General features: G+C 38.5%; 6 protein-coding genes across 9 annotated transcripts; 2 read left to right on the forward strand and 4 right to left on the reverse strand.

The window, feature by feature from the left end:
* Positions 1–3,423: 3,423 nt before the first annotated feature.
* Positions 3,424–5,651, reverse strand: LOC102079963 (protein phosphatase 1 regulatory subunit 3E). Its single transcript, XM_013269760.3, has one exon. The coding sequence runs from the start codon at positions 5,228–5,230 to the stop codon at positions 4,307–4,309; it is 924 nt and encodes a 307-aa protein (XP_013125214.1). The 5' UTR covers positions 5,231–5,651; the 3' UTR covers positions 3,424–4,306.
* LOC106098010 (uncharacterized) lies at positions 5,632–8,935 on the forward strand. The gene is made up of 4 exons (XM_025906719.1): positions 5,632–5,764; positions 5,900–6,125; positions 6,311–6,537; positions 8,058–8,935. The coding sequence occupies exons 3-4, from the start codon at positions 6,319–6,321 to the stop codon at positions 8,802–8,804; spliced, it is 966 nt and encodes a 321-aa protein (XP_025762504.1). The 5' UTR covers positions 5,632–5,764; positions 5,900–6,125; positions 6,311–6,318; the 3' UTR covers positions 8,805–8,935.
* A 5,422-nt stretch (positions 8,936–14,357) lies between these two features.
* atmin (ATM interactor) lies at positions 14,358–21,441 on the reverse strand. Of its 2 annotated transcripts, none has more exons than XM_003442321.5 (4): positions 21,055–21,441; positions 18,924–19,049; positions 18,285–18,484; positions 14,358–18,178 (listed from the first exon to the last, which is right to left on the reverse strand). In XM_003442321.5, exons 1-4 carry the CDS (start codon positions 21,337–21,339, stop codon positions 16,414–16,416), a joined length of 2,376 nt encoding a protein of 791 aa, XP_003442369.2. In that variant the 5' UTR covers positions 21,340–21,441; the 3' UTR covers positions 14,358–16,413. The 2 variants fall into 2 exon arrangements, with proteins under 2 accessions (XP_003442369.2, XP_005467188.1); XM_005467131.4 differs by lacking the exon at positions 21,055–21,441 and adding an exon at positions 20,865–21,012.
* A 1,444-nt stretch (positions 21,442–22,885) lies between these two features.
* cenpn (centromere protein N) lies at positions 22,886–26,143 on the reverse strand. Of its 2 annotated transcripts, none has more exons than XM_013269776.3 (10): positions 25,836–26,143; positions 25,647–25,692; positions 25,461–25,520; positions 24,876–24,949; positions 24,575–24,748; positions 24,373–24,474; positions 24,135–24,189; positions 23,900–24,009; positions 23,658–23,832; positions 22,886–23,231 (listed from the first exon to the last, which is right to left on the reverse strand). In XM_013269776.3, the coding sequence occupies exons 1-10, from the start codon at positions 26,004–26,006 to the stop codon at positions 23,110–23,112; spliced, it is 1,089 nt and encodes a 362-aa protein (XP_013125230.1). In that variant the 5' UTR covers positions 26,007–26,143; the 3' UTR covers positions 22,886–23,109. The 2 variants fall into 2 exon arrangements, with proteins under 2 accessions (XP_013125230.1, XP_003442368.1); XM_003442320.5 differs by having other exon boundaries at positions 23,658–23,781; positions 25,836–26,142.
* Positions 26,144–27,526: 1,383 nt separating this feature from the next.
* On the forward strand, positions 27,527–29,694 carry cmc2 (C-x(9)-C motif containing 2). 2 transcript variants are annotated; one of them, XM_005467133.4, is made up of 5 exons: positions 27,527–27,939; positions 28,111–28,386; positions 28,654–28,770; positions 28,860–28,931; positions 29,043–29,694. In XM_005467133.4, the coding sequence occupies exons 3-5, from the start codon at positions 28,690–28,692 to the stop codon at positions 29,124–29,126; spliced, it is 237 nt and encodes a 78-aa protein (XP_005467190.1). In that variant the 5' UTR covers positions 27,527–27,939; positions 28,111–28,386; positions 28,654–28,689; the 3' UTR covers positions 29,127–29,694. The 2 variants fall into 2 exon arrangements, with proteins under 2 accessions (XP_005467190.1, XP_003442288.1); XM_003442240.5 differs by lacking the exon at positions 28,111–28,386 and having other exon boundaries at positions 27,551–27,939.
* Positions 29,695–29,944: 250 nt separating this feature from the next.
* On the reverse strand, positions 29,945–78,220 carry LOC100700991 (chromodomain Y like 2). Its single transcript, XM_005467135.4, has 7 exons — positions 77,826–78,220; positions 46,120–46,726; positions 39,386–39,603; positions 33,522–33,694; positions 33,216–33,426; positions 32,986–33,129; positions 29,945–32,889 (listed from the first exon to the last, which is right to left on the reverse strand). The coding sequence occupies exons 1-7, from the start codon at positions 77,847–77,849 to the stop codon at positions 32,731–32,733; spliced, it is 1,536 nt and encodes a 511-aa protein (XP_005467192.1). The 5' UTR covers positions 77,850–78,220; the 3' UTR covers positions 29,945–32,730.
* Between the last annotated feature and the right edge of the window lie 35,370 nt (positions 78,221–113,590).

The raw sequence follows: 113,590 nt of genomic DNA on the forward strand, positions 1-113,590 counted from the left end.
AACATTGGTGGAAGGCAGTGCATCTCACTAGTGCATGGTCTAAGAAACAGACTCTTGCAGAAAGCCATGCAGAACTGTAATTGTATGCTCACAGCATACAATTGCCTTGGTGTTAAGGACAGTTTTTATTTTACTGTTTGTTTTTTTTATTCTTGCAAGTTCTCATTCTCACTTTTGTATGTCACTAAATGACTACACTTTACATTCCAGATTAGACAATTACTCATTTGTTCATGGTTTAAGAAACTTATGTGAACAACAATATAATGGTGGACTCTGCAGATGCTTATCTCATGCAAGTCAGTAGTTTTTCCTTTGTTTTGCAATTGAGCAAACTCAAACTAATGTTTCTGAAATATCCATCTTATCAAATGTTTCAGAAGCATGTACTCATTTTCAGAGATATTGGTTCTGTGGAATTTGTTGCAATTGTAAACGAAGACAAATACAAGAGTTTGATTTCTTAGTTGTTATAAACTGATCTTTACTGTCACTTATCAAAGGTTTTGTACTATTTTAATATTTCACGTTTTATGCTAACAGGTGTGACTGAGCACAATGAAGTTTAAAAATTTTCCAAATGTAAAGAATAACTTTTCTAAAATAGCAAGTGTCCCGTTGATACATTACATTAATGCAGACTTTATGTTGTTACTTCACAAGAATCACTACTGCTCCTAGAGTATTGGTCAGAATTTAATCTTCACCCAAACTGGGCTCAAGACCAAGTTCAAATTTATTGTTTCACAGGGAGCAGCCTTTGAGTTTTGATGGATTGTGAGCCTGATGAGCTACGTCACTGATTTTTCTGTTTCTCAGATGACTAAGATGGCACAATAAATGGTGAATGTTGGGTGCTCATTAGTAATTGTCTTGTCATGTTCTTAAAACAAACATTCTGCCTGAAATGATCAGATACACTTTAATGGAATCTGTGGGGAAAATTAATTTAAAGGAATGTAGATATTTAAACCTGAGATCTAAGATAAACCTAACAGGTAGTTTTGCTGAAATGGATGTTAGAAAGCTAAAAAAAACAAAACAAAACTTATGTTTAATATACATTTTTCTTTACATCCAGTCAATCAACTCTGATAATTAAAATGAAACTGATTTACAAGTTCACTCAGCTACCTTAAGGAGCTAAACTTAATCAACTTAGCTAACAGATTATGTTAGTTAAGCTAAAATAGATTCCTAAGTTAAAAGGACTACTAAAGTATTTGAATTAACTAAAAAACCCAAGTCAACTGAACTAGGACAAGAGTTTAAACAGATTATTTTAATTTAGCTGAAAGGGTTTTCCCAAGTAAAGATGACAATTAAAGGAGTTGAACTGACTAACAAATCTCAGCCAACTAAACTAAGACGAAAGTTTAGACAACATGTGATTTTTCATTAAGATAACAATTGGTTGTGTTATAAGAACAAACTCTATTTCTTGACTTAACTTAAAATTTTAAGGCAGCCCTGTACCTGATATTTTTAAGTTGAAACAACAAGTTATATTTTACAGTGTGGAGACAAATTTGTTTGCTTTAACGAGTTTTTTTTTTAAACACAGTACTTTGATAACACTTTACAGCACCAAAGGATAACAAGCTTGTACCATTCTAATTTCTCAATTCTGCCTTTAAAATGATTCAAAGTACACACAACATAGAACAGCAGGAAGACATTCAGTATGAAACATTAACACATTTACATACATACTTATATATCAGTGAGTTATGAATTGATTATGGTGAAAATCTAAGACCACAGACCCATCTTCTTTGTAGTAGAGATGCACCAATAGCAACAGCAGTGTTGGAGATGCCAGAATAAAAATAGCATCCAGATTTGTCATCTACAAATGACATATTTATATTGCAAAACTAGTTCGACAGTTGCATTAACGGGGCTGTGGGATCGCCACAGTTTTCACAGTTTTTGCGATGCTAAACCAACAGGTTCAAATGTAACAGATAACAGACAACACAATTATATTCACACAGTCTCTTGTGTCAAGCAACCCCAACACTCTATTGTTATCTAGTAAGTAAATACGACCACATATGAGCCAAACATTAAATTCAAAAATCACAGTTTGTGTTGGCAGTGATCAGCTGGCTATTGATGCATCTCTCTAAGCCCACATCAGTCACCTCAGCCTGGATAATTAATGCTTTCTGGTATTGCATTGCATGGATGCTTGAACAAAGTTTACACAGACCAAAGCAGACAATATGCAAATACCCACTGGTGTAACAGCATAATACACTAAATTCTGCTATGACAGGACATTAGATATTCACAATGTATTTAAATAAACCAATGAGAGAAATTCAGCTCTGTACGTTCTAAAGCTAAGTTGCATGATAGGAACTATGATCGCTCATCTCATCAAAACTGATCTAATATGATCAGGTAGAGCACTGTAGCCCTGACATAAATTATGTCATCTTTGGAGACAACCGATACTGATGGATTCACAGTGGAAGTGCTCCAAAAACTAAGTGGTTACAGGAATAGTCTCTGTCAACATCCTGGCACGATGGCCTCATTAAATGGAGAGCTTCCCTGTGAGGCCATGATGATGTAAACAAAGGCCAAAGTGATGTTCAGATTACAGTCTGAGCACTGGAATTAAAAGCAACATGTCTGCTGTTCCTCTAGCAGCTAAAGGCTAAACTTTGCACATGCTCGCTTTGATATTATTGTACAGATTTTTAAAAGCGCGGTGGATATTGGCATTTAACTGAAATGATTTGAACAACAGACAAGCTTCGTCAGCCACAGTGAAGGCGAGAGGCTTTGGAAGGCAGCTCGCCTCTGATCTAAGTAAAAACACCTTAGACGTGAGACACGCTTTTGTCCAGAAATGACAATAACATTTATAAAGGTGTACTGTGTGATGAAAGCGAGCAGACAGTTTGCAATTTGAGAATGAAAGACAGTGAATCAGTTCACATAATTTTGGTAAAGTGTAAGAAGTGTGAGGAGCAGCACTATTCTTGCACCAATGACTATTGTGTACATTTAAAGCAGCTAAAGCTAGTTAAACACAGCCACCTGTGTGATAGCTACTTGGACTATAGACAGACCTGCTCTGTGAAAAATATAGTTAAGCAGTGTTGTCAAGAATCTTAGATATTTTTGTTTCGAGGCTGTACATGTACAATAAGACGGTTTTCTTTAAATATATTAGTTAAAAAATAATTGTTGTGAAAATAAGATCTGTTCTTTAGCAGTCAACCTGAAGAAGAGAAGAAACAAAAAAGGTCCACAGGTAATCAGAGGTAAACTTAACCTTTCAAACAGCCACTTCAGACATTTTCCTTGTGATAAAAGCTATGCTAGAGGATTTCATTCAGATAAAACAAGAAATTACTGTAAAGAATAAGAGTCCTGAAAAACCTGTTCTTTATCTTTATCGTTATATTCATATATATTATTTAGTTTAATATTACTTCATTGTCTTTGAACTTTGTCAAACCACCTTGTTCTTCATACTTTAAATATGCAAAACGTAAAATAATTTATGTTGAATAGGCTACAAATGTATTGCTAAGAGGCAGATTTTTGTATGGTTAAGTATGATGTCCCTGGATTGTTTTACATTGTAAATTTAATGACGATAATCATCTAATGCATTTAACTCCATTCAAGCCCAACGAAGAAAATACTGTACAACACAAATCAACAACTCCCTACATCATGGCTTAGAATAAGGCATTTAAATGGCGTGATAGTAGGAAATAATAAGTTGAATATCTAAATTAAATAATCACCTTATATCTCCATCTTTTATCGGGGGGGATAAGACATGTTTACCCCTGTCTGCAGGTGACCACCAGGGGCGTATGCTACCATCAGCTAAAATGCTTTCTTTTTGCTTTTGAGTCGATGTTTGCACACATGCAAACTGACAGTTACAGCATCTTGAAATGAGTGTGATGCCTGAAGTTGGCATTACCCGGCACGTTCTCCGTGGCGCGTGTTTTTATATTACATAACGAGAACATGCCCTCCCAAAGGGCACCAAGCTGTACAGAGCCCTGACATCAAGGCAACATATCGAACAGCATCCCACACCGGGAAGCCTATCAGGCTTAAACAGCAGGCCATTTCAACCCTCGGTGCGTCGCCACCACAGGGTCACTGTTTGAAATATTGTGGTAAAATATTTTCTCTGTCACGGAATGTATACAGCTGACAATGACGGAATAGTAATAATACGAATCTTTTGTTTTACAGGCTAATAAGGTACCCGGGGATCAATTGCGCTCAAATGGCGCAAGTGTGTCACTGCATACGCCAAAGCTCAGATAAAATGAATCCATCCGTTTTCCCATTCCCGAGGTGGAGACATCTTGAACCGGTGACGACGGACTTTGTAGTTGTTGCCGTTATTATTGTCCCAAAACTCTTGCCCGCCGACACAGTATTTAATTGCAAATTGCAATGTTCCTCCGTTGTCTAGGTAGGTGGGCATAACTATCTTGAAACAGAACTTGTCAGTGACACCGTCGCTCGAGTTAGGAACATAGGACGCCAAACTGTCCATAAAGGTTATCCAGTTGTTTAGGGAATACCGCAAAGAGACGCTCTTTTCGAAAGCCAGATTTAACACGCGCACGAAGCCGCAGAGGCTGAATTCGTCTGCCTCCACGGTCTCCAACAGGACTTTTACCTCCCTCACTTTCTGCTCGAAGCCGGGTAATGTGCCTGGGTTGGTGAACTGCAATTCCATGAACACAGACTGCGCAGGAGCCCGGGGGAATTTTGTGTCCAAGTGATGAAGGTGAAGGGGTCCCTTGGGTAATTTTGCCATTATGCGCTCAGGCACCTCGGGAACATCTGTGTCGTCAAAGTGCTTCACTGAAATGAGCTCCAGGCCCAGGGAGTCCGCGAAACGGACTTTTTTCTTAATGGTTGGGCTTCTGCTGCGGGCGATCTCTAACTTTGCTCTCTCTGTAGGTGTAGGCAAAGACTTGCACCTCCGACGCAGATTAGGGCTCTGTGGAGGCTTCAGGGAAATCTCTCTGCCCCTTGGCCTCTCATCCACCACTGCGCTCTCGATAGGCTCACAAGTGGCGTTCACCATGTCAAAATCCTCCCCATCTTCAAGCCTCGGATTTGACGCTGCAAGACTCCCGAATAGTCCAGCTATGCAACTGTAGTTCCTCGGCAGGCAGTTCTTTGGGGGAAGCATGACCGCGACAGGGTGCGCAGACTCCGCTTCCATAAAACGCTGGAGTCCCTGAACTGCAGAGCCGGAGTAGTCGTGATGGAGAAAAACCGGCGATGCAAGAGATGAAGCCGTCAGGTGTTAGTGTGCAACTCCGGGATAGGTGCTCTGCCTGCGTCAGAAGCTGACACTCTGCAGCCTTGGACCAATAAACCAAAGTGTTGTTGCTTTCCGCAATTAGTGCGACTCTCCTCTTGCAGATGCTTCATTAAAAAACTAAAAAAACTAAAATCCACCATAAAATAAATATGAAGAATTGTTTGCTCAAAAAACAACAGCAACAAAAATTTCCAATTCCTTCCTCTTCACATCAAATATCTCCTCGTTTCCACTTAAACGTGGGAAAATTCATGCGTGTTCTCTCACAGTTGATCTCTTCCCGGGGCAGAGGTTGACGTCTCATCTACATGTACGTGCAGAGATGCGCGTTTAACTGACCAAAATGGTTTCCTTCTTCACAGGTTATCAGCTGGTTTACTTCCCTGTTTGAACGCTGCGACATTGAAAAAAACCCTGCATGAAATAAATAATGTAGGTGCATCAAAAACAGTTATGTGCTTTTGTCTTCAGTCTGGTACATCCAGATATTGTGTGCATAACTAGATTATCAAGCGGTCCCGTGTAAAAAATAAAGCTATTGTGTTGATTCTTTTATACTTAATACAGATATAGGACAGTGTAGGCAGTAGTCTGCAGCAGGAGCGCAGGAACCCCTCCCCCTTTCTCTGCGTCATGCCTTGACGGTACGGGCTTTTAAGTGTCACCATGACGACGGCGTTGGAGTTGGTCTCTAAAGGCATTCACCGCTTCTTCCGCTTTTGTCCTACAAAAGTCTCAACCGGGAAATAAAAAAGTCGCCACCACGAAAGATAGCACACAGCAGAAGTTGTTTGTGAGTAGCAACAAATATTATTCATGTATTTCTTTAATTTCCTTGTTTAATAATCCAGTTTGCTTTAATTTGCTAAGCAAAATCAGCGGTAGGTTTGTTAAGTTGATCATATTTACAGTAAAAGTGCTACTCAAGATGCATTTTTAAGTATTTAAGGTAATTCTGTTTTCTATGACCCTTTCGAGATCTCACCATGAGTCAAAGGACTAACTACATCATGACCTCGCAAGAAAGGGATCACACAGCTGTGGACGGAGCAGACGGGGAGCTGTCAGCACCGGAGAACCCAGCTGGCGAGCACAAAATAGCAGAAAGGAGACTTGTTGAAAGCCTTTTAGATACCAGCGAGGAGAACTTCTTGAATGAGAAGGAGCTAAATGAGTTCCATTGTTACTCTGGTTGGGAGGATGCTGTAAGTGATCCAATATCCTGTTACTGTACCTCTCTTAATTTGTTACCTATATGTAGTTGCAAATGTTGTTTTTAAGTAGCCTAAGTGTCTTCTATGTCACAGTTTGGACTCAGTGATAAATTGAACAAGTATTTACGCGCCTTCCCTAATTCTTATTTTTTTGTGGTTTTTTTACACTTATGTGTTTCAGATAATCAAATTTTAATATTAGTCAATGATAACCCTAGTAAATACAAAATGCAACTTTTAAACAATTATTAATTCATTAAGGGAAAAGGGCTATCCATATCTATCTGCTCCAATTGACATTTGCCAGTCTGGAAAGAGTTGCAAAATCATTTCTAAGGCTTTGGGAGTGCAGTGAAAGACAGTGAGAGCCAGTTTCCATAAATGGAGAAAACTTGGAATGGATGACTCATGTAGGAGGTCATAAAAGACCTCAGAACAACATCTAAAGAACTGCAGGCCTCATTTGCCAAGGTTAAGATCAGAGTTCATGATTCAACAACAAGAAAGACAGTGGGAAAAAAAGACATCCATGAGAGAGGTCCAAGGAGAAAATCATTCCTGAACAAAAAGAACACAAAGGCTCTCCTCAAATTTGCCAGAAAAACATCTCAATGATTCTCAGAAGTTTTGGGAAAATATTTTGTAGAGTGGAAGGTTTGCATTCCATTACATCTGATGTAAAGCGAACACAGAGTTTTATAAGAAGAACATCATATTAGCAGTCAAACATGGTGGTGGTAATGTGATGATCTGGGTACGATGAGCTGAAACACACCAGCAAGTCCCCCTCTGAATGGTTTAAAAAAACAAAAACAAAATGAAGGTTTCATAGTGGCCTAGTGAGTCTTAAATCAGATTGGGATATGTTGACATGACATGACCATTGATCCCTGAAAACGTTTCTGTGTGGCTGAATTAAAACAATTCTGTAAATAAGACTGGATCAAAATTCTACCACAGTGATGTGAAAGACTCATTCCCCGCTGCCAAGGGTGGCACAATCAGTTAATAGGTTTAGGGGGCAATTATTTTTTCACATAGAGTGAGAGCGATTTGGATAACTATTTTTCTTAAAAAATCATCACTTAACAACTAATGACCTTTGTCTGATATTAATATTGATTATCTGAAACATCTAAGTATGACAAATATGCAAAAGAAAACTTTTTTTGGTCACATTTTATAATGATGGACAGAATCTGACTTTTTTGCAGTAAAGTAAACTGTAGCTGCTGATGTCAGTGGCTCCAACTTTCGCCTTGCATTTTTGAAGTTGATTAGTCACTATCAGCATCATATTGATGGAAAAGACAGCAAAGCTATTTAGCCAGCATACACAGTGTCTAATCTAAATGGAATATCTTCATTCGCGTATTAGTAATCACATCTGTGCTTTTACTGCTTTCCTCCTATTTGCATGTTTCTTACTTGATTCAAGTAAGTATTTTTACTTTGTGATTTTCAGCTTTAAACATATCCAAACTTAACAAAAAAACTTGGTTTTGCAACAGGTTTATGGTTGGGCCAGAGTTGTTCCCCTGAGCTGCATACTTTTGACTTCAAACGCATACAAGAAACCAAAGCATAAGGAGGCTGACAATGGAACTCCTTCATCTGATGACCCAGTACCTTCTAATGGAGACAGCTCAGTCAGCATTACAGAGCAGCACTGTGAGTCTCATGCAGGCCTGGATAATTTTAAGAAGTTTGTGTCAGTAAATCAGCAGACAGGATCTTGGAGTCAAACTCCTATGGCAGCTCAACAGACAGATGCTGCAGAATGTCCTTTCCTTAAAGCCATGCAGAGAAATCAGACACATCTCTTACTGGAAGAAAAGATATATGAGAGGGGGATGGATAAAGACACACTTTCTCAGCATCACCATCTGTCTTCAAAATATTCTGTGCCAGAGAACAAGCCTGCTAAACCTCGGAAACATAGTCATCGTCCCAATAACAGAGTGGTTCCCATTAAAAACTTCACATTTCTACCACCTATTAAACCACCTCACCTGATTGCCAAGGCCAGTGATCATCTCTGTAGACACAAGAAGACTCCAGAGAAACAAACCTCAGAGAAAAACTGTTTCCTTTTAGACAAGCAGTGTGGAACAAGGGGAACTAGAGTGGACACTGCTACTAATTCAGATATTTCCACTTTCTCTGCAGCGCTGACCTCCAAGTACCAGACATTTTGGCAAAACCCTCACAATGTTTTGATACCAAGAGGTATTGAATACAATGTCTTCCAAACCTGACTCAATGCACGTCTCTCAAAAGGAATTTCACAAATCCAAATGCACCCTGTAGAGCTGCCTCTTCTCTGCCTCACTTCACTTTTAAGCTGAATGAGGCATGTGAAATAAAAATCTGTCATGTGAACATTTAACCCTTAGATGCACACGTGGGGTCAAAAATGACCCCATGGGTTGTTTTTCTTCAAAATCTTTAAAATGCAAAGTTGTAATATATTCATATTCCAGGTATTCCTCATAAAACATGTTTGTAACATGAGGCCATTTGCATTTTTATTTATTTTTTCATTAATTAAAAAAAAATGCAGATTTTGTATCACTATCCCACTCTTCCACAAGTGGGGTCGAAAATGACCCCAAGCAGTTACTATGGAATCTTCTATGAAACTTTCATTCTTAGCAACTCTGACTGACCCACTTACACTTCTGATGGATCAAGAATTAATTTTTACACAGTAACATACATGATTTATAGTCAGGGCTGCACATAAGTGGTCCGCAGGTGTGCATTCGCTGTCAAAATTAAAGTATTCTCGGAAATTCAGAGAATACGCGCTTCTTTTGTGGTGGAGGAACACCAAAGTAATTGCTTACAGAGGTTGCTTATTCGACATCTTTAAGAGTTCTGAACAAATGTCTGTCCTCCTCCAGAACATCTAATGTACGGAAACAAGCGTTCCAACTTCACTGTAAGAAATGTACATAAAAATTACAGTAAATAACTGCGAAATGGCAACGGTAAATGACCATTAAATCCAAAAAAGTAGATAATTGTAATATTTATGTTGAATCACTGTAAATTGAAAAATGGTAAATTGCTTTAATTTTTGCACTGCTAAAATGTTTAAAGTACATTAATGTACAGTAATATGGCCCATTGTCTTTGAAAACAACAAGAAAAATTTGTAACATTATTTACATTTAATCACCCTATAATTTACGTAATAATTCTGTATGAATATAACAGTCTTTTCTGTTATAATCATTTGACAACTGTATATTAATCACCAAAAACATACCGTACTTTTAACTGTACCAAAAAGTCAAAACATTGTTAGAATTATTGTGAAAACTACGGTAAAAAAAAATAAAAAAAAATTAAGAAGCTCAAGCTGCTTAATAAAACAGTATATCTTAGTAGTAAATATGGTCAGTTACTGCAATTAAAAAATGTCTATATACTTTTTAGTTCTACAGTCTCTCTTAGTATAAAACACAAGTATTCACAATGAAAATTAAAATTCTGGCATATTTAATGGCAAAAGGACATCTGCTACAGTGGCCCCTAGAGACAAAGCACATGCAAACTCCAAAACACGTACAAACTCCAAAGCACGTACAAATTCCTAAGCACGTATAAATCCCGAAGCACGTATAAATTCTGAAGCACATACAAACGGCAAAGCACGTACAAACTCCAAAACACGTACAAATTCCGAAGCATGTACAAATTCCGAAGCACGTACAAACTGCAAAGCACGTACAAATTCCAAAAACTCAAAAACACGTACAAACTCCGAAGAACGTACAAATTCTGAAGCACGTACAAATTGCAAAGCACGTACAAACTCAAAAACACGTACAAACTTCGAAGCACGTACAAACTCCAAAACACGTACAAACTCCAAAGCATGTACAAACTCCAAAACACGTACAAATTCCGAAGCACGTACAAATTCCGAAGCACGTACAAATTCCGAAGCACGTACAAACTCCAAAACATGTACAAACTCCGAAGCACGTACAAACTCCAAAACACGTACAAACTCCAAAACACGTACAAATTCTGAAGCACGTACAAACTGCAAAGCACGTACAAATTCTGAAGCACGTACAGACTCTAAAACACGTACAAATTCCAAAGCTCGTACTTTGCAGTTTGTACGTATTTTGGAGTTAGTACATGCTTTGGTGTTTGTAGATGTTTTGGAGTTTGTACGTGTTTTTGAGTTTGTACGTGCTTTACATAGGTCAATGTTTAATTTTGTTGAATGTATATTATTCACGGACAAGGTCAATTTTTTGTAATTTTTGTAATTATCATTTTTGTTTTTTGACACTGTTATGAACAAATTTATTAATCTGAGCAATAAATAAGAGGTTAAAAAAAAGAGTAGAAATTTATGTGCATTGTGGTACACATGAGTCCTAGCACTTTTTCTTCAGAAAACTGAGCAGGTCTGGTTTTTCTGACAGCAGACAGGCCCTTTCTTGGCATATGGTGTCCGCCAGCAGTTGAAAGGCAGAGTTGTGTGGGAAAGAGCAGCATAAATTAAGTGACTTAAGTGACAATAAATAAGTGACTTTGTCGCTACAATTAGTGACTTTTTCTGGTGTTATTGGAGACTTTTGGAGTGTCTGACATGAAGCATCTATCATTCTTGTACTTCTACTTCGTCTCTAATCTTCTCTCCAAGCAGTGGAGCTTCTGTGGGCTCCTCTCCCATCCCAGAGAGCTGACAGGCGGTCAGTACTCATGCTGTAGTTGGAGTGGATGTTTACCTCACTGCATCCAGTACCAACCTAATGAGGTATCTTTATGTTCACATTGCAATGCATCATAGTCATTGTATAATCACTATGCAATGAATAGTGTCAGCTGTATTAAATGTGAGACTGTAAATTTGCTTGATTGAATGTACACGTTTATTTTTTTTAAATGGCCAGTTTGCTTTATTGTGCTTTGTATTTGCTTTCAGGGTGCAAGGAAAGAACGCCAGAACATCAGAGACTGGTTTCCATGTTGAAAGCCCTCTACTATCAAGTCTGGATAAAAAGAAACATTGTCAGACACCACCGCAAGTATCAAGTGTTATGAATTTTATTTGACTGTTTATTAAGTACTTTTTTGTTTTTGGTGCTATTAAGTTTAATATTAGTTAGGTTAGGTTAGGTTAATGCATTTGTAGTCGTTGATTTTATTATTTAATATTAACAGTTTAATGTACTCATCATTTCTATTGGTCTTTATTAATGTTTCTATCAAAATATAACAAAAAGTGTAAGTACAGGTTATGCCAATCAGCAGTCTTATGTTTATTACCTCATTTGTTGGACCTTAATTTTTTAGGCAGTGTTCTGGCTGCAACAGCTGCACATAATTTAATGTAACTCTGAACTTTTGAATTAAAAAAAGGATTGTATTATACAGCTGTTCTGTGCTTTTTCAATAGATTTTAACATTTATTTCAATGGTAATTATTGTGAAAAAAGCAGCAGTTCATTGTGAATTTTACATTTGTCAACAAAGTATACCGTTATGTATTCTGCATTATTGCTATATTTTCCACGGTGAAATTCTGGCAACCACAGCTGCCAGTAATTTGCCGTAATATTGAACTTTTTTATAGTTATTTTATACAGTTTCACTGTATTTAACAATACAAATCTGTAATCAGGTTAACGGAATTTCTGCTGTTTTCACATGAATTACCATTAACAGGTTTATGGTTCTATATTGTGAATTTTACATTGATCAATGAAGTATACCGTTATGTATTCTGCATTATCACTATATTTTTCACGGTGAAATTCTGGCAACCACAGCTGCCAGTAACTTACCCTAATATTGAACTTTTTAATATTATACCGTATTATTTTATACAGTTCCACTGTATTTAACAATGCAAGACTGTAATCAGGTTAATAGAATTTCTGTTGTTTCCACTTGAATCAACCATGAACAATTTCACAATTAATTTTTTTAATTAATAGTTATTTACTGTGAATTTTATGGTTACAAGAATTGTATACCGTTTTGTGTTCTACATTTAAAATCTATTTTTTACGGTGAAATTCTGGCAACCACAGCTGCCAGTAATTTACCGTAATAATAACATTTTTAATATCATACCGTATTATTTTATACAGTTTCATTATATTTAATAAAGTAAGACTGTAATCAGGTTAACGGAATGTCTGTTGTTTTCACATGAATTACCCATAAACAATTTTACAATTTACAGTTATTTACTGTAAAAAAAATATTATTATTTACTGTGATATTTAAGGTTACCAAAATAGTATACCGTTTTGTGTTCTACATTTACAATTTATTTTTCACGGTGAATTACTGGCAACCACAGCTGCCAGTAATTCACCGTAAATTCTTCAATTTTTTTTTTACAGTGTTCTTATCTGGTACGCGTCTTTTATTTTGACATCGAATGTGCACCTGCGGACCATTTATGTGCAGCCCTGTTTATAGTTTCCTGTGCATTTCAAACATTGTCCTTTCTGATGTTTTTTTTAAATATTTAAAGTAACTCGCTGTTTCTTGCACTTTGATGACAAGAGGACCAGAGCCTACCGACTGAAAACAAACCACATGGCAGCCTTCTGCTACATATGGGGCCTGTTCCTGGTCAACAGCAGGCAGAAATTCATCCTCAGTGATTGTGTTACAGTGGATGAACAACTTGTGCCTTTCAGAGGGAAGACCCAGCTTCTGCAGTATATGCTGCGCAAGCATACAAAAGTGATACAAGTGATACAAAAAGTGCAATTTCTTAAAATTAATGAAAAAATAAATAAAAATGCAAAGAGCCTCATGTCACAAACATGTTTTATGAGGAATACCTCAAATATGAAAATATTACAACTCTTTGTTTTAAAGATTTTGAAGAATAACAACCAAGTTTATAGCAAAATGCATTGTTTCTATTTGGGGTCATTTTTGACCCCACTTGTGGAAGAGTGTAGGTATTGGTAGGTTGTGCATCCAAGGGTTAAGTATGCAGTAATTTTAGTTTCTCAGGTACAACTAAGCAAAGGCAACATCTTTTATTATAAAGGGCATCCTGTCTGTCACCCTCACTCAATCACATTTCCATTAAAATACACTTAGCTGGAAGAAGAAATTCAGCCTGGCATAATAGTAGCACTGGTGGTCGCTAATATTTTTAAATTTGAGCAGACTACAACTTGGCCAGAACTTTAACATCGCACTGCAGCTCGTTTCTCATAATATAAACTGTGGCCAAACTATTGCATCTGCTTAATACAGTTTAACTTTTATATTAGTAAACAAGGGATTGGTAATTGTTATGGATTATGGGTGGAGCCAGGGTTCTTTCTAAAAATGCCAAGGGTCATGTTGGTTTCCAAGGTCAACATGACTCATGGCCTGTTTTCAGTCAGTTGTTATAATACTGTTTAAGCTGTGGCAATTTTGTTACCTTATTACATTTATTTGTATTGCTCTAATTCTTTTCCCTACCTACATAGATGTAAAATAAATGCACAGGCCTGGATTTAGTAGGTTTATACAGGGCAGGTTGTAACTGCATCAAAAGAAGAAAAAAGGTACAATATTATAAAGGTTTTTTTGTGTTTTTTTAGAAAAAGCTAATAGTGCAAAATTTGTTTCGCACAACCAAATCTTAAGAGACGATGACATCATGTGTGCAATTGTAATACTGAACTCAAGATCACTTGAATAAAAGATGTATGACCGACTTATGACCTTTTTTAAAAAAAAAAACATTGATCATGTTTGTCCATCTTTCAGCAACTACTTTCCTATTTTTGTTTTGGGGAAAAAAAATGAGCACAGTCAACACTTGCCAGCAGTTTATTAACGACATCTACAATCTATCTTGAACAATAATTAAAGGCAGCCATTAAGTTGACACATGTAGGCAACAGAAAAATCAAATCAATTCTGCAAAAACAAATATTTTGTGCTGGAAAAATATCTGCATGCACTCCCTACAAGGAGAAAGTAAAGCACTGTAACGGACACCTGAAAGTGACATAGCTTTAACCCATTCAAATATAGGCATTTTTCCCCATTCCACTAAACCTGCAAGGAAACAGCTATATTGTATTAGAATTTAGGAATTACAAGTTGGAATTACTGCTTCAAAACAAAATGTGTTCAGACTTCATAGGCGTGAAACCTTACTAAAATAGCGAAATTATCCATAAACCAACTGGGAATAGTGACAGAAACAAAAAACAAAAAGAACCCAAAGCATAATATGTCTGGGCACAGTGTCATTATTGTGTACATTCTTCAGATTTAATAAACATCCATAAAGTGTAATGACATTAAACACTATTCATTTAAGATGTGATGGAATCAAAGTAATTCTTTTCAATCAAATGCTGCAAAGGAATATTTTCATGTGACAGCGTAAATCTTTCCATAAACATGAAGGAGATGCATTCTCACATTGCATGCAATCACGATAAAAACACCAATACTAAACAGATAAAACATGCAAAACAAAGACTGAAAGGATTCGGATATTTTTCATTGTTTATTCATCACGATATATTCTAGTATAAACATGACTTTAAAGCAGCAAATTATCTGTAACAGAACTCAAGTTAATACTTGGGTTAAGGCACCAACACAACAAAAATGGAAAATAAACAAGGCCTATAGCTCTATGTTCTCAGGTAGAACAGTCTCTATGTGGTGCCTATGAGGTAACTGAGGTCACAGTATAACAAAAAAGAAAAATGGGGGTGGAAAAAAAAGTTACATTTAGTGATTTGAAAAAATTAGTGTGGAAAATTGGGTCTAAAATGTAAGTCCTTTCCGTTAAAAGAACAAAACAAAACACTGTGCTAATCTGTGCTAATCCTAGCTCTAATCCACTGTTTTTGTGTACGGTAACATTACTGGATCACTTCAGCAGTGTACTGCTAATGTATACACTTACACCCAGCTAATGAATAAGTTAAAGACGATGACAGCCTAGCCTGCTTACTGACTTAAGTCGACCTCTTAACTAGAGGCCTTGACACAAAAAGTGTTTACACAACATTAGACTTCACAATCACATTTCAATGCAAGGTGCGCAACACGGGACAAACATTTTTTTTTACTTTGTGCCAGGTTATATTTCAACAACACATCTTTTGCTTTGAGCAATGCAAAGCCTTTATTTTGAAAAAAAAAATCTCACTTGTCATGTTTTCAACTGCCTGCAATGTCAGAGTTTATAGTCTTGTTGCCACTGACAAGGTAACATTGAAGATGCAGCATTCAGACGCACATGTGCAGAATCAATATTTTATGTTGTGCTGCTTAAAGGCTTCATGCGCATTGCATACGTATGTAAACTAAGCGTACAATATTGTATACTGTACAGCTGAGATGAGATTGTTTTACAGCAGTACATCTATATTTGAAAGCTGTCATACAAGGTAGCAATTTTACAAGCCTTTCATGACAGCCATATATAGGTATGGATGTCATCCCTTTTAAGTGCAGAGCTAAACTTTATGTAATGTTAAGTATTTTTACAACTTCTTAAGACCAAACAGTGACCAGTCACAGCGGCTACGCACTGAAATATACAAGTAAGCTTGCATTTTAGACAAGACACGTACAATGTTACCTTATGTGCAAATAAATATGTAAACTGTCACGGGAGCTCATGGGTCATGCCCACTGAGCTAATAAAGTGCAGCAATGCTGTCAGGATAGACACCAGGAAGGGCTCTGGACATTATGCCCCCAGTGGAATGGTTGAAAACATATCTGCAGACTTCTTGCTGCTAAGACTATGGTTTGATTTGCCAGAGGACAGCATAAACCATTTACTCTTAAAGGAAGAGGCAGATATCAGAAACCTTTATTGCAAAGCCATGGGAAGCTTCAGCTGTTGGGTTTCTCAGAATGCTGAAACAGAGCACAAAGTTCTTCACATGTCTGGGTTTCCACAGAGCTGAAATGGGACTCCATGTTCCACGCCAAGTCTGCTGACAGGAAGTCATCCATGACAGTTTGGGTTTCGTTGCTGGTCAGGAACAGGTTTCCTAGGCCTTCTGCTTGGCTAGTCACAGTCTGTGTCTCTGTGCTGTTCAGCAGTCTTGCATTCTCTCCTTGAGTGACAGGAGTCTGAGCAGAGAGACTCGTGGCAAATGAAGGGAGATCTGTTTGTGTTTCTGTGTCTGATGACTCTGTGCTCATAGAAAAGCTTGAATGTCGCAAGATGCTGCTCAGGGGCATGTGGCTTCCGGCATTCAGCAGAAAATTGAGGTCAGTCTGAGTTTGAGTATCAAATAGCTCCAAGTCGCTGGCTTGGGTTCGGCTTGGTCCCTCACTTTGGTCCAGATCATCCATCAGTAGGAAGTCTGTCTGTGTCTGAATGTCTAGAGACTCCATTGGCGTGTCACCACCCAGTCCTCCCAGCTCACTCTCCTCGGTCTGTGTCTGGATGTGCACAGCATTGAGGAATTCTTCAAAATCAAAGTCGATGCCGTTATGTTGCTCTTGAACAGAGTTGAGACTTGACCCACAGCCTGCAGAAGCCTCTGTGAGCACCTGATGGCCTGACATACTGTCAGACAGGATGTTTTCCAGGTCATTTAACAAGGTCATTGTTTGGGTCTGGTTGTCTGCCATGTTGTTTGCACTCAGCTCATGCGTCTGCACCCCAAAACACATACCACCCTCTGATTTTGAGTCCTCATATATAGTGCTTCCTGCAGCACAAAGGGTGTCATCAATGTCCAAAGCTGTTTGGGTTGACACACTGAGGGAGTCATTGCCAAATAGGTCTGAGCACATGACAGCCTGGTTCTGAGCCTTCTCCTCTGATTGTGGCATGGCAAAGTATGTCTGTGTCTGCCTGGTTTTGTACGGAGCAACAGAAGAGGATGAGCAGGGAATTTGGCTCAGGCACTGGCTGTCTGTTTGAGCTCCAATAGATGATGTGGATTTGGCTCGGGAGAAGAAAGTTTGGGTTTCAACACTGACTGGCAAAAGGACTTGGGCACTGACACTGATGTCTGTTTGGGAGCAAGAAGACACCGAGGACTCACCCGCAGAGCACAAGCCTAGTCCCTCCCCAACCCCTACTCCTGTGGGCATTTTTGACAAGTACGATTTGTCTGTCTGAATGTTGGTGGAAGTGCTCCTTCCTCGCTGTGCTGCCATGCTGATAGTTGAATCCTCTGGACCTACTGGATCCAGATTAACTTGCACTCCTGTGCTAATAGGCCCCTGGCTAGAGCGGGAAGTAGGCATGCTATCCTTGAAACCCAAACTTTTAGCATCAAGTTGGGGTACCACTGCTCCTGTGGCTTGTGGAAGGAGCTGAAGGGCACTAACAGAACCTTGGCTATCTACAGCAAGCACTACAGACCTCAGAGCCCCACTTTCTGTAGATGGAAGGAGTACAGGCAAATGAGCCACCTGCATCACAGGAACACTAACCAAAGCCATCTTGGGTTTTGGTAAAAGCAACTTCTGCAGGCTCCTCCGGGAGTCTGGGATAGTAACGGTTGTATCAGAAGGGAGAGAAGTGTCGGTCTGCTCTGTGGCAGCAGAGATGATCTGGAAGGTTGAATCATTGATCTTAACCTTTTCAGAACCACTTAACAGTTTTTCCATCTTTCTCTTTTTTACTGGAGGAATTCTGCAAAATAATAAATAAATGAGATAAAATGATAACAATAATAAATACATAGAGAGAACAAAATACAGTATATCAATGAAAGTGTTAGGGTTATCCCTGTACATGCCTGTGCTCTGTTGGAATTTCATGACCCGTCCTGTAGATATGTGAGAGTAAAGCAGCCCTGCTAGCATAGGGGCAGCCACATGTACAGTGGTAGGTCTTTCCACAGTCTTCTATGTGCCTCTTTAAGTCCCACTCTGTACTGTAGCCATTGTTGCACTTGGAGCACTTATGTTTCTTTTCTGCATGCATCTTCATGAAGTGCTGAAATGAAATGAATCAAAAGCAGAAAATAGATTTAAAATAAAAATGTCCAAACAGAATTTGGAAAGGATAGAACATGTCCATTTACTTCTTTCTAGTGATTCACCCAGTTAAAGGTCACAGTATAATTTAGGCAAAACTAGGAAAGAAACGCAGCTTTTCCCTGTGTTTTGCGGTGCTACAAGAATCAGAGTAGAAATGCTAAGATGGTATTTCATATTGATACATGTGTTTCACATTAGGCAGTTCTTTTTTCCTCAACCTATTGTATCAGAGGCTTTCAGTTATGCAGACTACAGGACACTGTATACAACTTAATCATGCAGGAAATTATTTAACACTGCTTACATTAAAAATGAAGGGTTATTTTTTTAAGTTGCACAAGTGGTTCTTAAAAATAGAACAATAACTGATTACATGTCACAGAGGAAATGCTTACTTGCTTAACCAGGGAGAACTGTGAGAAAGGTCTGTTAGGGCCTCTGGGACAACCCTCAATAGGACAGCAGTAAAGCTTCTGAGAGCCCTTCATGTCCTTTCTGACCGTGGGATTGACAATACCATCCTGAGGGTGATAATGACAACCAAGTATTAACAGAGGACAAAATACAGATATATCCATTCCAGATATTTAGATCAGACATGTGAACGTAAGACTTAAAAACACATTTCCATGCTGTGTTTATATTTAAGAAACTCAAATTACAATATAATTGCTAATGATATAAAGGTTGATTTCCCCCCAATATTGTCGGGTCTTTACCTTACTATAAGCACCATGGGATGACTGTTGTACATACAATTGTCTCTGATTTATAGTATTGAAGAGATTCATGTGCTTGTGCTGTGGAAAAGATAAAGCTAACAAACACTGTCTGCTTCGTGATAAGAATATAACTAAAAAGCCAAATTTTGGAGACAGCAAATCCAAATTTTGTGCTTTTCTCAACTGCATCATATGGTCGTAGGCTGAAGCCTGAGTCATGTCACGACTCTGTGATTGGCTGTAGCTCAGAAGAGAAACCAAGCAGATTTACTGTCTTTCCTATGGCATGGCTAGCCTATATCAATTATAAAGGTCAAATCTTCTCTCCAACAGACTGGCCAATACAGTGACAAATCAAAGTAATAGTCTCTAAACTTTTCTTTTCTGCTAAGGGAGGTGATATGGTTTGAAAGGGAAGCAAATTCTGGATTAGAATAGTCTCATTAGCTTTATGGACTGACCTGACTGCACACAGTCAAAAATAAAAAAATAATACATATATGAAATTTTTTTTATTTTTAAGTCTTCATATGGAAACAATAGTGATGAAGCAGCTGTGGAGCGCTGCATCGACGTTATGGTGCTGTTAAATATAAACAGATATAGCCCAACTCTAGCTCCATCAACTATGCAGAAGCACTGAGTGAGAAACTGTGGCATTTTATGCACTTTATCATTATGTCAACCATAATATCATTACGGCTGCTGACAGAAGTTTCACATAGCTGTGGATTAAAAGTAACACAGGCAAGCTGTGCTGCCTTCTTGTTGCTCGCTTTCTTTTCTTTCCTTTGTGCCTCTTACAGGCACAGTCTGAGGAAAGTGTGAATGCACCATGAAAACCCAACACAGTGACCAATATAACCCTTTATTCATGGACTGCAACGAACATGGACCAAACACAGTTCACCCAGCTTTACTGCAGCTTTTAAAGTTTTGGTGTAAAAACGGAATTGTATTTAGAAACTGATTGCTTAACTTTAAACTACACCTGCAACTCAGATTTAAATAGTAAAGCTTTTGGTTTCTTTAGGCCTTTAAACGCTCTCCTTGCTGGGACAGCATGGATTACTTCTAGGAGCTAATTCAAATTCTAACATTCACCTATTTTAAACAAAGAGCTTAGTCTATTGCAGGACAAAGGCAGTCTTTCCCAGCAAAGAACTTCATTCATTGGGAGACAGTGAATTATTGCGTCCCACGAAGTGCCCAGTCCAGTGAGGACAGAGGAACTAGGAGTTAGTACAGCTGAGGCGGTTTAAACATTTAGACCAAAGTCTAAGTATTGTGTTCGTGATAGACAGCACGCTGTTTGTGCGGCCGTATTCCTGAGAGACCGTAACCATACAACGACAAATAGATTTTTAGCTTTGCGCACACACAGCCCATTTAGATACTCCCAAATTCCCTGCCCTAGATTAACAACTCGCTAAAAACTAATATTTAATAATAAAGGGGGTATATCTGTATATTATGAATGCAATAAGCACCTAATTTCTCGTGACAAATGCAATAATTGATAACATAAGCGGCTAGGTGCAGTATAGCTAACTCGCTAATAGTAAACAGTCACCAATTAAATAACAGTCAAGAAGAAACTTAGTTAACTTTTACCAAAGCTCGACTATGTTGTCCCAGCGTTATTGGCAACACATTACTACGACCATACGTGCTAGCTAATTCGAAGTTATGGATGACTTGCGTTTTTTAAAAATGATAGTTTTCTCTTAACCGAATTAGCCAAGTTAGCATCGCAGTTGAGTTCACTTGTAAACCATCGGAATTAGATTTAGTAATTAGTTACCTTTATTCTGTGCGACTTAACCAGATGCATGTTCAACGCAGGTGTGTTGGGGAGAATCTTGCCACATCCTTCCACGGTGCATAGGATGTTCGTCCTCACTTCTTTGGTCAGCTCCACGATGGTGGGTTTTATCATTTCCCGAGACTGCGGCAGAGCTTCTTCGTTACAGTTTAGACTGCTGGCATTAGCGTTATCACTGTTACTCGCCTTGCCCGTTGAAGAGGCAGCCATGTTTCTGTGTTGACAGTGCATTCCGTGTTTGGCAGAGAGCCCCAGCAGCAGCATTGTATGAAAAGGATCATTCCGTCCCTCAGCGCTGCCTGTAAGGCTGTATTGCCACCTTTCCACTCTCCTGTTCGGGCTCAAAGGCAGCAGGGAATTTTTGGCTTACGTCACATCCTAAATAAAATTCGCACTTCCGTTTTGCAGAATAATGTGATTTTTAAATGGCCTGCATTTGTATAGCGCTTTACACAGTCCCTAAGGACCCCAAAGCGCTTTACACTACATTCAGTCATTCACCCATTCACACACACTGGCAAGCTACAATGTAGCCACAGCTGCCCTGGGGCGCACTGACAGACAGACAGGCTGCCGAACACTGGTGCCACCAGTAGGCAAACATGGGGTTAGTATCTTACCCAAGGATATTTGGCATGCAGCCAGGAGGCAGCCTGGGATCGAACCACCGACCTTCTGATTAGCGGCTGACCTGCTCTGCCACCTGAGCTACAGCCACCCATATAACACATACGGACGAATAATTATACTTCGAGTGCATATAGCGCGGACTCTAACCCGGTTCAGCATCACTAATGACAAGTTCTAGATTTTTTGTTTTGGAATTTTTTATTAATGAATGCGACCCAATTAATTAAAAACTGAATATTTCATTTTTTCTATATTTTATTCCTGCAGTTATTTTTGATGAATCATCCCATTTTATTCTCCCCCAAAAGGAGAAATTATGTAATTAATGTTGGTGAAAATCAGGTTAAGATTGCACTAAATGTGAAAATAAGTAAAAATAAATAAGTAAATAAATAAAAATTGTGCATCACAACAATGTAACAGATCTTTGGAGACATGAGCCAAAGATTTCAGCCAATTCTGCTCCACTCATGTTGATAAAAATAATAATATACACCATTTTTAGTATGTAATACTTCAATGTCATAGGTTAGGGCCACATGACTTCACAGTGACACAAAAAGATTAATATACTATACTATATATTTCCATATTAACAATGCTGACATCAGCATAATCCATAGAAACCACTGATGTCATCAGGATGATATAAACACACATAATCTGGGAAAACTGCACACATCATCATATTGTAATAAAAACAGACTAATGTCAGCATGTTGAAATAAAAAAAATCATAGAACAGCATGTCTTTTGGCGGGACTTGTGCTTTCTGTTTGTATGTCACTAATGTTTGGAGAGATGTTCTGCAAATCTTCAGACTCATTACTTGCCTTTTAATTCTACTGGCCTCCACTACAAAACACTCGAAAGAATACTGTTTATCAAATTAGAGCTTTCACTTTGTCCTCTCAAAACGTTTAGATTCAGTGTCTGGTTTTGTTATCGCAACAGACCCCATCTGATGTAAACCTTTGTTTACAATAAACTTGAGACTAAATCTTTTGTCTAAATGTTTTGTATACAGACACAAACAGAGTAAAAATGCACTTTGAAATAATGTGTATGTGACGTGTGAGGGGCTGGTTTCATCTGGTTGCTACACAGAAGAACACTTTATATTAATGTGTGGTAAAATTACACGTTTGTATCGATGCCAGAAAACAAATGACAAAACCTCAGCAATATTTAAAATTTTGCTTTTATATGCAATGCTGATAAACAATAGTGACAGAGTTGCCAACAACTAGTATACCTACAGCTGGAGATACATAAATACAGGAATAAAATTTCTTATTGAAACAGACTTGAGAGTTTTATTAACAATGACATCATTAAAGTATGAAGTAAAATGAATGGACTAATGGACTGAGCATGCTACAAGTTAAATCAAGTGTCTGATGGTCATTTCTGTGATGGCTTCATTTGTGATGAAGGTCCAGGGCCATTGTCTGTGATAACAAAATAATTTTTTCCCTTTAAGGGAACGGATGAGAGAAGGGGTGTCACAGGGGTGGAAGCAACTCCTGTAAAGTAGAAAAAAAAATGTTTAAATAACCATTAGAGAAACCAGAAAGACAACAATGAGGATCAGGTTTTAACCTCTGTCATAACTGAGAATTCGTCTATTACCTTGTTACTATCAGTATTTTGATTGTCTCCACCCACACCGGAAAATGTGGGAAATAACAGTTAAACATAAAAGCAAACTTCCTTAGAAAAGTTTCCTCTTCCCAAAGTATCATGAATATTGTCAAGTAGTTTATAGTGTAACAGCATTACTATATGGCTATTTCTTCCAGGACTTGGGTGCCCTCTTGTGGACACATGCAGAGATGCAGTTAGTATTCTGAATGACTTTGTGACGTACCAGGTTATAGTAACATAACTTACTTCCTTACAAAAGACGATGATAGTTACTCTTATGACTGTTTTTAACACTTTCTATGTACCTGAGGATGCAGAGTGTCTGAGTGACTCGAGGAGGTTGGTGCTTGCAAATTTAACAACACATTTGAATGGCTCGTCCCGCTCTGTCATGGTCTTATTGGTGTGATCTCTGAATTTTGTTTCCAGCTGATGAAACATTAACAAGGAACATGGCAGCATCTGGGTTAACATCTGTATCTGTGAAGCAGTGAAACAACAACTTAGATATTCAACTTCTTTTACTTAGTCGGTGTTGTCCGGCTACCTTGTAAACTGCAGACTGTAGTTGAGGTAATATCCCATCACCAAATGCCTCACAAGCCATTTGATGTCTGTTTGCTGCAGACCCAGCTTGCTCTTTTTCTATGTGAAGGTCTGTACAGATAAATAAAGACAAATACATAAAACCAGCGTTAAGAAATTTAAGTACATGTTTCACCATACAACAGAAATGCATAGAGAAAACAGCTTAAAAAAAATCAAAAAGTTATAAAACATACTTGAGACAACACAATTCCTTTCTGCCAGAGGGCTGGGAAACTTGGTGGGAAACACCTGGGTGGATTTAAAAGACAAAAAAAAAAAGGTCAGAGCAAAATTCCACTCATTTTACTCTCTAAAGCAGTAATTTAAAAAGGTGAAAACACTGCATGCAGCCCACAAAATCTAAGAAATGAAAAAAAAATAAAAAAAGTCAGTCTTAACTAGTAAATAATTCTGAAAAATAATCAGGCATACTTGCAGATACTGCTTCATAAGCAGATCTCTGATGGCAGTGAGCTTCCGTCCACTGAGGTTAGCATCCTTAATAGCTTGATATCGGGTGGACAGAACCAAAGCCTGCAAAGCAAACACGTCTCTTAAAGTAGGATGGAAACAAACAAGGAAACTGGAAACCTGATAAACAATGTGAAGGATTAACCACAGAAGTTATCCTTACCTGTGACAACAGAGGCTTTTGTTTTGAAGTTGGGCTGGTCAGAAAGACGTAAGGGGTTTGAAGATAGTGAACGACATATGTGGGTTTCAGGTGGTTGGGGCGAGAAAAGGTGTCTCCCCATGCAATTCGAATCCACACAGCTTCATCTGTGTGCTTCTTTATTTTGATAGAAACCTTCAAATATAAAGTGAAAACGGACTGATGATGCAGAAGGTTAACGGAGAAGCACGTGAAATGTAATTTGCTGATAAAACAATTTAAAAATAGGATTTTTTTGTGTAAATTAGATGGAACAGCTTACGTGTCTTATTAGCTCACTGAGGTGGGACTTAAATTGTTCCTTGAACTGTGTCAGCTCTACAGAGTGAGCATCATCTAGAAAACAGAAAAAAAAACGATTACGTATATTTATAAAGAAGATTAAGAAAAAAAGATTAAGATATTTATAAAGACAGCAAGAAATTAAAATATTATTTAGGCACTTAAAGCCATCGATATGGCCATCAATAATTTAATAAAGAAAACCTCCATTCAATTCCATTTTATTTATACAGCACCAAATCACAACAACAGTTGCCTAAAGGTGCTTTATATTGTAACGTAGACCCTACAATAATAAAACAGAGAAAACCCCAACAATCATATGACGCTCTATGACCAATCGCTTTGGTGACAGTGGGAAAGAAAAAACTCCCGTTTAACAGGAAGAAACCTCCGTCAGAACCAGACTCATGGAGGGGCAGCCATCTACCACGACCGGTTGGGGTGAGGGGAGGAAGACAGAACATTCCCTGAAAACCCCAAGAGCTTCGATATTCAACGAAGGTTCAAAACTTATAGGCTTTCAGCCCTTGACGACACAGAGCAGGTTACTGTTTCAACATACCTTGAGGGTCCATGAGCTGGAAGACATACCACATGCCCAGGTTGGGATTCTCGATGACATCTGTATGAAACCAGGGTGACATAAGCACTGTTAGTGAACTGTAAATCTGTCCTTACCACTGATATAGCAAAAAGCCAAAATGATAACATAATATATGATAGTAATAAGTAACTTCGCTCGACTTACGTATCATCTCGAGTTCAGCTATGTGTTTAACTGTCAATTCATTTTCCTGTGAAACACAACACTTATGTTAAACACTAATAGAGCAAACACCATAATATTTAATAGTAGTTTCAATGTGGGCATTTTTACAGTGTACAATGAACACATAGAAATAACAACAAACTATATTGCCTAAAACCAGCCAAATACCTCGCAAATGGCAAGTAGTTTTTCTGTTAACGCCCATTTTGATTCGGTATAATCCATGGACTGCCGCTGCGCCGCCGTCAAACGGCTCCACTTATCCAGCGTTGTCTTCAGCATCTGACTCGGAATCCGTCTTACGAGTCGCTGCAGTAAACGTTTAGCAGTGTTGTCCATGCTTCCTTTAAAAGTAACCGAAATAGACAGACAGCTTGAATTTGAGTAAAACAGTCGATCTGTTCAGCTTTCAGCTTTCACGACAACGCACACTACAGTCGATCGAGTCCAAACAAACCGCCCAGAATAAAAGCACACGAATCCACCAATCAGATATTGGCAAAACGGACTCACGTATTCCCTTTAGCGCCCTCTGCTGTCTTGGAGTTGCATATTAATTTTAAGTGCCGCCGCTGCTGACGCGACCAACAATGGTTATACGAATCTGTATATAATAATGACCTTAGGACTGTTTTCCGCTCTCTCAGATCTTCATCTGCCACTCATCTTGTTGTTCCTTCTGCTCGCCTTACCACTATGGGGCACAGAGCTTTCAGTCGCTCTGCTCTTCGGCTCTGGAACTCAGTTCCTTCAGCCTTAAGAAATATAGATTCTCTTCCCGTATTTAAGTCAAACTCAAAACCTGTTTAAACTGGCTTACTCGCTTTAATACAGATTTTACTTGCTGTCAAATCGTGTTTTTTTTTATTTGTTGTTTGCGGTTGTATTTCGCTGTTTTTTGTATTTTAATTTATTAGAATCTATTTTAATCTACTGTTTTATTGATGTCTTTTTCTCTTTGTAAGGTGACCTTGGGTTTTAGAAAGGCGCCCTCAAATAAAATGTATGATAATAATAATAATCATTATTATTATTATTAATATGACCCTTACGTAAAGAGTGAAATGTTGAGAGAAATTAGTGACTGTCATTGAGTGAAATTAATTATGACATACAAAAAGTTCATATAGTATGCACTGCTAGTAGAGAAACTGTTGGGGAAAAAAACAGAAGAAAATTTGTCAACTCTGAGTTGAAAGTTCAGGTCATGGTTTGGAAATTTTGACTTACTAACCCGAAATTAGGGTCAGGGGTTAGTTAGGTTTGACCAATGAGTAGTTTACTCAGAGCGTGGATACTATTTATTAATTTTTAGTTTAGTCCATTTAGTTATGAATTGTCCCCATTTATGCATACACCTTCTGAAATGAAAACGAGAAAATAACAACCAAAAATAAACAAATAAACAAATAAATAAATAAAAAGAGGAAATGGAATAGAAAATGGAATGAGTTGGATACTGTCAGAGGAAAAACGGTAAAAACCCATCACTCATATTGTTTAAATTATGTAAACACAAACAAAATACCCTCCCGCCCACCCACACACACCCACCCACCCACACCACACACACAAACAAGCAAAAAAACCAACAAAAGATCCGTAAGTAGGTAATTAAACAACGTTGAAATTTTCGAGTTATTAAGTTTAATAACATAATAACAAAATAAATAATAACATGAAAATTTGACTCAAGAAAAAAAAAAAAAACCCCTCAGTGACTGAAACAAGGTTCCATGCATTACAGTCATAGTAAGTAATGGCGGAAAAGAACATGTGTAGCACAGGTGACCAAATAGTACCGTACCCATTCACAAAAACGGAGGTGCTTGGAGAGGAGACTTCTTGTATTTCCTGCAAACTCCCGTCATCATTTGTCCCGCCTTTTGTGGAAAGTACGTACGCCATTGGTGAGGCCAAAGAAGAATATAGGCTACGATTCGCCCTCGACTCTTGTCACTCAAATCGTTGAGGCGAAACGGTTACGAAAGCTTCACGTCCTGTAACAGGCAGGCACGTCCTCTAGATTGTAATTTCTTGTAGGTTAAACCGGCGATAGTACTACTACAGCTCATTTAGTCCAGTTCATTAAGGCGTTAGTGACTTGCAGCATTGTTCTACCGTGGAAACGGACCATAAAGCTTCTGCAGCTGTTTAATGGTTGTATAGATTCATCTTCTGTTAAGTTAGCTTGGAGCTAGTAGTTAGCAAGCAGTGACTTTTTTACCCAGGTGTGCTTGGAAACTTCTCAGATGATAAAGCCTTTGCAGTGGTAAGTTTAATTCAGCTGATAGCCCAGTGTTGACATAAAGCTTATTATAAATTACTACATACGCAGTACAGACGCCCAGTTCAAAGTCTAGTCTGGCTAACATAATGCCAAAGTAAATGTAGATGGTGTAGATTTGACACAATGCTATTCTGTCTGCCTCTGTGTCTGCAGGTAAGTGTCCACTGGAAAAAACAATCTCGGTCATCCCTATGACACATCAGGATGGAGAGGGATGGGGAGGTGTTAGTATCCTTTAGAGGAAATGCTGCTGACGTACTACAGGGATGTCAAACTAATTTTACATCATGGGGCACATGCAACCCACTTTGATCTTGACCGGATGTTTATGCACTCCTTGTTTTCCATTGCCATCCAGTGGGGCAGATTGCAGTGTTTCCCAGAATGCTTCTGGCCCCCATGCCTTATGTTTGATACCCCTGATATACGGTATATAAAGTGCAGTTGAAGCAGTCCGTGGAATAATTCATTCAAACAGTTAAAACAATTCTTTCAATTATCTATTCATTATTTGTTATTGGTTGGGCAAAAGATCAATGGTTCCAGATGTGGCAGTATTTTGCTTTCTTGCTATATGTTATTGTATACTGGCCTTAAATCATATTACTTCTAAGGTGCCCCCCTTGGGCTGAGTATTTTATGTTGTTTATAGATGAGAGTTTATCCTCAGTTCATCTCGTGTTTGTTGCCTTTCAGTGTCTCTGCAGTTCATCAGTAAGCCCTTAACTCAAAATGCACCCTGACCTGTCACCTCACCTGCACACAGATGAGTGTAATGAACTAATAAATCAACTGAGACAGTGCCACAAAGAGGTAAGTCAATCTCCAAATGTGACTGTTTCTCTATGCTTCACATGCATAGATATAAAGTTGTCTTAAACCTTGTTTGCTTTTACGATCAGCACAATATCCTGAAGTTCTTTGGCACATGTAACGATGTGGACCGTGCCATGCGACAGTGTCTGAAGAAAGAGGTCAGCTTTTTATTTATTTTTTTTCACTTATGAATAGGACGCAACAATCAATCTTATTAAAAGATTTTTTCTCTCTCTTACATTCATTTCTGTCTCCTTACTATTCAACAGAGACTGGAAAAGCGGGAGCGCAGCAAGCAGCATGCGATAGAGATGAAGAAGAGGCTGAAAGAAGGACCTAAAGACCGTCTCTAAGGGACATTTTACTGCAACTGTGCCACTGGCACAGCAAGTTAAACCTACTGAGATTTTGGCACACTGAATTAAGCTTGACACTCTGTACCAGGCTTCCTCAGCTGACATTTTATGTCAGGACAGATGAAGAGATATTTCTTTATAAGCAGTGTGGGTGATTTCATTTAATGGTGTGCGTCTCCAAGAACAAAATGGTAATCTTGCCATATTGATGCTTATATTACTGGTATTTTTAAAGTTTTATTGAATGGCAAGTAAGCTCAATTAAGCTTACATGGGTACTTTTTATCAGCTACATAGACTAAAACTTGAAGTGTTGGCAACAATGTCGACAGGTCAACATAAAAACATCCATCTAGTACTTGAGATTGAAGACTGAGTTTGGGGATTATAAATCCCCCCCCCCCCATCTCTTGCAGCGGACTACTGCTCCATCACTGATGTGTCTGTTGGCACAAAACCACAGCAAGGATTACTCTGTTAACATATAACAGTATCTATTGTTGAAGATTTCTTTGAATTGGGAATCATATTGATTCTTTTTGAATAAAGTAAAATTCTGAATTAATGTAAGAATCTGTTCTTGCTTTAATATGGTGCCACAACAACGTGGGATGCAGTATCAGTTTTGCAGCATGTAACACATGTAGCATTTATATGCATTTTGCTAACAAAATGATAGACATGAGTCTTCTTTTTTTTGGTAATTAAAACCACATCAGAAGCATGAGGTTTTCTCTGAGTGTTAGGTAAGGTTAGGCTAGCTGTGCAAGCCATACGCAGAAGCCTTGTGTTTGCGCAAATGTAAAAACATGTTGTCAAAGTATTGTTTCTTTATTTGAAGCAGCTCATTCTACTCATCACAATGTATGAATAACTCCTTGACAAACATTTAAATTATAAGGCAACCCAAGGTGTGCTTTCAGACAGTGTAGGGAAAAAATACACATGTAGGTATGTGTATTTAAAAAATAAAATAAAATATAAACCTGCAATTTGTAATAAATAATGGAGCAAGTTATAACTGATCTACTTCAAATATTCTCATCAAGCACACTTCAAACACATGCTGAGCTGGCGATTTGGGGCTCAAATCTATTAGAAACTCCCATAGCGCTAAATAAAGTTTCAAATCAAAGAAATGCTTCTTCTGTCCAAGTTGACACTCAAATAAATTTGATATTTTACAAAATAAATAAATGAATTAAAGTCCATGAATCTTCTGCGTGAGTAACGCTCAGCAGACCTGAGTGATTTGTGTTCATTGATGCTGTACAGAAGCCATATTATACCTCTTCTTATGAAGCAAATGACACAATATAAATAATCTATTATCAGATTAATACAATAGAAGTAAAGACAGGGTCTCCTTTCATGGATCTAATGACCACAATGAATTTTTGTACAGAAACCTGAGTATACGGCAATTTAGATTTTGTTACATGAATCACTATTCCTGTAGACAGTAAGTGTAAAATCATTTGGTGTGACTGTAAAGGTTTTAGATTTAATGAGCTTAGGTGGAAGTCTGCCATTGTTTGTTTTTGTCAATTTTTGGTTGACAAAAACAAAACAGAACAAAACAAAAAGCTTCCAACCTTAGTATCCCAGCAATCAATGACCACAAAATCATTTAACAATCTCACATTGCATTAAATCTTATACAAATGTTAACAATCTGTTTACACCACAGACTTCAGCTCATACAAAGGTTTTAAAGCACAATGTAAAGTAAATTAAATGAGCCCATGTCTGTCACTGATCATGTACAACACTTCTATTTGTAAATCATATCTTCAAGTGACAACACTGTTAACATTTTGGTCATGAAGGACATATGTATTTATGTATACATTTTCTGTTTTCTGGGCCTATTTTGCTAATTCACTTTTCTGCAGGGTCACGAAAAAGAAGCCGGGGTGCCTCTGGAGCAAAGTAAACCACATGGCACGGCACAACAGTTATCTCAAATAAATACAAAAATAAAACGCAACATTTCTAACAGTACTTACAATGGTGGTACAAAACATACCCTGAAATACAAGGAATTCAGACAAGCAGCACATTTACAGTATATTACATGCAATTAATTACAGAAAACAGTCTACATTATATATATATATTATCATATTTAACTGCAAAATGGACACCTTTTAAAAAATGTACACAGAGCTAGACACATTTACATTTTGGTAAAACAAAATAGATCCCTAAATATACAGAATATAAAACTTCTTGAAACTTTGAATGATCACATGCAGGTTAGGACAGGAAGTGGATTTCAACAACAAAAATGTTCAATTCCTACATTATTGTTCAACGACAGTTGAAGATGCTTGAGAATCCAGATATTTTCATCTCGTCTGTGCTCTAAAAACACACAGCTAAGGAAAAAAAAAACCATCATCTGGGTTTTTTTAGTTGTTTTTTTTTAAAAAGAATATTCATACATTTTATGTAATGACAATCCGCATCAATTACTCAACAAAGGCTTCTATATGTAGCGCAAAGTTTGATCAGATTCATCACCAATTCTCCCCTGTGAGAATTGCAGTCAGTTACTTTTAGCATTTCTATTTAGTGCTAGCATTCACAGAAGACCTCTAGTGTTGCTTTTATTTTGTAAGTTTTTCCCTTTTTTTGGATTTGTAAAAATGATTGGTGCATTATTCCAGGAAGAAAAGAGAAATCCTGGCCTTTGTGTGATTATTTGTAAAAAATAAAAGGCAGTAGTCTTGCCTATATTGTTAAAGAGGTAAACGACTAAAGTTGGTTGGATAACAATAGTTTTATTATTAGAGAAAAAAAATCACCTGAAATACTTTTTATTTTATTTAAATGGAAGAATTTCATTTTATCTAGCAGGTTATTATAATAATGTAAGCAAACAGAAATGCTCTTTTTAATAAAGATGTTTATGTAAGAAAATATAATTATGAGAAAACAAATTCCACACTACTTCATGATTGTTTATGTTTTGAGCAGTCACTGAAACGCCCCCCCCCCCACATACAGTCAATACAAATAGGAGACAATGTGCATGATAAGGAGCAAGCAACTGTGTCCTCATGCAAACTTTGGTTTACACTTCAATTCAAAACAGTAAGAGACTAAAAGAAAAATCCTGGAAAAATGCATCCTATGTACACAAAGCAACTCTTTTACACGCTTGTAATAAATATATATTATTCTTCTATATATTATCATCACTTTGTCATGTGCAGTCAGAAATACATTTATTTTTTCATCCATCTTGTTGAATAAGTCTCACAAATGTACAGATGCACTCTGTACCTCCCTGCGCTTATGCAATGCATATTTGGCCTTTGCTCTTTGACTCCTTAACACAGAGTGTGGAAATCTGGAAAACTTGGGGTCAAAACAAAAACCTGTTTTAGAAAAGTGATCATGACTGAATTTTTAACAGATATACACAGAAAGAAATCAGAAAGAATTCTCCTGCTGATGGATGGAAATAAAGGCCCGTAATGAGTTTGACACCACAGCACTGCCAACCTGATCCCCCTTTTTTTTTTTTTTTTTTTTTTTATTTTAGGTAGCTTCATACCCACACTGATGATCTATAATTTCTGTGGTGGGATGGTTACTTTTCACTTGTCTTGTTCTGCAGGTAACTGAAGAGTGCCTCTAGTCCTTTAGTTGAGCACCATAGTTGCTTCAACATCTGACATTCCTTCTCATTCACTTCCTCCAGGACGGACATGAGGACACTCCTCACCAGGCATTTAGATTCTTCTAAGACCTTTAAAACACACAGACAAAAGGGGAAAGAGTTATTTCATTTCCATCCTTAAGAGACACCTTTGCCTTCTGCTTTGTGTAGATCAACAAGACTTACCACTGCGCTACAAGATGCCATTTCCTTCACACGCAGCATCACCTCTTGGTTGAATGTGGTTGGCCAGAAGACCTGCGACACGAGCCCTCGACTGCATGCTTCTTGTGCTGTGAGTTTTCTTCCACAGAAGAGCATCTCATTGGCCTGGAATGAAGGAGAAAAAATGCTATTGGTGGAACCACATAACATTATGTGGAATTTTGCTAAAAAATTGATTTCATGGGACCCACAAGAGCAACGCCCAGTATTTGAGGGAAGGTGTAAGAGGAGCATCCAGAAGGAGTGAGGTGCAGGGCTGCACATGGAGTTTGGAACCAGGCCCTTTCACTGGCCCACACCACATCGCACAGTGGCAGGATGGATGCTCCTAAGCCCAGAGCAGGGCCGTTTATTGCCACCACAATGGGTTTCTTGAAGTGGATGAATGCCAACACAAAGTCCCTACAGGGGTCACAGAATGATCAGCAGTGACTCTATCAAGACTAATGGTAACACACAAAAGAGCTGCTGCCTGTAGTGGAATGATTTCTTCTTACCGTACAGCATCTGCGATGCGGCTGCTCTCTTTTCTGCGGTCAGTGGACAGACGCCCTATCAGATACGATGGCTCCAGGCCACTGCAGAAAACAGTCCCCACTGAACTGAGCAGCAGTAATTTACTGTCATCGGCAGCGGCATTACCCAAAGCTCGACAAACTTCCTTCATGATCTGAAGAGAAAGAAGAACAAATGTGTATTACATTCTTAACCAACAAAAGAGGACTGGTTGGGAAGGAAAAAGCTTAAATATAGGTTCTGAATCCTCAGAGCAAAACTGGAGATCCACTAGGTACATCATTATTTTTTATTGCAATGCCCAGAGCAGAGAAAAAAAATGACCAGCACTGGGATTACAAGACTTCCTTCTGCATCCTTACAGTTAACAGAAACTGAAAACTGTGTAGCACATCACAGCATCTAACAAAATTTCACTTTGAGGAAACAAGCTTGAGATATTCAGTTTAAACATGCTAATGCTAAATATATATAACTGTATATATTGCATAAATGCTATACCATTTACATTCTCTATTTAAAATTAAAGTGCAAAAAAAAAAAAAAAAAATCAAAACACAAGCTTTTAGACTTTTGCTCCAATAGGCTTAGTTTCTGTGTAGAAGGTGAGCTTATGGCTGCATGCGTTACAAAGGAAGACAAGCTGTGTGTGTAAACTTCTAAATGTTATAATAAAAAATATTTTTTTAAAAAGGGCATATTAAGAAAATACTGGTCAGACTTTACTTGAATATAACCTCCTTGCAGTATGGTATGTCAACAACTGGGCCCAGTACATTTTAGTAGTCTGAAAAGAGACACGTTTCATGCTGCCAGTTAAAACAATACATGCAAAATTCAGTATTAAGAGTTTGGCCTTTGTCTCATCTGATAAACAAGAGAGTTTGCCAACACTGTCAGGCAGTCAACCTGACAAACCCCAGCCCCACACCCACACCACCACGTCACTGTCTGCAGTCAGTCTGCACACTGTGTTGTTGCATTTTAATCAGATTATCACTCCTGACCCATATTAACCATTCAACCTCAAAAGTGAACTTAATTCTCACCAAGCACATAATCTGACCCCAGTTTTAACTGTGTGTGCTGTGTTGTCTGCGTATTTGAATTACTTATGTTGTGGGGACACAAGTCCGTTTACACAGTGACGTGGTGGGGCACAAAAAGCACTTTCTCATAATGACATTTAGTAGTGAATGGAAGGGTTAGGCAAGCAGTGGTTATGATTAAAGTTAGGATAAGTCTCCAGGAAATTAATGCAAGTCAATGTAATATCCTCTACAATGATGGAAACAATTTGTGTGTGTGTGTGTGTGTGTGTGTGTGTGTGTGTGTGTGTGTGTGTGTGTGTGTGTAATCGAGCATGAGAGAAAGTGAGAAATTACAAATGTCATTATTTTAGGAGGTGAATGAAACACTTGCTCAGATACATGAAGGAGAAATGAACAGATGCTAGTTCCACTCGATCAAACAGAGAAAGAAGAGGGCGATCAAAGTGACATTCATGTGGAGTCGGAGAACTTGAAGACGTTAGTAGACAAATCTGCTGCATATGCATTTAGGGATATTTATCATTGAGACAATTAATGAGATGCTCTGTGCTTTAATCTTCAGGACATTTAGTTTAGAATAAAATGTTGGATATTGTGTTAAAGTGCTGAGTCTTGGCTTTAATTTGAGAAGGTGTACCTCAATATTTGAAGAACTGTTGAGGAGGTCCAAAAAAAGTTGTTCGGCTGCTACATGTTTCTTGAACAGCTTGTTATATGTTAATGTATAATAAAACTAGAAAAGGGCAAATAACATGGTAAACTGAATATTTTAAATTTATCAGAACAGAAATTTGCTTTTTTTGTGGATGCAAGAACTAACCTTTTTAAAGAAAATGCTAATGGGGGGGGGGAAACACAGTTGGTTTAAAAACAATGGGATTATAATAGAAAGCTACAGTACTTTAGGCCAGAAAGGTGATAGAAAGTGTACCAGTTAATAGATAGGGGGACTTTCTCACTTACAACCAGCACTGAGTGTTTAGAAGAAAAAGGAACTGGGATATTTTTCAAGATTTTCTCAGCCATCCAGTAAGCACATCCGTAGACCCTCTTGTTCCTGTGGCTTCAAAGACTGAGGGACATAGAAGGAGCTATCTGAGCTGTTTGATGAGCCCACAGCTTACGAGCTTAGTGTCACAGATGAAAGTACACACATGTGCACACATAGTTTAGGCCACTTCGGTGCTTGTGAAGTACAGACTGCCGTGCTTATGATGCTGTACCAAAGCCAGAACCACCCTCTGTGGAAGATGTGAGACACATCCTACAATCTGAGAAGAGGAAAATCCTGTTTGCTTAGAGTTATGAGCCAAAGGCAGATGATTTTGGGTTGCATGTAATTTGTGGTTAATGCCATAATATTTTAATAGACCTCTAAAAATAGACCTGTTAACATTGACAGATTGAACCTCATTCATTTATTAATGAGGTTCAATTTTACACAGATGAAATTTAAAATAAATACATGTTTTTCTGTATGGTTACAGACCAGAATGAATTACTCCCAAAATATAAATCACAGGAGGTGTAGAAACAGTGTGTATCCACAACTGTGCAAATGATGCACAAAAAAGAACTTAAATATTTTTAGCGTACTAACGTGTTATTAATACAAGATAGAGATTCAGATACAGATCAGTGTCAGGTATGGTAGGAGGAGCTGGAGGCCACTGCAGCTGTCATGGAGCAATAAACGGTCACAACCTGGACACTAGTCACTATTCTGTTCATTCATACTATGGCTAATTTAGAATGGCCAGTTAACCTAACCCACACACGTTTTTGGACACGCTAATACAAGACAGAAAGACTCCAATCTGGATTTGAACCCAGGACCTTCTTCCTGTGTGGAAACACTGCTAATTACTACACATCTGTGTTGCCCCTGTTATTAACCCTGATTTTTTTTTTTTTTTAAATGTCAGTGGGTATATTAGTACATATTGGGGCTTGCGTGCATGTGGATGTGTCCTGTTTCTCCCTGAACTCAGCTGTCATCCATTTCCCTTGGAGGAACTCAGCAATTAGCCACTCGACACTATAAACGCTGGTGTTAAGCGGTTTGGTCTCAGTGTGTGGGCCAGCTCTGAGAGTGGTGAGTTGTAGTAGTGTCTTTTACCGGAGTTTTGACTGTCAGATTAGTGGTTCTTTGGAGCTATTAGTGAGCTATTTGCTTTCAACAATGTCTGTTGCAAAGCAAAATTTTTCTCTATTAACTTGTTTGTTAATCTCTTTTCAGTGTATTTTAGTTTGTGGTTATCGTTTATTTGGTGGGTATAGCGGTGTAGTCATCTCTTTCAGCTCTATTCTTTTAAATGAAAACCCTATTTTCATGAACTACTCTTTTTCTTTTCCCAGTTTCTTTTCCCTGTTGTTACTCCCCTCATCCCCAAGGCTTTTCAGGAACTTAATTTGGGGGGTCATCCGGGATAATAATTGCCCTAAGGCTGAACTCTGTTGACCAGTTTACAAATACAGGCATACAAGCCTGTCTGTCTGCTTTCAAGGTGTGCTATGAATACAAAACAGCCTACGAGAATGAGGTAGTGAGGTAGAGATCTAAGTGATCTTAAACTTTAAATGCCTGTCTTTATATTTCAGCTTCAAGCAAAAGTATACACCTATTCTATAAACAGTAAAAATAGTACAGAAATTGCTTGAATTACTAAACAGTTTAAATAGTATCTCTATTAAATCCTTTAAATTAAAACTGAAACAGAAATCAAAATCCAACTGCTGGTATGCACCTGGGGAGAGCAAGTTACTGAAAACATTCATAGGAAATTTAAATAGACCAGCTTGTTGTTGATTGGAGTGTGGAAATGAGCAACCAATCACGGGCTGGAAGACTCCTGCAGGCAGCCAGATCAACGAGTGAATCATCACAGTTCACAAAGCTGCATAGAAGAGAGCCATTAAATGACATCAAGTACTGCAGATGCACACGCTCCAGCCTTTCTCAAGCTCTTCACCCAGTTTTATAAAGTCTGCTCAATGAAGGCATAAAACTCAAAGCCTGAGCAAAACGATAGTGATATATTTTAGACTAATGAGTCTATGTTGTATCTGCCTTGTGGATGCACACAAAGTCAGCTATGTTTGGACTAATACTGTCTTCCAGTCTATTTAGAGTCTACTTGGAGGGCAAACGCACAGTTGTTACCCTAGTAGTGTGGCGTGTGCTGACAAATCTGTGCTCTCTCAGTAAATTGGACGGCCTCGCATTTACCCTTAATCATCCTTTGATTCACCCTCAAGTCACTTCTACCACTCTTACATTCACATGGGCTGTGGAAAGTGTGCCACCAGGGTAACCCAACACTTTAATCCACTGAAGCATTACACCTGGATATACTGATAATAACCATGCCTGATTAAGCAAAAAGAATGACCGAAAATAGATGCAATTTGAAGCAAATTTCAATATATTAATAGTTCAAATATTTCTGTTCTCACTTTATAGTGTCATTAACATAAACAATATATAAAACCTTTATGTACAAAAACCTGAATATACAAAGATACAGGTTACAGGTTCTGATCAGTGATTTAAATTACAGATTTAGACACCGTCTGTTACTAAGTTCAACATCTACAGTTTGTTTCACTGCTAGATTATGATTTTTTTAAGGCAGTTTGACTGACATGGAGTTAGCAGGTGATCACCAAATTACTGACAAGAGCGTAAGAAAACTCATCAAAAAAGGGAGGACACAGCTTGGTACAGATTATGCCCCCTAAACGCCTGTAGAGAAGACTCAGCTGGTATATCATTAGACATAATCAGAAGTGTTTCTCAAAACAAAAGGCCCTGAATAATCTATTAATAAATCAACCAAAAACTTTTTGTCATTTTATACCTTAATCTTATCAAGTAATGGAGAGACTGAAAAGGCAGAATTCCTTTTAAAAGTTTCTTTTGTACTCACAAATTTGCATTTTAAATAATATATTTTTTGAGAATGCACTGCAAATATAAAAAGAACAAATACTGGTTTATATTTCTCATTAACTTTATTTGAGGGTACTCCTATTTTAGAAGTTGGGAAATTAATGACAGCCAAACAATATTCTCAAAATAATATTCCAGTTGTCCCATTTACATACTAGGTTTACATTTCTTTAAATGAATAATGTTTATGTTAATGATGCCCATGCCTCCTGGAGACCATAGCCTGTAGAAGCAATGGGAGTGATATTCCTAAATAGCAAACAGCTATGAAGAAATCATTGGCGAGTATCTCTAGGGTATCCAGTTCCCTCTCTAAGAATTATTACATAACAGCCTCCTCAATGATCTTGCAGCATAATTTCCTCACTAGTTCAACTGGCATTTTGCTGCAGTAACAACAGATGGCAAAACACTGGGTTATATGTACCACTAATTGCTAAACTTGTTGAAGCCTTGTTTGTTAGGAGGCAGCTTTGAGGAAACTGTGACCCTTTTTCAGCAGTGCCCTGTGTTAGATTTATGCAGCTAGCATTTTCACACCTGGCAGCTGTCAAATAAAACCACAGTTTTCTAAAGCAGTCTTCTGAAAAACTCCCCTTGAGCAGTTAGGGAACTACTGCATAGCTCCAGGGCATCTCTACAACAGTTACTGGGCAAACTTTCATAGTTTCTTTTTTTCCCCAGACAGAACTCCATGGCAACTAGGATACAATCAACACCAATTAATATGTGTCAGCGAAGCACAAAATATAAATTATGTAAATATAAATAAACCGACATGCACTAATCAAAATGAAAAATGTAACATATGCACAGCACTCATGTGTTTTTTTGTTCTCACCTCTGGCGTCAGACCATTGTTATCTGTTGTTTGGCTGGAGAGCAGGACATGCGTGAAGCCCTCTTCCTTCCTGACCACAATGTCTCGAAATCGACAATTGCTCTCGTTCTGTCGCACGTTGTACCTGAGCCGCTTGTCAAAAACGTAGCCTTTCTCCTCAGCCAGCTTCCGCTTCACTGAGCTGTGTAGGTGCATCTTCCCATTGGCTAAAGGTGAGCCTGATTCATACAAGAAGTGACAGAACAGGTCAATCTGTCTTCTAGAACATTTTAAAATAATTGACAGCAACTAAAAGAAAAAAAAATCTGTTACAGTTGGCTATTGCAATTATTGCTATTGCAATTACAAAGTGCTTCCAAATCCAAGTTTAAGCGTGAAATATATTCTTTTAGAAAGAGCATTTAAAAAAGGGGACTTTGATTTGCACAGTAAATATTAGTTTGGTTAGACTGCGGACCTTTTAAAAGCGTCAGCTGAGACTGAAGAAGTGACTTGGATGAGTGACGAAATGTTTCTTCCACTGAAAACATTACGTTCAGATGATCATATTCAACTTTTTGGGATTTCCTTATCTGGATGATTGAGCAAGCATCAAGATACAGTAGTTCATCTTTTGGATTGGATCACATGGGCCAGCCTTTGCTCCCCATGTGTGAGTGAGCCTTGGCCACCCATGACCCTATCATTGGTTCACCACAGTTTCGTTCTTGGATCGCTTTTCTTGCATTTTGACCACTGCAGACTGGGAAAACCCCATAAGAGCTGCAGTTTTAGAGAATCTCTGACCCAGTTAGTCTAACAATCACAATATGGCCTTTCTCAGCCTCGCTCAAATGCTTACACTTGCCCATTTTTCTTGTTTCTAACACATCAACTTTGAGGAGAAAATATTCACTTGCTCCCTAATATATCTCACCCACTAACAGCTACCATGATGAAGAGATAATGAGTGTTATTCACTTCACCTGTCAGCAGCCACAATATTCTGCCTGATCAGTGTATTTGAAATCTGGAGTACACCCAACCCTTCCTTACAGCAAATTATCTTTGCTGCCACAGTGTGGCCTGAGTCTTTTTCATGTCACAGTGTTGAACAAATCCAGCAAAGTTACTCCAACTTTGTGTTTAGCCTAGTTTTACTACATTTCTTTATACTATAATATTATTTCTTAATACTTAAAGCTGAAAGCCGAAGAAAAAAAAAAAAAAAAAACCTTCCATAGTCCATATACAGAAGTCTAGAAAATATTATATTGTCGGGACTCAAAAAAAAGAATTTTTTTCAGTAATGCGTTTTGTTTTGGTTTTTTTTAGCCTGAATAATTTTATACTAGCAATGATTTTAATTACTTTTGGATTTCTTAGTCATTCCAATGCTATTATGCTATGTGGACAATTACACCTACTTTTACATATACATGTGTCATCTAAGGGTATTCTCTCTGCACGATATCACAACTCTTGGTGTGATTCAATGAATTTCAACTTGATTGCATTAACATTTCAACCTTGAAAATTGGCCACAGTTATATTTACATGCAATCTCATGTTCACATTTGAAAAGCAATCAATGTAATTTTCAGGCCTTGTCACACAAAGGAGCATTAACGTACAGGAGCAGTGTAATATCTAATGCACAGAAATCACTGATACATCTGCACTGAGTAAGAAAAAATAATGTCCAAGAGGGTCGAGTACCACATTCTCAGCTGTAGACTTTTACGAGGTAAATGATTAAAGGCAGAAAGAAAAATGAGTCAGACAAAGCACATGTTCCTCATCTAAGAACATCTAGTGATGCTGTTGTAAACAATAACCAAAATAAATCAGAAATTACTCAGGCACACAGAGTCTTTTTACTAGAACAAATGGTGTGATGCTTTTCCAGCCAATTTTATGACTGATAAAAATATGGAGACAAAAGTCTGGTCCTTAAACAATAAAGTTCATGTTGACTGAAGAAAAAAGTAAAGTATATCTTGCCTGAAAATATAAGAATGCACTTTTAAATAATCATCATACATTGGGGATTTGTTTCTTTAATTAACACAATCTGAATAGTGACTTAATTTAAAGAGCTAATTTCATTTAATTTTTACAGCAAGCTTGAAAACAAGACTAACATGTAGGTACTGTGGGGGGTTTTTTGGGTGCCAGTTTTGAAATGGTGTCATCACCTTAATTGGGTCCATTATTGTTTGGACAATGACTTTTTTTGTAATTTTGACTCTGTGCACCACCACAGCAGATTTTAAATGAACAAAAAAGATGTGATTGAAGTGCAGGCTGTCATCTATTATTCAAAATGATTAACTAAATTATTACATACATTGTTTAGTGTCTTCATTTTCAGAGACTTGGAAGTAATTCAACAAGCTGACATCATTTTAAATATTATGATTTTTTTTAAATATTTTACTTATATTTTTACTTGTATGTAAAATCTTGCAGTCAATGACTACTGCAAGGCTAGAACTCCTGCAGTTCATGAAATGCTGTGTTTCCTCTCTTGAGATGCTCTTCCAGGCGACTGCAGCTGTCTTCAGTTTCTGCTTGTTTATTTGTCTTTCTGTATTCAATTTTGCCTTCAGTAACAGAAAGGCTGCTCTACTACATTGAGATCAGGTGACTAACTTGGCCACTGAAGACTATCCAATTTCTTTACCTTGAGAAACTCCTGGGTTGCTTTGCTAGTATGCTTTATTATCCATTTGCACTGTGAAGGGCCAAAGTGTTTTGCAGCACATGGCTGAATTCAAGCAGAGTAGAGCCCCATGCATGATGTGACTACTTCCATCAGAAGTAATATTATCAATAAACACTAGTGATCCGAGTGGTTTACAACACACTTACACAGCCAGGCTTTCTTTGCATTAGCTGGCCTGACTTAAAACCCCAGTTAGAAATAACAGCTATTATGATGGCGGTTGTCAGCTTTCTCCACTAAGGCCAGCTTCCTGCCTTATGCTTTATGCGTGTTCACTTTAAAGTTAAAAAAAGGGCATTTCACAGGTCATATGACTTCTTTCCCTCAAAAGTGATCCCTATGAGTGCCACCTACTCCAGTCACAGACAGATGATAAGGATGGTGATAAAACAGTAATTAAAACTCTATAAAGAACAGTGGCGGGCTCAGCTGCAGGGGAGGGGTGGAGCAGTGGGTACAGAGGGCAGTGCTAGGGGAGGCTGGATATCAGCTGGCATTCATTAATTCCATCATGTCTCCCCTATTTTATTTTACAGCACTATTCACCAAGTGACACGGTGTGACTCGGGTCATATCTTCACAAGAACATAAAAAGAAAAAAAAAAAAAAAAAAAACAGAACAGTGAAATGCAACACTTAAACAAATAAAGAGATTAACGCTACTGAAAATTGTTATTTTGGTGATCTAGCACAAAGAGCAATAAAATAAACATTTTAGTTCAAGTTAATTATTTTTATTGCTGAGTGCTGCTGTTCTAAGGTGACAGCTGCACATTAGGGCTCCGAAACTTTAAACCGAAACATTTAAACATTCACATCTCCTGTCTAATATCTAATAAAGGAAAATGGGAATCACTTTAATTTGTTGGCAGATAAAAAAGTGAAATTAATTTTACTGATTGAATAGGTATTCTTCGTGAGAGTTCTGTGTTCTAATAGCTGCAATTCCAGCAGAGCAAGCGATACTTTAATCTACCGGTAACATTTATATATTTTATGCATCAGCAAATCAATACACAGACATTCCTGTGACAATATGATGGACAGTTTGCGCTTCATTCAGTGGTTTTAGTAAGGTACAGCCTTACCACTTGCACATGCAAAAATTATATTTCCCTGGCAGAGAATCTGTAAGTTATTACAGTGATCTAGGCAGGTAAAAAGACACTTCAGAACACTCTGACTTTAACCTGAGCATAACTCTAACCTATTAATCTTGCATTATAGTACATTCCTCTGGTTCCAATTCCTCTGGTTCTCGAGCAGGTCTATGTACCTGCTCTTGACTTGGCTAGATACTGAAAAAGTTTTCTCCTAACCAATTCTGCAATCATCCACTAGTGTTGAGCACTTGAAAAGAAGGCAACTGGATTTCTTTTGGTAAAAAGAGGTCCAACACTCAAAGAAGTCCACCTGTCTTCTTTACAACGTCTCAAGACTACCATGACGTGGATGACTGAGAACCTAAACAGATATCATAAGACGTGAACAATGGATATAAAACAATACAGCTTGAGTGAAGCAACTGCAGGGACACCTGACTGTGATTAGTTGTTTGGATAGTTTGGATCCCACATAAGAACTGATCCAGTCTAGAACTAACAATTTCAGAAATGATCTGTGCAAAAAAGTGACATCTTTACAGGGACATGTTTGACTTCAACGGGTTAATGGGTGGAGCACAGGATTTTGGATGAGGTGAGCAGGGCAGTCTTTTGAGGCTTATGAGATTAGGATCTATAATAGCTCCCAGGGTGATGGCCATTAGGATGGGTTGGTGCTGCAGCCCTACCATCCTCATAAATAAATGACAGACTTTTATAAAGTATCACAATCACTTGTTAAATTAGGATGCTTTGAAATTAATGAGCAACTGAGAAATTGAATTGAATTGATATTTTGTGGATCATACCATGACAATGATGTCATCATATCCAAAAGCAATAGAAATTCAGTTTGCAACTGGATGCTAAACAAAATAAAATCACAGAAATTTAGGCTTATCAGAAAAATTGTATCCACAAAAAGCAAGAAGAGGGCTTAGTTTGACTTAAGCTGATTTAAAAGAAAATAGAAAATTGTTTACATTTTACCTCAGAATTGTGTTATTGTGTTTATTTATGAAGTAATTTAAACAAAATCAAACCAAATGATCTGTTTTATATGGGGTAAATATGGTTTACATGTTTTTGGCATATTTATTCTACAGTCATTTTGTTCAGGGCCACTGAATGAAAAGACAATATAAAGCCTTACATAGCATGTTTCATGACTGTAAAGCCAGTAGATACTCACAGTTAAGCAAGCACATGACGCAAGTGGCCATAAAGCTAGTATCTTTATATCAGAAAATTAAAAACATCCTCTGAACTAAAAGCAAAATGGAAACACTCAACCTACAACTATGTACTAGTATGCTTAGTTATTCAGCTCTTTTCTCTGATTTTCTGTTAAAACAGATCAAGATGACTTTTTAAAAACACAATTAATGATTAACTACAGTGGTTGAGGCACTGGACTGTGACCCAGGAGCGAAATTCAAAGGTGTTATCAGCCGCTCCAGCACGAAAGAACCACAGTAGGTATGTGAGACGACTGTGGTACTGTGGTAACATTAAAATATATGAATAAATAGCTTCTACTACTGCCACTATTACTTCTACTACAGGTTACTGGTTATTGTCACGGTGTAGTAAGTGTTATGGGTGAGGTGGAAAAATATAATAAATCATCCTTATCTATATACAAGCCACTACAGGACATGGTGTTGTGATAATACAAAAAAGCTATGCTCAAATCTGGATTAATTTTACATTTACAGTCGTTGTCAGAAATTTATGTACACTTATCATGGGTGTGATTATTGTGGTAATTCTGGGCTTTTAATTATTTGAACTTTATTTATTTTTGGTGGAATTATTGTACGCCACACTTCCTTAAAGAGGTAGTAAGTAAAATCCAGGTACAGTGGACACTGTAGGACAAATAACTATGGCAGAGATCTGTCAATGTCTCCACGTTTATTTAGTCTGGAGGAGGTTTTAAAACTTTGTGAACTGAGTCGACGAGTCAGTGACGCTCACTTCTATCCAATGACAGTGATACTGAGGTGAGGTGTTGAGGATATTCTGAACTTCTCTGTTGGTGAGGGCTGTTGTTTTTGCCAGGGAAACTAAGTGAATTAATGGTCATACGATGTGAGAATGTAATCAAACTGTTTATCAGAGGGAAAGTGTGATTTTTAGGACACTCAAGCCTCATATTATCTAGCATAAGGTTAACAAGCTGTTGCTGCTGTTTAGTCGGCTTGTTGTCAGCTGTGCACAGGACAGTAGCAAGTCTAATCTGCTGACAAAAATTAATGGCAACACTTTTGGGAATAAATAAACATGTTTATGCACATTTTTTGTGTTAAAACCCCGACTTCAGTTCAGGAGATGAGAGTTGATGTGAGGAGGAATAGGATGGGGTGGAAATGAGAGAAGCCAGTGGTTGAGGATACAGATGAAGAGGAGGAAAATTACATTATGAGAAAAATGCAAAAATGTTAAATACTCATAAATAGTTTGAAAGGGTTAATTATGATCTTTACATTAAATGTAACACTTAAGGCATGCAGCCAGTCTTTAGCCACACAAATAAAACGTGATTAGGCAGAACAGCAGTGTTCATCTTGGCCACTGTATTCCAGATGGCACGGCAATATGGTGGCTTACAGAAACCAGCACCCACTCCTACGCATCTTTAATAGATTAATTCTAAGTTCATGAGAATGCATTGCACAAGTTGTTGAAAGATGTAATTACACAGCAATAAATCTATATTTATGAGCAAAACCTTTTTCTATAAAAAAAATAAAAAATTCTTACTGTACCTTTAATAAATTTTAAAAACAAGAATTAGGAGCACAGGTTTGAATGGGCATGCATAAGGACAACAATCGCATTTCTATAACAATATATGCCTCAAAAATCCAGCATCACATCATCTTAGTTTACCATACTATCTGCTTTTCTTAATAACTTACCTAGTTCAGTAGTAAACTGCTGTCCGCTGGCTTCCATATGTCCTAGTTCTCCATCCACCCTGTCTGAGGGTGGTCGTTGTGACCTTGCTGCAGTCCTGTACATGAGAGAGTCCATCTCTCCATTCTGGAGTCCATTATGAGGAACCCTCAATGATGGGACAAAGGGAGGTCCGCCTGGTGGAGGAGCTTTAAATGTCATGGCTTTGCTCATTCTGTCCCCTAAAGCATGTTTTCCAGGTCCTACACCCACTTTCTTCTGCTTTTGAGTGGGTCCTGATCCTCCACTTCCAATCCCCGGAACAGTCCCTACTCTCACCCCCACAGTTGAGCCACTAGTCCTTTTCTTTTTTCGAACTTCAGATCTAGCTCTTGAGTCATCCGTTGCAGAAAGGTGGCTAGGGATGAAGGGCTCTCCACGGTTTTTGGGAACTTTAGGCCGTTTGTGTGAGTGCAGTCTTGAGCTATTGAACTGATCAATAAATTCTTCACAGTGTAGTAGATGGTGTTCTGGCTCCCAGGTGTCCTCTTTACTTCCATAGCCTTTCCACCTAATTAGATACTCCCACTTACCCTTCTTATTCCGCCTCTTATCCACGATCTGCTCCACCTTTAAAAAAAGTACAACATAGAAGAACAGATTATTAGACAATATTCTAATGACAAAAATTATCACAAAACACTTAATGCATTTGTGTTTGAGTCTTTAACCCCGCTTTTATTTCCACTATTTAGTCACAAGTATGACATAGGGGTGTTAAAGATTCTCTGAGTTCACAGTTCAGATAGTACCTCAGCACCACCTCCCAGTTTCTTCTGGGAACCCATTTGAGTTATGCAGCAGCCTAACTTAAAAGCAACGCACTCAGCTAAAGCTAGAGAGACAGATGATAGACAGTACATTAAAAAACTAAATAAAATAAAAATGGTTGTTGGCACCATCGTGTCACACATTCTGTTCTGAAGCCTAAACTTCAGCCATCATCACTTCATAGTCTTGAAACTGGATGTGACAAGTGGAGACTTGATCTGACTGAAGGAATGAAGGTTACTGCATGCTCACATGGTAGCAACTTGTCACTCTGGACTATCTTCTCCACAGACTTAGTATAGCAGCTTCTTTTTTGGCACCTAGATGAATATCCTTCTGCAGGACTACAACTTAAATGAATAACAAAGCAACATGTAGCATGCAGTGTCTGTGTCTTAGCAGATTCGACCGTAGTTATCATATTGAAAACTTTAGGTGACTCCTTTTTCAATTTATTATGATCACAACATTTTCAGAAAACTTGGCCTTTGACCTTGAGGTAACTGGGATTCAAACTTTTTAGACACATTGACACATATGATATTGATTTGAAAATCTGAAGTGACTTCTTAATTTATTGCATTCACAAGATTTTCAGAAAACTTGACCTCTAACCTTTAACCTTGAGGTTGAGATCACTGAGATCCAATTTTGTCTGAGGTTTTTAGCAATAAAAATCCTAAATCGCCTCATTCTTGCATTCACAAACGTAGGTGTCCACACCGCCTGAACACCCACCCACTGGTTGTGGTTACGACAATACCTAATCAGCTTTAAAGTTAAGTAAAAATTAAAAATTAAATATTGCTTGCAGCCAAAACTAAAAATAGCAGGAATAAAATTGATTCCAAAACCACCTTTTTTTCTTACTGATATTCATCAAGGAAACAAAGGATTCAGAAGGGATCTTCTAGGAATGTTGTGTTATTTTCAGAGAACTAATTGTTCAGCAGACTGATTTCATACCTGTTGATCACTTGAACATAACCTGCGCCATATATTAGGTTTGGTCTTCAGCATAATTTACCATGTACCCAAGCAAAAACCACCTATGTAGCACTGAAAACTTAGCGTTAACTCTGAAGTTACCGGCTAACTAATAAATCACAGTTCTTAAGAGGGTTCAAACCCATCTAAGACTAAAGTCAAGAGTTGACTTCCCGGTTAAATAAATTCCTATTTCACAGTACAGGCCTCTGGTAATGCTTGATATTGGGCTAAAACCTGGTTTATCATGAAAATAACAAACAGCAGAACTGTTTTACTTAAATTAAAAAATATATATATTTATTGTCTACATTCAAAACGCAATCTGTACCAGGTAAATTTGATTCATCTTTGTGGCTTACTTATTTTAATTTATCTTAAAGTGTCTGAGTTCCTTTATATGATTTTATGCTGATGGAAAGAGGGTTTTTGTGAAAGTGTGTGCCGCACTTTTGGATAAACTTGATGATGATGCACCTTCAGAGGTCTGATTCTGTGTCATTTACCAGATTTGCACATAACTAAAATCAAAAGCTAATGGGTACACTGAAGTGCCTGACCACATTTAGTATGTTTTCCAGAAGATGATCCCTTATAATCTGAAACATTGCCAAGGAGTGCCAGATCGTTTAAAAAAGAGAAACATTGTGTGACATGTGTCAAGTTCAAGATAAGAGCTAACTCCCTGTGGAAGAAAGATAAGAACCAGGGTGAAGCCAAGATGAGCTGCAGGCTGTTTTCATGATGAAACCTTAAAAATGGGCTTTTTGAAGCCAAACACCAGACGAGCCAGTGTATTTTATAATTCTATAGAGAACAGATGAGGACAGGTGGCACATGGGCAAAAGAAGAAACCTTTACATTTAATTGGAAATCAGTTATTTGAGAAAAATACCAAGGTGTGTATAATTGGTCTTGGCAGGAGTCTAAAATCGAAGTGCTTCTGAAGTCATTGTTACAAACTGAATAAATCAGGAGTAACAAAATAGAAATTCAACTGGTACAAAGCAAACACACACATCACATAATTTCTTTCTGACACTCAGACAAGCAAATATCTCAGATTTAATTAAAAAAACTGGCTATAGTGAATAGTTGTCATTCGTTTTTAATCAAAACCATGGATACAAGTAAGTTATTGTTGCATAAACAATACAAAGTCCATGGTATTCTTAGTGTGGAATCATGATTGTGGTATACACAATGTGTGACTAATCACTTCAATAATGAAACGACTCATTAATTTGCACTTCAATTTGACTGCATTCAACTTGATTCGCAAAGGTGTTGATTAGACTGAAGGTGAAATTACAAGTCAATAGAGACTTTCACATGAAAGAAAAAAAATAGAACATTTATTTAATTTATGCAACATGATATTTATATAAATTTATGTAAATAAATGCTATGTTAAATTACATTTATGTATTTTGTTACATTTATGTAACTTCTAATGGTTTTCACTTTGGAATTTTTCTAAAAGAAAACACACAATATCTAACAAAACTAAACCTAGAATGGCAACAAAATGTCACCGCCAGACAAAACTAAGGGCCTCACTCTCTGTCTGATCCATCGGTCCATCGCAAACAGCCACATGCACATTATCACATCACAGAGAATACAAAACACCCATAATAACCACATCACACCAAAACCAAGTCAAACATACACAACAAACTGAAACATCCCAGTAAAATCTGTCACTAATGGCATTTTTCAAAACATACAAATAAACACAGGCTCCACTGTTGATACACTGAAGGCTCAATTATGTGGAGCATCAAAAGGTTGATGAGATTTCATAATAATCACTGCCAGATGTGAGAGTACAGTCATGCTAAAAAGAAAAAAAAGTAGAAAAAAATAGTACATCCTCAGGTATCATGTGAGGATCTTGGAGTTTTACAGCAGTCGAGTTGCTCTTAAAACAAATGTTAAGTTTAGCTTTTGTGTCTTTTACTGCCAATGACAAGAAAAAACAAAAGACAAAAAGAATATATGAAATAAATATCCATATGACTTCTTCTGAAGAAACAGGTTTTGAGTCATGAGACCCGTGTTAATCGGCTGGGAGGTTTTATCAGAGGCTTCAGTATAGCTTTGGTAATAACTGCTCATCATGTTCTCAGATGTGCTGTGCACATTAACAGAAGTAAACAGCCTTTGATGGGTGAGCTGCAGGGGTGGCAGCGAAATGAACAGATGATTAGGTTGCTTACAGTCTAAGATAATGTCAGAGTTAGCAGCCAAGCAGAGAGATACATGCAGAGAGGAGAAAGAAGGATAAAACCTCAACATGGTGTGCACTTGCATACACAAAAGGAGAGGTTTAAAACTTGATGCTGAAGCATCTGCTACAGAGAATGACTTCATGTGTGGCATCAACGTGCAATGTTGAAACAATGTCCTTGCAAGAAAACTGGGTCTACATTAGGTTGTCAAATTTTTCTTGGGATGGCACCATTTTATTGTTAAACTTGTGCCAACACTATAATTTCCTGCTCATTTTTAAAGAGACTTGTGCCTACAGTAAAAAAAAAAAAAAAGTCTAAACAAACAAATGATGAATAAATCTCTACCTCATGCTCTTTTCAATTGGAAAAAAATAACAAAATGTGCACTGCTGCCACAATCTGGGAAGTGGGATAGACAAAAAAAGAAGAAGTCTAACAAGATAAAAACACAATTTCAGCTAAGATTTACTAAAAAAAAACTGGGACCATGATCAAAATGTCATTTGACACCATCAACATAAATTTAATTCATGACTAGTGTATATTATGTTCACCAATATCAGCATAAAATGAATGATTATTGAGAAATTTAAGGTACTCCAACCACCATTGGAGAATTGGAAATTTTTAGTTTTTTCATTTCAAATGAAATAATTGAGAGCAGTCCAGTAAACACATTTCACAAATCACTACAAAAATGCTTCAGAGTTAATCTAGATAAAGATTTTATTTTCAAATTTAATGGTTTTACCAAACACTGAACTCAACCTGCTAAGACAGGAAAGCTGAGCACATCCAAACAAATCATCCCACTGAAATGGACATCTAAGCTACACCAACAACCTACAGTGTAAACAACATCCCCTGAAGGCATCATTTCCACAGCAACTTCAGTTGAAACATATGACACTGATCTCATTTAGGAAAAGCAGAAATTGGGGCTGCCTCGGAGCAAAGCTTCTTAGCGGACAAGTAGTCCAAGCAGGAGTTTAAACAGTTTTTAACTGCATTATGTGTAATTAAATTTTAATTATAGGTTTGGGAGCTATCATAAAATTAATTGGAGTTCCATGGCTGCGAAAAAAATATTGTAAGTAGCAATGTTTACACTGTACTATATTAAAGAGACTTATAAAAGCATAATAATAAAACTCAAAGGAGGTGCTCAATCCAATTCTTTTGGTTAGTGCGATTGATGTCTGGGATTAAAAAAAAAAAAGATCGGTTCAGTTTGATTATTTATTAATTCAAGTAAATGACAAATATGTCCATGGACAGTGTGCTACCACTGTCCCAGAGAATGCCATAAAAAAGTCCTGCTTTTCCTCTACAGGAAGGCATGCACATGTGTGAAAGAGAAAGGGAATGAGAAGAGTTGAGATGCTGAGACAAACTGATGCGTACTCAGGCTCAGATTGTTAAGGGCAGTGTTAGCACGGCAGGCAGTGAGGAGGGACATTCATGCTCAAACTTGGAATGAAGCAACCGTGCCTAGTGTGAGCACACCCTAACATACATTTTCACAGGTGCACAGACAAAATAAGCTCACTGCCAACAGCAAAGGCAAAAGAAGTAAAGATCCTGAATGTTCTACAACAACCAGCAAGGAGGCTGACTATCCAACACAAGCGTTTGTGTCCAGAGGTGATGGTAACTGATGATTCACGGTATCATCTGATCAAAATAGACGTCAATCAAATTCCTGATAGCAGCATATTTTTTTCGCCATGAGCAAATGAATGTTTTCTTGCCTTGCCACCATCCACTTACCAAAGGATAATGGGGCTTTGTTCTAGTAGTTTATAGTTACAGCTATCCAATCACCATGCAAACCACGGACTGGTTTTAAAAGAATGAAAAAACAAAACGAAAAACTTATTTTTCCTTCTATTTCACCATGATCATAACCCCTTTTCTTGCTGACGCTTACCGAGTTTGTTTACAGGTCATTGTTGAATTTCAAACCAACACTTGAGATAGTTTTCTGTTCTCTCTCTCCATCTCTCTCTCACTCTTGTACATAGACTCACTTCTGAATTTCGACCCGTGTTAGAGGAAAACCCAGAGACTCAAGGAATTCAAACAACCCACTCAGCTTCAAAATCCTTTGTCTGCTATGCTTATAATGACCGCCCATCTCCAAAGGTCTGTGCACTACCGTTCTTCTCCCTTTTGTCTTGCATGCATAAACACACATCCATGCACACGTGCAGTCTTTTAGTAAGTGGTGCTAAAAGTCCTACAATGTCTTAACTTGACAGGGCCAAGGACTAGGAATGTCTGGTTAGTGATGAAGATTGACTAAACGATTGAACAGCTGAGATCCATGAGAGCCTGGATGAGGATCAATTTCCAAAGTCTTAAGGAAAGTTAGACACGCCCACCCAGCAGAGTGACAATACCTGATCAGCCTTTTATGGCCGTGGGGTAAAAATGAAATATTGCTTGGAACCAAAACAAAAAATAGCAGGAATAAAATTGATTCCAAAACTCAATTTTTCGTATTGATATTCATCACAGAAAGACAAAGGATTCAGAAGTAATATTCCAGGAATGGTGATGCTCCGGGGTTTTTAATAGATACTATAAGTGTATCATTTTCCTTGAGTTATCATGTTCACAAAGTTGGGTGGTCCACACTCCTGTCCGCCTGCCCTGCAGGGTGACAACAACACCCCATCAGCCTTTTACGGATGAGGGGTGAAAAGAATGAACATATTACCCAGTCCTTTCACGCTTCATTGCCTCCCTGTCTTTTTTAGAATTGAATTTAAGATTTTATTGCTTACTTTTAAAACTTTTAAATGGACTGGCCCCTTTGTATCTATCTGAGCTGCTTCACATTCATTCACCTGTAAGAGCTCTTTCAACTAACCAGTTGCTTTTATACACATGCTCTTAAAACTAGATTAAAAAACAGAGATGACTGTGCTTTTGCAGCAGCAGCAACAAACCTACAAATCTAACCTCTCATCAGCAGTGCTAGATGTTACAGGCAATTAAGCTTTATTAAAAAGCCAGTTATTCTCCTTGGCATTTGGCTGCAGTGTGACATAATTTTAGAAGATTGCATTGCATGGTTTGCTTTTATTTTATTTTAATGTTGTGTATTCTGCTCTGTTTTAATGGATACTTATATATTTTCAATGTAAAACAATTTAGTGAACTCTATTGTTTTAAGTCTACTATATAAATAAATATTACTTTAACATTAACTGCAACTGCTAGTTTCTCTTTATCAGCACAAACATTGTCTTATATGTTGTTTGACAGCGTTCTCCAGACTGACAAATAATCATTGGATCACTGATTTAAACAACTGAACTTAAGTAAAAGTTATTTGGATGTGTTACCACTTTGCCAAGGTCTGGAAAAAAAAAGGCCCAAACTCTCACCCTCAGATAAGATGAAATTGGTTATGATGTTCAGGAACAACCCAGGAACTACCAACTGTCAAGCCTGTCATAAACTGGAAACTGGAGGAACACCATCATCACTGTTCACAGTAAAGTGAGTTTGCCAACCAAGAAAGAATCACTGACTGTGATTTGCAGCTGCCCACATGAATATGACAAATGCATTCTGGGTGAAAATTTGATGGACAAAAAAGATAAAGATTGTCATTGTGGCCAAATGGCTCAAACGTTATTTTTGAACTGCTAAAGTTGACGCTTTTAGAGCTAAGAACACTGTAACAACTGTTAAGCACAGTAGTGGTAGCATCATGTTCAGGCTATGTTGGTGTCGGTGGTACTGATACATTGCCCAAGTGGATGGAATAATAAAGGAGGAAGAGTAGTTAGAAATTCTTCAACTTCATGTCAAAACGGGGGTTCAAACTTGGACACTGGGAGCTCCAACAGGACAATGTATCAAAATTATTAGTTGAGCTGTATATATACATTTGAGCCAATGTGTATCATTTAGACCCTGTGTGGAATAAAAATGAATTCCAACTTGTGTTCCAAGTTCTTGTTTTTTAAAGTAATTCAAGATGTATGTTGGACGCTGGAAAAACTGTTCAAAGGAATCATTAAAAGCCAATACCTCTGACCACTACAAATACACTGTATGTGCGTTTTTTCTCATCTTGCTAACCACCCACAGTGCTTAACCCGCAACCCCAATTTTAGGCTTTGGTATGTTGCCCAAGAACTTTTACACAAGCCGGAGATCAAAAGTCAATTCACTGTAGTTTCCTATTTAGCAGAAAACATTTAGCCTTCTAAAAGCTTTTCAATCCCATAAACCACTATTATGGCATTGAAAGTTTGATATGACCTGATTATGTACAATGCATATGCACATCTTGTGTTGCCATTGCACCATATGTTGTGAAATATATTCAAACCATAGCCACAAGCCCTAAACATAATCCAAAAATGAGGCACATTTGTCAAATTTTATATTTTTGTTGATTTCTAAAAAGGAAAGGAACAGATACACTCTCTACAGCTCAGATTCTGAAAATGGCTTTGAATGCATACAAGATAAATAGATGCACAACTATGGGGAATATTAGAACATTTTTGCATGCGGTCTGAAGTTCTGAAATAATGAGGCTGCCTTAGATGCAGAGCATGTTAAAAAATCTATCAACAAATTTTGAATAATGTTACAGTCAAGAGACAATAGGGGCCATTTTTATAGTGTTGGATCACTGTCATGAAAAGCCTCTTTTTAGTTTTCTTGTCTTGACTGACTATTTTATGGAACCCATTTTTCTCTGTAGGTTCAGTCTTTCTTTTCACACTAGCACTCACAGCACTAAAACAGAATTTCCAACCCCATGCTAACAGTTGGCAATGTGTTCTTTTTAACAAATACTGCTCCATTTTTCTCTAAACAAATGGCTAAAATTGAATGGTGGCTAGTCTTTTTAATCCATCTCTCCAGGGCACTTGATTACAAAATTATTTAGGCTTATCCAGCAGTTGCACTGAATATTGTAGTCAATCACTCTTTTGAAGAGGTCACAGATGACTTTCCCATGTAGACCCCGTCTATTCTTTAATACGACACAGTAACCAGTACATCGCCTAATGAAGCTATTTGTCTGCTTGGAGGGGGTTTCCTCCAAGCAGACATGAAGCTTTATCTGAACTGTCTTTGCGCTCCATATCTTCTTTTTATATCCACAGTTCTCCTTAGCTCCCCTTTCCAAATTACATGTCAGATAATAGAAACTGCAAGCTAGAGAAACATATTTTTACAGCCTTTGTCTGATTTTAAAGCATCATTTAGCTTTAATGTCAAATTCTCTCCTTTGCTTTGTGAACCCTGTGGTCACTGGATGTTACAAATTTGGAAGAATTAAAAGAAAGATCAAACTCTAGAAATGGCTTTAACTGAAAATTTCTAATGACAGTTTTTTAAACCTTAGGAGCAGTAACTGGTTAGGATTTGCTAAAGCTTCATCACAAGCTTTAGCAAAGTGATGAAGTTCTAAGCCCATAAAATCAAGGAGAAAAGGTGGCTGGTTTGCATTGCTTATTAATGTTCCCAGCTTTACAATACCGTCACTAGATTTAGTGACTTTTCATATTTCTTTGGTGAGACTGCCCTGAAAGTAGCACTTATCAAAAAAAAAAAAAAAAAAAAAAAAAAAGGAATTGTTTCCATTGCAATGTTTCCCCTCTACCATCTTCAAAAGGGATAGAAGGCTGCACCCAGATGGAGTCTGTACATGATGAGAGACCCCCCCCCCCCCAAAAAAAATAGACATTCAGTTGCCTCTAATTCTCCCTCTAAGTGATCATCTACCCATCCATTTTCTTGACTGGTTAACCAACCCAGCACTGCAACCCACAACCTCCTTGCAGTCACCGTCACCCTCTAAGTGATCACTTTACATATAATAGCCAAAATCAAAGTACATGCAATATCCTGTATGTGGTAATGTAAAAATGTAACAGTTATTGGCCAGCAGTGGGCAACTCCTCTGGCCGCAAAATGTGAGTCTAGTTGTATAGAGGTCGATATGAAAATGAACTTTGGCCTCAGTAAACACTTTCCTGATGAGTTTATGGTCTCAATCACTAGATCATGTTTTACTGAATACAACATTCGGTTCATTATGTAAATTATACTTACCAATCACTTTGTTAGCTGCACCTGTTTAAATGCTTGTTAATGGAAATATCTGCAATGGCAGCAATTCGATGCATTTAAGCATGTAGACTTGATCAAGAAGACCTGCTTAAGTTCAAACCCAGAATCAGAATGAGGATGAAAGGTGATTTAAGTGACTTGTTGCATTGGTTGTTGGGGCGATCATGGCTCAAGAGTTGGCAGTTTGTCTTGTAATCGGAAGGTTGACGGTTCAAACCCCGACTTGGACAGTCTCGGTCGTTGTGTCCTTGGGCAAGACACTTTACCCGTTGCCTACTGGTGAAGGTCGGAGGGCCCGGTGGCGCCAGTGTCCGGCAGCCTCGCCTCTGTCAGTGAGCCCTGGGCGGCTGTGGCTACAATGTAGCTTGCCATCACCAGTGTGTGAATGGGTGGATGACTGAACGTGTAAAGCACTTTGTAGTCCTTAGGGACTAAGTAAAGCGCTATACAAATACAGGCCATTTACTTAGACTTAGAGCTTTTTATTGTCATTGTGCAGTTTCTTGCACAGCGAAATTGGGTAGCTGGACCACAAAGGTGCTAAAGTAAGAAAAAGAGAAACCAATATACATCGAAGGTGGAAAATAAATAAATAAATAAATAGAATAAAATAAAATAAAAAGCAGTGTGTGTATATATATATATATATATATATATATATAGTGGATTGCAAAAGTATTCGGCCCCCTTGAACTTTTCCACATTTTGTCACATTACAGCCACAAACATGAATCAATTTTATTGGAATTCCACGTGAAAGACCAATACAAAGTGGTGTACACGTGAGAAGTGGAACGAAAATCATACATGATTCCAAACATTTTTTACAAATAAATAACTGAAAAGTGGGGTGTGCGTAATTATTCAGCCCCCTGAGTCAATACTTTGTAGAACCACCTTTTGCTGCAATTACAGCTGCCAGTCTTTTAGGGTATGTCTCTACCAGCTTTGCACATCTACAGACTGAAATTCTTGCCCATTCTTCTTTGCAAAACAGCTCCAGCTCAGTCAGATTAGATGGACAGCGTTTGTGAACAGCAGTTTTCAGATCTTGCCACAGATTCTCGATTGGATTTAGATCTGGACTTTGACTGGGCCATTCTAACACATGGATATGTTTTGTTTTAAACCATTCCATTGTTGCCCTGGCTTTATGTTCAGGGTCGTTGTCCTGCTGGGAGGTGAACCTCTGCCCCAGTCTCAAGTCTTTTGCAGACTCCAAGAGGTTTCTTCCAAGATTGCCCTGTATTTGGCTCCATCCATCTTCCCATCAACTCTGACCAGCTTCCCTGTCCCTGCTGAAGAGAAGCACCCCCAGAGCATGATGCTGCCACCACCATATTTGACAGTGGGGATGGTGTGTTCAGAGTGATGTGCAGTGTTAGTTTTCCGCCACACATAGCGTTTTGCATTTTGGCCAAAAAGTTCCATTTTGGTCTCATCTGACCAGAGCACCTTCTTCCACATGTTTGCTGTGTCCCCCACATGGCTTGTGGCAAACTGCAAACGGGACTTCTTATGGTTTTCTGTTAACAATGGCTTTCTTCTTGCCACTCTTCCATAAAGGCCAACTTTGTGCAGTGCACGACTAATAGTTGTCCTATGGACAGATTCCCCCACCTGAGCTGTAGATCTCTGCAGCTCATCCAGAGTCACCATGGGCCTCTTGGCTGCATTTCTGATCAGCGCTCTCCTTGTTCGGCCTGTGAGTTTAGGTGGACGGCCTTGTCTTGGTAGGTTTACAGTTGTGCAATACTCCTTCCATTTCTGAATGATCGCTTGAACAGTGCTCCGTGGGATGTTCAAGGCTTGGGGAATCTTTTTGTAGCCTAAGCCTGCTTTAAATTTCTCAATAACTTTATCCCTGACCTGTCTGGTGTCTAAATCCAATTGAGAATCTGCGGCAAGATCCGAAAACTGCTGTTCAAACGCTGTCCATCTAATCTGACTGAGCTGGAGACTTGAGACTGGGGCAGAGGTTCACCTTCCAGCAGGACAACGACCCTGAACATAAAGCCAGGGCAACAATGGAATGGTTTAAAACAAAACATATCCATGTGTTAGAATGGCCCAGTCAAAGTCCAGATCTAAATCCAATCGAGAATCTGTGGCAAGATCTGAAAACTGCTGTTCACAAACGCTGTCCATCTAATCTGACTGAGCTGGAGCTGTTTTGCAAAGAAGAATGGGCAAGAATTTCAGTCTGTAGATGTGTATTGTGGCGAATGCACTTAGCCAAAAAAATGGATCAGACATCAATTGTAGAAACGATAGCCTTTATATAGGGCTTCAAAAAGGGGTGTACAACAAATAAACTGCTCGACATCAGAGCAACATATAATGGCTTCCCGAAACTTTCTTTGCTAGCTAAAACCCAGAGTAACTTTCGTCTACCACAAAGGATTCTGGGAAACGCAGTTTTCTAATGAAAATACCTGTTAAATGCTCCCTTTAGCAAAAAATTAAATTTATAATTAACAGCTCTCACTAAACATATGACTAACACTTAAATCACTTACAAAATAACCAAAATGCTGTTATCAAACAATAGACTGCAATAAAGTTACAACATCCTCCCCCCCGATGAACAATCTGTTCATCTAAAGCTCTAGGTTATACAACAACTGAATCGGTCTTCTTAACAGAGTCCCCGTTGTCGTGCGAACTAGGCAAGATCTAACAAGACCGTCTCGACCAGGAAACATTTCTTCAATTCTTCCAAGTTTCCACACTTGTCTGGGGAGGTTGTCATGCCCAATGAGCACGACATCCCCTAGTTTTAGGGGTGTAGACTTTGAAGCGTCACAGCAATGAGCTGACTTCAGCTCCAACAGATAGTCCCTTCTCCAGGTGTTCCAGAAGTTGGTCATGAGTTTCTGCCGATATCTCCATCTCCGAGTAATGTCCTCTTTGTTAGGTGTTGGATGGTGTGTGTCCTTCGGGATTGACTTGGGTGGTAGAGATGTCAGTCGTTTGCCCACCAAAAAGTGGGCTGGAGTAAGTGGTTGCGGTTCATTTACCTCGTTATGCACAAAGGTGAGAGGCCTAGAGTTCAGAGTAGCTTCAACTTCCGCCAACACAGTACACATTTCTTCAAAGTGGAGTGAAGCTCTACCTAACACCTTCTTGAGGCAGATTTTCACTGATCTGACAAGACGTTCCCAGAATCCACCCCACCAGGCTGCTCTTTCTGCAATGAACTTCCAAGTAACTCCTCTTTCCGAGAAAAACTCCAGCAAATGTGGGTCTTTAATTGTCTTCCATAGCTCCTTCAAATCTTGGTCTGCTCTCTTAAATGTTCTGGCATTGTCAGAATAGATAACTCTGCATAGCCCTCTCCTGGCAATGAATCTCTTCAACGCTAACAAAAATGTCTCAGTTGACTGATCTGACACAAGCTCTAAATGAACCGCTCGTGTCACAGCACAGGTAAATAGGGCAATGTAGGATCTTTTCACAGAATCCTCTGTTTTCACATAGAGCGGCCCAGCAAAATCCACACCTGTAACTTCGAATGGTGGTGACTCGGATATTCGGTCCCTAGGCAAAGGTGCGGTTAGCTGATGCCCAGCCTTTGCCTTAAACCTCTTACACACAGTGCATCTGGTCACAATGCTCTTAACCAGCTGCCGAGCCCGGATGATCCAATATCTCTCTCTTATTTGTACAAGAGTGTCCCTCACTCCTGAATGCATCACCCTTTTGTGACAGTCCTGTATCAGCAGTTCTGAAAATCTGTGTTTGTTTGGCAGAATCCAAGGATGCCGCTCTCTGAATGTGAAGTCCGACTGCTGCAGCCTGCCTCCGACACTAAGCAGCTCATCTTCATCAAGGAATGGTTTCAGTTCCTGAATCTTACTGTCATTCATCACAGGTTTTCCTACCCTCAGTCTCTGGACCTCCTGGTGAAAACTGTGATGTTGTGCAACCTTAATCCAGTACTTCTCAGCATCAAGAAGCTCATTTGCTGTCAGCTCACCTTGCATCTTTGGTTGCATTGTTGTTTTTGTATTAGTTATGAATCTCCTAATCCATGCTGTCACTCTGAGCACTCTCTTCAGTTTGCTGTAACTCTCAAGCTTCAGTATTGGTTCACAGATGTCAGTGTCATTAGCAGCAAACTGAATGGCTATTTGATGACTGGATTTAAGTTCTACATTCATTTCGTCTGAAATGTTTTGATCTTCAGACTCATGTATCCGATCTTCTGATACAAGAAAACTGGGGCCATTCCACCATAGCTGGTTTTGTAGTAGGGCCTCCACTGATTGTCCTCTTGTGGGCAGGTCAGCGGGATTAGCCTTCCCTGGGATGTGTGACCATGAAGAAGGACTCGTAAGAGTCTGGATCTCAGTCACTCGGTTTGCAACAAACGGTTTCCACCTTTGTGCCGAACTGCAAATCCATTGCAAAGTGATCATGGAGTCAGTCCACATTTTTATTTGGGCTTGCTCCATCTTCAGCGAGATGATCAAGTTGTTCGCCAATCTGGCCCCAATCACGGCTCCCATGAGTTCCAGACGTGGCAACGTCATTTTCTTTAGGGGAGCCACCCTGGCTTTAGATGCGACCAAGCTCATTGTCGTTTCTCCTTCTCGTGTTTTGCCTTGCAGATAGGCCACAGCACTGTATGCCCTTTCACTGGCATCACAAAACACATGTAATTCCAAGCCATCTTTGCTTTCTTGTTGCATATTGATTTGGTACCACCTTGGTATGGCAAGCTGGTGTAACTGAGTAAGCTCTGAACACCACTGTTGCCATTCTTGTGCCAGATCTGGTGGCAATTCTTCATCCCAGGAGAGCCCCCTCTCCCACATTGCCTGGAACATACACTTGACCCTAATGGTGAAGGGGTTCAGAAAACCAAGCGGGTCATAAATTCGTGCTGAGGACTGTAGCACACTTCGTTTGGTTCCTTTCTTCTCTGTTAGAAGCCTCACTAGTGAACTAAGGTCAAAGGTGAAATCATCAGGCTCTGGCCTCCACACTAATCCAAGCACCTTTAATGCTACTCCATTCGTTTCAGGTGCCATCATGTAGTTTGTGGAGCTCTTCTCCCATTTCTGCCTCAGTTCAGCTGAGTTTGTCATCCATTTGCAAAGCTCCATACCAGCAGCCGCCAGTATTTCTTTGGCATTCGTCGTTATGTGATACGCCTCTTCCACTGAGTGTGTACTTGAAATGAAGTCATCTACGTAAAGTGACTTCCTTATTGTATTCACCACTTGTGGTTGGCTTGTTTCATATTGTTTTAGATGTCCTTGAATTGTCGCTGCAAGCAGAAACGGGCTTGGCGTAACTCCAAACACCACTCTCGTCATCCTCAGAATGCGCAGGTGATCATTCACTTCTCCTTTTGGTGCACCTGAGAACCACAGGAACCTGACTGCATCTCTGTCCCTTTCTGCAAGACGTATTTGCAGGAATGCTTGTTTTATGTCTGCCAGAAAGGCGATTTCATGTTCCCTAAATCTAAGGAGAACACTGAGCAGATCTGGATTCAAATTTGGCCCCGTAAATAAGCAGTCATTCAGCGACAGACAGCCTTCTTCATGGGACGATGCATCAAAGACCACTCGTAATTTTATGGTTGCTTTGTCCTCTCTCAGCACTGCATGGTGAGGCATATAATACATTACAGAGTCTGTGCCGCTGTTTGGTGTCACTTCCTCTGCGATCTTCTGGTCCAAGTAGTCCTCCACCACTTGATTATACCTGCTGAAGAGTGTGACATCCTTCTTAAATCTTTTACTCAGACCTTCCAGCCGTTTTTTGGCAACTCTGTAGTTGTCTGAGAGCTCTACCTTTTCTGGCTTCCATGGCAACTCCACCTGATATCGTCCATCTTTAAACATGGTCGTTCTCTCAAACATCTGCAGAGCCTCATCATCTTCTGGGTTCTTCGTTTTCTCGTTTGTAATACCCAGAGACTCTATTTCCCAGAATGCTTTCAGTTGCTTGGAGAGGAGTTGCTCTTCCTCACAGGGAATGAACATGCAGGTTGCCTCTGTAACAGTTGATGCAGAGACTGGCCCCTGAACAGACCATCCGAAGGTGCTCTCCAGTGCCACCAATGTTTCTGTAAGTCTCTCCACTCTTCCTGTCACGATCTGCCAATAGTAGTCAGCTCCTATGAGGACAGCAAGCTCTGGTTCCTCATTGGATCCTGGGAAGTCAGCCAGTTGTAGTCCTCTTTTCTTAAGCTCATGCTGGATCTGTTCACCAGGAACCTTCATTATTGCCGAGCACACTTGTGGGGTCTCCACAGCTTCTATTACAATACTCTGGCTAGGATCCCAGATATTTTGTAGCATGACCTTCACTATGCCGCGCTGTGATCTTGTGGGAAAAGAGGACCCAAATGTGTGTAGTGTCAATGTCTCTTGCCTTATTACTGGTAAATTTAGGCTCTTCACCAACGTTTCATGTATGAAGCTTCTTTGGCTGCCTCCATCTAATAAGCAACGAGCTACCCTTCTGCCTGATGGGCCTTCAATCCACACCTTTGCAGTCTGTAGCAACACAGTGTTCTGTTCACCTGGTTTCACTCTTACTGAATGAGGGAGCACGGAGGAGACCACTGCTTCTTCTGGTTGGGATGGGGCCTGTACATCCACCTTTTCACCACCGCACACAGCAACGTGATGTCTCCGTCCACATTTCTCACAGGACACATTCTTAATCTTACAGAATCTTGCAATGTGTTTCTGTCCCAAACACACAAAACATCTCCCCATTCTCTTTAACTTGTCCTTTCTTTGAAGCGTGTCATTATTTGGGCAGTTTTCCGATTTGTGATCCTCACACTCACAGAATATACAGGTGTTTTGTTTCTGGCTGGCTGTGTACAGGGCAGCAGTAGATTGTATGCTAGACCTTTTAAACCTCACATCACTGAACGGTGGCTTGTACAGTTTATTTTCAGTTTTCTGTGGGTTGTACGACTTTGTCATTTGCAGCGCTCTTTCCCTGCTCTGAACCTCCTTCTGTAGGAATGTGACCATTTCCGACACTTTCCACTCTTCATCTCCATTTCTCTGATGGCTGTATTCAAGAGCTATATCATCCGGAATCATCTTTAGCAATATTGGGCATAACAAGCTTCCGTAGCTTTCTGACACTACACCCAATGACTCTAAACTTCTGATCTGAATTTCACATTCATCATACAGCTGCCTCAAAGCATGCACATCAGAGGATTTTTTAACAGGAGTGAGGTTCAGCAGTTTTGACATGTGCGCACTAATTACTACATCCTTTCTTCCAAATCGGTTTTGCAGTAACTCAATTGCGTTGTCATAATTTTCATCTGTCAACATCAGTCCTGCAACTGCCTTTGCTGCTTGGCCAGTGAGATAGGTTTTCAAATATGTAAACTTCTCTCTTTTGCATAGTGCATCATTGTGGTGAATAACAGCTTCATATTGACTCCAAAACTCCTGCCACAAACTGGCATCTCCATCATATTTGTGAATGATCAGCTTAGGAAGTTTTACCGATGCTCTCTGTGCCAATGAATGAGCAGAGCTAGCGTCACTCACCCTTTGATGCGCGGCTCGTTCGCGGCAATCCTCATTTCTCTTAATTATGCGCCGTGCACGGCTCTTGGACAGGATGATGCGCTCCTTATATTCCTCTGCGCTTTCGATCTCCATTTCCAGGTCATCCAGAGCTGTTTTACGTTCTATTTCACTATCTAAGGCATACAAACTGAGCTCCTTTGCCGACAGCATTTCCAGTAATGTGCTCAGATGGTCAGTGTCCGGATCTGGTTTAGCCATTTCGGAGTCAATTTGATGTACAAGTCGTGTGGTAGCACCTCTTATCGTTCCACGTTTCCGTTTTGTTCTTTCCATTTCTCTCTGATGCTCGTCATCCGCCACTCCCGCAGCTTCGGCGGCGGCTCCGCATAAATCCTGTTCGGTCATTTCTCCCGGGTTTCGGCACCAAAAAATATTGTGGCGAATGCACTTAGCCAAAAAAATGGATCAGACATCAATTGTAGAAACGATAGCCTTTATATAGGGCTTCAAAAAGGGGTGTACAACAAATAAACTGCTCGACATCAGAGCAACATATAATGGCTTCCCGAAACTTTCTTTGCTAGCTAAAACCCAGAGTAACTTTCGTCTACCACAAAGGATTCTGGGAAACGCAGTTTTCTAATGAAAATACCTGTTAAATGCTCCCTTTAGCAAAAAATTAAATTTATAATTAACAGCTCTCACTAAACATATGACTAACACTTAAATCACTTACAAAATAACCAAAATGCTGTTATCAAACAATAGACTGCAATAAAGTTACAACAATGTGCAAAGCTGGTAGAGACATACCCTAAAAGACTGGCAGCTGTAATTGCAGCAAAAGGTGGTTCTACAAAGTATTGACTCAGGGGGCTGAATAATTACGCACACCCCACTTTTCAGTTATTTATTTGTAAAAAATGTTTGGAATCATGTATGATTTTCATTCCACTTCTCACGTGTACACCACTTTGTATTGGTCTTTCACCTGGAAGTCCAATAAAATTGATTCATGTTTGTGGCTGTAATGTGACAAAATGTGGAAAACTTCAAGGGGGCCGAATACTTTTGCAAGCCACTGTACATGTGTGAGTGGAACTATATACATGGTGTATGTGTAGGAAACATTGAACCAGACTGGGACCAAAATAACTGCACTTGAGCCAAAAATATTGCACAGAACATGGAAAGACTGAGATATTGCACATAGATGATCAACAGCAGTGTCAGGGTGGATGTGTTGGGGAAGTCTTTACACACTCTTAGTTTCCATTAATAGTTCTGACAGCCCACGGGAAGAAGCTGTTATTTAGTCTGTTGGTTTTGCACCTGATGGATCTGAACCTTTTTCCAGAGGGCAGGATGTTGAAGAGGTGGTGGTTAGGATGGAGGTGGTCCTTTGTAATTGCCCTGGCTCTGGAGAGACATCTTGAGCTGGCAATTAAGTCCAGGGAGGGGAGTGGACAGCCGATCACCTTCTCTGCAGTTCTGATGATCCTCTGTAGTCTCTTCTTGTCAGCTGTTGTGCAACCAGCGTACCACACAGGGATGGCGTGCACCAGCACACTCTCGATAGTGGCACGGTAGAAGGACACTAGGAGTTCAGTCTGCAGCCTGTTCCATCTCAGAGCCCTCAAGAAATGGAGGCGCTGCTGGGCTTTCTTTACTAGGGCTGATGTGTTTGTGGACCAGGATAGGTTTACTATTTATTTACCATCAGATAAGTGGTGTGAACATTTTAGAAACTGCTGAATTACTGGCATTTTCCCCTACACAAAAAAAGAGAAAATATCTAGTGATAGGCAGCTCACTGGGTGAAATACCTTGATGATGCCAGAAGTCAGAGGAGAATGGCCAGACTACTTTGAGCCAACAGAAGGGTAACCCAAAAACCTTCACAGACAACCCAAAAACCACTTGTTACAACCAAGGTATGCTGAAAACATCACACAACATCAAGCTTTATGATCATAGTGCATTTATCTTTGGATGACTGGTCCCAGCAGGATAATGTCCCATGTTACAAAGCTGAAATTATCTAAACTGGTTTCTTAAACATGACAATGAATTCACTAGACTGAAATGGCCTCCTCGGTCACCAGATCTCAATCCAGCAGAACACCTTTGGGATATGGTGAGAACAGGAGATGTGAGGTATTTTCAGCACCTTGTTGAATCTATGCCACACAGAAATAAGGTAGTCCTGAAGGCAAAAAGGCTCCATCCCAATACTATCACAGTTCACTCAAAACTCTTACATAAAACATGCCTCATTCACCCATTCACACAAGCATTTGTTTCTATACCTAAGTGATTTCTATCTTAAATTCACACACATTCATAATTTGATGAACACATCAGAGAACAACTCAGGGTTCAAGATCTGGCCCAAGAATTCTACGACATCCAGACTGGAAAGTGGAACAACCAGGGATCAAAAAAATCAACCTTCCGATTAGAAGATGACCTACTCTACCCCCTCTTGACTTACAGCCATCCCTAGTGGGTATAAAGTCTCCACTAGGGTGAGACCACCTTGTGACTGACATCCTTACTGTATGAACATGCAGTATTCCTTGCTTTCTCAATCAGATTCTCTTGCTGCTCATCACCAGCACACCGTTAAAAAATTAATTACACTGATTGGCTTTTATTGCCAATACTGACCAGCAAGTAATGTTAAGTCAACCATTTCAGATCATCTCTACATTTGCTTTTTAACCTAAAATAAATAAAATAATATGATTTGTCTCGGCTGCATTTGTAGAATTTTTTGTCCAACCTCTGGACTCTGTATTTAATTCAGCTTTAGGTGTAAAAATAGTTAATAAAAATATTTAAGCTACATCAAGGATTACATGGGTACTTTTGTAGATGTAGCATTTTCTATGCATTTTGCCCTTTCACCCACACATGGCTAGATATGGGCGATCGTGGCTCAAGAGTTGGGAGTTCGCCTTGAAATCGGGAAGGTTGCCGGTTCGAGCCCCGACTTGGACAGTCTCGGTCGTTATGTCCTTGGGCAAGACACTTCACCCGTTGCCTACTGGTGATGGTCAGAGGGGCCGGTGGCGCCAGTTTCCAGCAGCCTCGCCTCTGTCAGTGCTCCCCAGGGTGGCTGTGGCTACAATGTAGCTTGCCATCACCAGTGTGTGAATGGGTGGATGACTGGTTGTGTAAAGCGCTTTGGGGTCCTTAGGGACTAGAAAAGCGCTATACAAATACAGGCCATTTACCATTTACATAAAACCAGTGAAAACTAAGCCCTTTAAAAAAAAAGATTTTCAGATTTTCGTGCAGTGATATTTGTGAATATTCACTTAAACGGAAATTAGAGTGGACCTGAAATCTGTTATTGTATGTTTACCAAGAAACAGATGATTAGAAAGTCCAGCTGTGACCTTAACCACTCACCATACTCTGAAACTATCATTTAGAGGTGTAAACAGCTTTTTGACAGGTGAGCTTTAAGGTGGTTGCTAGAACATGCATGCGAGTTAAATGCTTACAGTCCAACATAATGGTGCACTTAGAAATGTAACTGAATCACATGCAGAGAAAAATATAAAAGTGGAGGAGGTAGACAGAAGGGCTAAGTAGCATACACCAGAGAGGTTTCGTAACAATTAGTATTTAAATATGAGCTGGGAGAGTGGAGGTGGGCACGTCCTCCCTCAACTGCCAATTTCATTTTCAGCATCATCTCAGACTTAACAAGTGGGAACAAGCACATACAAAGGTCTGTCAAGGATGTCAACACAGGTATACAATGTGAAAATTCTTTATGGTTACAGCTGTAACCATAAGGAGACGACAGATAGTGACAGTGGTTAGAGTGGATTTCTAACCACCGTCACACTCTGGCTCATGAGGTGTGACATAACACAACTTTAACCAATATTTAGAAAATGTATTAACTAAAAGACGCATAAAACATCATTAACTTTATGAGGTGTGTCAACAGCTGGAAGAATACTGAGTGTAAAACACATATGGTGTTGTGTAATGTAAAATCTAAGATTACCAGGCTTAACCCAAACAAATAGCATGATACTGGGTGGATGGGGAGAAAGAAAAGACTGAGGCAGGTCTTAATTGCTCCAGTAAGACTGGTCAGGTACTCCCAATTGAACTGATCAACTCCACCTAGGAGGAACCTGCAAGGAAATACTGAGGGACAAACACCAGGTTCCATACAGCAGGCCCAGCCAAGGCAGTAAGCCATCACACGCCCCTCCATAAGAATGGAGTCATAACAACAGACTGATCTCAAATGAAATACAATAGGAGATGGAATGTTTTCAATGCCAGTCTAACATTACTTCTGACTTTTCAACTGGTGTAACAAAACAAAAAACTAGCCGAATAATCAATGAACCATTTATAAAAACAAAAGTTGATGGTTGACACCCAGCATTGTTTCAACCCTGCCACCACATCCTCAGCAACCTGATACCACAAGGAAGCAAAATAAGTGGGAAGAGGACGCAAGGATAGAACCAAGTAGGTAACACACACATTTGCCCAAACCACCTGTAAGTAGTTGTAGATAATCCATCCACCACCACCTAGGGATGGCAATCAAAAATTGTTGCCACTTTGAAAACCAGTTCTAATATTTCCTATTATCAGAATCATATAAGTCTAAGCTTACCAATTACTTTATCAATGCCTGCAGGTACTGGCAATGCACAATGATAGATTTTAGCTAATAAAGCAGTTATACCACCACTGGCACACCAGAATTGACATAAACTTCAAAATATTTTACCATCCATGTCAATGCAAGTGCTTCTTCTTCTGAACTGACAAGAGTTACGTTTCTTTAAAAAGATGCATGGATTACCAAAGTTCATGTCATCAGCTTGCTGAAAGACAGTTCTCTCTCCAACATAGCAAAGGCCCACCTGAAATTGCATGTATGGCAATACTGAAGCCTCCTCCTCCAATGGTGCCTTAACAAAATACGCTATTTCCACTATATTCTCCAGTACACAAAGCAGATAATGTACTTTACTATTCTACATGTCACAAACCAAAACAACTGCAATGGGTTGCATCCAGGATTCGACACAACTCGTGAGCCACAACAAGTAACAGGAGAAATACAGCTTTAGCCAAAATTGACCAATGTATTCACTGAAAGAGAAACCATAATTAACTTTATGAGACCTGTGGTGTTGTTAGTGTATTTGCAGTTGGATGAATTTGACTATTAGGTATATGGTGTTGTGTAATGGAAAGCTTAAAATAATTAGGCTGAGGAGAACCAAACAAATGGCATGGCTGTATAGAGAGGCAGCAAGACTGAGACAGCTGGTTCTTCAGTGCTCCTGAGGAAATTAACTCCAGCTAGCAGGAACCTGCAACAGGGCAACACAGAGGAGCAAACAGCAGGAAACATGCAGCAGGCCTAGTTGAGGCAGAGGATCGTCACACCTCACATATCAGGCATGCTGGGTCTGCAACAGCATTTGTATCACAGAAACACCAAGCTGAAGTAGAGTTTCCACTGCTGAACATTTTCCTTCAGTTGCAGAGGCACGATCTCAGTCCAGCACTTGACTGCATAATAATCTGAGTTATTCAGACACTGAATGCAGACAGATTGCAGACACAAATGTAACAAAATCCTCAGTGCATATTAGCACAATGTCATTTTCTTGGGAAATCCAGCTCTAAAAGTCTACAATTTTTAGAATATATGCCTATATTCTACTGCACTGGTCTTTGGGGAGCATGCTAATCCTCTTGATACAGTGCGTATGTGGAGAGATTGACATCTTAAATTATTTATTCATCAAAATTATCAACAGATGTAATATTGACCTTATTGGCTAATACAACTTCTTATGAGTTTTTTAAATTGCCCATGACTCCTCTTATGTTAGCACTCCTCTGTGCTACTTACAAAAATCTAAGCACCTTCCTGTTGTTTCTGGCCATTGGATAAATTAATGCTAATGATAAAATATGCTTATGCTTTAATCCTGTGAATACATCCTTAATTTAAAAAAAACATTATTTCATACTATTAAAGATTTGTGAGCTATGGACATAAATGTCTTTTGGAAAGTCACACTGATCTTTGACTAGTACTGGGAATTGAAAACATTTGTAGGCGAGAGCAAGTTTCAAATTCTCCAGTCCATTGGAATCATAGGCTTATCTTTTAATCAATGGCATGGTTTTTCAGCATTGTGTATTGCATAACATTGATGTCAAACCCATGATAGTAAAAGCTTACACACACACATGCATAAGCTTGTGTCACATGCTTTCTTGACTTCTATTTCTATGCTGGGTTCCAATTCAGACATAAAAACTTCTGTTTTAATGGTGTAATGTAAAAAGCAAACCTGGATAAAACAAAAACACAATGGAACATTACCAGTCAGCGCCTGGAGCTCAACAACAAAATATTATGGGATCAGCTTGACAGAGAACAAAAGGGAGTAAACATCTGCTGAACGTCCCTCAAGAAGCCTGGAGAATTATTACCAAAGACTACAAATGAAATTACAAAAAAAGCTGTCTAAGAGAGTTCAGGCTATGTATAAAGCTTTTTGCTTTATATATTGTATATTCATGTATTTTTGCACCACTTTAAATAAATTGTGGCATCATTTCTCATCAAGCTATAAAGAAATGAAGCATGGCTCAAGACTTTTGCACAGTATTGTAGTCACTTAAGCCTGGATTATACTATGTTGCGGACATGGACACAGACAACTGAAGACCCAACAGCCGTGTAGGCATTCCTGTTCTAAATCTTCAAAATCCACAGCCTGGGCACATGTGTCATTAATGCATTTTCATGCAAAATCTCCACGGACGAATCTGCATGGTCACAAAAAAGGCAGGCACATGCTTATGTGGTCCTTCATGCTCACTATCTAATGACGAAGTTTGCATCACTGAGACCCACACGGACCCTAAAAGAATTGCAGATGTGGAAAGCATTAAAAAACGCTTTAATGTAATGGATGGTAGACCACAGTAACTTTGACCTTTAACCACCATTATCCATTCTTGTGAAAATGTGACAGACAGACTATCCAATAATCCAAAATTATGATGCTGCCAACCACACCCGTCATCAGCGTGCTGTTTAGTCAATCAAAAATAAGTTATCTGAGCTGAGCTGAGCCCCCCCCCCAATTCCTTCCCTCCTCATCCCCAACTGCCTCCCTCACACCCCCACACATGCAGGGCCTTGGTGTACAGGTGCATCACTGAGGTGCAGGGGAGACATTCCTCCTCTGTCCCCTTCTGGCCACCTGTGCCTCAATTTTATTTCACAACCTAGACATCCACATTACTCATATTCTCATAGCAGATACATATAGGGCCGTGGGGGTGGGCACACTATACGGCATCCAGGTTGAATACGGTCTGTGTATTCAACCTCACCTCTGGTGCCGGTGCCCACCTCTCAATTTTAAATACATGTAGACATTGAGGGTTCTCAGGAAGGGCCGGGCTGACACCTGCTGCTTTCTGGCAGGAAGCACCATACCCTTCCTGTGTTTTAAATGCACTTTAGAACAGCACGCAGCAACACCACATATGAGCGGGCGGAGAGAGGTATGCGATCTTCACACCCCCGTTCTCTGTTCGCCATCGGGGTCTGGGATGCTGGGCCTCCCTGCTGTAGCAGGACCGGGGCGGTCTGCTTGTCTCCACCCCAGGGGAAATGGTAAATGGTAAATGGCCTGTATTTATATAGCGCTTTCTAGTCCCTAAGGACCCCAAAGCGCTTTACATATCCAGTCATTCACCCATTCACACACACACACTGTGATGGCAAGCTACGTTGTAGCCACAGCCACCCTGGGGCGCACTGACAGAGGCGAGGCTGCCGGACACTGGCGCCACCGGGCCCTCTGACCACCACCAGTAGGCAACGGGTGAAGTGTCTTGCCCAAGGACACAACGACCGAGACTGTCCGAGCCGGGGCTCGAACCGGCAACCTTCCGATTACAAGGCGAACTCCCAACTCTTGAGCCACGATCGCCCATCTAAAGGGTTTGTTTTTTATTTTGTTTTTGTTTTGTTTGCAAAAGTCAGAAAACTTGGAGTGCAATGGTTAATATGTTGGAATATCCTTCGACGTGTTTTTGCTGTGTTTTATTTTTTTTAAATTTTTCTCCTGGGTCTGGGGGCAAATTGCCCCTCTGAGGGTGATAGGTACCTGGACCTGGGGTATAGAGTATGTTTGGGGAGAGTGAGTGTGCGTACAGTGTTCATTTCTGCTTGTCACCTCGTTGGACGAATGCTGAATATTCGTATATGTGTGCATGAGGGTGGAAATGCATGTTTGTGTCTGTGTGTGCCCGTTTCTCTATGTCTATGACTATGTGTCAGGACAGGTCTTAGACTTCACCTCTCTGGGAACATCTCAGGCACCCCCCAGGTGTGGAGGCAACCCCCCCCACTACACTCCCTGCCAGTGGCTGATGCCCTCAGCCGTCAGTTCACTGGTGGTTCTTAGTATCCGGGGTGGGGCGCTGAGGTATGTACTGGCTCACTCCCAGTGGCTGCTTGGCGGGGCCTGGCTCGGTCCGGGGGATGTGGGATCCTCGGACCTCAGGCCTCTGGGGCCAGGGCTCGTTCCGCTCTGGCACAGCTGTCTGATAGCAGAGGCTGCAGGCACGTTGCCGCAGCCCCTTGTAGCTTCTGCACCATGGCTGCTGGGTCACCATGCTCTTTCCAGGTTGGCTTGGTTGGCTGCTGCCTCTAAACATATCATGCGTTGTCGGTCTTGTGTGCTGCTCAGTAAGATTCAGTATTTATTATTTACAGATACCTATGCTTATGTTGGCTGTTGCTATAGTTTCCCTACTGTGCTGTTTTCCTTTTGTTTTTTGTTTTTTTCTCAGCAGGTAGTGAAGCAGATTTTTAGTGTCTTTTCTCTCTATCCCTCTTCACCTCCATTTTTCTTTCCCTCTCCTTCTGTTAAATCTCTCCCCAACTTCTCTGTTCTTTTTATTTCTCTTTCCCATCCCCAAGTCCTGTCCTTTCTGATTGTAATAACTTAAAATAAAAATAAATAATAAAGATCGAATAAACTATGAAAATCAAGTGGACCAGTTTGGCAAAAGGACGACTTGGGAAAGTAAATTGTTGGGCACTTTTCTTGGCCTTCAGACAATAATTCTGATTGCTACAGTGCCATACAGGACAGGTAAAAAAAATAAATAAAATAAATAAAGTTATCTGTGTATAGGTTATTGGTCATTTGCCATTCTCAGCTAATTCATATTTCTGTCTGGCTGACTGGACAACTTCAACAACTTTAAGTCTGTGATGATTTGACGGCTTTGTGTGTTCGAGGTTGTGTGTTGTACATTCCAAGACACTCTTCTGCATGCCTTGGGTTGTGTTACTTTGTAATTCCCCTCAACTCGAAGCAGACTGGCTACTCTCTTCTGACCTCCGACATCAACAAGGCATTTTCACCCAGAGAACTGCCACTCACTGGATGCTTTCTCTCTTTTGCACCATTCCCTGTAAACCCTGAAGATGCTTGTATGGAAAAATCCCAGCAGCTCAGCAGTTTTTGAAATACTCAGACAACCCATCTGGCACCAACAACCAAGCCACATTCAAAGACGCTTAAATGACCTTTCATCTTCATTTTGATGTTTGGTTTGAACCAGAGCAGACTTTATCATATCTACATTCCTGAATGCATGTTGCTGCCATGTTATTGGCAGACTAGGTATTTGCATTAACAAGCAGTTAAGCAAGTGTACCAGACAAAGTGGCGTGTGTGTGTGTGTGTGTGCGTGCGTGCGTTTGTTTTCAACAAAACTCACCAATAACCATTTTCAACTAAGAAGGAAAACGATGATCTGGTTTACTGAGAACTAAAGAAAGGATTCAATAGATAAGTGAAATTTAAGAAACACCCTCCAGAGAAAGCATTACAGACCAAATATTGAATCCAGCCACATAATTACAGGTCAAATATTTAATTTTTTCCCCAACGTCAAACGATACCACTGAAGTACTGAATTTGAATATACAGCACTGGTCTCAGCCTCTCTCACTTACTCTTGGAAATTACTACATATTTACTCCAATGCCTTTTGGCACAGATTCCATCTCCTTGACTCCTCAACATGTTTTTAAAATGTTCTTTTCTAGCTAGAGAACTTTGCACAGCAAAAGATGAAAACATGGGTTCCCAAACATTCCAACAGAAACCTATGAGACATGTCAAGATGTTCCTCTTCAATTAAAAGTATCAAGACTTGTAGCCTTTCTTTATAAATGTGAAAAACAATTCTGCCTGTGATCACCTTTCTTTTGTTTTCATCATGCAATTAAATACTAATGAGCATGCTAAATGCAATGCAGTGCGCAGCCCATAAGTTTTTGGACAATTACTCATTTTTGTATTTTTGCCCCTCTACACCCCCAGAGTAGATTTTAAATCAATGACTTGATTGAAGTACGCTTTGTTTAAAGGTTTTATTTAAAGCCTTTGAGAGAAATGTTGCATTAGGTGTTTAGGAAGTGCAGCCATTTTTATAAGTACTTTCCCATTTACAAAGGATCAAAATGACTTATAAAGTGACGTTTGAGTTGTTTTTAATACTTGTTTGAAGTTTCAGAACCCACGGCCATCGCCAAATGCTCCATTTCCTCCCTTGAGATGCTCTGTTAGGCCTTTACTGCAGCGACCTGCACCTGCTATTTGTTTGTGGGTTTCTGCCTTCAGTTATGCCATCAATAACTGAAAGGCATGCTCTAATGAGTTTAGATCAGGTTTCTGACTTTGTCATTGAATGATATCCTATTTCTTTGCCTTGAGAAATTCTTGAGTTGCTTTTCCATGTGTTTTGGGTCATTATCTGTTTGCACTGTGAAGTGCAGTTTGCACTAAACTCTTCCATAAGTGGGCCACTTTTGTCATTTCAGTTAATAATAATCATTTGTATTATATGGGTGGGGGGGTCCCCCTTTCTGTTTTTTTTTTTTTTTTTTTTTTTTTTTTCCATCCACCATTTCCACTGGCTTCCAGGCCATACTCTGCACAGATGTTTCTGTATACTATGCCCACCACTTCGTTATGGCGTTCCATGTATGCCCTGCCTGCTAGCATCTTGCATCCTGCTGTTATGTGCTGGATTACACAGCCTACACCTGGGGTCTTGCCTGGTGTGGTAGATCCCAGCCTCTATGGATCTTGTGCTCAGAGCTTGTTCCTGTGCTGCTATGATTAGTGCCTCTGTGCTGTCTTTCAGTCCAGCCTCATCCAGCCACAGGTAGGACTTCTGGATGTCAGCCACGTCCTCTATCTGCTGGTGGTACATACCGTGCAGGGGCTTTTCCTTCCATGATGGTTCCTCCTGCCTGAGGTATTCACTGAGCACGCGGTCGGTTGGGGCCATCTTCCTGATGTATTCATAGATGTTCGTGGTCTCATCCCAGACTGTGGTACTGACGCTCACCAGTCCCCGGCCTCCTTCCTTCCCCTTAGCATACAGCCTCAGGGTGCTGGACTTGGGGTGAAACCCTCGATGCATGGTCAGGAGCTTCCTGGTCTTGATGTCAGTGGCTTCCACCTCATCCTTTGGCCAGCTTATTATCCCAGCAGGGTACCTGACCACAGGCAGGGCGTAGGTGTTGATGGGCCAGATCTTGTTATTACCGTTTAGCAGCTGGATAGCGCAGTGGTAAGAATGGGAGTCGCAAGTTCGATTCCTGACTGGGGCATGTGTATCCAGTAAGGGTCCTAGGCTAGACCCACTATGCTAACCAAGCCTACCGCAGAATGAGCAAAACAGATAAATATGAAGCCATACCGGCTCGGACGATGCCCGCATTAACAAGGTCCGCGTCAGGTACTAAGGAACCAGGGCTCCCTGGTGAGAAGTGGGCTACTGGAACAAGAAGCCATCGGAGAACAAGAGACGAAAATAGGGCGCTGTTGAAATGCTACTACGCAAGTAACCCCAGCGGAAGGGGTTACATGAATAGGATGAGGGACCTATGGAATCTTTGATACCCACTACTGACGGTGAAACAACATTCGAAAGAAGGGATTGCTCTCATAGCTAGAGGTTGACGAAATACAACACACATGCTACGGCAAGGGGGAGCCAGGACGACAGGTCGGGGGGTAGAAATCATCAATCCCACCCAAGATTGGGTACCAAGCTCCAAGTACAATGGAAGAAGGAACTGAGTGGGAGAGGAACTGACATTCAATTTATCATGTTTAATTTATCATGGATCAGGTAACAGGCCGCAAAACCTATTACTGAATTAAATTTGCAAGAGTTAATTAACTCTTGCAGCAACGTCAAACAACCCTTTTCTATGGTCATTTTTTAACTAAAAGGTACGCAACACTCGTAAACACTGGTCAGCTTCTCCAGTTAAGTCACTCTAAATAGAACTGCGACCGATGCAGCTGTAGTCATTTTAGCAGAGAAATGACTTAAAGACTGATTATTGTTAACAAAACCTGCTCAGCAATGATCAATCATTTCAGCTCTACACAAAATTGATCAGTCTTGAGGTTTACAGTACAAGCTGCCACATGAGGCAGGTTTCACATAAAGGCAACAGCCCGCTTAGAACAAAAAGAGGTGTCAAGAGTCAAACTTCAAAACAAAAGTACAGAATTGCTCAGAATAACTTCACCTGTGTAAGGGTACACTCACACAGTTACAAGTGAACAGCATGCTGACGGATTTTCCCCACACATCAACAGTAATTACTGCACAATGTCTTGAAAGTAGCTTTCATAGCTCAGTGGTAGTTCATGAACGCATGACACCAATGTAGAGGAAGCCAAAATTTATGCTTAACAAAAAGGAGCAATTAAGTAAATAAAAGTTTTTTTTAAAAAAAGCACACTAAATAATAGTGGCAGTAGTGGGAGAGTGGAGGGGTGGTGGTGTAAAAATCAAGTGTGAAATGTAACCCAGTGTGTCCTCTTTTTGGTAACCTTGTGTTATACTTTAGTTTTAATGTGTTTCCAGGACAAAGAGCACTCATTTACTGAATATTAAAGTCAGTGGTTATAACTATTTGGGAAAAGGCAATTAATGCTACTCACTTATTCAGTCTATTGTACTTTAGCTGACATCCAGCTTCACTCATCATGCATTATTTGGCAGTGTTGTGAGCTGATAATGTTATCTACTTAAAAACACTCAGTGGATGCCCAAGCTTTTCCTCAGATGGACTTTGTGACATGTTTAAACTTTGTACATTACTTTAAAAAGTACACTTCTTTGTCCTTGGGAGACCCATCTGTGTCTCTACCATGAGCTCAAACATGAGACACCACACCAGAGTGACAAAAGCTAATGACAGCATGTGTCCGATTTGACAAAACTGATGAGGGAGCCAGCCTTCGTGTAATTTCTGAACGCCCCCCCCCCCTTTCCCAGGGCCCCCACACACTTCCAGAGTGATGTTGCGCACGAGGGCAGCGTGACCTTCCTGTCACCCATTCGGGCAACTTTTAAGCCCATAACTGTGAGAGTCACAATTTCACAAAAATCACGCATCAACCATGAAAGAAGCTCGCACCGAGTTGCGTACGCCGTTTGACAAAAATAAACCAATGTCTGATCCTGTCTGCCAAACAGCCTGTGACACTAACGCCGCTGTCAAGGCTGTGATGACAAAATATCTTTTGGCACGTATGTGCACCTTCAGAACCATCACTCCGTCTGTAGCTATTCACCATGCCCGTTCGCTCAGCGCTGCTGTCACTTTACCACGACTTTCAACTCGGCGACAGACTGAGGAGTTCAGCCCGTAAATTACATCTTATCCATTTACTACAGTCGTGAAGAATTATGACAAAGTATATCAGAAGCGACATAAAGTATAAGCTTAAATTAGGCAATCTTGTCTTTGCCAAGCTTGAAAACGGGTTAGTTTCGCCTGTTAAAGGGCTTAGGACACCGCTTTTTGCATACGCGACGCCCTTCCCTTTACTTCCTAATTCCATTATTCGTCAATACTACAGAGCATTTTCCTTAGACATGGTTTTATCCTACCTCGTAAAGGTCTCCTGAAGCCATTCTTGGGTGCAGACAGCGGCGGCGCGGCGTTCTTGCCTGCCTTGTTGGCTTTTTTTTGGACCCTACTCTCTCGGCGTTTCGGCGAAAGCCCCGATAGACGGGAATTAGCGAGCAGCCTTGTTATTCTGAGCAATCCGCAGCAGCAGATCAGACAGTGTCAATCGAGCCCGGCGGATCGTTCCACGCTTAAAACAAGCAACCATCGGGGCGGTGCTGTTTACATATACCGAAGTAGAGGACTAAAAATTAGTCCCGGACTAAGAATGTAGCCTGATGGTCTGCATGCGCCCAGCTCATCTGAGCTCTGTTGCAATCCACTCAGCGGGAGACGTTATACGCGTTGTGTTTACACACACCAGCTGGGTCAGATCCCTTTCTATGATCCCGTTTACCTGTCCACTGTGGCGTCATAGAAAGATCTGACCTACCTTATTTGTATTCACCGGGAAATATCTAGAACAAGTTAAGAGGAACTATTTGTAATGATTAATCGCTAGCAAAAGTACTGGTGTTGGTAGACCTTACTGAACTTTGCATCAGCATCAGATACCTTTAGAATATTTATTTATTAATAAATACAATTTAAAAATAAAGAGATTAAAAACAAAAAGTTTGTTTTGCCCTGTTTCCAAGGGTTCTGATGGGTTCTCTATGGGTCGCCCAGCTTCCTTCTGAGTCTGGTTAATTGGCACTTCTAAACTGGCCATAGAGCGTGAATGGCTGTTTGTCTCTCTGTGTTGGCCCTCCATAGACTAGCTACCTGTCCAGGTGGCCATCTTTTGTCCCATGACAACCGGGTAGGAACCCCTATCTAAAATCTGAAGAATAACTGGTTGTTTGGCACAGACCAGGTCTTGGTCACAACATCTTTCACAGAACCTTGGATGAATTACCTTAGAGTATGAAAAGCTTAGAGTATGAATGCTTTTGCAGCATTTTCATATCCGCTCTACCTTAGAGCAAATGTGAAAATGCTGCTGAAGCATTTATAAAGACCTGAAAAAAAGACACTGACTACAAACAGGAGAATTTCAGTATTTTTCCTTCTCTGAGACACCAAAACTACAACCTAAAATACTGAAAAAGTTTTCAGTCATTATATAAAAATTAATCCAGAGTTGTATCACTTGAAACTGTTTTCAACAATATTATATGTATTATATGTTTCTTTTAACTAATTTGTTTCTTAAATAAAAGAAAAACAAAAACAAATTAAAAAACAAATTGAAACAAATCTGAAAATAAGCTGAAAATAGAAAAGAGCAAATGAACAACAAATTGCTCCTGTCAACTGACAAATAGAAATCCACACTCTTCTAGTGAAATTCATGCAAGTACATGAAAATAAAGAAATGAAAATTAGCATAAAAATATTATTTGTATCAGTTCAAAAGAAAGAAAAATCCAAACACTGCATGGTTTAAACAGTTATTCTGTCTGACTTTGCGTCAGATCTTTGAAGTTGCGGCCCTCAGACCATTTCAGATGTTTTTGTTTGTCTTTAAATGTATTTCATTCTTTCTAGTAAAATGTTTGATATTGCATGTCTTATCTAGTGTGAAGCAGCTGATTTTTAAGTTTTCCTTCCAAATAATGCTGTTAGGTTTTTGGCAGTTACAAAACTGAGGTTTATAAACGTTTGTTCATTTCTGATATAACTTTAATCTTTAGGATACACACCGAATACAAATACTCGTAGGTATAGTGACAGTCCTTTTGCAGTCTTTGCACTTGTCGCTTCCCAATATATTTCAAAATATTTCAGTCTTTCTACACAGTCACTGCATCAAGTGATTTTACAGGACAATGACAGGCCAGACATTTTAAAACACTGATCACATACACGTTTGCACATGCTCATTACCTCTGTGTAAACGTTGAATAACACATAGTCTAAAAAGCTATAGGTCTCAGAAACCATATTAAAAGGCCACACAAGATCTGGATCATAACCCCTCCTATGTGTGCTACAAAGCAAAAATATCTGCGTATAAAAGCAATTACTAAAATTTTAACATATTTGGTCAAAACACTAAGAAGACCGTGTCTACAATGTAACAGAGATGCAATTTGCCCCCATATTTTGTCCTTAATTTCTTGTATAACATACATACACAAATACTGCACTAAACATCTTTATGATAATACCAGAATTTTACTTTGTTGCATTTACGCTTATAGGTCTTCATTAGCTAACAATATGATGTGAGATTATGAACAGCATTATTTGTTTTTGCCTTGCAACATATAACAGTTGTCCACTTGCACTAGAGAATACCAATAAGTTATAAAAGATTAGAATATAAAATGGACTTGAAGACATTTTTTAAAGAGGGAATGATCTTAAATTCATCCTGAGTACTGGATATACCAAAGGAGAATCAACAAGTTATTACATCTAAGAGTTTATTTCTCTGTCAGTCCTGGGGATGTATTTATTTAATGCGTATATTCAGTAAAAACAAATATCATCACTTTTTGTGTATTTAAAGTTTGATACCAAGTGGTATATGAGGATATCGTCACATTTTAAATTAAAATGAAACAGTAAAAACAAACAAACAATAAAACAAGATAGAAAAGAACTGTCTTCTTTACTAATACAAAAGCACCTTATTCTCTTCCTAGCGCCTTCCCAGCACGGAGTCCACTGCGTGGCTCAGTCTTCTCCATTTGGATCGGTCTTGGATGTCCTCTGGGGTGAGATCCACTGAGCGCATGTCTTCGATGATGGCGTCCATCCACTGCTTCTTCAGTCTTCCTCGAGGTGGGCGGCCTCCAGTGTCGAGTCGGAGGACTGTTCTTGACACCGTATTTTCTGCACATGTCCATACCACTGTAGGCGCGCTTCCCTCATCTTCTTTTCGATTGGGGTAACTCCGAGTCGTTTTCGAACACCTCCATTCGTCACATGATCCAGGCGGGTTAAGCCGACCATCCACCTGAGCATCTTCATCTCCGTAGCATTGAGGATCTGCTCATGTTTCTTGGTGGCTGGACAAAAAGAATCCCTTACAATAGTGAGAAATGACTAACAGCTGGGTTGTACTGGGATTTCAGAGTGTTAGCTTCAGATCATTTACACTACTGTGCAAAACGCTTAACCCACCCTCATTTCCAAATACTTTGCTAGGGAAATGAATGCAGTGACTTATGGAAAAACTTGTGCAAATACAGTATGTAAGGCATAAACAGAGTGTGTGCAATTCTAACAAGCTTAAAAGTCTGAGATTTCTTAGGCAAGCTTTCTAATAATTTATTTAAGTAATCTTCGGAAATAATTCTCCAGGCTTCTTGAAGGGCATTCAAAACTCTTCTATGGATGTTGGTTGCTTTTTGTTCTCTGTCATGATGATCCCACAGTGTTTTAATGTTGAGGTCCAGGCTCTGGGGAGGCCAATCCATGACTCATAGTGTTCCATTGTGTTTTTGTTCTATCCAGGTTTGCTTTTACTGCATTGGCACTGGCTTTGGGATCGCTGTAATGCTGAAAAATGAAGCCGCTGCCAATCAGACAGTGTCCAGATGGTACTGAAAAATAATGTTGAGGTCTGGGCTCATGACTGATAGTGTTCCACTCAGTGTGTGTTTTACTATTTAGGTTTACTTTTATTGCATTGGCAGTGTGTTTGGGATCACTGACATGCTAACAAATCAAGCCAATCAGACACATTTTAGACAGTATTGCGCAATGATTTAAACTGTGATGCTACTCCATTTTGATAAGATCTGCAACACTAACTGAAATGCAACCTCAAATCATAACAGAACCTCTACTATGTTTTACATATGGCTGTAGACACTCACTCTACTGAACTCCTCTAAAGATAATGACTTGAAATTAAAAAAATAAAATGTGGATTAATCAGTCCTTAAGATCCATTGTCACTAAATTTCAGTCCAGTTCTTGTGTTCTAATTTGGGATACCATAGCTTTTTCTCCTCATTTCCCATAGTTAAGAATGGCTTGCTGACAGCCACCCTTTCACTGAGGCCATTTCTGGTGAGGTTTCAGTAAACAGTAGCTGAATCAACGAAAGGCCAGCTGATTTCACATGTCCTGTATCAGGTCTTTGTAGGGTTTTTCCCAACTATTTCTTAAGGACATGATTCTTAGAAACTGTTCATCTGGAGCAGATACTTTTTAGACCTGCCTTTTTGTTTTTTTTACACATTTATTTATTGGTTTTAACAAGTTTTACAAAATGTACCATGAACATAAGATGAAATAATGACAAAAGACATAATAATAAAGGCAAGAATAAAGCAAACCATAACAGGAAGGGGGAGGGGTGGGGGTGGGGGGGAGCAGACAGACATAACAAGTTGTAGAATTTTGACCATTTGGCCCAAAACTTGTCCAGTTTGTTTCTTAATGTATTAGTTATTTTCTCCAGAGTTAGTATAGACGTCAGTCCATTGAGCAACTAAGATAGTCCACATATTTTTTGATCTTTCCAGCATTTAGCAATACATCGCTTGGCTTCCAAAGGTTTGATCGTTAACAGAGCTCTGATGTTTGAAGCAGGTACAGAATTGTTCGGGTATACATTTAAAATACATAGTTTGGGATCAAGTGGAATCACATCACCAATGATTTGGCTTAACAAATGTATTACCTTACTCCCATATGCAATGAAACAAAGAGCCCCTATCCAATCCACACTTAATACAGGAGTCTGGGATGTTTGGGGTAAATGATGCAATTTTGAGGGGGTAATATACTGTCTTGTTAACCATTTATATTGAGGTAGTTTAGATTGTACATTGATTGTCTGACTCTGGGCCAAGGAGCATGATTTATACCATTCATCATCAGATATATCCATTTGCAAATCATTCCTCCATGCCTCTAAAATAGACTGTGTTGATTCTTTGGAGTTTTCCATAAACATTTTGTACAATAAGACCTGACATTTCTTCTTCTGTTTTCCACTTGTTTTTTTGTTTTTTTTTGTTGACACACAGCACGCTGAGATATGCCAAGTTTTAAACCAATATCTCTTTGAGAATTGTCCTGCCAACTTTGAAAAACCGGACTGTGAGACTGATATAGCATATAGTTTTTAGCCATATGAAGGTGATTTGTCAAAAAACAAGGTGGTTTTTCTGTGCATATTGCCAGGGATGACCTTGTCATTTTTTGTCAGATTTTTTAAAGGAGATACAGCATAACATGCTGAGATATGCAGAGTTTTCAGCAGGGTTTTCAGCTGTTAGCTGGAAACTAGTTTGACACTTGTTTGTTGGTGCAAAAATAATATTTTATGCTAGCAAACTATGTTATCTTTGGCTTTTTTAAAAATAAATTCAGCTAAAGAAATAGGAATAAACTGCATGTTTCACAGACAGGTTGCTGCTAACGAAGTGCCTAAACATATGATTTAAAATTGGTTCTTCGCTTTGTGAAATTCTGGCTCATTGGAAGCAAAATATGAAGAAATGAGGGGTGGCTCAAAACAGTACAGGAGACAGAGAAATGCGATCATTGTTTTAACAATAAGGACAACAAAAAGAACCAAAAAGAATTGGTTATATGTAATGTAATACTCTTTTTATTCTTACTATAGAAAAAAAGGTCCATGGGCTTTAAGCCAACTTCCCTGGATGTGGCAAACTGACCCAGACATGACATCATAACAGTTCAAATGAAGGAAAATGTGCCAGTGAGAATGTTAAAACACCTAAAAGCTGACCTCCAATATAAAGCATACAACTGTGTGGTAGCACCACGTATTACTATCCAAATGATAGTGGATTCATTGGAGAAGATTTAGAAGCTGTACAAAATCACGACAAGTCACAGGCACTCTTGGAGAAAGCCCTTTGCACAAAAAAACAAACACCAACAAAAAATAAATACAAAATGACTTTTTGGGATAGTCACATCAGCTCTATGTTCACAGATGAAACAACTGAAAATTTCAAAGAAACAAATCGCATCTTCACATTCACTAAAGCCTAACTTTGTTATGTTGTGGTTCTGGTTTGGTTGTCTGGCTGTTGTACCTTTAATCTGTGCAGGCACAACAATAAAATCAGATTAGAGCTTTTTGAATTGAAGCGTTCAACCCTGTGTCATGCAGTTCTGAGCTCAGATAATAGCCCTCCCGAACAGCATGAGGACTCATAATATACATCGAAACAACATTTGTCACATTCAAGACTGGATGACAAGGAAACATACCACTGCTCTGTGTTCGCATGTCTTAAAACAGTGAAATATCTATAAAAGCAAATGGGCATGGAAACTGGAAGTAGGAATCCCTTAAGCCTAGGAGGACCGGAGGAATTTGCTCAAGCGTAAACCAGAAAAGCTACGATATCAAATATTGTCTTAAAGGTCCTAATACCAATTCAAGACTGGTGCCTGTGTTTGCCTTGTTTTGTGTGTTTGTGTGTATGTTTGCTTATCATCATGGCAAAATGTGGTCCCGGAGTCCCTTATTTTTTTCTTTTAAATATTGTATTAGTCTATAGCTATAACAGCAGCGGAGATCACAATACATTTTATAGAAAATTCTTAAGCATTTTTAAACTTTTTGTGACTCTTCAGTAGTTAGTGCTAAGAAGCACCATGTCACTTAGCCCCCTGCAAGTTCAATTCAATTCAATTTTATTTATACAGCACCAAATCACAATAACAGTCGCCTCAAGGCGCTTTATATTGCAAGGTAGACCCTACAATAATACATACAGAGAAAAAACCCAACAATCATATGACCCCCTATGAGCAAGCAATTTTGCAACAGCGGGAAGGAAAAACTCCCTTTTAACAGGAAGAAACTTCCATCTGAACTAGACTCAGGGAGGGGCAGGGCCATCTGCCGCAACCGGTTGGGGAGAGAGAAGGAAGACAGGATAAAAGACATGCTGTGGAAGAGAGCCAGAGATTAATAACAAGTATGATTCAATGCAAATCAGATTCAGTAATAGTTAGGCCCCCGCCAAGTAAGGTGGCATTACCATGTGGCTTTCCAGCTTTAGCAATTTTGGCTACCTTTGTTTGTTTATGTTGTTTTCAAATTATACATATACAGCATTTTTGAAACAGGAAAACTAGTGCCTTCTTTTATCATTAGAACTAAGTCTGTAACTGTATTCTTTGTACCATTTGTGAATGGTAAGCTGTGGAAAAAGCCATCACACATTTTACTATTGATCATCCTTTTGTTTTGTTAATTTAGCATTCACAAATATACACATGAAAAACAAAGAGTTTTTTCATCCAACGACAAGACATTAGGAGCACGGTGAATGACAAATGTAACATCATACATCTTAGATATAAATTTGAAAAATCAGCACTCTCCATATTACTAAATTATTATAATGTTCAATGTTCACATCACCAATAATTTATTTATTTATTTATTATAAAGAAATTGTGATTCTCAGAATTGTATTTGTTTTGAGTTTTGTATCCTTGATTACATATATCTCAGTTTTATATTTATAGTTATTTATATTTATTATTTACAGTTTAGATTTGTGTGTTGTTGTATTTTTTAATTATTTTTTTTAATTCCTGCTTTGTTTCATTAGTATTCCAGCCTCCCTCTGTTCCCGTGTTTAATGTTCAGTGTGAGTCATCTTGTTGTCCTGAATGGCTTGGGGTGTTTGTCTCTCTTTTTCTCTCTCTTCTCTATAGTCTGTTTCTCTCTAGATCTTTCATTCTCAGGTAGAGTTGTGTCCACTTACTTTTTCCAGTGAACTCAATGCAATAAAAGCTATTAAAATCTAATTAAAAGTCTCCTCAGTCTCCCGAGTCTGCTGCCTGAGTCCAACTTAGGCAGCAACAATATACTTGTCTCTGAATTTTCTTGGGTTCTACTGCTGTTTCCTGTGTTATTTTCAAAACTGCTGTCTCCTGTGTCTGGGCTTGAGTTTTACTTCTTCCCCTTATGATTGTCTTGATTTTCTGGGCCTGTGTCCCATTTTACCTTCTGTGTATAAATAGGCCCATTCTTCCTCTTAGTCTTTGTCAAAGTGTCTATGATATTTCTCTTTGATGTCTGGATCAAAGAGTCTGGATTTGGATTTCCTTTTAGTTTTAGACCTGGTTTTTGAATTTTGCATTCAACTAAATAAAGGCTTGTTAAAATTAAAAATGTTGCCCAAGGGCCCTTCAGTTTACAAACTCTGACACACAGTAAAGATTAAAGCATGGCTAAAAGCACATTAGCTGCTTTTTATATTGTCTATTTAAATGTCCAAGTATATGACAAAGGGTATAAATTAAAATCTTATGAGTTTATGGTTATTAAAAACCTTTATACAATCCAGCTATTACATGCTCTCTATTGTGACTTTGTTAAACTGCAGCACACCTATAAGAAAAGGTAAAAATAATAAATTAAAATTTTTGGCATGTCATTTCTTACTGTTTTTGTAACATTTACTAAGTTGTTGAAAGTTGACGTTTCTCCATACTAGCAATATTTTTATGAACAAGTCTGCATTTATATCATGCATCCAGATTGAACAGAGAAAGTATGCCAACTGTCCACACAGTCTGGGAGGCCTGAAGTCTTCCAAAACCTTGCTGTTATAAAGGTTTGCTTATATTTAGCTTATTTGGGGGAGTTTAGACAAAACCGTTCCATTGTGTTATGGTACATGTATTTAGTTACGGTCAGTTAGCCATGTGGTTTTGGTTTAAACTTTCATGGGAATGATGAAAAGAAGACAAAAATTGACTGTCAGGAATTGAACAGCTGCTTCCGGTGGCATCCATCCCATCCTACTCCCTCTGCCAACTTTGTGATTCTACAGTTCATCACCCAACTTCCTCCTTTACTTCCAATGAGCAATATTCAGAATTAATATTGCTGCTAAAGGGCTTTGCCTCTTGAACAGTTATCTCATGCTTACTCATCCAGCTTTGGACCAAATAGCCTTGTGGTTAAGCAGTTGTCAGCCAAAATGTAATGTGTTTGCTAAATTGCCAAAGGAGGGCACTTGCACCAAAAAGTAATTACTTGCTCTTTGGCCCACAGTCTGCTTCTCCCCCAAATTGGATTTGAATCTGCTGAGGAGAAACAAATAGAGCAATATGAAGATACTTACTGGATGTAATGAGAAAGGAAAATGATGGTTAAAGCATAAATAATTATTTAAAAATGGATTAATTTTAAAGAATCCACTGACAAGTTCAATCAAGTTGCCTAGAGAGAGAGCAAGAAGTCATGTTTTTACAAGGTTTAGGATTTGACCCTATTTATTACTAAATATCCCACTTTATGAAGATTTACAGCATATGAAACAAAGATCTTGCGTGCATGTAAATGTTTGAGGGACCAATCCACCCTCAAATGGTAGAGTCCACATTGTTGAACCCTAGCCCCCACCACAAGTGGTAAACTGTTCTCTCCAGGAAGTGCAAGAAATTGTTAATGCTTAATGCACCCATTTCCCAGCATTGAAGCCTTCCTTTGTTTACATCCATTATTGATTTCATAATTACCCAAAATCAATTAAGAACATAACAATAGAATCCTGCACACTTGCAGTCGCATGAACTGAATCAGTTTCTGACTAATTCAAATTGACTGACTGCGGCTTCAACACTGCATTGAAAATTTGCTCCTGGGTTTTCTCTGGCACCTTTAATTGTCCCCCCCGTGTATGTGATGATAGAGGCTTAAACATGCTTCAGTTCCAATAAACATGTATTTATACTAAGACTTTCTGTGTAGCATTCGTGAATGTGACTGAATTTGATTAGGTCAAGAACGTGCCTTATGCAGAAAAAAATATCCTGCACTGTTATACTATCTTTAAATTGCTGTCACTCATATCCTTGTTGCAAGTTCATTTTTTAAAAACAATCCTATCAAACTCCTTTAGCCAGTTTAGATGGTAAATGGACTGGTTCTTATATAGCGCTTTTCTACTCTATCTATACGTACAACTTGTACATTCACCCATTCACACCCAATCGCACAAGCACTTTTTTTCTACGCTGTTTCCAAGTGTTCCCTATCTAACATTCACATACATTCGTACTCTAAAGGATGCGTCTGATGGATGACCTGCTCTACCACCTGAGCTACAGCCACCCTGTATATAAACCAGCTTTTTTTAGTTGACAATAGCTGACTAATATCAAACTTACACAAAATCATGGGTCGACTGCCTGTAGTATTTTTTGTTTGTGTGTCAGTGTAATAATATTTCTGTCAAGTGACATTTGAATATTTCATGATATGTTAACTTTGATAGTCCTCTTTCCAATTTCACTCAGACAGTTTATACTACATGCAGGTAAAGTAGCTTCACACCAAAGGATTTCAAGGCTTTAAACATCATGCAATGTTTGTGGGTTATGGGACCCATTTTGATAAAGAGAATGCAATCAGTTACTACATCCACTGCTTTCACAGTCATGTTGAGAAGTGATTCTCTAGCCTTTTCATAATATGTTTTTGTTAGAGTTAGGCTGTCTACACTATTACTGTAGCTTCAAACACAAAACAAACTTTGTTAAGTTAACTTAGTTTAGTGGCTGTAGCCATTCCACTTTGATTCCCAGTTTCTACACTCCACATTTAGTATCCTTGGATATGATCCTAAACCCTAAATTGCCCCTGATACACTTTCAACTTTGAGCGTGTGCATAATAGATAAAAAGCACTTAATGTTATAGAATAAAGCACTTTATCAATGTGTGTCTGAGTTTTCATGTAGTAGAAAAGCACTAGATCAGTAAATCAATAAATTTATAATTTAAACCAACAGCTTGTAAAATACAGTTGCTAACCAGCTTTTGACACTTTATGCCATGACCTAACCCAGCTGCAGTGCCACAGTGCACAAGTAAATGCACTTGTGTACCTCCCCTAAAACCACCTTCTGAAAATAAATACCTACTGTTACAGATAACGGTTGAGTAAATCATTTTCATTGCAGAAATTCTGACTGGGCTTGGGAACACAGGTGTAAATCATGGATTGAATGATAGCTCTGTTCCATTCAAGTGTCTCCATAAGCCATTTTATACCTCTATTATTTCCTGCAGTGACATGTTAAAATTTCTTCTGTAAAATAAATCCTATTTGTCCAAGTTTAAAAGTGAGAGTTGCAGATAGGTCAAACACAGCCTGCATATGCCCACAGAAGAGGTTGGGTGAGTTACTTGAACTCAGCCTGTGTAAGTATTTGCAGGGTCTTTAAATATCAAGCAAATATCTAACTTAGAGTAGTTCAAGATAAGATAAGATAAGATAAGATAAGATAAGATAAGATAAGATAAGATAAGATAAGATAGGAATTATGATGTGATATATTTTTTTTTAAGTTGTGGTTTCTTTGTTATCGATTCTTATGGTAAACAGGTCTATCTGGGGACTAGTATATAATCTACTTTAACTTGTAACTGTATCCAATGTTTTAAAAGTACCTATCTCAGTGCAAGTGCTGTGATTTAAAATACTTCTATGAGATACAGTTAACACAGCACAAAGTAACTGCAATAACTTTATAATAATTATAAAGTTAATATGCTCTATTGGTTCTTTTTTTAATCTAGTCTATCACCTAATCCAAAGCTGCAGCAATAGTAACTTAAATAATGTTCATATCCATCTAACAATCTCAGAATATTTTGCTGAAAAAGGCAAAAAGGCATGCAAAATTTCCCCCAGTGAGCCAAACCTATGTTACCAAAATATAAATATATATATCATATCTATCTAATAGACACCAATTTGCTCATGTAAATGGGGATTCGTCTTCACAAGCTAACATTAATTATGAGTTCCAGGGTTATGTGCTTCCCTTAGGCAGTATTGACTGAAGGCATAGCATACATTTTCATTGCTATGCAGATGATACCCAGCTTTATCTATCCATGAAGCCAGATAACACACACCAATTAGTCAAAGTCTAGGAATGTCTTAAAGACTTAAAGACCTATGACCTCTAATTTCCTGCTTCTAAATTCAGATAAAACTATTGTTCTTGTACTCTGCCCTAAAACTATTAGAAACATGGTGTCTAGTCAGACGCTTACTATGGATGGCATTTCCTTGGCCTCCAGCCACATTCTGCGGAACCTTGGAATTATTTGTGACCAGAATATGCCATGATCTAGTCCTGTTTACAGCATTTTCCCCCCACACCTGCCTAAAACTTTTGCACAGTACTGTATATCTCTAAAATTAGAAACCTCCATTCTCAGAGTGATGCTGAAGAGGGCTATTGTTATTCATTATTATCAGGTTGTCCTAAAACCTATCTGAAAAGCCTTCAGTTTAGCCAAAATGCTGCAGCAAGAGTACCGACAGGTTCTAGGAAGAAAGACCATATTTGACCCATATTAGCTTGTCTTCACTGGCTCCCTGTTAAATCCAAAATCAGTCCTTCTCTTCACATACAAGGTCTTGAGTAATCAAGCTTAACTTAAATACCTAACACCATGTCACCCCAACAGAGCACTTAACTCTTAGACTATCGGTTTGCTTCTGGTTCCTAGGGTATTCAAAAATAATTAGAATGAGAGGCAAATCCTTCAGCTTTTAGGTCCCTCTTCGGTTTGGGAGACTTGGGAGACAGAGACCTTCTCTGTGTTTAAGATTAGGCTTAAAACTTTCCTTTTTGGTAAACCTTGTTGTTATATGTCTTAGTTTTACTTTACCCCTATTTGATTGTCTTCATTTTCTACATTTCTGTCTTACTAGCCCCACCTCTTCCCACTTAATCTGACGGACTTTCTGTGTGTTATTTTTGCTTTGTTTGGGAGGGCTTTAAGCCTAACAATGACCTCCTTGTCTGTTATCAGCATTTCTTTGCACCTCACATTGTGAGTTTCATTACCATCTACCATGTATATACCAAAGTTATATCCTTGGAACCAGATCCAGATCGTTTACCTAGTTAATTTGTCATGGAATAATGAAGGGATATGCCTCATCTACCCTCTGAGCTGGTTGCCAGCTGATTGTCCAGTTATATTTGAGCCTCTGAAAAATGAGAGACTATAAAAAATGACAATTTGTAAAGAGTTAATTCAGCTTTGTTCAGCCCCTTGAAATAATGTTAAAAGTCTGCACTTCAATCACACGTTGATTCAGGTCCGACAAAAACTTTGTCAACTTTATCCAAACATGTATGAAGCTAAACGAAAGTGCTAGACAGAGAAGCATGACTGTTGGAGGCAGAGTCAGTGTGGAGCTGTGGAAGGCTGCCTTGTTGCAGGTACATGAAACAATGCGTAGAAAGCACGAGGAAACAAGTAGCAGCTCAACAGGTTAAACAACACCTTAACTAGGTCAAAATTTCTTAAGCATTAGCACCACAGAGTTAAACTGAAAAACTTTGCAAAAAAAATAAGTAAACAGATGAGTCCACAGGGATATCGTTACAGCAGCGGTCATTAACTTTTTTCATCAGCTTTCTGCTTTCTGCTCTGTGTGCCTTCACATGAAAATGGGGATTCATGCACCATATGACTCTTCTGCAAAAAAATCAGATCAGTTTGTTGCCAGATCAAAGTGAAATCAATTTTACGGATTGATCAGTGATAAATACCCTAGTCTTTGTTCTAGTAGCTGCTTATAAACTTTCTGCATCACCAAATTGATTCTATGCAAATTCCAGTGGTAATGCAAAGCACAGTTTGCACTGCTGCAACTATGTATAAAACATAGTCCTAGCGCAGAAAATCTATAGTTTACTTAAAAGATCCTCTAAATATAAGAATCAGCAAAAATATGGCGCTTCCAATCAATTGCAAATCGAATCTTTGAACATTACCTGCCATGATTTGTGTGTAACATAAATTACCACAGTGATCCAGCAAAGTTAAAGCTGATCCACTTTCATGACACAGAAAGCTTAAAGCTCAACATAGCTCACTAAACTGTTAATCTCTTTTTATAGTACAGCCCTTGGATATATGGAGTGGGGGAAATAATTATTTGATCCCCTGCTGCATTTGCTCACACTACGTCTGAACATCTGCCATCATCCCAATGAAAGCAGTGTTCACCACTTAAGTTAGAAACTAGAAACACTGTGTGACTTCACATCTTTGCTTCTCTTTGCTCAGTGACATGGATGGAAAAGCAAATTTGTCACAGTGTGATCATTTTCTTGTGTAAACCCATTTTCTTGTGTTTTTTTAAAAATAAACATTTCATGCTAGCGATTTAAATAAATAAATGTTAAATAAAAACAATGTTGTTGTTGCTCTTATTTGTGTAGTTCTTATGGTGTTCTAAATATGACTCACTGCAGGCCACAACATGCCATCATTATGGGGTTCCATGTCTGTGCTCTTATTGTGGTCACTGTATTATGCTGAGCGCAGAGAGGAAACTGCATCTAACCAGGGAAACCCAGTTCATGTTATACACCCTGGCTACAAAGTGGCACTGAGCATTTATAAGGAAGTGGCTGGCACAGTGGTGCAGTGGAGACCATTGGCGGATATGGATATCAGCGTTAGTAGGAAAGAGATTCAGAGTAGAATATGGGACAAAATGAAAGAAAGGTGGCAAAAGCAATGAGAGGAAGAGAGGAAAGGCCGTTGGTTTTACAAAATCCAAAGGAAAATAGGAGAAATGAGAAGCACAAGAAGGAACAGGAGAGAGAGGACTTAGATTTGGACACACCGGTTTGAATAACATGTTGTTTTTAATAGGAAAACACTGTACAGGGGAGTGTGACTGCAATAGAAAGCAGTAAACAATAGAACATGTTTTATTGCAATTTCAAAAATATGACGCGGAAAGAAGAGAATTGATCAAAAACCTTGACGATATGAAAGTGAAACTGGACTTGGCTGATTTATTTTGTAAGAACTCGAGAAGTGAAAGTTATGAGGCCATATTTTGGTTTTTAAAACAGACTAATTTGTTTGGGAGGATTTGTAAGTTGTTTTTTTTTTTGACACTTCGGTCCACACTCCACACCAGTTGGTGGCGGTAATGCACCATTTTGTTGTTTGCCAACATAAAGAAGAAGAAGGGGCGCAATGGTTAACATGGCTGGGACCCATCCATGTTGCAAGTTCTTGTACCTGTGTGTCTCTCACGGTTCAATGACATGGTGATTCTGAATAACTGCCCACCTGCCCTGTGTCTACCACTTTTTGATGGAAAACAAAGGAATAATGAAATGACAAAAAACACCCAAACTGTCTAGATAAAAACATAAAGGCCTTGTGAAGTTAAACACAAAGTTATCTTACACAATAACTATATTTCTTGAGGTAAAGTTCGTGTAGCCTGCTAATAGGCCCCAAACCAACTAGCTTACAAACATTTGTACTCACGTGAGCGCCTTTTCTTTTCTTTCTTCAAGACTTGGTCAAAACATTTCCTGAAGCAGACTGATGTCATGATAATACCGTCTTTGAGGTAAGAAAAGCCACTCTGGTTGTGTTAATCACCAGTTTAATGACTATTGCGACATTTTTAAGGCTTTATGATAAATACTTTGATAAACGGAAAAAAGTTAGTGTGACGTTGATTATTTTCTGCACTTTGGCCTGCTGAGACTAACACCACTGATTTTTGCCCTAAACCAGGGGTCGGCAACCTGCGGCTCTTTTGTCCTTATACTGCGGCTCCGGGTGGTTTGGGAAAATAAATATGAAGAATTTAGCTGAAGTGCATTTTATTTGTGTTTAGTTCTTTTTTAACTTGTAGTTCTAAATTGGAAGATTATTGTGATATTGAAATATAAAAATAAAATTATATTTTATTATTTTTCGTTGTTCAAAATAAGCGTCACACTCGCGGAAGCCGGTGCATTTATTGAGACTTTCAACCCCAGGTAGGCCAATTATGGATCTTAGGATCCACATTATGTCAGCAGCTATTCTCCACCGTGAACTATGTTAAAAACAAACACCACTCACGCCTCACAGATGACAGCTTACAGTCCTGCGTAAAGATGAAAGTGACTTCGTACAGCCCCGATTTGCAGATGCTGTGCGCAGAGGTTCAGGAGCAGAAGTCCCATTGTAAACATATCACGGCAGACCCGACAATGTTTCCATGAACATGCTTTTCAGCATCTCTTTATTGACCACTTTTCACACACAGTTGCTGTACGCATACAGCCGGCTGTAGCTTTTCAGCTCACAGCCCGACAACACAACAGCAGAGAGAGCACAGACGTTAAGGCGGCGAGGCGTGATTGCGGGTGCTCAGGTGAGTCCGACTCCCATGCAGCGGCACTGCAGACCACCAGGTAAAATAAATATTTATGCAGAATTTTGCAAATATTTATTTTTCTTTTTTTTTGTAGCATAGTGCTTTTTTTCCAATTATTTTTTAAAATTCCGGTCAAGGCTCCGCTACCTTCCAAAAGCCCAAAGGCGATATAAGGGTGGCAGCTCACAACAGTTTTTCTTTGCTACATGGATCATTTAAGTTCAGCTTTTAAATTCCTTAAAGACCTTCAACTGAGTGTCTTTCCTTTTTGTTATATTTCTTTAAGAGTTCAAAATGTGTTAATTACATAAATAAAATGTAATTTTCTCTGTAGCACTTCATGGATTTCATAAGCAACACGCCTTAGTTGTTCACAGAAAGCATAAAGGTAAAAAAACAATATATACAGTGTTATCTTCATTTTAGATGTCAAAAAGTATTTGCGGCTCCCAGTGTTTTCTTTTGCGTGGAAACCGGGTCCAAGTGGCTCTTTGGATGGTAAAGGTTGCTGACCCCTGCCCTAAACTGTGACCCTGATTTTTTTCTTTTATGCCTCTGTGCAAACTGAGGAAGGCAAAGTACAACAAAGGCCTTTTTAATGTAAAGTGGGTTGCTATAGTAATATTTAATGCTAAATTAATGATTACTGCAGTGTTTTGGAGGCTAGATGATGAATGTTTTACCACCTGGTAAAACAATCCTGTGCATAGTCCGCTGTGAATTTGTAGTTTGCTTTTCTTTGACAAAGGCAGTGTGTGGTTCACTGGAGTGAAATTGTGTGGCATTGTTATTTTTATGGGCTAAATCCTTTATTGACATTCAATATTTACTTTGATTGGGCAAACAGAATTAAATGTTTTATTGATGTCGGTGCTAGAGGTTTTGTGGGTTTGTGCATTGGTAAACAGGTTTCTTACTTTGTTGTAGCACTAGGCATCAGAGAAACTGGTATTTCTGTGTTTCTTGTGTGTACATGATTTCCTGATCCTTACAGTTGCCTGTGTACTAAAAGAATGTTATTTTGTCACAGATTATCTTTCTCTCTTTTTAACAAAATGTATTTATTAATTTTCTAGATGATTTTTACTCCATTTTATAAAGCAATCCTAGGAGATTAAGAGGAACCTAAGCTTTGGGATGTACATGTGCATCTGTATAGATATACTACATTACAGTTACAGCTCTGGAGGGCTCATTTTTATTAGCCTGGCAATTAAAAGTGCTTTATATTCAGAGCTATTTGATCATCAGTGTATCGCTTTGTTATTTAAATTATCCTGATTAAATTAAGAATTTTCAAATTACTTTAGAGTAAAGAACAATTGAATTTGAATCACAAACTACACCAACCTTAATTTAACAGTAATTTAACGAATATGTTAAATTACTGTCAAAGCTGCATTCATTAAAACTTTAATCACCCCTTAAACCCGTATTTAGTTTATCCAAGTGCTTGTGGAAGTCTGGCAAAACTGCAGGCCGGCAAAAAAAATGTTTAATAAGCTAAAAGAAATACTGGTATTTATTAATAATATATATTTTGTAGCAAATATCCTTTCTTACAAGACCCAGTCTCTCTCATCTCTGTTGCCAATGCAAAAAAAGCCCTTTATCAACACATATACTGAAGATTACATAAGCACCCTCCCTAAAAAAAACAAACAAACAATTAAAAACAACAACAACAAAAAAAAAACAACCCACACTAAACTGAACTTGTAAAAATGTTTTTTTTTCAGCTGTCTGTCCATCCTGAAACTATAGTTTTCTTCATCAAAAACGCTTTCCTAAAACCGGCTCAGGAGTGTGTCTGAACAGACCGGCTTTGGATCTGTAGTTTGCATGTTCTCCCTCTTTTTGTGTGGATTCCCTCCAGGTACTGCAGCTTCCTCCAACAGTCCAGAGACATGCATCTAAGGGTGTTAGGTTAATAGGTGATTCTGATTGTTTGGTCATTTGCTGGAGGTCATTTTGTAGGGTTCTGGCAGCACTCATCCTGCTCCTCCTTCCACAAAGGAGCTGATACCAGTCCTGCTGATGGGTTAAGGATCTTCTAAGGCCCTGTCCAGCTCACCTAGAGTAACTGCCTGCCTCCTGGAATCGCATACTCTTGAGGCTGTGCTGGGAGACGAAGGAAACTGTTGGCACGTACTGATGTGCCATTCTGAAGGGATTGGACTACCTGTGCAATCTCTATAGGGTCCAGGCATCGCTTTATACTACCAGTAGTGGCACTGATCCGAGCCAATTGCAAAACTACGAAAAAACAGAAAATAGTGGAAAATTGTACTTGTGGACCTTATATTAAATTGATTAAAATATGTAGACTAAGCCTCCCTTTAAATCCTGTTTTTTTGTTGTTGTTTTTTAACAGTTATTTCTTAGTTTCATACCATTAAACACCACCAGGACTGCAGCTGAAAAGAAAGAAAGGAAATAGAACTGTCTTATGCACATCTAAATATTAATTTAATAGAATAACAGTTGTGATCCATCAGATTCTTCAGTTTCTTAATGACAGATCATTAACACTCTTAACTTACAAAGCCAGCATTTTTTGGCAACTTCCTTTTCTCACTTCAAATAGGGTAAATATTATTACTATATTAGGTCACTTTATTATATTAGGGCACAGTCAGTTCATTTCAATATACAATCTGCAACCACTGCAATTTAGAACTAGGTTAGCTGCAAGTAATTACTAACAGGACAAGTTCAGTTTATTAAATGTAATCAGAAAAACATACAAATATAGGTCAAACAGTAGCAGTCTGGAAGATAGTCGAAAAAGGCTTCAGTAATTGACAAACTCCAATGTAGGACTGTAAGCCATGCAAATATTTTGACATTGTGTTCTGTAGCATTCTTGCATTAAGAGAACTTGCACTACTTCCAGGGATAAAATGAATCAGAAATGCCTGATTGTCAAAAAATGTATGGGTGCTAGCATTGCTACATAAGTGAGGCTAGGTAATGGAAAGATACCCTGAGAATGTTTGTACTTGCTTCATGGAACAAAGCCCAGAAAGGAAAGAGAGAAGAATTTAAAGAAAGAAGAACCTAAGCAATTTCTCAGCTGGCCGATAGTTTTGGCTGATGTCTTGATGTTACATTTACAACAACTGATAAATAAAAGTTGAAAAATTAAAGAAGACATGGGCGAAACACTTTTCAACCATGTCGTGAATGTTGGCGATGCATAATTTGTCCACCAGAGGGCACTTTGCAAGTTCCCTGTGGGAAAGTGGGTTTGAAACGCCACGAAAAACAACCACTTGATATGAAAAGAGCTGGGGAAGAAAAAAACAAAAAACAAAAAAACTACATATAACACATTTAAGGGAAATGGGCCATATAAATGTAGTAGCCAAACAGCAGCATTATGGACCTGTTCTGATAGAAAATGCATGCCAATTGTTTCATGCTGGCTGCAGTTTAATGAGGGCTTCAGTAGTAATCAACAGCATGCTATTGAAACTTTGCCTTGCTTCCCGAACTAGAGTAATGGTTCAAGAGTGCTTTCATATCTGTGCCAATAATGTATAAAAACAAAATATATGCCAGAATAAAACAATGTACAAACAATAAGTTGTCAAGGAGCTGTCAAATGATAACCATGCCCTCGTGCAAACCATGTTTTATCATCTATTTTGCTCCAAAAGGGATTCGTAATTGTAGGTTGAATTTAATTCTGGTATTGCTCATACTTTAAACGATTTAGCAATTGATGTGGGAAATTCCCTCACACACTTACAATGATCTAATAATGTTCAGCCTAATGTGTGCACCGGTGTAGAATGACTGGGCTGAAGTGCTGCAGAGGTGGATGTATTTACTGATTTGCTTTTCACTGCGGTTTTGGTCGGAAAAAACTTGTCGCTTCTGTTAAACCTTTTGATTTTCTTCCCCTTGTTTTGCTCTCTTCTGACAGGCCGTGGCATACTGACTGACTTTTTCATTCAATGTGTGCTATGATCCTATGCATTTATTTGGTGGTACTGCATTGGCTAAGCCGTTTAACAACTAACAGTTATTATAAAATGCCTTCCAAAATTCAGTAGCAGAATAGCAAGTAGTAGTGGCACAATACAATTAGAGTGAAATGCATTGGGAAGCGCAGTGCAGTAAATGTCTTGTGTGGTTAAATGTTGTGAGAGTACAGAGTTGAGTTATCAGATCATTCCCTGCTAGGCACAAATGTGACATTGCAGGAAGTTACAAATAGAGAAATTAAAGTTTTTCTGAATCTGCTGTTTTGGTAATGGAGCTAAATCGGTCTTTAAGAGAAGGTGCTCAGCTGCCTGTCCAGTAAGTGGTCGTTTATATCTACATCTATAATCCATGTTATGACAGATAACATGCATTATAGATGCCTCCTCGCTGTAACAGTGTGTCATTTCGGCAGTAATTTTTGCATTGAGAAAGACTGGCCCATTTGCTAATTTAAGGGACTGATAAAATGACTTTTAACACTTGGAAACGTATTACGTGCTTTACAAAAAGTCTACAATTAAAAATGGGAGGAACCATGTTTATGCATTCAGTCGCATGACTTATTTTCACTATTCTCTCCTTGGTTTGACAAATAATGTTGATTAACACTTTCCTGTTGTAAATGTGAGCTGTGTGTTAGGGATGTCTGCAACATAGATCAACATGCAATTTTCAGTAGACTATCTGCTATCGCGATACTGGGATACAGGGAGCAGTCAAAATGACCTTTACATAAGGGATGGCTAATTTAAACTACACACTATACTGCATTACTGCACATTTTGGAGGTAATGGGGTAGTTTATTTTGGCCATTTCCCATTTACAGAGTGAATTGAGAATAATGTGTATATAAATACCAGTGGAAGAGCACTGAAGCATGTTTCTCATACAGCATGTTTAGCTCACCTTAGTTAGTGGACATAACATAATATCAGCTAAATAGTTAAAAAGGGCTTTTTTTGTTTTAATTTCAAATCTAGTTTGCTTTAGTGTCAGCTAGTTTTCAGAATGCGTTTGCTATTTCAGTCTTGTTTTTATTATTTTAAAAGGTTTTACTTTTGTTCCATCCATCCATTCGCTTCCGCTTATCCTTTCCAGGGTCGCGGGGGGCGCTGGAGCCTATCCCAGCTGTCATAGGGCGAGAGGCAGGGTACACCCTGGACAGGTCGCCAGTCTGTCGCAGGGCCAACACACAGGGACAGACAACCATTCACGCTCACATTCACACCTAGTGACAATTTGGATTATCCAATTAACCTATCCCCTCAAACTGCATGTCTTTGGACGGTGGGAGGAAGCCGGAGTACCCGGAGGGAACCCACACAAACACGGGGAGAACATGCAAACTCCACACAGAAAGACCCCGGCCTGATGGTGGAATTGAACTCAGGACCTTCTTGCTGTGCGGCAACAGTGCTAACCACTGTGCCACCGTGCTGCCGGCGTCCAACGGCCCGTCCTTCCTGTGCCACGACACCATGGGCTGAGGAACACCTGACAGACGGAGGAAGGAGCGTTAATAATTTTTGTTCCTGATGGTTAAAATCTTAGTTTCATTTTCTTATAGTAATGTGGAGGGTTTTTGCTAGGCACTATTCAGAAGCTCAGAATAGAAATGGCAAAATACAGTCACTTTCTGTAGGGATCCCAGGTCAGTGATCAAATGCACCACTCCTTATCAAAGAGGTTGACACAGTTAACTGTATATTTATTTATTTTTTTAAATTGTGGTTGGTTTTATGAGTGGACAGTATTATTCAGTCGGGTCTCTTTTTTCCCTAGTGTCTATTTTTTTTTTTTTTTTTTTTACATTTTTCAACGGAAATGTTTTTATGTCAGATTTTTTGTTGTGTTTGCTTAATTTTTATTTACTTGAGTGATGGCATCTTTAATAGATGTAACTGTAACAAAACTGTATTATGCCAGCCTCAGGTAACAAAACATAAATCACAATGAGGGGCAGTAAAAAATAAGAATAAGTATAAAAATCAAAGTAACAGAAACAGAACTGGATTAACAAGTAAATAAGTGATACATGTGTGTCCTTTTTTTAGTTTTTAACTAGCACACATTGTCTGCATTAATGATCTTATCATTTCCTTCTTTATTTATTCTTTAATATTCAGAAGACGTAGCCACTCCATCCGTGACATGAAAACAAAAAAGGAAATATTTTTCAAATGGACATGTTGTTTTTCTTTTTTTTAAATAAATTAAAGCTATGTCTACAAATTAGTAGCTTAGAGAGTAATTATCTTAAAGGAAATAGCCGTAACTGACATGGAGAGTAAAAAGCGTTTAAATAGAGAGTAAATGCTCAGTGCAGCATAGCATGAGCATAGCAGCATAACTAAGAGATAGGGTTGGCTCACCTCGGTCGTTGTGTCCTTGGGCAAGACACTTCACCCGTTGCCTACTGGTGGTGGTCAGAGGGCCCGGTGGCGCCAGTGTCCGGCAGCCTCGCCTCTGTCAGTGCGCCCCAGGGTGGCTGTGGCTACAATGTAGCTTGCCATCACCAGTGTGTGAATGGGTGGATGACTGGATATGTAAAGCGCTTTGGGGTCCTTAGGGACTATTAAAGCGCTATATAAATACAGACCATTTAAAGACACAGCTTTTGTAGTTTAGCATAAAAAATGTAATAAAATGATCAAATTCGAAAATTGAAATCCCAGGGAATGAATAGCTAAGTAGTCAAATATCTACTACAAATATGTAATACAGACAGACAAATATCTTATAATGCAGATGCATCACAGATAAGATTAATATATGGATCAGCTGTATTCTCCGTACTATCAACTTTATATAAAATACTCTATTTTTAAATTTGGGGCTTTTTAGTTTTCGAGATGATAAAATACAGTCTAGGGCAGTAACACATAAATAAGATGAGAAAGAAAAGCAACAAATATGGCTTTTCATTCACAGACAAACTGCTGTTCTTAATATAATGAAACTATTCTATAGCAGGAAAATAAGAAGTTTTGTTGTTGCTCACTAGATGGCACCATTGTCTTACTATAAATTGAATGCACTAGTCTATCAGTTGCATAACATTGGAAAAGTACTGCGCTAAGTGGGTCAACTAAAATTTTAAATCTTTGTTTCTAGAGAAGTTCTTTTAGTGCTGAAGAAAAAGGGGAGTTGTTCTTGTCACTTATGAACGAAGGCTATCTCTTATGTAAAATGGTGACTCATAAAGAAACATCACCCTGAGTCATAATGAATTCCTTTAGTAGGTTGCACCATCTGGGGTTAGTGTAAGATAAACCATTAACAACCAACAGAGATGTCAGAAGTTACAAACTACATTACACTTTTGGTCCTTACGTGGCCCTTGTCAGGTTTTTGAGAGTGGAAAAAGTCATCTAGAGAAAACGGGAGACCTAATTAGTCTTACAGGTCATATTTAACCTTTACAAAGGCTTGAGGCTGATATCCATATTTAATCTTAAAATGTGTCTATTTTTTCTCATTTATAAATGAGACAAGAATGCCTTTAGAGTAATCTTGAAAATACATTATTTTCAAACTGTATACATAAACTTGGTTCTGACACTTTTAAATTACTTTATGTTCAGTTTTGAGCTTTTCTGTAAACTAAATTTATTTGTTTGGAAAATTTGGAAATTTTGGTTCATTCTGGCCATCATGTGTAAAGTCATGGTAAAAGTAAGTACACATATCAAAATCATCTAGTCCTTACCAGGTCTTAAAATGTGGTAAATATAACCTCATATGTATAACAACAAATATTAAACCATGTCCTTATTTAACAAAAAAATAAGCTATAATGCTGAAGCAGTGTAAGAAAGACACTCCATGTGACCTGCAGGAACACCTTTAGCAGCAATAACTTCTGTCTGACTTTATTGGTGTCTTACATAGCAGTGGAAGAAATCTTGCCCACTCTTTTATACATTGCTCTCTTAAGGTCTTGCACACATTTCAGTCTGCTTGAACTTTGGAGTTTGAATGGGCCAGTGTAACACCTTGATTTGATAGATTTGCTGGTTTCCCTGTGCGTCATTGTCTTGTAGCATGAGTCAGTTTGGGCCACGCTTTCGCTGTCAGACAGATGACTGCACATTTGACTCTACAATACTTTGCTAAAAAGAGACTGGGCACAGACTGCAAGGTGCCCAGCTCCTGTGGCTGCAAAACAGCTCAAAATGTTCAGTCTTTTTTTAACTGAACTATTGAACATTTAACATGTTAACAAAGGCGTGTAGAGTGTGACATGTAGTTCTTGTGCTTTTTGCAGTTTCTCAGCATTGCGTAGTCTGACTCTGGAATGAATTTGCTGGAATATCCACTCCTGTGAAGCTTGGGTACTGTCTTAAAACATTTTCTGCTTGCAAATAATTTTTCTCACTATAAAATGATGCATTTTATATTGTTTGTAAATGGCAAAAAAAATGAACACCGTACATTGCCGATATCTTTCCTCGATGGCGTTGTGTTAATCCACACCTCAAAGCTCCAGAGCACAAGTGCCAAAACCTCTGCTTTGATTGAGATGGTTACAACTGCTGCTGATCAGTTAATCAAGGGCATTTGATTAGCAGTACCCGGTACACAACTTTTGCTTTTTGTTGTAATTTTTGTTAAATAAATATGACACAGTATCATAATATCATGTTTGGCGGAGGTTGTATTTGCCCAATTTTAAGACCTGCTAACGACTAGATTATTTTTATTATGTCCTGATAACTGGTATAAGAATTCTTTTTACATTGTTGTAAAGCTTTAGGTAAGTCACTACTTATAGAAACTTAACCCTTAAGTACAAATAAAGGTGCAAAGTAATGCATAGAATGCATTATACTTAATTCTTGTCCCATCTTAGACCTGTGTAGTTGGTTTCATGCACAAACCACCAGATTTCACTGTAATTAGTTGAGTCCTTGGAAGATGAAGTGCACATTTAAAGGTTGTGTCCAACAGAGGGCAGCCAAGTGCTGCAAAATCCATTACTAGTGTTCAATGAGCTTCACTTAACTGTGTGTGTGTGTGTGTGTGTGTGTATATATGTGTGTGTATATATATATATAGTATAAATATAATATAAATATCTATATTGCTTTCATAATGTGCACTCAGCTTTCGTCTATAAACTGAACCTATAAACAATTACTAGACATATGCTGTGTGGGAATATTCTAAATCATGTTGTAGCTGGTATTAATTGCTAATGGGTCTCCTTAAATGTGGCCTAAAAAGAATCCATAATATTATAATTGCCTACTAAGGAAAATTTCCACGATTTGCAGTTAGTCACCATTCTACTCTGATTGTTAAGGATTAATTATTCAGCTACAATTAATGTGATGTTAGTTGTACTTCCTGTCAGTGCAGTGCTCTTCTGATGAAAGCAAGCGTAAACTTGTTATATTAACATTTCCTGTTTATATCAAGTCACTTTTTGTGTTCACGCCCTTTTTTTTTACTCAAACATAGGCAGTGACACTTTCTCACATCCACCCAGGAGTAGCCAAGTGTGACTACGCTTAGATAACCCACTCTAATGCAAGCATACAAACTCACACAGAATAAAAACACTTAGTACTTTGAATAAAATGATAAGTAATAATTATTTTTTCTTTTATAGTTTTAACATTTTCCATGGCTTTTGAGAAATACTTACCGTGGACATTTTTAACAACAAATGTTCCACCCTTAATGGAATGTTTTATTTTCCTCAAAGGAGAAAAAATATTGTAATTATAAAATGCATTTCAATAAAGTCATATCTGTTATTGGTGTTTGTAAGAAATAATGTTACCTAAACTGAAATTTGTAAATTTTTAAATTATAGTGCCTTTGGTCAGGAATCAAATTTAATATATTCTTGTTGAATCATACACTTGTTTACATGCATATATTTTAAAAGCTTAAAAAGTTAAAGGCTTACCTTAGAGTGATAATCTAGGCTGCATTTGTTTGTAGTGTTGATGATGGCAACAGAAACAATGTTTGATAAAGAGTATCTTTTAGAATGGCGAAATTTGCTGTCGCTTCCTTGGAGTGTGTGTGTTTAGGATGATATTACAGTTTTTTTTTTAACATATTTTGCTCAAGCTTCATCTTGTGCTCTGGAAAGTGTTTCATGTCTGGGTATAAATTTAGTTGTAGCATGTTGATTTTGATTTACATGAGAGCTCTAGTGTGATGAGTCTACGTAGATGAACAGCAGACGAGGAAATGAGCTGTGGAAGATCAAAAATAGCTTTTTAAAAAACAGGAAGAAAGCGATATTCGTACAGCAATGACAAACATAATGTTCTTACAACATAAAATACAATATTTTAAACATGATACAGAACAACTTCACGATTAAAGTGATAAACCCAGTCGAACAGGAACTGCTGCCATTTTTCCATTAACTTCTAACCGATTTAATATTTTGTGAGTAATGTCATAAATTGTGCAAAAGGTTGTTTAGTCAAACAACAAAATTTTTGCTATATTGGTCTAACCTGTGCAGCCTGTGCAAGAAAACGATTGAAAAAAAGGTTTAGGTAAGCTTCTACCTGATATGCAAATGAACAGTAATAATGCAAAATGTATAAAACATTAACTAACTTCTGTTTCAGGTTGCTTTCCAACCACAACTTCTATGTAGTTTGTTATAATATAGTATGTGTTGGCTGGGCTCATAGTGTTTGTGTCTGTTCTAAACACACCTCACTATGCGGCTAAGAGTATTGATGGTGGTGATAAAGATTTGTAATAATGTCATAAAGCCATAGAAGACAAGGAGCTATAAGTGGAGATTGGCTAAACAGTGTAACCAGTAATCAGTCAGCAGGGTGAAAAATGACAAGGCCAACGTTAGGAGACAGAAATGGGGAATAAAACATGGGGCTCATGCAGGCTGAACAGACCAGAACAGGAGCAGGGCGGGGGAGTAGAGGTGACCTGCTCTCAGAGGGGACAGGCCTGTCGCATTTTGTGATTACAACCAATAGGTCTCAATTTCACATGACAACCCCAAGTACTCATTTGGGGCAGCGTCTGTATTATAAAGGTTGGAGGCGAGAGGGGAGGTGGGTTTATGTCCCATTGGTTTTGTAATACCTCCTAACAGAGTAACCTCTATGATGAAGAATACTTTTGCTTGTGCTTTTCCTAACCTGCAGCAGAACCTGCTCTCTGTCATCTACTCATTCAAAACTGGCTACAATAAATTTTAAATTTAGACATGTTTTTTAAAAAAAATAAAAGAATCATAATTAATTTTTAACTATGGGAGTTGTACTTAAATGAAGTTGAGTTCACTTGATGGTATAAGTATACTGTTTCATACTTTTGATGCGATCGGACAGCATGACCTGTAGTTTGAGGGAGGAAATCATTAAGTTTATCAGTAATGCAAAATGTTTTCAAGTACGGATGAAGATGTTTAGCTGGTGCTAATGAACCACAGATGGGGGTCTGATTAAAGATTATTAGCTACAATAGGTTGTCTGTGTACCACCTGTGGGTTATAGGATACTGATGCACACACAGTATTTCAGGGCTGCTTTTTAACACATGAGCTTGAAAATTGCATAGTTAAAATAGTAAAAATACAATGTTTATGTCAGGTCTGCTCTTGATTCAGTGTCGTTTAGATTATAAATATATATTTTGAATATATAATCTAAGTTGGAAAAACAAAACTCATCTAAAACTTCTTTTCCTGAAATTCTGTGTTTTCTTTACTCCTGTGATAATTGACCGTGAATGCAGTGCAACAGGAACTCGTAATGGCTAATTCACAATCATTTTAATGATGCCAATTTGCTAAAAATGTAAAAACAAATACCAGTTGAGGAAAAAAATTGACTTGAAAAGTTGAGCCCATTGTGTAACTTTATGGTGTTTGTTGCACCTTAAATAAATAGAAATAATCAGTATGTTGTGCACCCTCAGGATGTGTGATTTAAGTGAACTGACTGAACAGATTTTCTTGTTTGTTTTCAAGATTATACAGTTAAGTACCAGTTAACATGTGTTGTGCCTTGCAAACATAGTAGCCACAACTACAGCTGATATTCTTGGGTGCTTTCTTTTGACAGCTTGTTGGTATCTAAGCCTGTACACCTCTATTTGTATTTACATTTTTATGCAGTCATCATTGCATCTGATGACGTTTTCATCATTTATTTTCAGCCTGTGTTCAATATGAAATAATCAGGCTGTGCTCTTGACATGTTTTGTTGTTTTGATTTGCAGTTGCAATATTATGTTAGGCTTGGGTGTCACTCTTGGAACAAGGACTAACATTGTACTTTTTGGAAAAAAAATCCTGATTTAAATAGTTTTGGAAGTTAGATTATTAGAGGACTTAATGTGCACTTTCACTTAAGCCACTCCTGTGCCTTCAACTTTTATGCAGATAAGAATAAAGGCATTCCCCTTCCAGAGCTGGGTGTGTGCCCAGTATGCAGGAGTTTATCTGGCACATGTGTCCCTCCCTCCGTATTTCACTTCTGCTTCCACTTCTCTCCTTCTGATAGCTTTATCACTGCGGAGGGGTCAGATGCTGACACCAGCATAAGGGCCGCTTAAATCGCTCTAAACAACATCTATCATGGACCCTATAAAATAAGCTTCATGGCACACAATACCCTGGCCTTGCGCTTGGAAATGCTCGTCTATCATATGGCTACTTGACTCCAGAAAGCTATTTTTTGATGATATGTTGAAGATTCAGGAAAGGAAGACTCTGATTTGGCCCTAATCAGTCTTTATGAGTAATTTTAGATAGCAACTGTATGGGAGATCTATCACTCGTCAGGAGTGAAGATTTGGAGGTGATAAATGGCAGTAGCCTACAGTTCTGTTTATTGATCAGCAAGAAGCTTGATATCAGGAAAACCTGATAGCTAAAAAATATCATAGAAAGGAAGCATCATTTTTCCCCCCTTTTTTTATATTTCAAAGGCATAGCATAGTGAAGAATTAGGTGCTTAAAGGGAGGAAAGTAGGATGCTAATTGACTTTGATTATTGGCTTAATATTATGACATGCAGACATGTTGCTGATACGGCTTAGAAAAACAGAAACAAATGATATGCAGGTGCTTGAAAACAGAGAGTATGCTGTTGTGGCCACTATATCAGAACAGTCCTGCAGGCTGTTCAGTAACCACTTGATTAATAGCTGAATGCTAACAGATTGCAGCAAGTTGTTAGTTCAGTGAGGTCAGAAAAAAGGAAAAGAAAGATAAACTGCTGGCTGTAATCTGACACAAGTTGCTGGTTTTTCACAGCCTTGGTGTATTAAACAAATGCTCTTATTATCTATGAAAGTTTATTAAGGTCTTTACATTCTAGTGGCAGTTTTTTTCAAGCTTTCTAGATGAGCCTTTTAGTTTAAAGGTTAAACATTGCTATTAGCAGGGTGCTTGGCAGAGATATATCATTCAAATTAAGAGTGAAAATGAGCAGAATTTGATTGATAGGCATATTCATATATTCAGACTACAATTTATGGTAAATGTTATCATCCTCTTAGATTCAGACATAAAATTCTTGTAATTTATAAGCTCATTTAATTAAATTGTCTTTGATGTTAGATAATGTCGTAATAATATTGCTACTAATGTTTTATCCTTGTACAATACAAAATTGTTCTTACTGACAAGCCTGTTTAATTTGTGTCTGCTCTTAACTAATGATATGTCCGTGTACATTGCATAGATATAAATATTTGGTGAAGACTTCCTACACCTCATCTATAGAATGTGTGCTCCTGCTCTTTTTGTAGTTTGTGTGGCTCCTTGCTGCCAAATAGCAGTATGTATAGAAATGGGTATCTTGATTCTTCATTGTCTTTTTCAATCATTATTGTGCTTGAGTAAATAGGTAGCTCCAGAAAAAAGTAAGAAATCCATGAAATTCATCTACAAGATAAATATTTTAATTACCACGTTTTAAAATTAACAGCTCAGAAAGCTCAGGCTCTTGACTGGGGTTATAGACATAAGAACAAGGATCCCTGAATACAAATCTTAAGTAGAAGAGCAAAATGTGTCTGGAAGAGCCAAAAAAAGAGAACAATCAATGACCCAGAAAAGAGGAATTATTGTCGAAGCCCATCACTTAATTTCTTTAAAAGCCTTTTGAGAAGTCAGAAGCGCTCAATGTGCATCCACTAAAGTTAACACTCTGGGTATGCCATACAATTTAATTATTAGGACATGATTCATTCGGTGAGTGGTCACCCATTCAGTGAGACCATTTATGGGCCCAGCGTATTCTTTACAGCTCAAAAATCCTCCTTTTGGTCAGTAATCACTGAACTGTACAAATGTAATTTAGATACTTGATTGAGAAAGAGATTTTGCTAATTAAGAGTTTTTGTAGAGGGTATAATCATTTTGACTGGTTATTCATCAGGAACAATGTGATAATTAGCCCTCATGCAGTCTAAGTAAGAACAGTAAAGTCTCTTAGAGGATGCTTTAGCATATACAATAACTAATCGCCATTTGTAAGCTGAGTGAGTGTGTGTTCATGTTTTTTAACTGCATATTTGAACTATATTAAATGTATAATGCACACAGTGTTTTATTCATCACATGAAACTTGCTGAGAGACGGACATAAAAAGGATTCTTATTTACATATACATGCCTATGCCATGCCTATGCACAAACTGGTCTTGTTTAAGAAACATCATAAGAGAAAGATAAATGTCCACAAATCATTTGTAAGTCAACTGACAGGAAGATGTTTTAGATTATGATTAATTGTGAATGATTATGAAATGCAAAACCAGCTGTCTCAAATTGTGCTTTGCCCATTTGTATGTCTTAAACTTGTTTAATTGTAAATGATTGTGAGAATAACACCGTATAATGTTTTTTTTTAATTCAGGATCTATTTATGAACTGGGGCTCTTTTATAGATGTGGCTTTCCATCTTTTTAAAGTTGGATTTTTTTAAAATAGGTAATGTGCATTACACAGACCACCATGTGCTTTGTGTCATCTAAAAGTGTGTGCTTTCATTTTCTGTGATATTGGTATTGACTAACATGTTTCTAGTCCTTAAACATCCACAGGCATAAGTAATGTCTGGTTAGTGTAGGAATGGGATTGTTAGTATCATTTAGGAACTCTTTCATTATTCACTTTTAAGTAGGAAAAAATGATCAGGATTTTTTTTGATACTATATTTATGATATGTTATATTTAATTTTACTTGAGGAAAAAAGTTTTAGTATTTCTATTCCCAGTGCCAGCATTAATGTAGAGAAGAGATGGATGAAAGTTAAGGAAGTACACCCCCTAAAAGACCTACTCTTAAACTGAAACAAAATATTTTTGATTGACATTAGAGATGAAGCCTTATCTCTTCACATTTAATTTTTGAACACACCCATTGCAAAACAATTGGCTCTTACATAAACTTATTTTGTCACAGGTAGTTAATTATGCATGCTATGAGTCATTTATAGCATTTAAAAAGTATTTAGGAGTAGATGGCTTAGTCATTAGTTTTGCAAGACAATGTTCTTTTTTGTAAGATTTCTGATATATTAGTTTAAGTTTTCCTTGAGAATGAAACAATATAAACATGTACTTGCAAAGTGCAATTACAAACATGCCACCACAAAGTGGTGCCTCTTTCCTTTTTGTTGTGTTGAGCTAGAGTTAAGAGTTATACACAGGCTCCGATGGAGATTCGCATCATGTATGTCTTGTGAATGTAATGCTGTAGAGACCCAACGTTAAAGCACCATCGTGGACGTCTCACTTCCTGCACCACACAGAGCTTTCTTGCCATTCTTATCTACAGTAGGTCTTCACTGACACTACCACTCAATAGTAGTTGCGCACCCACATACAAGCATCAAAATTTCTAATTTAGTAGGAAATGTTGTCCACACCAGTTCCTATAGAGCAGGGGTTCTCAAAGTTTTGACAACTGGTAAACTGTCAAAAGCAGGTTGATGGCTGCACATACCAAAAATTTTGTTTGTTAATGTTATAAAGGTTTAGTCTGCTACAATGGCTAAAACAAGAGAGATAAAACTAAAGAAAATGCTCCTTTAATCTCATGTTGTGCTGCTTTATACATACATACTATGCAAAAGTCTTATGCTACCCCTCATTTCTTTATATTTGTTAGGAAAATGGGAAATAAGTACAGAAGTTTGTTGAAAGATCTGCAAACAAATAAATAAAAGACAAAAAGACATTGACATTCAAAGCGATTTTTGGTTGTTGGGTGCCTTTTGTTCAGTTCTCTGTCAAAATGGTAGTCTACTTCAGTAATGTTGAGTTCCAGGCTGTGGAGAGGACAGTCTAGGGTTTTTTTGTTGTTGTTTTTTCGTATTCGTGTATACTTTTGGTGCATTGCCAGTGTGTTTAATCATTCTCATGCTGAAAAATTAAGCCGCTAGCATTCAGATGCTTTCCAGTATTCCAGTGTTGATTGATAGAGGCAACATGTAGATACTCATTGTTATACCTCTTTACCGACCACCTCTGTACATACTGACAACAATTTGACCCCAAAATTTCAAAATTGGTTTGATCACTGTGTAAGACCAGTTGCCACTGATTTTTTTTAATTTTATTTTTGTTGCCACTTGACTTTTGACAGCCATCCTTCCACTGAGCATTTCTGAGGCTTAATTGAACAAGAGATGGATTGACTGATGGGTCACATGCATCTGTCAAGATCGTCGTCAGGTCTTTCCAGGATTTCTTTCAGATATGTTTGATAGCTCTTTGGGAATTATGCAGCTAAATTTGAAAAATTACATTTTGTGATTGACAGAGAATATAATTTTCAGCTCTATGAAGGCGATGTGACCAGAACTAGAACTAGAACTAGAAAGCAGATCTCAATTCTGCTTTCTGATCATTTTCTTACTTGTGACCACAGTAAGGAATAAAGTAGCATTATTTTTTAAAATCCTGAGTGTGATAAACAGTCATGGTCATTTGAGCATGTTTAAACAAAAAGTGCAGGATGTTCATTGAATGCCACAGCAGTTTTCACACTTTTTGTGTTCTATGTGATCACCAGGAGATTTACCCTTTAAATATCTGCAAGGCAGATTAATGAGGCACTCTGACTCCCTCTTATATGGCCTTTCATAAGTAAATATTTTAAGAATCAACACTGATGTTCACTTTAGGACTCTACAGTGGTGTAACTGGAACAATATTTTCCTTTAGTTTGCTCAGTTTGTGCTTTGACTTCACATGAAGCCACTGCTTTCTTTAGGCTCACTACAAACTGTCTGGTAAAAGGAAGTTATATACTGTACATTTTTGAGTCAAGGAAGACCTGTCATAAACTATGAGGACTTTTTTTGTGATCATTTCTATATATCAGCGAAAATGAATGCATGCCACAAAAAATGCTCTCTGTCTCTGTTTGGATCAGCTGGTTGTTGAATTTGTGGTCTCAGTCTTTAATTTATGTTCTACATCTTAGGTAACACACATCCCTATAGCCTAGTCTGAATATTTATCCAATCAAAGGTTTATTGAATTCAGATAAACCAATACAAAAGCTATTCAGGTTTTTGCAGTATGTAATTTTTTGTACTATTCTAACTGCTAAAATTTGTTTATCAAAAATACAATATAAATGTTTATCGCCCATTTATGTTCATCAAATTTGTAAAATGGCATAAAGCTTTCCACCACTTGTCCTAGTTTTCTAAATCTGATTACTAGAATTATATGAAGAGGATGTGAAGGTCGCAGAGGAAGAGAAAATCTCAGGATTCATATAGGAATAAAAATACATAAAGAACATTAGATTTTATTATTGTTGGCAATTTTTTGCTGTATTGCAGTGGGGTAATTTCCTACTGTGTTATTTCTTTCTTATTGCTTTGCGTTTTAAAACCCATCCTTACCTGTGAATATGAGGGGCTCTCTGTTGCACTTGAGAATGGAAATGAACCAGATTCACTAGTTGGGAAATCGTAGAACGAGAGAGGGAGGGCAAAGACCAGCGTAAAGCAGAGTCAGTCTTGGCACCAGAGCTCTGATTCTATTTACGGCTTTTAACAGAAATCTGATTAACGGAGGCATTTTAAGCAGAGTGACCTGGAGGAGGAGTGAGGAATGGGGGAAGAGGAACAGACGCTTTCATTAAATCAGCAATCGATGCCAGCACTCCTCAGAGACCAGCGTACAGGAATAAAGGAATAAAATAAAATGAAATAAAGGAGCCATTTCTTATGTTTATCTAAACTGTTGGGGTTTGAAGTACACTGTGGATTCAACAATGCTTTACAGCGAGGGAGATTTTCTGTCTCTTACCCTCACTCTTGTATGCCTACATTATGTCTGGTATATTGTTTTGTTCCACAGAAGCAGTAAGACTGTACAATCTTTTTACGATATAAACATGAATCATTTAAATAATGAATAAAACTGATTTTCTGGATTGTCAAACAGCCAGCTAACTGCAAAAAGACATAGTAATATAGCTTAGTGATCACAACAAGCATTTGAGTGGAAATTATGAAACACTTAAGATTACTCTCTGAAACAGACCTGAGGCGATGGCCTGAGGGGGTGCTGAGAAAGCGGTCTCTCCCCAGCAGACAGAGCCATTCAACCTTGCATTACTATAACCCATTAGACATGGCTATTGCAACGAATGGCTTGCTTACCACTCATAGTTTCTTATCATGACTGTGCAAAAGAAAGATCTATCAGTTTACAGAATAAGATGAAAAAATCCTAAAATAGTCATACTTTTAAGGCACTTTTTTATTGATTTGGACCGGGCCTTCTGGTGTAATGGACAGATTCACTTGAGTATCATGAAATCATGAAGTTTCATGGTGTAATTCACCTGCTTCAGCACTTTAGTGCAGTGGAGCGGAGGAGAAAGAGTGGTAATGATAACAATGCTTATTAAACAATACATGTGAGGGTCCAAAATTACCAAACCTCTGAGGCTGCAGCTCTGAGGAGTCTGTGTAATGCATCATAATGAGACAATTTTATCTGTTTCAAAATGTCCCATTATGCTAGTTCTTAACTTTTCCCTGAATTCTCCTTTCAGTGCGATATAGCAGTAATAGTAAAGAAGGGAGGCAATTACTTGCACACACCACGATCATTCAGTTACTTTAACATATCATGCATAATTACTGGTATTTTAAAACCACTTTGGTAAAGGATCCACACACTGCAGAATACAGCGGAGCAAAGTAGCTTTATCCGTGTGACTAACACTACTGTAACACAGACAGATAGCCCCCTGGAGAGTGTAAGTCTGGTGAACATAATCTGTCTCCCACTTTGTGTGTGTGTGTGTGTGTGTGTAAGTGTAAACCTGCTGCAGGGTAGCAGTGTCAGGAATACACAGTAGCAGCAGGAATCACTCTTTCAGTTGTGACAACTATTTAGCTCTTGCCTGCTCACGTGACAAATTGAGCATGGAAATCACCTATGGCAAAGGGAAGACGTGGAGATGGACATGAAGTGGCAGGGGAACCACCACTGGTTAACGCTGACCCAAATCTGAAATGTTTTTAGGCTGTAACTTTTATTTATGTATAGTTTTTGATGGTCTGTTTTGATCTTGACTAAAACCCAGGGACTTT

Source organism: Oreochromis niloticus, linkage group LG1 (genome assembly GCF_001858045.2).
Source record: "Oreochromis niloticus isolate F11D_XX linkage group LG1, O_niloticus_UMD_NMBU, whole genome shotgun sequence".
Classification (NCBI taxonomy): domain Eukaryota; kingdom Metazoa; phylum Chordata; class Actinopteri; order Cichliformes; family Cichlidae; genus Oreochromis; species Oreochromis niloticus.

Excerpts from the sequence above, each read along its gene's own strand:
- cenpn (XM_013269776.3), bottom strand. The coding sequence starts at position 26,006 with ATGGACAACACTGCTAAACGTTTACTGCAGCGACTCGTAAGACGGATT. Across the intron at positions 24,950-25,460 it reads CCAGCTCATGGACCCTCAAG|ATGATGCTCACTCTGTAGAG; the intron begins GTATGTTGAAAC and ends TCTGTTTTCTAG. Across the intron at positions 24,190-24,372 it reads TTATGAAGCAGTATCTGCAA|GTGTTTCCCACCAAGTTTCC; the intron begins GTATGCCTGATT and ends AAATCCACCCAG.
- atmin (XM_003442321.5), bottom strand. The coding sequence starts at position 21,339 with ATGCTGCTGCTGGGGCTCTCTGCCAAACACGGAATGCACTGTCAACAC. Across the intron at positions 19,050-21,054 it reads TTAAGTCGCACAGAATAAAG|GATGGTATTGTCAATCCCAC; the intron begins GTAACTAATTAC and ends TATCACCCTCAG. Across the intron at positions 18,179-18,284 it reads GAAATTCCAACAGAGCACAG|AATTCCTCCAGTAAAAAAGA; the intron begins GCATGTACAGGG and ends ATTATTTTGCAG.
- LOC106098010 (XM_025906719.1), top strand. The coding sequence starts at position 6,319 with ATGAGTCAAAGGACTAACTACATCATGACCTCGCAAGAAAGGGATCAC. Across the intron at positions 6,538-8,057 it reads ACTCTGGTTGGGAGGATGCT|GTTTATGGTTGGGCCAGAGT; the intron begins GTAAGTGATCCA and ends GTTTTGCAACAG.
- cmc2 (XM_005467133.4), top strand. The coding sequence starts at position 28,690 with ATGCACCCTGACCTGTCACCTCACCTGCACACAGATGAGTGTAATGAA. Across the intron at positions 28,771-28,859 it reads TGAGACAGTGCCACAAAGAG|CACAATATCCTGAAGTTCTT; the intron begins GTAAGTCAATCT and ends TTTTACGATCAG. Across the intron at positions 28,932-29,042 it reads GACAGTGTCTGAAGAAAGAG|AGACTGGAAAAGCGGGAGCG; the intron begins GTCAGCTTTTTA and ends ACTATTCAACAG.
- LOC100700991 (XM_005467135.4), bottom strand. The coding sequence starts at position 77,849 with ATGGCTTCAGGAGACCTTTACGAG. Across the intron at positions 33,695-39,385 it reads ACAATGGTCTGACGCCAGAG|ATCATGAAGGAAGTTTGTCG; the intron begins GTGAGAACAAAA and ends CTTTCTCTTCAG. Across the intron at positions 33,130-33,215 it reads AAATACTGGGCGTTGCTCTT|GCCAATGAGATGCTCTTCTG; the intron begins GTGGGTCCCATG and ends CCTTCATTCCAG.
- LOC102079963 (XM_013269760.3), bottom strand. The coding sequence starts at position 5,230 with ATGGAAGCGGAGTCTGCGCACCCTGTCGCGGTCATGCTTCCCCCAAAG.